This window comes from Epinephelus lanceolatus, chromosome 10 (assembly GCF_041903045.1).
Source record: "Epinephelus lanceolatus isolate andai-2023 chromosome 10, ASM4190304v1, whole genome shotgun sequence".
Classification (NCBI taxonomy): domain Eukaryota; kingdom Metazoa; phylum Chordata; class Actinopteri; order Perciformes; family Serranidae; genus Epinephelus; species Epinephelus lanceolatus.
In genome coordinates, this window is record NC_135743.1 from 7637290 (window position 1) to 7781468 (window position 144179).

At 41.7% G+C, this 144179-nt stretch overlaps 3 protein-coding genes across 4 annotated transcripts; all 3 read right to left on the minus strand.

Moving 5' to 3' along the window:
• Nucleotides 1-13410: 13410 nt before the first annotated feature.
• Nucleotides 13411-19438, minus strand: nr1d2a (nuclear receptor subfamily 1, group D, member 2a). The gene is made up of 8 exons (XM_033640952.2): nucleotides 19148-19438; nucleotides 17030-17266; nucleotides 16835-16923; nucleotides 16581-16725; nucleotides 15739-16466; nucleotides 15460-15645; nucleotides 14934-15144; nucleotides 13411-14658 (listed from the first exon to the last, which is right to left on the minus strand). The coding sequence occupies exons 1-8, from the start codon at nucleotides 19176-19178 to the stop codon at nucleotides 14459-14461; spliced, it is 1827 nt and encodes a 608-aa protein (XP_033496843.1). The 5' UTR covers nucleotides 19179-19438; the 3' UTR covers nucleotides 13411-14458.
• A 9822-nt stretch (nucleotides 19439-29260) lies between these two features.
• On the minus strand, nucleotides 29261-46777 carry LOC117266348 (ubiquitin-conjugating enzyme E2 E1). The gene is made up of 6 exons (XM_033641493.2): nucleotides 46642-46777; nucleotides 43475-43658; nucleotides 42318-42368; nucleotides 36581-36713; nucleotides 30426-30573; nucleotides 29261-29549 (listed from the first exon to the last, which is right to left on the minus strand). Exons 2-6 carry the CDS (start codon nucleotides 43627-43629, stop codon nucleotides 29452-29454), a joined length of 585 nt encoding a protein of 194 aa, XP_033497384.1. The 5' UTR covers nucleotides 43630-43658; nucleotides 46642-46777; the 3' UTR covers nucleotides 29261-29451.
• Nucleotides 46778-51612: 4835 nt separating this feature from the next.
• Nucleotides 51613-87119, minus strand: LOC117266453 (ubiquitin-conjugating enzyme E2 E2). Of its 2 annotated transcripts, none has more exons than XM_033641672.2 (6): nucleotides 86950-87119; nucleotides 85273-85456; nucleotides 84179-84229; nucleotides 63926-64058; nucleotides 55902-56049; nucleotides 51613-52424 (listed from the first exon to the last, which is right to left on the minus strand). In XM_033641672.2, the coding sequence occupies exons 2-6, from the start codon at nucleotides 85446-85448 to the stop codon at nucleotides 52327-52329; spliced, it is 606 nt and encodes a 201-aa protein (XP_033497563.1). In that variant the 5' UTR covers nucleotides 85449-85456; nucleotides 86950-87119; the 3' UTR covers nucleotides 51613-52326. The 2 variants fall into 2 exon arrangements, with proteins under 2 accessions (XP_033497563.1, XP_033497564.1); XM_033641673.2 differs by having other exon boundaries at nucleotides 86903-87041.
• Between the last annotated feature and the right edge of the window lie 57060 nt (nucleotides 87120-144179).

Genomic DNA, 144179 nt, shown 5'->3' on the forward strand with positions numbered 1-144179 from the left:
TTTGTTTTGACACTTGTACTTGTTGCAAGAATTTGTGCAAATAACATATATACCTCACAGCTGGAAAATTATACTACACGATCTATTATCTATCTATCATCACATAAATAACATCTCACCTGTGAGCAGGAGCATCACAAACACAGCCTCCTCCATGCTGACTTTGATTTGCTGTGGATGAACACAAGATCCAACATGATGGCTGAATAACACATTTAAAAGACTCTGCTTTACTTCGCTGAGTCTTTGGGACTGATATCAAACAAAGCCACCAAGATTTTTTTATTTAAAAGGTCCCGTGTGTCAGATTTAAGAGGATATATTGGCAGAAATGGAATATGATATAATAAATTTGTTTCATTTAGATTATAATCACCTGAAAATAAGAATGAGCAGTTTATATCTACATAGGGAGTGGGTCCTCAAGTATGGAGATCGGCATGTTGCACTGCTATGTGTCTACAGAAGTCCAGAACGGACAAACCAAACACTGGCTCAGGAAAGGGACATTTGCGTTTTTGCATCAGCCACCGTAGTTAGCAGCCCCTCCGCAACAAGAGCATTGGATAAACACCGATTTCTTTTACATGAAACTGCTTTATTCAGTATTTTTACTGGTTTAAATCACCGGGTCTGTTTGTTTTGGAGAGGAAGAGACCTCTGTGGTTAATTAAGCTCCCAGTAAAAACCTCCTGAATGCCTGGATCTTAAGTTATCAGAAAAAAAGGCAAGCACACATTTGCAGGTGCTGGGCTAACTGCCTGTTTCCAAAATGCCAAACAGTGTCAGAGAAAAACTTATTTGTAACATGAAACTGATTTACTCAGTGTTTTATCAGTTTAAATCACTAGGTATGTTATTTTGGAGAGGAGGAGACCTCTGTGGAGAATTCAGCTCTCAGTAAAAAGATCCTGAATTAAAAAGAAACAGTGGAGGAATTCAAACTGGGAGAAGTTTCAGCTGGTTGCAATTTGCAGTCCTCACCACTAGATGCCACTAAATCTCCCTAAAGGCTAATTTATGCTCAACATCACATACGGAGATGGACAGAGCCTTCTTTCTGAACTCTGTATTCGTGCACGTTGTCTGAAAGCTTACAGATGAAACAAAGCAGTATCACTGGAGACCGTGGGGGCAGTGTAGCAGAGTTCAAATGAGACATGACCGCAGGAGACGACAAAGAAATTTAAATTATGGCAGAACAGAATGAATCAGTACGGCAACATAAAGGACGCATGGATACATGAGGGCGGTGACATTTACAACATCTGAAATGGACGTATCTATTTTCGTGTGTAAAGGGAATATAAATAAGCTGTAAATCTTACATACTGCTCCTTGAAGTAAAAACAGCAAAACCAGTGTATACAAGGTAAAGTCCTGAATTCTAAAAATATACCTAAGTACAGAAAAAAAAATAAAAAATTCAGCTACAAATCATGCAGAATGGTTCACTTCAGGATAATGTATCTTATACCACTGAATTATAATTATTTATGCATTAATGTGTGTTTTATGTAATACTGCTCTTACTAATAAAAATGCAATGGATGATAGTTACAAAAACAGTAACAATATATGAAGCTACATATTTTCTGAGATCTCCACTTACCAAACTTTAAATGTCCTCAGGTGCCGAATATGAGCAGCTGTCTGTCCTCTGCAGGGTTTGACTGCTACTGTCGTGTTTGAGGCTGTTTTTATACAATAATGCAAATCAGTGCAGTTTGATCTACAAAGAGTCACTTTGAATGACGCTGATTGGATGAGAGAAATGTGACACGCCCTCACTGACAAAAAACTTCCAGCCTTTTCCTTCTTCACCCCCCTACAACAAGAGATATTACGGGAAATATAAACTAGCAACTAGCAACATTTGACGATGAGCACAGTCACTAGCGGATTATACTAGTAGAGATAATTTAGCTTTGTTTGATCTTCATATGTGCGTATGAGACACGATATGAAAGTCTGTCCGTGAGTCTCCAAACCCGTCAACCCTTAATGTATGAACAAAAACAGTTCAGTTAAACTTAATTCCAAATATCATGTGAATCCTAAAGACCAGGACAAAATACTTGGTGTATGAATTCTTAAATAAATACATAACCAGGAGGAGAGTTATCATCATTAGTTGTGGCTCCAGGAAGGTAAATATTTTTCTTCACATACATAACCTGGTAAAAAATCTCATTTTTTGATCTTGAAAATCTTATTTTAGGATTAATTAATCTCGAAATGGACCCAGAAGTTTGTTTGGTGTGATATCATGAGCAATACACTCTGGGCATGAAATAAAGAAGTGAAAAACCTCTAAATGTCAAAAGTCATTTACATCATGAGTGGGCGCTGACGTTGTGTTCAGTTAGATTTGAATGAATCATCTGGAAAAGCTTTGTATGCAAATCATCTGAAGGTTGTAACATCTCCATCTCTTCTCTGATCAGGTTGAAGAAAAATTTACCTGAAGCAATCAAACAAATCAGAAACAATCAAGGTACCACATAACTCCTACTTTATCTTCTCTTCACAGGCTCACAATAAAACAAATAATTGGTTTTAGAATACTTCTTATTGTTTTTCCTGTGTTGCCGACATGCTCACAGAGTACACACCACAGATTCCTATCAATAACAATAATGATAGGAATTAGAATTATTATTGTTATTATCTCTGCTTTATAAGAATAATGATAATAATACCTTCTTATTTTGTTTGTTTTTATCATGTCCTGCTTGTTTTTATGTTTATAATAATTTATTATCTTATATGATATTTTTTGTTTGTCATGTATGATGTCTCTTAAGCACACTGAGTTTATGCTTGTTGTACGAAAAGTGCTATATAGATAAAGTTGACCAGTCGACCAGTAGTAATGTATAGGACAGTGTTGAAAATAGTGACGACAATTACACGCAGGAAATTTAATGGTTTTTACCCCTGTTCTACAAAAGACAATAAAATGAGAATGAATATCCCACTAATATTCCTGTTTACATGCAGCCGTGGCAAGGCAAGGCAAGGCAAGTTTATTTGTAGAGCACAATTCGTACACAAAGTAATTCAAAGTGCTTTATAGAACAAGAAAATGCATTAAAATCACAATACAAAATAAAAACATAAATAATCATTATAAAATGAACTTTAAAAGAGAAGAGTGCAGATAAGATCCTTTCAGTCATATGCAAAGTGAAATAGAGCTGTTTTGAGCCTAGATTTGAACATTGTCAGAGTAGAGGCCTGTCTCACATCTTCAGAAAGACTATTCCAGATTTTAGCTGCATAAAACTGGAATCCTGATTCCCCATGTTTAGTCCTGACTCTGGGCACCAGCAGGAAGCCAGTCCCTGAGGTCCTCAGAGTCCGAGATGGTTCACATGGCACTAACATGTCAGAGATGTACAGTACAGGCCAAAAGTTTGGACACACCTTCTCATTCAATGCGTTTTCTTTATTTTCATGACTATTTACATTGTAGATTCTCACTGAAGGCATCAAAACTATGAATGAACACATGTGGAGTTATGTACTTAACAAAAAAAGGTGAAATAACTGAAAACATGTTTTATATTTTAGTTTCTTCAAAATAGCCACCCTTTGCTCTGATTACTGCTTTGCACACTCTTGGCATTCTCTCCATGAGCTTCAAGAGGTAGTCACCTGAAGTGGTTTTCCAACAGTCTTGAAGGAGTTCCCAGAGGTGTTTAGCACTTGTTGGCCCCTTTGCCTTCACTCTGCGGTCCAGCTCACCCCAAACCATCTGGATTGGGTTCAGGTCCGGTGACTGTGGAGGCCAGGTCATCTGCCGCAGCACTCCATCACTCTCCTTCTTGGTCAAATAGCCCTTACACAGCCTGGAGGTGTGTTTGGGGTCATTGTCCTGTTGAAAAATAAATGATCGTCCAACTAAACGCAAACCGGATGGGATGGCATGTCGCTGCAGGATGCTGTGGTAGCCATGCTGGTTCAGTGTGCCTTCAATTTTGAATAAATCCCCAACAGTGTCACCAGCAAAACACCCCCACACCATCACACCTCCTCCTCCATGCTTCACAGTGGGAACCAGGCATGTGGAATCCATCCGTTCACCTTTTCTGCGTCTCACAAAGACACGGCGGTTGGAACCAAAGATCTCAAATTTGGACTCATCAGACCAAAGCACAGATTTCCACTGGTCTAATGTCCATTCCTTGTGTTTCTTGGCCCAAACAAATCTCTTCTGCTTGTTGCCTCTCCTTAGCAGTGGTTTCCTAGCAGCTATTTGACCATGAAGGCCTGATTGGCGCAGTCTCCTCTTAACAGTTGTTCTAGAGATGGGTCTGCTGCTAGAACTCTGTGTGGCATTCATCTGGTCCCTGATCTGAGCTGCTGTTAACTTGCAATTTCTGAGGCTGGTGACTCGGATGAACTTATCCTCAGAAGCAGAGGTGACTCTTGGTCTTCCTTTCCTGGGTCGGTCCTCATGTGTGCCAGTTTGGTTGTAGCGCTTGATGGTTTTTGCGACTCCACTTGGGGACACATTTAAAGTTTTTGCAATTTTCCGGACTGACTGACCTTCATTTCTTAAAGTAATGATGGCCACTCGTTTTTCTTTAGTTAGCTGATTGGTTCTTGCCATAATATGAATTTTAACAGTTGTCCAATAGGGCTGTCGGCTGTGTATTAACCTGACTTCTGCACAGCACAACTGATGGTCCCAACCCCATTGATAAAGCAAGAAATTCCACTAATTAACCCTGATAAGGCACACCTGTGAAGTGGAAACCATTTCAGGTGACTACCTCTTGAAGCTCATGGGGAGAATGCCAAGAGTGTGCAAAGCAGTAATCAGAGCAAAGGGTGGCTATTTTGAAGAAACTAGAATATAAAACATGTTTTCAGTTATTTCACCTTTTTTTGTTAAGTACATAACTCCACATGTGTTCATTCATAGTTTTGATGCCTTCAGTGAGAATCTACAATGTAAATAGTCATGAAAATAAAGAAAACGCATTGAATGAGAAGGTGTGTCCAAACTTTTGGCCTGTACTGTACTTTGGTGCTAGGCCGTGGAGAGACTTGTACACAAGCAGAGCTGCTTTAAAGTCTATTCTCTGAGCCACAGGAAGCCAGTGTAGAGACCTGAGCACAGGACTAATGTGCTCGTACTTCCTGGTTCTGGTCAGGACCCGAGCAGCAGCATTCTGGATGTACTGCAGCTGTCTTACGGCCCGTTTGGAGAGGCCAGTGAGCAGGCCGTTACAGTAGTCTAACCTACTAGAGACAAATGCATGGATCAGTCTCTCCAAGTCAGGTTTAGACACTATACCTTTGATTTTGGCAATGTTTTTTAGATGGTAAAAAGCTGCTGATGTTGTTGATTTGATGTGGCTGTTAAAGTTCAAGTCTGAGTCCATTATTACCCAGAGATTTCTAACCTGATTTGTAGGTTTTAGAGAGAGAGACTGGAGGTGACTGCTGACACTTTCTCTTTGTTTCTGTGGACCAAATACGATGACTTCAGTCTTGTCTGAATTTAGCTGGAGAAAGTTGTTTTGCATCCACACACTGACCTGTTGGATGCAGTGACAGAGTCAATCCACTGGTCCATATTCACCTGCTGTCAGTGAGACATAGATCTGAGTGTCATCTGCATAATTGTGGTAGGACACATTATTACTTTGTATTAACTGGCCTAAAGGCAGCATGTAGAGATTGAACAAAAGGGGTCCCAGGATTGACCCTTGGGGCACCCCACAGGTCAAGGCCATGTGGTCTGAGACACAGTTACCAATTTCAACAAAGTACTTCCTGTCTTCTAGATAGGACTTCAACCAATTTAGGGCAGTGCCAGAGATGCCCACCCAGTCCTCTAGTCTCTGTGAAAGGATCTCATGATCGACAGTGTCAAAAGCAGCACTCAGATCTAGCAGGACTAAAACTGGGACTTTGCCTGCGTCAGTGTTCAGGCGGATGTCATTTGTCACCTTAATAAGAGCGGTCTCAGTGCTGTGATGGGGTCTAAAACCTGACTGGAAAACATCATTGCTGATTCGTCTGCCCTGACATGTCATTTATCATATCAAAATATGGAAAAGTAAAATCGTTGGAACTACTTGCATCAAAATAAGATTTCTTCAAAGCTTTCTGCAGGTGCTGGACTTGTTGGACCATGCAAATAAAGCCTCACTCTTTCATTCTTTCAGCACCGTCTTTAAAAGATAGATATTGCAAAAAATCAATTTGATATCCAAGTCTTTCATAACATTTAAAATTTGATTTGTTTCTTCTTCTGTGCTGGAATGCGGACTTGACGTATTGTCATATTGATAATAATGGTGGAATATTAGTGTGCATGTAAACATAGACGCCGTTTACACGTTGCCGGCTATTTTCATAAACGGACATTTCACCGTCTCTGTTTTCAAAAAGATCTTCGTTTACACTTACCTGTGTATATATACACAAGAGCATGCCAAACCTGTAGGTGGCAGTGTAACGAGAAGCTCAAGCCTTCCATGAATCCATTGTCACCATAGCAACATAGGTCGCATTTTTTACACAGGCGCAAGTTCCGGCGCATGCTGTGACGTGGGCTGCCTATAACTCCGTTTATCTCCGTTTATCTCAGTTTACATGCAAACGTGCAACCGGAGTTTTCCAAAATCTCCACTCTGGCCAGAGTTTTTAGAAAGACTCGTTTTCAGAGGAGAAATCTCTGTTTGCGTGTAAACGAAGGGCACAAACGAAGGAAGATGTCTCCATTTATCAAAATCACCGTGTACATGTAAACGGCCTCATAGTCACTGTGTTCTGAATCTTGCAGAAAACTCCACGGAAGATCTCACTTCTAACTCCTAAAATACAACATATCCTACATGACATTTATATGGAACAAACAGCTGACAGAGAGATCTGTAAAGTCAGAGTCACTTTGAGCCCCATTTGAGTTTCTACATCAGGCCTCTTCAGACGAGTTGAGAGCTGACTTAATAAAAATACATTGCATGTTGTCGAGTTAAAGTTTACCTGCACGTTTTAAGACTCAGTCACATTTTAATTCCCACCACATTTGGCACAAAACATCAGACTTTATAAGTATTTTCCCCCAGTGCTTTTCTCTGTGATTGCCACATTTCCATCATCATCAGGTCAGAGTGGATGCTGACACTGTGCGGTCTCTCAGATTTGAATGATACATTTAAAAAGATTTGGATACAAAGACGATCTGGTCATATTTAAATGTCTGCGCAGTGACCTAAAGGAAACACAGATCTAACATTCAGGACTTTTTCTTGAAAAAAGATCATGACATATCTTAAGTATCTAGTAGCGAGAACAGTCAGTATTTTACAGTATTTACCTATTTACAGTGTATATGGTGATGATTTGGAGAAAGCCCTTCACCAACACATGGAGCACCGCCACAGGTGTTTTCACTTTGCACCTTGAGTGAGTGCAGGTGAGTCAGAAAGTTGTTTTGCAGGCTGTTCATGGATCATGGCACCTTAAACTCATTAATATTTGTTAACAATTTACATTTGGAGAGATTTGAATACAAAGATGATCTTCTTGTTAAAACACTGACCTTCTGTGGAAAATAAATCATGAAATAGAAATAAAACTGTGCTTAATATCTGAGCACTGAAAGGCGTCCTGTGTTTCCTCAGCTGTTTTATGATCTCGTTGTCCACTGAATGTGATATTTAGTTCTTGGGTTTAACTTTAAAAAACACAGCATGAGGTATTCTGTATTTTGCAGCTGTTTTTTAGGTGATTATAAATTTTAGGGTCTTAAATTTTGGCTGCAAGTCTGAGCACATGTTCTGCATTAAGCTGACTGTAATCAAGCCTTAACTGTCTCACTCTTATACTATAAATAAACAGACATCTAATTATCATGGATTACTGAATGGGTCTATGAGCTACAGGTCCAGAGGCCCAAATTATCAGTCGCCCCGGCCTTCACCTGCACGATGTCACTCAGACACATACTGACCAAGAATAGATGTAAAATGACCACAAAGAAACATAAAACAACCACAAAGAGATTCAAAACAGCTGCAAAGAGACACAAAGAGACTCATAACAATTATGAAAAGGGGCAAAAAAAAAAAAAAAAAGCAGCTACAAAGTCACACACAATGACTACAAAGAGGTGCAAAATTACAACAAAGAGACTAAAATGACAACTAGAAAACAAAAATCAACTAGAAAGAGACAAAAATTACTACTAAGAGATGCAAAATGAATACAAAGCGATAAAAAAAGACTACAAAGAGAATCAAAACAATTATGAAAAAGGGCAAAACAACCACAAAGAGATACAAAATGACTGCGAAGAAACACAAAGCAACTACAGAGCGACTCAAAATGACTACAAATAAACCAAAACAACTACAAAGAGATGCAAAACAGCTGCAAGGAGACACAAAGAGACTCACAGCAATTATGAAAAGGGGCAAAACAACCACAAAGAGATACAAAATGACTAAGAAGAGATAAAAAGCAACTACAAAAAGACACAAAATGACTAAGAAGAGATAAAAAAGCAACTACAAAGAGACTCAAAATGACTACAAAGAGACTCAAAATGGCTACGAGACTCAAAATGACTACAAAGAGACAAAAATGACTACCAAGAGACTCAAAAGACTACCAAGAGACTCAAAATGACTACAAAGAGACAAAAATGTCTAGAAAGAGACTCAAAAGACTACCAAGAGACTCAAAATGACTACCAAGAGACTCAAAATGGCTACAAAGAGACTCAAAATGACTACTAAGAGACTCAAAAGACTACCAAGAGACTCAAAATGACTACAAAGAGACTCAAAATGGCTACAAAGAGACTCAAAATGACTACTAAGAGACTCAAAAGACTACCAAGAGACTCAAAATGGCTACAAAGAGACTCAAAATGGCTACAAAGAGACTCAAAAGACTACCAAGAGACTCAAAATGACTACAAAGAGACTCAAAATGGCTACAAAGAGACTCAAAATGACTACTAAGAGACTCAAAAGACTACCAAGAGACTCAAAATGACTACAAAGAGACAAAAATGACTACCAAGAGACTCAAAAGACTACCAAGAGACTCAAAATGGCTACAAAGAGACTCAAAATGACTACTAAGAGACTCAAAAGACTACCAAGAGACTCAAAATGACTACAAAGAGACAAAAATGACTACCAAGAGACTCAAAATGACTACAAAGAGACAAAAGTGACAACAAAGAGACTCCAAATGACTAGAAAGAGACTCAGAATGACTACTAAGAGACAAAAATGACTACAAAGAGACTCAAAATGGCTACAAAGAGACTCAAAATGACTACCAAGAGATTCAAAATGACTACCAAGAGACAAAAGTGACAACAAAGAGACTCCAAATGACTAGAAAGAGACTCAGAATGACTACTAAGAGACAAAAATGACTATTAAGAAACTCAAAATGACTACTAAGAGACAAAAATGACTACAAAGAGACTCAAAATGACTACAAAGAGACAAAAATGACTATTAAGAAACTCAAAATGACTACAAAGAGACAAAAATGACTACAAAGAGACTCAAAATGACTACAGAGACAAAAATGACTACAAAGGGACTCAAAATGACTACAAAGAGACAAAAATGACTACAGAGACAAAAATGACTACAAAGAGACTCAAAATGACTACAAAGAGACAAAAGTGACTAGAAAGAGACAAAAATGACTACAAAGAAACTCAAAATGACTACAAAGAGACAAAAGTGACTACAAAGAGACAAAAGTGACTAGAAAGAGACAAAAGTGACTAGAAAGAGACAAAATGACTACAGAGACAAAAGTGACTAGAAAGAGACAAAATGACTACAGAGACAAAAGTGACTAGAAAGAGACAAAATGACTACTAAGAAACTCAAAGTGACTAGAAAGAGACAAAATGACTACTAAGAAACTCAAAATGACTAGAAAGAGACTCAGAATGACTACTAAGAGACAAAAATGACTACAAAGAGACTCAAAATGACTACAAAGACACAAAAGTGACTAGAAAGAGACAAAAATGACTATTAAGAAACTCAAAATGACTACTAAGAGACAAAAATGACTACAAAGAGACTCAAAATGACTACAAAGAGACAAAAATGACTATTAAGAAACTCAAAATGACTACAAAGAGACAAAAATGACTATTAAGAAACTCAAAATGACTACAAAGAGACAAAAATGACTACAGAGACAAAAATGACTACAAAGAGACTCAAAATGACTACAAAGAGACAAAAGTGACTAGAAAGAGACAAAAATGACTACAAAGAAACTCAAAATGACTACAAAGAGACAAAAGTGACTAGAAAGAGACAAAATGACTACAGAGACAAAAGTGACTAGAAAGAGACAAAATGACTACTAAGAAACTCAAAGTGACTAGAAAGAGACAAAATGACTACTAAGAAACTCAAAATGACTAGAAAGAGACTCAGAATGACTACTAAGAGACAAAAATGACTACAAAGAGACTCAAAATGACTACAAAGACACAAAAGTGACTAGAAAGAGACAAAAATGACTATTAAGAAACTCAAAATGACTACTAAGAGACAAAAATGACTACAAAGAGACTCAAAATGACTACAAAGAGACAAAAATGACTATTAAGAAACTCAAAATGACTACAAAGAGACAAAAATGACTATTAAGAAACTCAAAATGACTACAAAGAGACAAAAATGACTACAGAGACAAAAATGACTACAAAGAGACTCAAAATGACTACAAAGAGACAAAAGTGACTAGAAAGAGACAAAAATGACTACAAAGAAACTCAAAATGACTACAAAGAGACAAAAGTGACTAGAAAGAGACAAAATGACTACAGAGACAAAAGTGACTAGAAAGAGACAAAATGACTACTAAGAAACTCAAAATGACTAGAAGGAGACAAAATGACTACTAAGAAACTCAAAATGACTAGAAAGAGACTCAGAATGACTACTAAGAGACAAAAATCACTACAAAGAGACTCAAAACAACCACGAAGAGATACAAAATGACTACTGAGAAACACAAAGCAACTACAAAAAAACTCAAAATGACCACAAATAAACCAAAACAACCACAAAGAGATACAAAGAGACTCACAACAATTATGAAAAGGGGCAAAACAACCACAAAGAGATACAAAATGACTAAGAAGAGATAAAAAAAAGTCACCCACAATGACTACAAAGAGATGCAGAATTACAACAAAGAGACTAAAATGACAACTAGGAAACAAAAATCAACTAGAAAGAGACAAAAATTACTACTAAGACATGCAAAATGACTACAAAGTGACAAAAATGACTGAGACATGAAACAATCACAAAGAGACAATAATCACAGAGACAAATGCATGACTACAAGGACACAAAACAATTACAAAAAGGAGCAAAATAACCACAGACAAAAGATAAAACTCTATAAAGACAAAAACAATTGCAAAGAGACACAAAATAACAGAAAGAGGCTAAACAACCATGTAGTCTGCGTGTCTTGTTTCTGTGCTGGAGACATGGATGTCGGAACTATTTTCTGAGAGGGGGACAAGATTTTTGTTGGGAGGGGTGGGGGAAGCACGCACACTTACCAATGATTAAGGATTTGATTTGAGGTTATTTTATAATAACATGCAGTTATAAGAGAACTAGAATGGATGAACACGGTATCTTTATTGTTAAGAAAATGAAACTCTGATAATTAAATCAAGCCATTTAAGGAACATAATAACATTATTTGTAACCTTGAATGAAAAAAAGCGCAGAAAAGTCTGTGCTCCTGACTCAGGGCTTTCATGCATTTCCAAAAGTGGACCTTCTCTCAGCTGACCTACTAATGAAGATTTTAAGCAGGGTCGAGACATCGCTTTCATCCATAAGGTCACTGTGAGCGTTCATAATGGCCAAATGTGTTAGTCTCTCCTGGGCCATGGTGTTGCGCAGCCAGGTTTTCAGCCTGCGCAAGGCTGAGAAAGAGCACTCGGATGCCACAACAGATATGGGCAGGGCCAGACAGAGTTTAATGAACTTCTCCACCTCCGACAGCATGGAGCGGGTTTGGGGCTGCAAGGTTTGCAGGATGGACACAACATGGATGCCAAGGCTACTGTATGTAGTCAGGCAGGCTGCATATCACATCAAAGCATAGATCTATGCATTAATGATATGAAAGAGATAAATGTAAGTCAGACAAATTGAGTTTAAATTCAGATTATTTATTTATTTATTTTTAAAGCATAATGCAGTGGGTAGGGAGGCTGGGGTGCAGGGGGCGGATGGGAGGGGGTGCGGCCGCATCCCCCGCACCCCTAGTTCCGTCTATGGCTGGAGAGGTGGTGGGGCCTTTTACATGTCTGTGCCCAGGGAGCCACTGTCTCGTAATCCGCCCATGTTAACTCTGCTAAACATTTAAATACTATCATCACATATTCTGAGAACTGAACCCAACCTCTTTATTCAAACAGTGTCAGTATGAAGCTTTCACATTAGTCTCTCCTGTAAAAAGAATTTTCTTGGAGCTCAGCTGATTTAAAATAAACAATATGTAAATCATAGAGTCGCTCTGCAGGCTTCTCAGGGTTCATACGACTCTAAACTTCTTCGCATTATGCAACAACTTGCACAAAGAGCTTCCACGTGAGGTGTTTCTCAAAGTCAAGGAGGGATCCTTAAATTGTTCAATTTCAAGGATGCTACATCATCAAGCCCCACCCAAGGGCTGTTCCGGTGTCAAGGATTCTTTAAATTCTACCGAGGACAGAGTCCTTCATTCAGAGAATTTTCAAGGATGCATGTGTGTATCCTCAGCAGGTGTAAAGTACCCACAATTCTTTGCGCCAATTTCAGCAGGACTTTGGTAAATATGTCATTTATTTGGATTAATATCTCCAGGAGTTTTTATCATATGAGCAGAAAGCATTGACAGAAACTTCATCATTTACACTTTCCAATGTGTCCACCGCCAAATAATGAGCTTTTTAAAATAAATTTGATTAAGATAAAACATAAAAAGCTTTATATTGATCATTTACAGCAGTGGGGAGTGGCGTTTCTATTCATTCAAACATTCCTTTTTGGCTGTGCCTTTAAGAAGTTTGGCTTGCTGGTCTCTTATTATTTCAATTTAATTTATTCTCACTTCTTATATTGATTTAACTCATGTATTTTGTATTTTTAATTGGACAGCTGTTAGTCTGAATTATTATATGATATAATTATTTTATTCTCACTGTTTTAATGTCTGATTCATTCTTGCTGGCTGGCTGTTGGATCTTTGAATCACGACGCTGTGAGAAAACTGCTCCATCTAGTGGAGAACAACAGTCACTGCTGGTGTGGATTCATCTGAGCTTTTCATTCAGTTAAAACACCGGTATCAATAAAAAACACAAAGTACACAGAGTATTCTTCACTTGTATTTATTCATACTGTATCATATTTATATACTATGTTCATCAGATATTTATATATATTTATATTTATATATATATATATATATATATATATATATTTATTTACATATGGCAGTGTCGCCAGTTGAAGAAACAGATATTTTAACAAAATGGATGACAAACACATCAAATTCAGTGCTATGCTGAGAGCACACAAAGTCTGATTAAAAAAACAAAACAAAGGTGGGAAAAGGTCAAAAACACTAGTGTGACTACATGTAGCCTATACATGTTGTGTTACATGTGCAAATGTAGTGTTGCTGAACATGGTGTTGTCGACTCCCCCAGAAATCACCAGGCAGTGTACAGGCAGTCGATATAAACACATAAAAAACAACTTAAATAAAAAGAAAACATACAACAGTATTTACACTGAAACTGTGAACTGATGCTTTCTGAGGCGAGGGGAGAAGATCCAAGTAATAATTGTTCGTAATAAGTACAGCCATGCATTAACAGCGGTCGTCACACAGTCTTCCATACATGTTCTGATAGCTTGCCTTTCTCGCCGACATGTATCAGTCAAAATATTGGACCAAACAAACATGCGGTAGGTATGTAAGGTGTATACTGTCTCTCACATTCACCCGCTCATCAGAGAATACACTTTGGAATTAAATGGCTTTTGGATCGACCAATTGTTTTTCTATCTTTTCATCAAGCCAGTTAAGTATTCTTCGTTGTTTAAAAATAGAAAAGTGCCTCCAACTTTGCAAAACTAACCTCTGACACACATGCACTTGTGTGTGTTTGTGTGCAACAAGCTATCTCTTCTATAAATACAGTACGTTTTATATTCTTCTCTCTCCAGACCCCGCGCGGTCTACTTAACAAAAATAGAATAAAAAATAACTTTTAATACATTCTATAAACAAATACGCAACTGAGTTGGTCGAACACGGAGGGTGAGGGTGCAGTAAGAGGCAGGTCCTGGTGGAGGTGGAGGTGGAGGCGTGTGGATAAGGTGGAGGGGCACAGGCGTGCCCCCTCAGGAAGCTTTCAAGGGTGCACTTTGAAGGAGAGCAGTTCCTCTGAGTGCATGTTGTTGAGTGAACGCAGCTCGGGAAGCTTGAGCAGCAGCTTTGTGAAGGTGGTGGCCGACTCCTCGCCGTGGTTCTGCATCACCAGGTTTCGCAGCGCCCGGATCAGTTTGTCCTGCAGCGCCTCGACTGAGTTCAGGTCCTGGATCCCTGAGCGGTCTGAGCCAGGAAAAGAGGAGAGAAAGGGTTAATGATGGAGGACAGGACGAACGAACATTTTGCTTTTAAAAACATCACAGTACTTATTTTAAATGCCATTTGTGCAAATATAAATGAATTTAAATAGAAGAGATCACATATTCGAGGTTCATTTTAGCCTTGTAATGACATCACTTGTAATAATAGAACAAGTTCTGGTATAAAAAGTACAACTGTACGACCTCTTCTTCTCCACCCTGCTCACAAACAACATCTTCACTCTGAGGAGTTCTTACCGGCTGAGACGAGCACCACGGCCGTGAAGAGGCTCATTTCGTCTGAGTCGAGCCGCAGCGCGGCCAGCTTCTCGCTGAACTCGCACATGGAGTTGAGCAGCTCACCAGCACCCAGTGACCGTAGCGTGTCAAGGCTGTAACGCTTGCCGCTCAGGAAGGTCACCGTCCGCTCAACCACATTGAACAGAGAAGCAAATCGGACCATCAGCACCTGAGAGTGGAGAGACGTGAAGATTATCAGTCTATGGTTTGATTTGCAGGTGAACAAAGACATCTTGTGATAAGTTCTTAGATCAAACTGACTGTAAGCGTCGTTTCTTACAACTCAATCTGACTCTGCTTTTATGATGTGAAACTTTCTTTCACAACCATTTCATCTGTTATCTGAGCAAATATTCTTCAGCACACACAGCTGACAGCGTGCTCTGTTTGGGAACGCCTCAGCGGCTCCTATATGCCGCGCTCAGCTTCAAAGCGAGCACAAAATAACACAACGTGTTTATGTTTGGCTTCTTTGCCCTCATACCTCAAAAGTTCCAGCTTTCAGCAGGCCCACTTGGTCGTGCTCGGGGAGGTCGCGGAAGCCCGGGATCCTCTTGGCGAAGTCGACCACCTCCTGCACGGCGGGGGTGAAGCTCATGGAGAACTCCTCCCAGACCTCCTGGCTTGGCTTGTGGGGGTCCACGTAGGGTGATGTGTTCATGGGACAGACCTGGGAAACCATGACGACAGAGGGTCAAACTTCAGTTTCAGTTTTTAAGAGTCATAATATGAATTTTAAGAATGGAAAAGATTAATGACTCACCAAGTGTGTTCTGTTACTCATGCAGCTGGTTGGTCCACTGTAACCACTTGAGGCAGTTTGTGTGTTAAATTCATGCTGTCTTTGGCTGACTTCTGATGGTTCACAGCTGGGGGCGCTGTTGAGCTGCTGCTGCTGCTGCTGCTGCTGCTGCTGGTAGACTCCCCTCTCCTCCCTGTAAGCAGTGTTGGCGACGTGTTGACTGTTACTGTACGAACTGTGCTGGTAACCTCCCACATCCACATTGTTGTTCCAGCAGCTCCAGCTCTCCTGTTGCTCCTCCATGCGGTTGTCACACCCTGTCTCCAGGGCGACCGCGCTCGACGAGGGCGAGGCCTGGCCCTGTCTCGGCGACCTCTTCTGGCTGTAGGCGAAGGCATCTTGGTGCTGCCGGCTCACGGTGACGACGGCCTCGTCCTCGCCGCTGTCTGATCCGCAGGACGAGGCGGAGCTGGAGTTGGTGTCCATGGAAACCACGGACTCTGAGTCCTGGGGGCACTGCGGGGAGGAGGGGTTGGAGCACGACGGGGAATCGGAAGCAGAGGAGGAGGAAGAGGAGGGCGAGGAGCTGGGGTCGCTGGTCATGGCCTCCATGGGCAGTGAGGGGCTCTGCTGGCCGTGCAGCATGCTGTGCAGCTGGCTGTTGTTGCTCATCATGTTGTTCATGGCGTTCTGCATCTCCAGCAGCATCCTCTGCTTTTCCCTCTTTGGGATGCGGCCAAATCTGACAGCTGGGAGTAAAATAACGGCCATTAGATTGTCTCAAGGTTAACGACACTTAAGGAGCACCAAAGAGAAGAAGTGAATGACGGCAGCTGAGTAATTAAACTGAAAGTACTGCTCACCGTCTCTGGACATGCCGACAGCCAGACACTTCTTGAAGCGACACTGCTGGCAGCGGTTCCTGTTGATCCTCATGATGGTGCAGTTCTCCATCTTAAGACACTTCTTGTACTGGATGTTCTGCTGGATGCTTCTCCTGAAGAACCCCTATAAGATCGCCACGAGCAGCATTGGTCACGTCAGTGTGTAAAGTCAGCAAGAGGCCATGAATCAAACGTGCAGAGACGCAACACTTAATTCTGGGAACTTGTCTCACCTTGCAGCCCTCGCAGGCGTGGACGCCATAGTGGAAGCCCGAGGCCACGTCTCCACACACTTTACACAACAGCACCATGCCGTTAATTTCTGCAAAGACAAAGATGAGCTGTGACTAGTGTGTCTGAAACCAGATGTGCGACATGTTTCTCAGTAGCACAGTATTTTGACAATGCGACTTTAACGCTGTACTCACTGGTGATGCTGCTCTTGGCAGATGTAGAGGAGCGCCCGGCCTTCTCCATGCCGTGGCCGCGCTGTTGGCCGTTCTTGGCCGGCGGAGAGATATCCACCACCATGCCCACGGCTCTGCTGGGCAGCGCGGGGCGGGACACCGACTGTGATGTCGACAGGTAGCTGCTGCTGGGGCTGGTGCTCATACAGGACTCTGGGCTGGAGGCGGAGCCAGAGGAAATATAGGCGATGACTCCTCCTGTGGAGAGGGAGAGACGGTGACATCACAGCAGGTTAATTACTTTCCTTTCTTTCATGGCTGTCAATAATTACATAGTATTAGATACACCCTATATCCACGTACCTGGGCGTTGTTGCTTATTATGCACGAATAATTTCAACTGTTTTAAAAAGCGAATAAACTACTGCACAGTGCTACATCTGCTCTCTGTGGACATGTGACATCTTGTTTTCGTGTTAATCTATTTCTGAGACATTAGCAGCCGCCAAAGGAATGTTTTCACCCCTACTACGCATCAAGCCTGCCAAGGGTGCTGTGACCCAGTGATGATAAGAGGACTTTAACTGCAGTGATAATAATAATTATAACAAAATATCCTGTTTGCCAAATGGATTCTTGGCCAGTACAGTGAGTACTCGGGCCTGTGACACGCCTCAACAGCAGAGCAGCCTACATTGTGTGTTTCCTGTCTGGTTTTATCTACTGTGTTAAGAATGACCTGCTTTATCACCTCCAGTGCTGCTTACTGGTTGGATAACACCATTACATAACATACATGGGTCTCTATGCCATGGGAGGGTGCTCCAGACAGGGTCACTGAATCAGTGGAGCAACATAACAGTTGTGGGAAAGCAGAACGCAAAGGGAAAACATCAACTGGTGGGTTATGTAATGATATGTGGTGCCAAAGAATGCCTGCTTGGATTTAAAGAGTTTGGGTTTTAAAATTTGGTGCACAGGTAGTCTGGAGCGAGGAGACGGGATCTCTCAGAGACATGTGAGTCATTATTAGAAATAGGAAAAATGACTTTAAGTTGTGTCATCTAAGTGCCCCTGGGCAAGGCACTGCAACTGCAATTAAAGTGACTCAAAGTAGGCCGGTGCAGTTTGTAAAATACCAAACATGTGCAGTCAGTTTCCATTTAAGAAAAAAAAAAAAAAAGATCACTGGAATATTTGTGTAAAAACTCAAAATAAAACCCCAACTCTGGAGGCCACAGCAGATGATTACCTAACCCTCAACCATGACTGTTCTCCTTCACGGCCCACCCACACGTGGACCTGTCATGAATTTCTGTGAAAGCGACGCGCGAGGGAGCAGGCAGAGAAAAAAATCTAGGTCAGTGGCTGCTGTGTCTCCACCGTCTCACGTGTACCTCGCGGTCCAGCCTCGCGCCGGGAGTGCTGTGTACAGCGTGGATTATGCAACGTTCTGCGTCACGGGCCCAGCTCCGGCCAATCAGAGGAGAGCTCCAACTGACGCGTGCTGCTCGCAGAGGACCGCCCCTCGACCAATCAGAGGAGTGTACCAGGGAAGCGTGTACACACGGGCACATGGCTAGGCTACGCTGTCCATGTGAGAGTTAAACACTGTTGTTGTGTCAAATGGAAATGGACGCGGCGGCGCACTGGCACTCCTAACCCCGATTATTAAACACTATTTCTGGGCAGGATTAACACTCTAATTCATCTTAATGCACATGACAATGAAATATAATAATTTCTAAAAATGTGTCAACACCCTGTGACCCAGAGAGGACGGTATGATGCTGCACCACAGCCAGGAACGAACAGTTTCAGTGACAGGACTCATTCATTTATGAAACACTTGATCTATTTAAAGTATGATGCATTCAGTGAACTTATGTGTTTCATACCTTCATGCCACCAATACCCTCTGAGTTTCCTCTCCATAATAAACACAAAACGCAAAATAAACTCGAATTATACGTGCGTAAAATGATTTTTAAGAATGACTTGGAGCCTCTCGAGGTGCGTCATTTCCTTACATGTTAACATCACTGCAGCAGAGTGTGTGCACAGTGCATGCAGTTACAACATTACATCCTCTGTGTTTCAGTGCAGCAGTTATTAATATATGAAATATTGTGTTCTTACCAGGCTTGGCTGTGCCGATGTCCTCAGGCATCTCTGTTCGAGGATGGAAAATCTCCAACAGATAATTCAACTAAACTCAACTGTCTGTCACGACTTCTGCCACTGTCACGAATTAAAACATAAAAAGGAAAAGGTCGCAGACTAAACTTGCTGTTTGAGTGAGAGCAGTTTAAAGATGGAGCTCATCTCATGAGTGTGCTGCGGGGAAATAATCTGCAGGTCCGACTCTCCCGGAGAGAACAGGTCGAAGTGATGCGTCTGGCTCGGAGGAACTCCCCCCTTGTTGTGTGTGACTGCGGGTTAGTCAAGAGAACGAAATGTTCTCAATAGTGGGCTCGCCCATGTGACCCATTTGTCGGCCCCGCCCCTCCGCCCGGGCGCTCGAGCCACTTTAACCCAGTGACACACTTTCAGGACACCGGAGGGCGGAGCCAAGCGCCTCGTGGATGTAACAGAGGAATGGTAACAGAGCGGTCACGTTGCAGAGCACAACGTGAAGGGTGAAGCCGGAACAGTAAAGTACAGTACAGTCATGCTGCGTGCAGTGTGCCTCGACAGTTCACCAGCGAGTCAGCCTTGTTTTCAGGCAATTATTGACTGTTTGCAGTTACTGACACGCTGCAGCTGGCCCTTATTTTAACAGACTGCAAGGATGGAAGAAGCTCTTAGATGGAAAGTAAATCTGTAACGTATTTAGTAACTTTAAACATCGTGTATGTAGCAGAGTAAAAAGCACATTTCCTTCTGATAAAGTGGGGTTCATGGGTGGAGGGAAGTGTAGCCTCTGCACATTGATCACCTTTGCTTTTACTTAAGTGAAAGTAGCAAGATTCAGTCAAGATTTCATTTAACAAAAAATACAAAAGTATTAACGTCGTAAGTGCTATATCGTTGGCAACTGGACTTGCTTGCGTTTCTTGACGACGTTTCGCCTCTCATGCAAGTTGCATGCGCTTGCACAGGGTTCAGCCTGCAACTTGGTACCAGTCATTTAGAATTCAAGAAGCTTCTTGGATGAGAGGCGAAACGTCGTCAAAAAACGCAAGCAAGTCCAGTTGCCTACGATATAGCACTTAGGATTACCATGACCTGGATGACTGAGAATCTTCACCGACAAATAGTATTAACAGCAACATTTACTGAAAGTATTGTACTTCGGTACTTCCATAAATTATATTATTAAAGGCCTACACTCAGTTCAGTTCTGTGCGCTTTTTTTCACGTTTCCACTGTGAAAAGTTGTGGATGGTACCAATAGAACCGTTCCGTACAGTCCCCATGTTTGGTCCCCCTCTGTTGGGGTACCTAGCACACAGATCTGGTACTAAAAGGTGGAGCTGTGAACACTGCAGTCTGATTGGTCAGTAGAGGACGGTCACTCTTCTCAGGGCTGAGTTGTGGCTGGTTTTGAGGCTCATGTAACCACTGTTCATACTGTGGAGAGTTTTATCAGTAAACTGTAACTGTAAAATAAAGGTTGTGTTGCTGCCTCTCACAGCAGCTGGAGTCAGAGAAAAAATAACTTCATTCACTGGGCCGACTGCCGGTGACTTTTAAGGTGGAACGTTAACTTGTAATGTTACGCAATAGCTTCTTTTACACTGCCAGATTTTCCGTGAATATTAGGCCTTTTTCCCGGCAAGCTGTGAGCGTTTAGACACACAAAGCCGGATTGGCGAGTTGATCTGAGGTGCCCAATTTTCACCTCGTAGGGTAGTCATATTGGCAGAACCCCTTTGGTTTAAAAAGAACAAGGTGCCCTTCCATCATGGGAGGAGCTGTTGAGAACACTGCACGTGTGGCCCACAGGCAGTGGACTAACAGAAACTGAAAATTGGGGAGACAAGGAATTGCGCGCCCTCCTTGCCCTCGCAAACAAAGAGGCCATTAACCGCCAGATGACTGGGACGGTGAAGAACGGGCCAACTTATGAGAGAATCGCCAAAGGACTGACCAGCCGCAGCTTCCCTTGGAGTACGTCACTGTTTACGTCACACGCTGAGCTACACGTTTTGTTACTTGCTCACGCCCCCCATTGCCCCGAAAAAGGCACATTCTGTATTAACAAAAGTAGGTAGGCGGCATTTTGCTGCACTCCCCGATTTTGTTTTTATACTGCCAATGCTGAAAAAGACTGATTGGGCTTTCCTGAAAATTTGCACAATTCCTATTTAAAAAGGGCTAATGTATGAGTTGACGACATGAATCCATCAATACACCTTAAATTTCACTGTGACAACTCTGACCATCACTTAAGTTTTTATATGACATACACTTTTAGTAATGAGTAGATCTTCAAGTGTTTATATAAATTAATTTCGATCGGGACGGCATACAACCCAATCCTCACTCGGAAGGAAAAAAGACGTTGCGGAGCATTGTTCCTGTGGGCTACAGCAACACTAAACCCATGAGCTTGCCTGAGAAGGACTAAATGCACAAACCCACTATTTTAAAGTATCCAATCAAAAGAGACTCTCACTGCAGCCTGTTCTATTGTGTTCTGAAAATGTTGGCACATAACTCCGGGCTGTGGACGATAAACAAGGTGCAGACTGATAAAGGTTGAAATACAGGGAGTGCTGGACGGAGCAGTGAGTGACAAGAACTCCGCCCACATTTAAGAGGTACCATAGGTACCATGTCTGAAGGGTTACCTTTGACTCCAAAGGTACCATACCAAAAGTGTTTGGTGAAAACAGGTTAGGTATACCTTACTGGTATCAGGTTGGACCCTTCCGCCTTCAGAACTGCCTTAATTCTTGGTGGCATAGATTCAACAAGGTGCAGATTTGTCGGCTGCACATCCATGATGAGAATCTCCCGTTCCAGCACATCCCAAAGGTGCTCTATTGGACTGAGATGTGGTGACTGTGGAGGCCATTGGAGTACAGTGAACTCATTGTCATGTTTGAGATGATGTGAGCTTTGTGACATGGTGCGTTATCCTGCTGGAAGTAGCCATCAGAAGATGGGTACACTGTGGTCATAAAGGGATGGACACGCTCAGCAACAATACTCAGGTAGGCTGTGGTGTTTAAACCATGCTCAGTTGGTACTAAGAAAATCTCCCCCACACCATTACACCACCAGCAGCAGCCTGAACCGTTGATACAAGGCAGGATGGATCCATGCTTTCATGTTGTTTACTCCCAGTCCTAACCCTACTACCCTAATTAGCTATTTGTGTTAGCGAGCAGGTGACCAGGTGTACCTAATAAAGTAGCTGGCGAGTGTGTATATCATAGTATTGGAATCACATTACTAATGCTTTAACAGCATGGTTGGAATATGAGGCAATAGGTCCATGGCAGGAGGCGTAAATATAGACAGTGCAGACACTGTGGTTGCACTGGGGCCCAGTGTGTGTGGGGGGGCCCTAAAGAGAGCAGGCCCCCCCACAGTCAGTATGTATACATGCACAGTTAAGTCGGGTTACGATTATAGCTCAACTAGGCCATTTAATAGATCTACCATCCTTGTCCCAGTCTACAAGCACAGGAGGGGAATCGATTTATTGAACGAAGGATGTCCGACTCTGCACGATAGGTGGCGATACGCCCTCTTATACCTTGTTAGCATTTGACCGTTTTTCCGGTTGACCTGTTACATTACAGACCAAACAATCAACAAACAAGTTGGCTACTGTTAGCTAGCGGCAAACTGGTACCATGGTGGACAACTTCACAGCTCTGTACGTTGCGTCTGTCTCAAAATGCACAGCTCTGGATGTAGATTTGCCATGTTTTTACCGGCTTCTTCTGTTACGAATTTAATGCCATTCAACTTCCAGATCAAAGCCCAGGGCAGACACTGGAGCATGTGCAGAGTGCCGAGGCCAGTTTGGGTCAGATTGACTGTAAACATGCAGGGGGAATTTGACTCCCAAACACATTATCTGGGTGCGTTACTCCGACTTTGAGAAATTCGATTTAGTGCGATTTCAGTCGGAGTAACGTGTTAACATGTATTTTTGAAGTCTGGTTTTAGTTGGACTAACACAATAAATTGATTTTCTTTAATGCTATGTAAACGTAGTGAATGTGTTCTGTGTCCTTATGACTAGCCCTTTTTACAGAGATCGTGCTATAGGGCCACTGTGAAGTCCCTTCTTCATGGCTCCTTTGCATTTTTACACAGAGCCAAATGACGGCGGCATTATTCCGCTCCAGTGTGTGATTAGACACTGCATCCTGCAATCAAGAGGCATGACTGACATGACAACAGCGTCAGCCTCTAGTGTGACATTTAACATATGCGTCAGTCGTGCTTTCTAAATAACAATGGCATAACATGTCAATCACAATCTTTTACCATCCCAGTTAGCTCACTGACGTCCAGGTCTGGGAGGAGATCCCCCAGGACACCATTCGCCGACTCATCAGGAGGATACCCAGATGTTGTCGGGAGTGTGTACAGGCATCAGTAAAGATTTTCAACTTCAGTAATTCATTCATCAAGATTTGATGTGTGATTTAAGTGTTCCCTTATTTTTTTTTGAGCAGTGTACAACACCTGGGTGATTTCACTAATTTTAGCCCCTTTAGTGGGGAGATAAAAAAAACCGTCCGTCTCCACCCAAGCAGCACTCAAACATTGTTCCAAGTTGGTCTGCACCAAGTTTGAAAGGGAGACTGCATAGGTAAGATACATAAAAAGAAGTAACCACCGAAACATTTTCACTGGCCTCAGTGCTGCTCTCTACTGTTAAATAACCTCTTTTCCAGCCTGTCTGTGATGTTGAATTAACCTGGAAATCCAGATGCCCCGCCCCTAGCAAATTCAAATTTGCAATCAAATCAGTCTATCTGACAGAGGCGGGCTCTGGACAGGCGTGACATGATGAAGACAGCGCTGCGCCGTAGGAGTCAAAAAGTAAACAGCCAAGATGGCAGCTGCTGAAGGACCGCGTCCATTCAATTTAGCTTTGGAAGAAACGCTAAGCCAACTACACTTATCTTTTTCCTTGAGAGAGGAACAGAAGTCTGCCTGAGAAGCCTTCACTTTCAGGAAGGACGTTTTTGCCGTTATGCAAAAGCATAATATATCAGTTAGCCCCACTGGTCGACAAACCAATGAAGCTTAGTGCAATGAATACATCACCTTGTTTTCTGCTCTGATTGGCCATCATGCTATCCAATTGCGTGCGCCGGCATTTAATATGCCTCACTTAGTGCCTCCCCTAGGGTAGGAAGGGTGTATTGGTGAGGGCCAGACTCAAAATCCTTCTACATTTGATGCTGAATATGACACGCCAGTTAAAAAAACCCAAACAAACAGAAAGGCTTGCTCATCTGCTGCAAAGCCATGTTCATGGCTCCAGTCTATTGGCAATGGGAAATGAGTCTGTCGCCTATTTTTAGTGGGGGTTTCCGTGTTTATAAAACCTGTGTACGTGCACTAATTTTGGTGGAAAATGGGTATTAGATACTCCTCACCACTACTGGAGTACATACTGGTGTGGTGTAGTAATACATTATATCAGCAGAAAAACAAACACAACACCTTACTGTTATCTCTGTCTTTATATTTGCACTCTGTCAACTTTGTGCTGCAACTGTTGCGCAAAAAGTTCCCTTGTCTTATCTTAAAGCATGATGGAGTTTCAAACTGTTATTATCAGCTGCAACAATGTCATGACGGCTGGCATTGTTTTCACTTTGTGAGTCTGTGTGTGTTTGTGTGTGCGTCATCGTGGCAAAATCTGGTCCTGGTGGCACCTTCTGTAGCAGGAACCACCATAGAAGCTGTTGTTTGTATGTCTGTCTGTCTGTGGACACATTTTGTCAACATGGTGTCACAACAGAGCAAGATCCAGTCACAAAATTTCACAGGTATGTAGTTGAGTAGCCTAAATAAAGGCAGAGTTCACAGATGGGTGTGGTCCAAGCAAGGACGCTGAAAGTACAGAGGTAGGAGGTAGACGAGAGACCATCTCCTCCCCAACCTCATGCCCCTGGCTGACATTTCTTTTCCATCGCTGCAATGCGGCCGGAGGAATCCCATTACAAGACGGTCTCTAGTTTTTACTTTCAGGGTTCCCACACATTTTCATGGACTAAATTTCAAAACTTTTCCATGACCTTTCAAGAACCCATAATGAAAAAATGTCCCAGTTCTTGCCAAACTTTTTTGGTGTTTTTTAAACATGACAGATTCACACTCTTATCAAATAAAATGTCAACTAGCAGACATACGTGAAAGGAGAGGCAGAACATAGGAAGAAAATGAGAAAACGTATGTGATGGTAAACACAAGATAATATTCCTATGACCAAAAAATGTCATACCACCCTCCCCCTGGTAAAACTGAGATTTTTTTTGGATTAATTCTTTCAGGTTTTTTGTTTTGTTCTTTTAATTAATATGTTTAACAGGGGCCATGCACAACACAACTGTTTAGCCAGAATCAGCTATGAAGCTAATTTGCATCTGCGGTCCCTTGGCAGGAAAATATGAAAAGACAGTAAGGTGCAATACCAACAATTAAAGCAAAACAGTTTGCAAAATTAAAACAGTTCATCGTGCATAAAATGTCGAACAAAATAAACAACACATACGTCTCAGAAGACAGCTGATTCCATGCAAAGGTTTCGATCAGTGATCACATGATTGGTTTGTCCTGAGCTATGTTTTAATTATCAATTTTAAATTACTGAAACTCAGGCAGTCTCTGATATGGCTGGGAATTGAGAGCCATTTATCTGCTGCTCTGACTGGAAACGCTGATTGTCTGAAAGCAGTTTAGCCAAGCAGTCACCTCTGACTGATGCCTAGTCATTTCACTTTCAAGTCTTAAAACAGCTGGGAACTGACATTATCAGCCGGCATTATTCAAGCAGGAGTATCTGTATCTGCAGGTCAAAGCAAGTTTGCGTGGGATTGACTTAAAATCAGTTTCAGTGCCTGTGTTTCTCGTAACGAAAGAACCTATCACCCGGTGCAGTGGTGCGGATCACTGATGTGTTGCTGAGGGGCTTTGGACAATAACAGAGCTTTAAGGCACAGAGGCGTAAACTGTCTGGGACTGTTGACAAAAACAAAAACATAGAATAACACCAGACCTCTTCTTTGAGATACGTTGCTTTAACTTTGGATTTCTGAGGCTAGGAACAAACTTACACTGCATAAATACTGCACTACTCTACACTGACTTGGCTACATTTTCACACCAGAGAGCTTCCTATATGATGCCTACCTACACTGTGCAGTTTGTCCTCAGCTGGTCTGAGACTTCAGCCAAATGTCAGGCCTCAGTTTGTTTCTCTTAAATTGTATCTGCTTATGTTACATGCGATTGCTTTCCTTACTTTTATCAATACACTGAAACCATGTCCTTAAAAACTCAGAAAAAGGAGCACTGAATCCTGAAACAGTCTGTGTGCTCTGTGACACTGAGGAAAGTATCTCTCTTCTGAAGACTTAAATGCAGTTTATCTTGATTTAGCTGCGCTGAGTTTACATGAAAGTAGCTTATTATAAATGATGTTGCCACCTGCTTCAAAGCTAAAATATTGAGTGAGAAAGAAAGGGCAGTTATTTGGCAACAGATGGAGATAACCACAGCTCTTCTCATGGCCTCAGCTGCCCTGCATGCTGTCGGAAAAGGTGACATCACATTTTAGAGGAAAATGTCACACTGACATTAAATGCCTCCAGGCTTTGTATCTCTGCAGCAAATCCAACATGTTCACTAACACTGAGTGGAAGGGTCACAAAAGGATTATCATGTCGTGTGCTTAAAACTGGAGTAAAGACTGAAGTAATGAGCTGGTGCTGGTTGTTAACTGGTTACCAGTGCAGTTGTGTAGCTGTATTAGTAATCCTGCTCTGCAAGACAGACGGTCTCCCAAGGCGACAGCGTGTATTGACCAGAAATTGGGATCAATGAGGAAACTGTGAAGGCTTGGAGATAATTTAACACCATTAGTTATTGATTTTCACTGCAGCTGTGTTGATGCTCATGATGGTGGGCAAAATTCTGTTGTCTGAATTAATAAACTGCTATTAAAAACCGATATTAAAGCTTTTACATGTGCAAGAAGAACAGTGAAATGACTGTGATTATATTACATTTGCCATATTAAAATATATATATTGATACTGGATAAAAAGTTAGTAATATCTGCCACACTGTCACAACTTTTTGGCATTACCGACGATGCTTTGATGAATGTTCACCTCCTCCATTTGTGTTTTGTGGCGAGACTAAAGAAAAGCAAAGGCTGTGTCTTTTTGTTGTAACTGGCACTATTTGTATTTATTTGGCAGATATTTTGACAGCAAGCCATTAGCTCTGACTTTAAGGTTTATATGATGAAGAGGAAGTTCTTGAACCAGTCAAGCATCAGAGAGATGTGGCAGCTGCAGCCAGAAAACAAACTGAAAAGATTTCATCACTCGTCTTATGTTATTGGTAGTTTCACACTCATATTTAGAATCTATAGGTGCTGTATTAACGTGTAATAAATGGTTTATAACATTATGTAATTGTAAGGAGATAAGGACGTTTCTCTAAAGTTTAAAATTGTTCTTATCTTCTTATGACATGTATGATGTACAGTATTTGTCACACTTATAACTTTAGCTGCGGAGACATATTACATAATATTACAACTGTGTTTTCACCCAGCAGCAACTTCCGTGTCTGAACAGTGAAGCCACTGTGGAAATTCCAATAACTGCAGTTCCTCTAATGGCCACTTGAGGCTGGCTCCAAAAATGAGTCAATCCCCACTGACCCTCATGTTAAAATGACCAACTTTACAGCAGAAATAAACATGTTTACAGCCTGGTGCAAAAACAGTTCTGGTCTCCGTAGATAGTTTCAACATTCATGACAACCGTACAGGTATGAATTTTTAAATAATTCACCCGTTAACATTATTAAGACTTAAAGTTATGCATAGGAACGTTGCCACTTTGAGTGATAAGCTGGTGTCGTCCTTTGACAAGTTGCTACTACAGTGGCAACTTTGGTTAAGTAACATAACCACGGCATAACCACAGATTTACAGAGTCGACGTAGCTGTTGATATTTCAGTATATTTTAACCTCATGAAAGTTAACTGTGACATTTTGATCGCTGAAAAGCCTTGTTTATTGTTTGGTTGTACTAAAAGATCCTCTAAGGAGTCAGATGTTTGGTTTTCCTAGTAAGTACATTTTGTTTTAATGGTTTTTAGCCTATTTTTTCACAAGGGAAAATGTGGCTTAGCATTAGCATTATCACAGTTAACCAAAGCTGTAAATGCGGCATGCTAACCAAGCTAGCAGCTAGCATGATCTCAATCCTCTTGTACCAATACGGTCACTTCTGGCTCTAAAAATCCAAGATGTAGAATGCCAAAATGTCAGACTTGAGGCTTTAAAACGGAATTCCACAAACCAATGGGTGACGTCACTGTGGCTACATCCATAATTTTATACAGTTTAAGTTTGTAAAAGTACCCAGTTAGCCAAAATGACCTGGCCCAGAATCGGCCTGAACTCGGCATGCCAGATGACATTGGCCGGACGAGGCCTGGTTGCCCGACTCAGCATGGATGACGCGCCAGAGTTGGGCCAAATTAGCTGGCCTGATTACGACTGCTGACACTGCCATCACTGGGACGTTATAAGAAGTCACCTGGCCCAACCTCGGTCCACGATCAGCATGCCGGATGAAATCAGCCGGGCCGCGTCCTGTTGCCTGATTTGGCCGAGACTCTGTATGAATGACGCCCCAGATTCCAGCTGCCAACACTGCCATCATCATCATCATACGCTAGTAGTTGTTGACAAGTACATTTATAAACACTTATATCTGCTCACAACTATATTATAGTGTGTTATAAGCCATTTATTAAATATTTTTTATGCTGCTTATGAATGCTAAATGGGGAGGGTTAAAATAAATTGTCACCAAATTATTGAATATATTCTCAAATGTACTCAAAGTTTCCCTCAATCTCATCAACATGACATTAAAACATTAAAATCTTCATAGAACAACTTCTAACATGTGCTCCAAGTGTTCTCGGTCTCACTGTGTGATTATTAGTCATTAGCTCAGCAGCTTTCAATGTGAAATCAACTCTAACAATGTACAGAAAAAAAAGGAGGCAGACAAGACTTCCTTTCCATTGTGTTCCTTTATTACCATATTTGTGGAGATAACTTAATCAGGAAGCAAAAAATATACCAGACAATAAAGTACTAAAAATCTGAGATAGAAATAACCCCCCAACACAAACCACCCAGAGCCCCCCACCCCTCCTCCTCCTCCTCCTCCTCCTTCTTCTCCCACTGTCGTCCTCTGTGGGTTTATGTGGCGTATCGCTTCGTCCACTGTTTGGCTGTTCGGTCATGTTCCGCTCTGTTAGTCGTGTACTGGGTGGCGATGCTTCCCACCAGGGGGTCAGCTGAACGGAAAAACAGGTTTCAAGTTAAATTTTGTCTGCAAATTGAAACGACAAAAATAGACTTTACAGGGACTTGTAAATATGTCTCCTGACACTTAGATGAATTACATTTGTTTGTAATGATTTGCCATTTCTCTTTATTTATAAACAAGAAATAATTTTAGATGCATAGTAAAAATAAGTTAAGATTTAATCGTGATAGGGCAGAATGTTTTTAGAAATGTTAGTACTGATTTCCACCACATAAAGCAGCACTCTGACATCAGAACAAATAAATTGTGTCGCCTGTGGCACAAAGTTAACTTCTGTCTGTGGCCCCAAGTAACGGGTAAAATGCAAAAACTCCCTCTCTGCTTTCACCAGCAAAGTGAGCAAAGAGCATTATAAAATAGAGTAGGATGTCCAGATGACGCCGTGTTTCCTGTCAAGGTGTCAGTTCTGACAGTTTGTACATGTTAGTTTCAGATTCCTGTTGTTTTGTAAAATCAAGAAGGCGGTTTAGGGTAGCATTTAATGAGCTAGAGAGGTTCTGAAAATGCACCTCAGCCTGAACAGCAGGATTTGTTTTTCCTCCTTCCTGTCTCTTGTTCTGGACACAGACTTGATGTGACACAATACAAGAAGTCGAGCGGAAATCTGCGAGATGTGAAGAAAGCCAGCCAGACACAAACTGAAAAAAGCTTTCCTTTGGGACATGGCTGTCACTCTCTCCTGCTGCACACAAACTCAACATAACTGAGTGAAACTTTTATTTCAGCTGCTCAACACATCAAATCTAACTTCATCCCGTTGTTTCTAAACATTTTTTATTTAGCTGGCGGTCCGTGTGATGACGCTCTAACTACCAAGCCGTCATCGCCGCGCTCTGAGGCTTACCTGGGTTACAGTCTGTGAGCAGGGAGCAGATGGACAGCAGCACCTTGGAGATGGTGAGGGCAGGGCTCCAGTTGTCCTTCAGGATGTCCAGACAGATCACCCCCTGACTGTTGATGTTGCAGTGATAGATCCTCGTACGAAATGTTACCTGCAGACACACAAACAGTCCAGTTTATAATCAGGGTGAAAACATTTCCTATCATTATCTATCCACAAATGACACCAGCAAACACACTAAAACAGTCAATTAAAGTCAGGCATGATGTGTAAGATAAAACACTGTTGCAGCACTTAAGCAGTTAAAGGAATACCTTGCTGATTTTCAACCAGCTTTGTATCCTAACACCGTGGGTAGTGTGTGTAAATAAACTGTGGTGAGCTTCCTTCCAGTTTGCAAGAGCCCAAATCACCCTGCTGTTCTCCAGCTCAACACATGTCATCTAGTGGATTTTCATTGGATCTAAGGCTGTTGCTCAAAGCGGGCACCAAACTGTTTCCCATATTATGAAAACAGCGGCTGAATAAACTCAGATGAAACAGTAAAACTAAGCAGCGCTGAAGAAATATGAACAGGGTTCCTGCAGACTTTTTAAAGTCAAATTTAAGACATTTTAAGATCTTTTTAAGACCTCAACAAAGAAAAATGAATACCATTTAACACCAACAAACGGCATTAATACACGGCAGTAAACATCATTGTTCACATCTCATAACTCTCATCGTCCCAAGTTTTTCAGTATATCTTCTAAGTTGCCTCGATGTTGTTACTTGTGACCGCGTTATGAGTAATAAAATCATAAAATCATATAACTAATCATGTAACTATTTACAGTAACAGGTAGATTTGACGAGGTATTCACACATGTCTCCGTTAGTCTAAGTTTCATCTCAAAATTTAAGACTTCTCACAAGTAAAAATAAGACTTTTAGGACATTTTATGGCCTTAAATTTTCAAAATCAAATTTAGTATTTTTTTTTAAGACTTTTTAAGGATCTGCAGGAACCCTGATGAACCAAGATTCTGTGACTGCACTATTTTGGTGTTAAACTGTAACACATGATTGTTTGTTATTGTTTGTGGTCGTCATATTGTTTTCGGACGTGCAATTCTGGTAGTTGCAGGTCGTGATACTTAACTTACAGCCTGATTGATTCACACTGGGAATTTTGTTGTTGTTGTACTTTGAGTGTAAATAAGGAGAGTGCATAACAAGCATCAAATAAGAGCCTGTGTAAAGAACCAACGGAGGATCCCCCAGACTCCCTGACAGAGGTCCAGGCAAAGCCCCCTATGTCCTCAAATGTTTGTTTACTGGCTGGCCCATGGCTTCCTGTCATTTTGCAAAAGTGGTCCCAGTGCAAAGTAAATTAGAACATCCCTGTCGTATGTTTCATAACCTCGAGCAAAAGCAAATCCCACAGCCCTTTTCCTGTGTTTGCTCTGGTCTTGTAGCACCAGTTTCAAAAGTATTTGCATTTTTCCACTGCATGGACCGCCCTGGTTTATGAAAACAACATCTCTCCAGCAGTGAAACACTTGTTGAAGGAGGATATGCATGTTTGCAGGCTTTAAATATTAATTTTACTATGCAATTAGTAGTTCAATCATACAGAAAGTGTTAAAACTGCAGTCACTGCTCACTTAACATTGCAGTACATGAGGCCCTCTGGTGGTTGAAAAGAGGTACTTCTAAATGGTGGGAAACAATCTGCTCTGACTTCTGCTTTCACAAAAATATAACGGAACAAGCAACTTCTCATTAAAAGTAGTGAAAGCACATGATTTATTTACACGACATTACTTTGGAACATGTGAGCCGTGGGAATGTCAGCGCTCATCTGCAGTACGTGTCGCATCAAAAGCTGCAGATGCATTTATTTAAGACATTTCACAGCAGCTTTGATTATCAGACAAGCGCGGCTTGTGCGGGTATTTTTAAATCTTAGGCTCACCTTTGACTTTGTAACTTCACAAGGCTGTTTCCTGCCTATGTTTACACCATATCTGTATTCTGTCAGGGACGTGTAATGTTTGAGAGCTGAGAAACATATATAAAAATTTGCTTTATCTCAAAACAAACAGCAGAAACGCATACGACAATACAAAAAATATTGTGTAATGGTTCCTCGCTTTGTTTTACTGTTAATCTCTCCATAACAGGTTGTTTTTTAAATTTGTTTTCAGGCTAATATGACAGTTTTATAAAATCATTTGTTTCATCCCACTGGAAATGAGCCTTAGTAAAAACAAACAAAACAGCGTTTTTATATCGAGGCTGGCGTTATCATCGCCATCATAATGACCGTATTTGTTACACAATGTGGCTTAATTGGTCCAAATAATCCTGTGGGGACAAACAAATGAACCACTATCCATCTATCCATGGAAAACACAGAACATCGATGTCACAGTATACACACAGAGCAACAATGAGCTTTGAAAATATATAAATAAATAAGAAAGCTCTTCTTAAAAATGATTATAAAATCACGACATCAATTAGCAAATACAAACTAAAGTGGTCAAGAGAGAACAGATGCTACAATGCACTTCTGTGGAATAAAACTTAAGTTTTTCCAAAGATTAGGACACATGACATTGTTAAGATCTGACTCAAGACTGTAAATGTGTGTATAAACTGCAGAGAGAAGATTTTCCAGACAACATTGTTAATGCGACCGTCATGGGCTCTGCTTGTGTGATGCTGTTGTGTTGCTACAGGAGAAGCTGTGCCTCAGTGAAAACACAGTAAGCACTTTGTTTCTGCACCAACACATCAGACAAAAGCACGATCTATAGCTAAGAGATAAGTACAAGTAATGACAGAGACCACATTTCACTACACACAACTCTGTGCATTATTTCAATTGCATTAAGTCTGGTGGTGTTCTACATTCTCCTGTTTCCAGCAAAACACATTAAGAGACCAAAACCAACACTTTATTTATTATGTATTTAATTATTCCTCTGTGCCACAGAGCTCAATGTGTGTCCATAAACATTTGAAAACACACCACTGAGCCACACTGGGTGATATGTTTCTTCATTACCAGGAACACAGACACTGCGGTTTATCTTTTAGGCCAAATCTTTAGTTTAAAATAGTCCCCAACAAATGCTCTACATTTAAATCATGTTTGAGTAACAGTCGCTAAAAACTGCAGTGCACAGCTCCTTTTTTGTTAAAAATTCAAGTATATAGTCATTACACCTTTTAACAAACATGTATGTCTTCATTAGGAACCAGTGGGCCCAACACTAAGTGCCAAAGACCAGGGAGAGAAGTCAAAAAGTTTTAAGGAGACTGAGACAAATAACAGCTGATTTTCATCTTTTCATTGGAGTTGACAAAAACATAGAAAAACACCAGACTTAGTCTTTAAAGGGAAATTTTTCTGAACCCTGTTTTCCCATGTTTGTGTGTCTGAGTAATGGAAACAACTATTTAAATTGCTCCAGTATTGAGGAAATGCTCCAGTGCTGAAACAAGCTGCAGAGTAATCCCTGCGGGTAATTGTGCAATGTCACTTTATGTCCACTGAAAGTGCTTGTTTTTACCACTGACAGGCTCAGACTGTTCTTCTACGTGCTTGATAAGGCAGTAGAAAAGACCCTACAGAGAAATGAAACATTTTTCCTAGTTAGTGTGTGTATCAGTCTCACTCAAGGAGATGTGTGGTTCTGAAATCTTGGCTGATTGAGAAGAATGTGGAAAAGTCCCCAGTTATTCTGCCATGACATTGAAAATCTTTTACACAACACTAAGCCACACTTTCTGTACTCCAACACAACAAACTCTTCCTGGCACTCATTTCTCCAACTAAGGTTTCCATTGTTTCTTCCTGCAACAAGTCACCTTGAGCGAGACTTGGTCGCACACGATAACAAACAGAGCAGTTCAGCTAAATGTTCAGAGAAACGTTTCAATCCTCTGCAGGGTCAGACATGTATGTACATTTCATGTGATTGAGTTGATAAATATAAAGGGTAACATGTACATAGGCCTCTCATGATAACAAATTTTGCTGGGCGATTAATTGCGTCAGAAATTATTGCGATAAGCGATAATATCGCCTAATATTGTGCTTTTAAGACCATTTTTATTATTGTTGTAATTTTGCTGTTTGTAGACCATTTTTTAAACTTATAGAATGATAATAAAGGCAAAATGATGCAAGTACACCCTTTAAAAGAGAAATAAACATTTATTTAACAAGAATACTTAGGAATGCAAAAAAGAAAATTTAAATAAAATATTGAAATAAATAAACACAAAAAAACAGTCTGTCAGTCTCTCACTCTCAGGTGTGCAGTTAAGTTGGTCGTATTTGCTCTTTTTTTGAGATGGTTTTAGAACAAACCCGGCACACCGCTTGTCCAAATTACTGGGCTCCCCTCTGTCATTTGGTTTAAATCCAAAACACTCCCACACAGGGGCCGTGGCATTTGGTTTAGGAACAACTTCCCTGTCTTTCTCTTACGCTCAATTCTCTGTTTTCTTCTCCGCCTCGTCTCCCCCTCACGAGGATCACACTGTGTGTGTGTGTAGCCCATAGCCCCGCCTCCCCCACAGAGACAAAGACACTCGATGACAAGAGCTTTCCCTCCATTCATTACACTAATGAATCAACTCACCTGGCTGCCAGACGATGCACGGCAGTGAATGCTCTTGTCGTCTAGTCTCTTTGGTGGGGAGAGACGAGGAAAACAAACACACATAGATACGGCAATTAATCGCGGCTGGAAAAGTTACCGTCTCCCTTTGAATTTACCGTGCAATTAACCGACTTATCGCATATCGCCACAGGCCTACATGTACATGATTACAAGGGCTACTAAGGCTTTGGTTCACAGTGTTGAGAGTGTCTTGCTGGGCTCCATTTTTGTTTCGTTAATGTCAGAAGCCGAAGCTGAAGACGGTCGGAGACACATTTAAAGAACCTGAAGAGCTTTGGGAAACTTTTCATGACAAACAGCCAACGAGGTATTTCATTTCACTTTGTTTCTCATGCCCGCGCTGACCGCCATTTTGTTTTCTCTTCTGTCATGTTATATTTTGTACACCGTATTGATCCATTCTCTGTTATGTTTATTCTTTAAAACAGTTTTCTCAGCGTGACAAGAAGGAGATGCTTCAGAGAGACAGAAATGCCTGAATAAACGCCCATTTGAGAGAACTGCCCTGTGACTGTGCTGTTGTGAGAGGAGCTACATGTATAATAACAATCTGAGCCTGTCAGTGGCAAATCAAACACTTTCAATGGATGTAGATTGCTGGTGCACATTATACAGCAGCTTGTTTTTGTGGCTGCGGCTGCACAACTCTTTCAATACTGGACCAACTTCAGAAACGTTTGTCTCCATCACTCACTTTGACACAAAATGTGGGAAAACAGGGTCCGGATTGCAAAATACTCAAGTTTCACTTTAAGTAAGGAGCTAAACTTGACGGAAAAATAGGAAGAAAGATCTGTGACAGCAGCAGAAACTCCCTCATGTCAGATCCCAACTATCGTAAGCTACAGCTACAGTACAATGAGTCAGATGATCAGTCAGCTCTGTGCAATTACTTTTGTTAGGTTAAAGGGTTTCTGTGTTACATAGTTTAATTTACTTCTGAAGAGTAATCCCTGGTGTCGACATGTGAAGTGCAGCTGTAAAGATTTGTGTATTTAAGTGATCAGATTTTTTATCATTTTGTCTTGTTACCGTTTCAAAACCAAGTTGAGATGCTGTGGCTAGTATCAGTACACTTTCAGTTTCCATCACAGTCTGAACGAGTGCTGCCAGATGTGTTAGTAGTGTGCCAGATCTTATCGTTCACAGTAATGCTGGCAGAATTTTTGATATGACGAAAATAAAGATTTAAGTCGTGATAATAGCACTACTTCTTGACGTCATATTGTACGCAAAGCAATAACAAGCATGGTTGAAAGTTGCTACCAGCTCTGCAGTGGAGGAGTTAAGTTCCAAAACAGGGGGCGACTTCAGTGGTGCGGAAACATCGGTGTTGTTAGGCCTGGGCGTGAGAGACTACAGCTCTGAGTGATTTTTCCCCCCGCTGCCATTTGCTGCTCAGAGTGACCTCAGTCAGCGGCTCCTGATTTATACAATAGTTTATTTATATACTACATGTCGTACTAACATCAGTACCTTGGGGGGTTTGAAGGGGTAGTCGGGTGTGAAGGCGATGTCCAGGAAGAAGACGCCTCCCTCGTACACGGAGCCCGGTGGTCCCAGGATGGTCGACCTCCACTCATAGATGTTGTCTCCTTTTGGGCCAGCACTGCAAAAACAAAAATTAACATTCATTTACAGCTGCACAATCGCTCTGAGCACTACGTGTAAAACATCCACCCAGGAGAATCCAAAACCTTCACATCACCGCAGATGTAAATATAAATTTAATGCATTTCAGCACTTGTTTGCTTGGATTAATCTGCCACTGTGCGCTGCGATTAATGTTTGAAACACTAAATAATTAATGTGTATTCTTATCTTTGTTGTACAACAGTATTATCAGTCTACCTCACAGTGTCTCATCAGTAATGCGGAGGAAGAAAAACACCACCAGGGAGAAACAAACACACCATTACAAAGTAAATCTCACAGCAAATGCAGCTTAATAAATAAAGTCAGGGGAAAGAACGACAGCCACACACTGATTTATCAATGAAGATTACATGCCTCTGTTGCTTCAGACACATGCGACTGAACCTGCATCAGTGGAGTCATCGACGCAGTGTGAAAGTCACATACTCATTCATGTAGTGTGTGTTTAACCTGATGAATCACTGCACAGCTACAGCTCACTGGCAGCATTCTGAAATATGTGGGCGTTGTATTTTCTTTCATCAGTAAAGGAGTTAAACTGAACTGACTACTAATGCCACTTTTCATTCAGTATCTGCTTAATGTGTGGCATTAAAGGGAAATTCCACCAAATGTGACTAAATTCATTCTGCAGGAGGAGATGCTGTGTGAGAGATTTCCATTTATTCTGAAGCTCGAAGGATCAAGGGAAAAGTATCATGGGAAATCTTGCACTTGCACCGCCTTTGATGGATGAAAGCAAGTACGTGTGCAAATGTAACATGTCACATTTCCTGTGACCTTAATTAATAATCACAATTTGGACAGAAATTGTACTAATACATTCCTGCAAAGTGACTTTCACAGATTAATGTCCATAAAAATTTAATTTTCCTTTTAAATGTGCTGTGATGAAAGTTTCATTTCCCCTGTGCATCATTCAGAAGATGCCTCAGTTCAAAGCAAATCCCCTGTGATGTGTCTATGCATCATGATCTGTAATCTGTATTGATTTTTCCTCAAAGCAGCTCAGCCTTTATCCCTCTTACATGCAGAACATGTGGTCGTGAACCCCCTGGGGTCATGAGTACAAGACATAATAGTATTGATCCAAATCTGTTGGGGTGGGTGTGGGGGGGGTCGGGGCAGATATTGCGCTCCACTGTGCTTTTTTGATCAACGTTAACACGAACGTTTGGCAGAGTTTCAGTGCCAGCTACGACACAGAAAATCGATCCAGAGAGCGCAGTTTGGGCTAATTAACTGGGTGTTAAAAGATATTACGGATGAAAACTTCCACCACATGAAAGACTTCCGAGCAGTTGATCGTAATGATATGAACACATTCCTTCAAACACACACACTCTTGCTTTGCCTCAAAACACCATTTTGCTCTTATCTGAATTCATGATAAGCCATTAAGGGATGTCAGACACTGACAGAGGATCCATTAATTTTGATATCATATAAGTTGATATGCTGGTTGAGCCTCATCAGATACAGTTATGGAAACTGGTGCAAAGAAGTCCTTTCCCATGAATCAAAGCGGTGCAGTGCACAGTTTCAACACAGCTGGGCAGCAGTCATGTCTGCAGTATGAAATGTATTCAAGATGGAGACCTGAAACAGTCAAACAGCTTGAACTTCAAGAGTTTTCCGGAGTGGCAGCAGCAGAGCTCATTACAATACAACTTCAGATAAAAACTCCCTCAAAGAGAGAGCAACTCAGAGGAAGTGTTTTCATTTCATGAGATGGATTAATTTAATACTGAGCTGAAATGATGTTGTTTAATCGTTAAGAAAAAAAATGAATCTGCAAAAGTACCAAATATTTTCAGACTGCAGCTTCTTATATGGGAGAATTTGCTGCCTTTCTCTGTTTTATATTATTGGAAACTGAATAACTTTTGGACTGTTGGTCGGACAAAACAAGAAATGTGATGATGTCACTTTGGGTTCTGGAAAGTTATGATGGTAAGTTCTCACCATTTTCAAACTGAACAGCAGCACAGCAGCAACACCCCTGTCTGTGTGAACACCACCCACGTAGGTGCTGCGTAAGTTCAGCGAGGTAGCCGTCACGCACAGGTAGAGGTGAGCAGGGTGTTATTTGCAGCCGTAACAGATCAACCAAAAATCTACTTCACCACCATATTTAGCAGTACCAACACTGTTGCTGAGGCTCTCAGCTATTATCCCTGTTAACTAATAATTTGTACAATAAAGTTATAACACGTGGCAAAACCAGAAAGAAATGTAGAACTTATGAGTTCATTTTTATGTGCTACCTTCTCCCTCAATAACAAGTAATTGTATTTTCACATTGTGAACATTTAACTTATTACAAAATACCTTGTGTAAAACAAAGTACTCAATTAACTATGGCTTTTAATCCATCATGTGCTGGGACAGGTTGTGTTTTAAGCTGTCACACTTCATTGTTATAATTAGGTAGTCCATTATGAATTTGCCTGAATGTCACAAGCCTGTTGCTGAAACCTGAAAACGCTGTTGTCCTTCAGTGTCAGAAGTGTCAGCTGCAGCCATCCGTCCTCAAGCCAGTATTAAGACATTAATTTAACCAAGGCTGAAGATATGATAGTCACAGACACAAATCACCTCCAGAATATCAAAATCCAGATTCACTGAATATTCTCAGGATTCAAGAAGGACATTTATCTTTTAACGAGGCTTACCAAGCACTGTGATACATTTTACTTTCTAATGTTTCTGGGTGCTTTCACTCCTGCCCTGTTTGGTTCAGTTCAACTAAACTCAAGTTCGTTTGCCCCCTAAGTGTGGTCGTTTGGGCAGGTGTGAACACAGCAATCACACTCAGGTGTGCACCAAAACAACCGGACCTGTTCTGGTTACAAATGAACTCTGGTGCGGTTCGTTTGTGATGAGAACGTGTTCCTACCTGGATCTGAACCAACTGCAGTCACATGACACATTGTTTGGGTTAAACATGAGCATGTTACAGTCCTGGAGGATTATTAATGTGCACCTCCTCCTGTACTGCCTTAATATGCACATTCAGCACATCCAATGCATCAAAACATTGTTTTCTAGTTGGAGCCGCGCCTCGTTTTCAAACTGTATGGTTTGACTAAAATGAACAATGACAGCAATATAGTCCACGATGAGCAGCGCTAAAATCAACCTGCGTAGTTGTCCCTCCATTGAGACATTAGAAAGTGTCACATTTATCTTGCAAGTGTACTCTTCTTCAACGTTTGCTTTACTTTGTGGATTTTTCCCACATGGAAATTCTGACCAATCAAGAGCTGCTTTCTCACACAAGGCATTTGATCTGGTCCACTTGTAAATGCTGCCGTGAGAACACAAACCAACTCTAGGCAATTATACAACTGTGTCAACAAAATTAGTCCCTGATTCAGACCAAAGCAAGACAACTCTGAGCACTCTCCGTTTCCTGTCTCCCAAGAACTGGACACAAATTTTGTGAGTGCAGGTCCAGTTATCATGTGACGTTTAGAAATAATAAAAAGCTAGAAGCTAAGCTAGAAACTAAAAATGTTAAATCAAAACAGGATATAAATAACCACTGTAAAATAAAAATAAGTCTTCTCTTAAATTGCTGCAATTTTCCATTACTTCAAACACACGTTCAAATTTTTGTGCTGTGTGGTAAAGTAAAACATTTGCACATGCCATGTGCCTCCCTGCAGCAAACAGCTTGGTTTTATAGACAGGCTGACTTTCAAATGAAGGCTGGTTGCCTGTAAGGTGGCAGGTAGAGAGAAGAGAGCAGCTATTTTTCCCACCCAGCCTGAGAAGCTGTTGTTTTATACATGAGAAAAAGTCTGAGGAAAAGTGGCAGCAGTAACAACAAAAATTTAAAATAGAAACAGACTTTTTTTAGGACTGTGACTGTGAATACCAAACTGTTTTCTTCCAGTTAGCAACAAATACCCAGACTGTGTTCATGTTTGGGACGGTCTGTGGCCTGAGGTGGCTTGTTTGATCTACTGAGCCATGATGGGAGAGATTCCTCTGTTTTTCTTTTCTCCTTTCACAGGGAGGTCAGAGGTCACGCTCTGCTGCAGAACAGCAGCCTGCAGCAGGGAGGGCTTCAGTGAATCGCCTCGGGACACCGCAGGAGGGAGGACGCCTGCTGCGATGGGAGCTCGAACCCAGACCGTCTGGTTTTGAGGATGAACTTTCAAATCACAACACAGAAGCAAACTCAGTTGCAGACGGGTCAGTCATACCCAAGTCCTCATGCTGAATAACATTATCAACTCAGGGTCACAACCGCTTTTTTCATTTTCAATTAAATTATGTTGTTTTTAAAGAGTCGGAAAAAAGTGGAAAATACCCACCACAATATTTTCACATACCCTGACTGACATTATTTTGATTATTATGAGAGGTTAAAACTTGCAAATGCTTTCTTGAGATATGACGACAATGATAATATGATTATCAGAACAGTTGCTGGTTAATTTTCTGTCAGTCAACTAATTGATTTATTAAATAGGCTATAAATTAATGTTTTCTTTTAAATCTCTACTTCAGGTTTCCTGCGCAATTTCTTATTTAGGTTATTCAACTATATCTGAAAAGGTTTTGTAGCTTTAACTGTGCATTTAATGGTGCTCAATTATTTATCAGTTCTGAACGGACCAAAACAAAATATTGCAGTTTCATTAACACACCTGACAGTACATTAGTCGTAGTGATGCAAACTGAGTTATGTAACCAATTTGTACTTATTATGGTTTCCGGACAGCATAATTAAAATGTGCACAGGCCTCAAAATAGATTTGGTAAAAGCATCTCCACTTATGAAAGAGAATAATGTGTAGTTAGTTCAATAAGCCTCAGAATTTTATAAGTTTGGCTTCTACTGCCCATTTATTTCTGAATGAACTGAAAGAAAACACTCAAATTTATGATTACAAGTGATGCATAGCCTGGTATAATGGCTCAGTATCCACCTTGATTCTGCCCTCACTGACCAGATCAGCATTGGATCCACATTCACTGCTTTTTCTTTATCAACGTCAACATTAAATTGTCAAGACCAACAAATAATTTTGTGTTAACACACGGTTGAAATATAATGTGCAGTTACAACCTCATGCTGCCTTAAGCCCAGTACAGACCAAAGATTCGCAAACAGACAAAACTGTTTTAGAACGTTGCAGAGAAAAGTTGCAGCAGTGTGACCGGGCCGTCTGAACTCGACTCGAGTCGGCTGATGGTGTCACCTACATTTCAGCTGGTCAGTACACCTGCAGCTGGTTTTAGAACGAAAAGCACGTCACACGTTTCAACAGCCAATCGGCTTGTAGTGAAGTCCACTAGTCAAGTCAAAATGACCGCAGACTGTGTGTTCGCTTGCTGCTAGCTGTATGAGCTTCTGCCCCCTCTGAGCTGGGCTTTACACACTAAAAAGTGATCCCAATTGGTAAGAATAGAAGAGTGGGATTCAGATGAGTGTCTGAGTTAAGGTATCACTAAGATTGTATTGGGAGACGAGCACCGCGATTGGTGTATTCCTAATGAGTACATCACTTCAGAGAAATAAAAAGCAAAGGATGAAACCCACCTGCAGTTTGGCGGAGGGTCCAGTGTAATATCAGCCAGCTCTTTCTGAATCCTGCACACAAAAGGAATCAAAGATCAGTCACTGGCAACACAGACTTTATTTACGACTTTATTTACAGAGAAATACAGAGAACTGATAAAGAGCTGCGTCACATGCTGCAACGACAATCACCCGAAGCTCAACATCAGCAAACCAATGAGCTTTTGATGGACCACCAGAAAAACAGGAGGCCCTCTGTGCTGGTTGTTATCCGGGAAGAGGAGGTGAAGAGGGTTGACCTTTGACACTTCATCGTTTGATCCTACTAAACATTTGTGTGAAATTCTCTCACAATCAGCGCATGACTTCAATGGCCAAAAACGTGTTCTGTTAGGTCACTGTGACCTTGACCTACGACCACCAAAATCTAATCAGTTCATTCTTAAATTCAAGTGGACGTTTGTGCCAAATTTAAGAGGAATTCCATCAAAGCGTTTTTGAGATATTGCTTTCACAGGAATGAGATGGACCCCCCTGAAGACATACTGCCTGCAGCCACAGCTGTCGTCAGCGCAGAGGAGCAAAAATATAATCATTACAAAGACGCCATAAGATGTCCTTCAACCATGAAAGAATTAATCGTCGGGCATCATCATGAAATGCGATTTACATTTTTGAATTCCTTAATCAAACCTTAATTAGTCTATTAATCTGTTTGTGGGTGAAGTAATTTATGCTATTGGTTTCCTGTGTAAGCGGAGAGGCAACAGTGATTGTGATAGTAAGCTATAATAAAACCATTAGAGTGAGGTTTTTTATCCAGAGGAGAAAAAGGAAGCTTTGAGCGGCTCACTCGTATTTTGTCACAGCAAACCTTGTGACTGTACAATACAGCCTGTTGACGCTACTGTCAGAGGAGGAATTAGCACATGTTCCTCTTCTGTGGTGGATTTTTATTCTCCTTATGTCTAGCATAATGACGCAACATGGAAGTTCTAGAAAACTTGTGTCACGGTGTGCCTTTCTTCCCAAGTAAAACCCCAAATTACAACTAGAGAGAAATCTGACTGCTGTAAAATTTTCAGAGAAACAAGTGACTGATCGTGAGATAAATCTTGTGAGATAAGTCTTGAGAATATAACTCCTCGTCACTACACAATCTGGGGTTTTATTTTTACCTTTTGGCGCTGGTGGATAGCAGCTTGGAGGTCTTGCTCATGCTGGCTTTGCTCTCCCGTTTCTTTTTGCAAAGCGTGTCCCTCTGTCTGGTTTGGCTGGAGGAAGGCGGCGATGAAGAAGAGCTGGTGCTGGCACGGGAATCCTCATCCGACATACCGGTTAGGATTGGAGAAGAGCCGGAACCTGTTGGGAGAGAAAAAGACAAAACAAAATAACAAGTGACGCCACAGCTGCAAGAAGGTGGAGCAGTTTCACAATGATTTCTAAATTCTAACCAGGGCAGATGTTAATTTGCTCTCCGCGTGGCCACAATAGCTGATAGGTTTCATAATTCACAAGCCACTTTCACTATTTATAAACATTCATTTGCATGTTTTCATAAGCAACTGCTGGTTATATGGCACAGCAGCTGGCGAGTGGAAATACTGACATCTTTGTTCTCTGGTATTCAAACTGCCATATTCTTATGATTAACAGTCTCAGAAATAAATGTGTTTATTGAAGATGATTAATTAGGAAGTGGAGAAAAACACTGTCAACATTAAGTGTATTTAAAGGTCTAGTGTGTGGGATTTAGGGGGCTATATTGGAAAAATGGAGGATAATGTAATAAACATGTTTTCTTTGGTGTATAATTACCTGAAAATAAGTATTACTGTGTTATTGTTACATTAGAATGAGAGGTTTATATCTACATGAGGGGCAATTCCTCATCTATGGAGATCTCCGTGTTCCTATGGTAGCCCAAAACAGACAAACGAAACACTGGCTTGGGCGTAGGGCCATTTGTGTTTTGCAATTTCAAATTAGCCACTGTGGTTAGAAGTCCATCTGCAACACGTGTCGGAAAAATACAGATTTCTTTACCATGAAACTGCTTTATTCTGTGTTTTTTTTTTTTACCAGTTTTAATCACTGGGTCTGTTTGTCAAGGACAGGAGGAGACCTCTGCGGATAATTCAGCTCCCTGTAAAAGCTTCCTGAAAGTCTGCATCTTAAGTTATCAGAGAAAATATGCGAGCACACATTAGCAGGTGCTCGGCAAACCGCCCATGTCCAACCAAACAGCTTTGGAGAAACACTGATCTGTAATGTCAAACTTCTTTATCTAATGTCTTAACCGGTTTAAATAAATGGCTCCATTTATTTTTGAGAGGAGGAGACATCTGCGGATAATTCGGCACCCGGTAAAAACGTCCTGAATGTCACACATAGTAGACACTGGGCAAGCAGGCCATCTCTGATGTGCCAAACAGGAGTAACACTGTTTTACAACGTGGCGCTGCTTTATTCAGTGTTTTAACCCGTTTTAATCACCTGGTCTGTTTGTTTAGGAGAGAAAGAGACCTCTGTGATTAATCCAGCTCCTAAACATCAGCGTCAGAAATAAGGTGAGCACATGTTAGGTCATCACCTGAAAAAGATGAGCGCACATTTGCAGGTGCTGTGCGAGTGAGCTGTCTGCGACGTGCCAAACAGCATAGAAGAAACACTCATTTGTAACACGGCTTTAATCAGTTTTTTACCTGTTTTAATCACCTGGTCCGTTTGTTTCAGAGAGGAAGAGACCTCTGCCAACAATTCAGCACCCGGTAAAAACCTCCTGAATGTCTGGATCAGAAATTTAAAAAATTTTATACATTAAGTTATTGGAGAAAAAAGGTGAAAAAGGCTATCTCTGATGTGCCAAAAGGTGTGTGAGAAACTGCTTTATTCATTGTTTTCTCTTGTTTTAATCAACTGGACTGTTTGTTTAAAAGACAAAAAGACCTCTGCAGTTAATTCAGCTCCTGGTAAAAACCTACTGAACATCAGGGTCAGAAATAAGGTCAGCACACATTTGCAGGTGCTGTGCATGCAGGCTGACGTGCCAGACAGCACAGAAGAAACACTGCTTTGTAACATGGAGCGGCTTTATTCAGTTTTTTACCTGTTTTAATCACCTGGTTCGTTTGTTTCAGACAGGAGGAGACCTCTGCGAAAAATTCAGCTCATGGTTATAATATTTTGCGCAATGCACAGTGAAGGAATTCTAACTGGGAGAAGTTTCAGCTGGTTGTAATCAACAATCCTCACCACTATCTACCACAGTGGACCTTTGAAAGTCACTATTCATACACATTTATTTGCATGTTTTTCCTAAGCAACTTCTGGTTACCTGCCACAGCAGGTGGTAGAAGAGAAACACTGACAAACTTCCTTGTGCTCTGGCATTTAAACTACTACATCCATGTGATAAACAGGCTCAGACATTGGTGTGTTTCAAGAAAGATGAATACTGGGAACTGGAGAAAAACAGTGTCAATATTTGATGTGTGTTTAAAGTGATTATTTAAATATTACCAGGAAACTGTGCTCATAATTATCTGTTAAACAGTGCGTGTTAGTGTGTGCGGGTAGAGGGAGGGGGCGGTGAACAAAGCTGTTAGCTGCGCTTTAATTTTCCCCATGTTTAACGTTAGCTAACGTTTTCCGTGACGGTGAGCGAAGTGTTAGCCGACGACGAGCTAGCTAAGTGCACAGTTCACACCCGCACGCATTCAAGTTAACCACTTCACACCCGTGAACTCAACCTAACACTGCTAATTATATATTAATTAAAATCTAATTAATGTAAATGTACAGTTACTTTCTCATGGTGGCCGCCCCCCCCCCCGTACACACAGCTACCTGCACACAGTCGCCCCCCTCCCCCCTCAACTCCAACTGGCAACCAACACTCAGGCCCTACGACTTCTAGTATCAGACTACTTCTTGGAGCGGCGTGTGGGAAAGCTGCTTGCTAAGCATCCTTTACAAGTGAACCGGGTAACGGCGATATAAAACCACACATCGGTTGTCTTGGTTATTAAACATAACGTTACAGCTATGGGTATCAAACCAGAGCGTACAAACGTGTGTTTCACAGCTAAATGTGACCACGAACCGTTAAACGCTTCAGACAGCAGCCAGGAACAACTCCGTTCCAGCACATAGCCGGAGCCCCTTTTCCGTGCAACCAACTAACCACGACCGTGTTGTTTGTTTCTTTTCGGCGTGTGTACCGACAAACTGACCTTCGACTTCACCTGGAAACACACGGAGGCGATGGACACACACGTATACGTTGCCCACTCGGCAAAACATCCGCCTTAAATCACGTATTTAGCTCGCTAATAAAACTTACCCAGTCTATTGTGTCTGGACCTCCGCCACAGTCTAGGCTGGCTGGTGCCTGTCGCCCTCTGCGGAACGGAAGTAGCCTACCGCGGCTGCAGTGGGCTGTACGGCTCGGTCCTACGCTGGGAACAAGACAGCCTACATCATGTGAGCTTCACGCAGGTTAACTCACCCAGCTTTATTTAATATGATTAATTTTATATGTGGAATCCAACATCATGATCTGGCACGTGCTTGCAACAGGAGGTCAAAGTTGTGAACTTTGAGTTACATTAATATTTATTAAATTCTAAATATGAACCACAACACAGTAAATGAATGAATATATTGTACATATAGTGACTCTAAATTTGACGCATAGCCATACAACTCTCCCTTTTTTATGACGTGTTAGTTAAATTCTGGTCCTGCAGTGCCAGTCATGCTTTCATACTTCTGCAAGTGTGATGTGTTGTTTACTAATTCAGGGGGGTTCATTTAATAGAAGTTCAGCAGTGACTGCACTGCTGCATCACTGGCCACAGAAACTGCAAAACACACTTACACTGACCACGTCTGCATCTGAGAATTAGTCATGTCTAACAAGGTGTTATTACAGGGTCAGTGAGTTGACAATATTCAGTGCATGCAGCAGCCCGAGAACAGTTTCACAGTTTATAGAGAATGATATGGACTGTTTGTATTTCTGTGTTACATGTCCAGTGTGAAGGAATCAGGGGGATATATGGGCAGAGATAGAATTTAATGTTTTCTTCAGTGTATAATTGTGTGCAGCAGTAATGTGTGTGTCACAAAGTCAAATGCACATTTATAATATTAAGTATTATAACCACACAAAATTTGTTTCAGTTATTACCTGACACTCTTAGGCCCCCATAGTCAATATGTGGAGCGTTTGATACTCAGCGTTTGATACTACTTTTGGGGGTTCCCCACCTACCTGCCTTGCCTCTCCCCTTTTGCCGTTGTACTCCACAGGAGAGGTAGGAGACATTAACTTTGTAGTAAGTATGAGTTAATTTTATACTAACATAATCCAGTGTCACTTAATTTGTGTCGGGGCTCGAGTTTGTATGGTTGTGTTTGACGTAGGATTTTGTTTTTGCCGCTTAATGTCAGGAATAAAAGGAGGTCGCCTCCAAAGATATCTACAGTCTGGGCCTCTTCTTCAACACAACGCAGACAACACTAGAGTCCACAGGTGACATAATCAGCCTTCGAAAGCTGCGAGACCAATGCCGTGACCAAGGCTGTCCCATTTCGAAGGCACCTAGAAATGTGGCCTTCTTTCTCAGAATTTGGAGGACGCAACGGATTAATCCTTCGTGGCTCAACCTATCCCAGGATGCACTGCTCACCGGTGACAGTTGGGTTTTTGCATGCAATATGGCGTCCCTATTAACACCATCAGCTGCAGAGGATTACACCTTTAAATCTAAGTATTGGGTTTAGGGATATAGGGAGTGGGTCCTCGTCTACGTCATGGTGCACTGCCGTGTTTCTACTGTAGCTCAGAACAGACACACCAAACACTGGCTCTAAATAGGGCCATATGCGTTTTCATGTTGGCCACCGTAGTCAGACGCTCATCTCTAACGAGCAGCGTCTGGAAGACACTGATTTGTAACGGGAAACTGCTTTATTCAGTGTTTTTGCCATAGACTGTAAAAATAATGGACGTGGCTACCATGATGTCACCCATTGGTTTGTGGACTCCCGTTTGGAAGCCTCAAGTTCAGGATTAAGCCGTCGCCACTGTGGTTATTTTGAGAAGGACATGACAATATTTGGGCAGGAGAGTCTGGCACTGTGAGGAGCGAGGGGTGGATGTGACTGAGAAGCCGAGGACTCTATTGGCAGACAGCCTGTCACTTAAAGCAGACCACCCTTAATTATGCAGGCTTTTAAGCCGTAACAAACAAAATTCACCCCCCATACAGTTGTCATGAATCTTTAAATTAGCTTTAGAGACCAAAACTGTTTCTGTACCAGGCTGTAAATATGTTTATTTCTGCTGTAAAGCTGGACATTTAAACATGGAGGTCTGTGGGGATTGACTGGCTTTTGGAGCCAGCCTCAAGTGGCCATTCAAGGAACTGCAGTTTGTGGCACTTGTGTGTTGATGTCATATTTCAGCCCTGGAGGTTGCCGCTTGGTTTTTACTGCATTCAATCACCTGGTCCATTTATTTTGGAGAAGAAGAGACCTCTGCAAAAAATCAGCTCCTTCTTAAAACTTCTCAAATGTCTAGATCTGAAGTTATCAGGGGAAAAAAAGATGAGCACACATTAGCATGTGGTGGGCGAGCCGCCTGTCTCTGATAGGCCAAACAGCGTCAGAGAGACACAGTTTTGTAATGTGAAACTGCTTTGTCCTGTGTTTTGGAGTGGAAAAGACCTCTGCTGATAATTAAGCTCCTGGTAAAAACCACCTGAACGTGCGGGTCAGAAAAAAGGTGAGCACACATTAACAGGTGTTGTGGAAGCAGGCAACTTACAAACACTGAATTGTAACATGAAACTAAAAACCTCCTGAACAATGAACACTGAAGGAGTTCTATAACCAGTAGAAGTTTAAGCTTGTTGCAGTCTGCAATCCTCACGGCTAGCCACTAAATCCCCCTAAATCTTACACACTTAACCTTTAAAGGTCGTTGATTCTTTGCAATTTATGCATCCATCATGTGCAACCAACATTTCACAACCCAAAGCTGCAAGAGCTGCTGTCAACTACTATATAAATCACTAACTTTGATATTCAATTAATCAGTTTGAGTACATTTTTAACAAAACAAAAAAATAGTCTGAATACAGCTTCTTGAATATGAATACTTTCTGGTGTCTTTACTCCCCTGTGACTTTAAACAGAATATCTATTGGTTGCGGACAAAACATTTGTCCACTGATCAACATTTTTCACCATTTTCTGACAGCTAATCTTTTAAAATCGAGGAAATAATCGACATATTAACTGACAGTGAAGATCATCCTTAGCTGCAGCCCTAAACTGGACTGCATCTGGTATTATTCATTACTAACAAAGGACATATTCAGAGATGCATGAGGTTGAAACGTTGCCTCACTGCTGTTAAATGAGCCGTGAGGAACATTATGTCCTGTTACCTGCTGGTGGATGTGTGAGTTTAAAAGGTTAGTAAAATAATCTCAACTTGTGAACGTCGCTGTGTCAATATTTTGACAGCAATCTTTAACCCTTTTAAATCCTAAATTGCACACAAATCAGACAAATTTTTATAACCGCAACACATGAACTATAATCCTTTGGCAAATATATATGTGGTGTTGTTATTTCAGCACCCTTTAATCCAGGCATGCAGACTTGAGCCAGTTTGGCAAACAGGCTGCTGGTTACTGCCCTGCAGACTGGCCGTGTTATTATTTATGCATAACTGGCCAATCAGAACATTCATTAATAGCTAAAGTAGTTTTTCTTTTTGTCATGCTATTTAGACCAGTGAATACCAAATCTGTAATAACAGAGCTAACTTGGCGTGTTGCTTAAAAGCTTTTGTCGTAGGATTAATTAATAATGCCAGAATGCCATTCTGCCAAAACATGTTGTGTGCAGTGATCTGAATGTGAACAAGTTGTACAACAAACGTTTTTTTTATTTTATTTTTTAAAAAGCAGGTCCATTTCATCTGTTTTGATTACTTTTTATTTTACCAACGATAAGATACATTCACTCAAGTGCTCAATTTGAGGTACTTGTACTGGAGTATTTCCATTTTATGCCATGTTTTACATTTCAAAGGGAAATATTAAACTTTCATTGACTTTATTAACTTTATTCTTCGAGAGGCAGGGTTCACCCTGGACAGGTCACCAGACTATCACAGGGCTGACACATAGAGACAGACAACCATTCACACTCACATTCACACCTACGGACAATTTAGAGTCACCAAGCATGTCTTTGGACTGTGGGAGCAAGTGGGAGTACCCGGAGGAAACCCACGCTGACACAGGGAGAACATGCAAACTCCAAACAGAAGGGCTCCCCCAACCCTCTTGCTGTGAGGCGACATGCCACCTTTTCTTTTTCACATTGTTTATTGCTATTTTTTATTGGCCCAGCACCTGCCGTAAGTGGTTAAATAATTTTTGGATGTGTGGGACTACTGTGTTTATGATATTATATCAAATGTTTATAGCAATTAAGACCTCAAAACTTCAAATTTAAGTCTGTTTAACGACTTTTAAGACGTAATATTCATTAAATTGAATTTAGGACTTTTGAAAGACCTGCAGTCACACTGATTTAATCATAGACCAAAGAGTTGGACAAAAAATAGCAATGAAAGCAGTCACCAAAATTAATACAATCAATTGTGAGATGAACACTGTGCTGAACTTTGAATCAATCCATCCAATAGAAATAATTCATATTTTGGAACTAAATAGTGGCCCAACAGATCAACATTGCCATCCCCAAGGAGCTGAAACAAAAAAACACAAAAAACAATTTAGTTAATGTCTAAAACACTACATCAAATAGCTATAAAATTAGTTACAAGACAGCTCTCTGTTCATTCCTGCTCCCTGTAAACATGCCCTCAGAGCTGTGATCAAGCTCAGTTTACAAAAGACACTGCAGATCTGGATTATTGCCAAACACAGTCACTTCTTCCTCGACCTCAAAGGAAGAATTTCCATTCATGAGTTCCTGCGATATCCTGCAGACCGAGGGACTAACACATGAACATCACACCTCCCTGATAGATGTAATAAAAGCCGAAAGGTGCAGCGGGAGCCACAATGAGCCACACCTAACAAAGTCCGATATCTGATAAGAACTTTATTGTGTTTAAGCTGATGTTTCAGACCGTAAAATGTTACAGTCAGGTGTGTGGGACATAAAAGCCGTCCCGAGCTGCGGCTGAGTGAATGAAAGATCAGTGAAGAGGTGTAAATATTTGAGGCAGCCGTAAAACACAAATCCCAGACAGAGCCGAGCGTTTTCTCACAAGCCAACCACAGTGTGTTTTATTGGGTGCTTCAGTAATACAAGTGCACAACAAACCACTCTGCAATTGCAGAGGTGGCGGGTAGCCAGTAAATATACAAGTCCTGCCTCTTTCACAGGCAGACCTATACTTTTGTGGTCTGCCTCAAAAGCCTTTGAAAAAATACATACAGTACAAACAAAATCAGAGGAAGTTAAAAAGCATGAAGGATCCATTGACGTAAACCTTCCTGTTCCATGCAGATAACATATTGATGACAAATACAAAAAAAAAACAAGGAAAACAAAGTCAAAGCATATTCTGCATGTTTGTTCCAGGTGCCACTAAGAAAATGAGAATACATACTGTATAGCTGGAGGATGATGCGTATGATATTTATAATATTCTGTGTTTTTTTTTCTCCAATACAATACTTCCAACATTCAGATATTGGAAAATAAAAATCCCAATCTACTCTTTGTATAAAAAAGAAGCTTTCAAGTCAACAAGGAACAAAGGACATTTTTTTGTCTTGTTTGATTTTTTTTTTTTTAACACAGAAAAGGTAGATAAAATGTTGGGATGGAGGAAGAAGAGGAGGGTGATAGGAGGGCAGGTATACCGTTGCACTTAGTGAGTGTGCTTTGACAGACTAAGGGTGAGAGAAAGAGAGGTAGAGAGGTACAGTGAGGGGTGAGGGAGGTAAAGGAGGGAGCGGCTGGGAGTCTATGTGGCGTATCTCTTCGTCCATTGCTTGGCTATTCTGTCATGCTCTATTCTGTTGGTCAGGTACTGTGTGGCGATGCTTCCCACCAGAGGGTCGGCTGAAACATACAGAGGCAGAGAGAGAATATGTAAATCAATAAGTGTGAGCGATGAGCTGAGTCACAAACTATCTATCGACTGTAGACAGAGGAAAGTTTCCCAAATGTTTTTATCCTTTCAGACCCAGATTATGTAAACGTTTGTGCAAGACTGAATTTCTATTGGATCTATCAGAACAGGCCAAGACGCAGGGTTTTAGTTACATATACAAATGTAATTATTTTGTCAGCATAATTTGTAAATGACAAACACTCCTCATCACCCTCAAATTATCCTTGTGCATATCAGATCCTTGGAAAATAAAATTAGAGGCAATCTGCAATTTTTTTGTGACCCCCTAACTGTTGTCCTTGGAGAGTTTCTTTAGATGTACAGTGTAGTTTAATATTATGAGATTGTTCTTGTGTATTCCTGTTTCTGTGTAACAGCAACCTTTGTGTTGATACGAATTATTTACAGTGACTATCAGACCCTTGTCTAGTGTGTCATTAGCCCCGTTTACACTGCCCATTTAAGGCAGGAATATCACGTCGTTATTCCATCTCGTCGTTCTGTATAAAGGTACAATCGTGGACTGGGGGGACAGAGTTGTCTGGCCTTAAGCCGGCAACAGAGTTTGTAACAGTGCTGAATGTTTGCACGAAAACAATCCACTAAAAATGGAATTGTTTCTTATTTTCGTTTTGGAAAAAATTCCGCGTTTAGACGACAACGTTTTGATAACAATCGTCGTGCATACGGAGCCGCAAAAATTACCAAAATCGCTGCAGTATACATGCCAGGCCAGTAGTTGGCGGTGTGACGCTTATGCTTCCTTCTATAGAGTGGTGATATATAAACAAACAAAATGGCAACCGCATGAACGTTTGTCTGGACGGACGACGAGGTGGAGTTGCTACAGTAAATCTACACTATGATGGGTAAGCGTTGATAAATTCAACAGGGTCAGCAGCACAAACAGAGCTCAGGAGTCCGCCGTTGTTGTTGTGATGGTCGACTTTCTCGCGCATGCCTAGTGAATGGAAGCGTAATGCCCGTGTGCGAAAAGTTCACCGCTTTCAGTTGAAATCATTGTCGTATAAACAGGACCTCAGTGTCTGTGTCAAAGGGACAGCCAGCAGGAAGGGACCATGGACGGGACAGGTGTGACATTTTGATGACGTGTCATGCGTGCTTCCCAATCCCCAGGAGATTTAAAAAGCAGTTAGCAGCTAACTCAAAGATGAAAAGTTGCCGAAAATGTCTGAAAATTGGGAAAACAATGAGGTCTGGGAGCTCATACCCTCCGAGCAGACGATAACATCAGCTGCCATAAAACAGAGACGATAAATGATTGTAATTACCATGTTATGCCGTTGTTATGGTTTAAAAAGTGCTGCCGACATGCATGTTAAATGTCACACTAGAGGCCAACGCTGGTGTGGTAAACGTCACATCTCTTTTGCGATACGATGCAGCTTTGTTTCCTTCTGTGTAAAAATGCGAAGGAGGTGCAGAGAAGGGACTTCGTACTGGTCCTTTCATGCTATCTCTGTGTTAAAAGGGCTAAAGTGAGGAGAGTTCAGAGAAGGAGGAAGCCACACCTTAACTATAGCCTCTTTCACACATGCACTGTAACCGTCAAATTATCTTGACATCTTCCAAGAGGAGCTGTATGTGAGAACGCAAATGTCTGAATAAGTGGATTCGGACACTGAACGGACTTTAGCCTGCCAGCTCCCTAGTACAAAGTTCGTAAAATGTCCGACTGAGCCAATGTGCAAAGGCTCTCTGTCTGGAGAATTCACAGCGAGCGACTGGGCATGTTAATGATGCTTCTGTCAAGCAGTTCACACAAAAGTGGAAGCAAACAAACATCTGAGGGTGAAGAAGAAGGGTCATTCCCACAACGACGCAGACGAAAATGTCTAACTGGAGAGACAGCTTGAATTGGGACCTTCTACCAGTAAGAGCCGAAGCCAAAATTGTCAGACCAGAGACTCTGTTTTCTGACCAAATTATGAACTGGTTGAACAAAACACTGCAATTTCTGCGGCATACTTTTTTGCATCATGTCCTGACTCCTTTACCCGCTCTACCCAGGCGCCAACTCTTTGCTTTGAACCAAACAGAGTATTTCCAGTTGGCATGAACACATCTAACACAGACAATCTCCTGTGGTGTGCTACATGTGGGAAAGTTGTTTTTTTTTTTTTTTAGGAGGAAACAGCTTTACAGAGGAACTTAACCTGATCCAGAATTTCTCCCTGTTTGATCTGCTGTAGTTTCAATAGCGGCTCAATGCCACTGAGAAGTAGATTTATCATCCTGGGAGCCCCCACACTCAGTTTGCATTTGGTCGTTTGGGCACTGGGACTATTTGTGTATAAAACCACCTCCATTTTAGACTGACTGCAGTGTTTTTGTTCTCCATGCAGACTTGGAATTATCACCTTTTACAATTTGTTTTCTTCTGAAGCTAAGTAAAGATTATTTTCTTCCACTGAACCTAAGAAAAGTTTTCTCTGACAAAACGATTTCTTCAATCATTTTAAAAGAGTAAATGTGCTACTAGAATATAAAAACAACTTTTGTCAAAACTGAAGTGATTTATTACATTTTCCTCCCTACAGTAACTGTGATTGATATAAAAGCAATTCGATTTCATTCCAGATCATTAAACCATCTACCAGATTCGTGCTGGTTCCAAACTATAAAGAGTTTTGCCTGAGGGGCCGATGCAGCATTAATTTCATTATGGTGTGGTGACCTTCAAGTAGACTTGATTACACTGTATCAAATTCAGCTGTATCAATAACCAGTTAATCATATTAAAGGCAAAGACAGCCCCTTTAGGAGCAGCAAAGCCTGTAGAGAGAGTTGTGTGAACTTGGTAACATGACTATAAAACCATCATCTTGCAGGGTAATTCGCTGAACTTCTATTGTGCTCACATATGTCACAGTGGTCTAAAAAATGTCTGCATGTCAGAAGGCACAAAATGGCCATGTTACAGCTTTAACAGGTGGACCACTGACCCAATTTTTGCCTTTTATACTCCTTTTTCAGTCTGCACTCATGCACAACATTTTGTTCTCAAGCCAAAAAAGTTAACCACAAATAATAAGTATGTTATTTTATATTATAATATTAGTTTTTCATTCATTCTTCATTGTGGCTCTCCTCTTACGCAGCTCTCTGGCTCCTCTCTGCCGTGAAAATGTGGTTTTATTATTTACAACTGGAGGCTGGACTGTGCCAAAGACCTGTCAGTGTCAGACGGCCTTGGGAAACAATGAGGGTTTGAATTCGTCATGGCCAGCTTAATACATCGTTAATAACCTGGAAACATTATTTCTGACAGTGTGTCAACTTGAAATTTGGCCTCAAGTAAAAATAAACATTACACAGAGCAAGAACTCTCAGTTACATTACACAAAAGTCTCATAATAAAAAGCATTATAAGAATGTCAAACGCAGTGAGATGTTGATCTTACCTGGGTTACAGTCTGTGAGCAGGGAGCAGATGGACAGCAGCACCTTGGAGATGGTGAGGGCAGGGCTCCAGTTGTCCTTCAGGATATCCAGACAGATCACCCCCTGACTGTTGATGTTGCAGTGATAGATCCTCGTACGAAATGTTACCTGCAGACACAACAATGCTGCAGTTTAGAAATGCAAGAACTTACTGTGACAATATTCCAAATTTAATGCAGGACATGTAAACAGCATATTCCATATGGATATTCCAAAGTAAGCCTTTTTCTGAACGTAGCATTTTCTGATTAAGACATGACGGATATGCCGGTATTCGGGTTTTAGGAGCATTCTTTGGACATGCATTCAGTGCATTCAGAATATGTATCTCAATTTGGGTTTTTACTGCAACTAGGACACACAGCCTCTCGCCTGTTTACGGTCAGCTCTTGCATCATCATAGAGATGTTGTACACAAACAAATAAGCCAAATATTGTCACGGCAACCTTTTCAATAATTAGGGTGAAGGAATGAAAGAGGGAGGATGTGTTAGTACAGTCGAACAAGTCCGTCACTGGTGGATCTTTGAAATAAATCCCGGCTACAGTCGCTCCATTTTCCCATATTTTGACGTGATAAACGACACGTTGAGGCAAGTTAATCAGAGTACACACAGCTGGATGTAAATGGAAATTTTTCTATTTTATTTTATTATAACCTTTATTTAACCAGGAAGTCCCACTGAGATTGAAAATCTCTTTTACCTGGCTGAGGTAGCAGCCAATCAGAACGCGTTTAAAATGAAACAAATACAACATATAATACAAAACAACTATTCAAACATAGTGGCCTCATTTTTTATGATGTCCTTAAATTCATCAATGGATATAATTGCTACTAATTTTAGATCTTGTTGGAGATTGTTGTTGGAGATCTGTTAAAACCCAGGGTTCATTGAAAAGCAACCACCTGGAGGAGCGCAGCTGCTAACTACCAGAGCTGACACAGAAGGGAGCAGAGGTAGGCAGGACGTTTGTCCAATATTGCTTTATAGATAAAAATATATCAGTGCTGTTGTCTGAGAGTGGTCAGTGACATCCAGCCCACCAAATCATAAAGAATATAGTGATGAATAAAAGATGCATGGTACACTGAATCAAAATGGAGGATGTTGCATGCATATACAGTATGTCACCGTAATCATTTACAGACAGAAAAATAGCTTCCACAAGCTTTTCTTAGCTCTGAAAGTAAAACAAGACTTACTCAATCTTCACTTTAAGCTTCCCAACTACAGTAGCAATGTGTGCATTAAATGAAAGCTTGTCATCTATCCATATACCCAAGGACTTGTATGGGGACACTCTATCAATGAGTGAATATTTCCTTTTTGGAAATAAGGGCAAGAAACGACACATTTTGTGCATGTGAACGTAGTCAGTGGTGCTGAATGCTGATAAACACTTCATAATAAATAATTATGAAACAAGTGAAATGAAATGATGCTGCCATTTTAATTAATTTGCTAATGTGCTTTCTCAGAGCCACTTATAAAAACTGAATAATGAAATATGATTGAATTACTTTTAGTAGTATATGTAGATAAAGTAAAAATATTGATGGCATAATTTGTGACTCCAGGAAATGAGTTTTAAACCCTTAAAGACAGTGAACCTGCTGTGTACTCTGTGAGTTGAGAAGCTTGTTATAACTGGGAGTAATGAAAGGTGAGCTATGGAGGACAGTTAAAGGCTGCTGTGGGCCTTTCACCTCCTTTTTCTCTTTTATTCACATTAACGCTAATGTATCAGCATCCGTGCCGGTGTAATGGGCCTGCTCGATTGCTCCACTGAGGGCCATTTAGCACCATTTGTCACTGTTGCAGGATGTGCATGCTTGTTGCCACAAATATACAGTACATATAAAGTGACTGTATTCTATGGCAGTCAGTGAAACATACATTATCTGGAGGTTGTTTTTTTATGATCTGAAAACAGCATTTACTCTTTCTAATGTCGAGTAACACCTCCAGTTCTCCTCTTCTGTTACTGTATCAGACTGACCAACAGAGGGCAGCATGGTGTAAAATCAGATCAACACAACAGTTTTGTTGTCACTCTGAATATTGGATCCCAGCACCCTCGTGTAAATTAATTCCTTTACTTGTGGCAGCCTCCCAGACCTCACAGCTTCAAACAATGACCCATAACATGTCGCCCTGATTAACGCTGAAACCGATATCACCTCGTACACCCACAACAACCCACCTACCACTGTTACTGTGGTCTGTCCCGGCTCACATTTGAGCTTGACATCTGTTTGGTTCTGACACTCGACACCGCTGTTTGCCCTCGCTGCTCCAATCACCAACATCTGGCCCTCCTGACCCTGACCCTCCAGAGGAAACCTCTAATGAGCCTTGGCATTCCCAAAAATCACACAGGGGCAGGACGTTATAAATAACCAACCCCTCCACCTCCACCTCCACCTCCTCTGCAGACACAGAGCTCCTCTTTTGGCCACCGTTCAGGAACAGAAATGCATCCACCTGGTGAACCTGTCAGCTCTTGTTTCTCTTTTAGAGTCTTGAGATTTTAAAAAAGCGAGTCGGATTCTGGGTCCAAAACTCCCAGGCCTGAGGTCTGAGAGTGCTTTCAGCAACTGAGCTCCACTGGAGCGTTTCTATAGCGAGGGAGTGTATGGCAGCTACAGGCTGAAGGGTTTGGTGTGTATGTGTGTGTGTGTGCAGGGGGGGTTTGGCTGCAGATCACAGTGTGTCGGAGGGGTAGGAGGTATTGGAAAGGGGCGGAAACACTCAAGTCCCTCTGGCAACAGAGAGCTTGGCCGGAGCCTGTGGATTTGTTTGAGTCTGCTGTCAAACACGGAGCTGGTGGTTACACAGCACAAAGAGCGAGAAAGAGTGAGAGAAGAGTGTGAGCAAGCAGAGGGAGGGGTGTCCATAACAGAGAGCGGGGAGAGAAAATGAAGGCCAAGTGAAAGGGTAATGGGGTGCACTGCAAACTGAAGGGACACTGGCCCTGATAGTCTGCGTGATCAGACGACGTCACAAAAACACGAAGACGCTGAGCACTGAACAGGTCAGGATCTGGCACCACCCAGATTCTGAGCTCAAATCACGCCGATTCTCCATAAAGCAGAAGTGCTATCTGAGCTGTAAAGAGTGCCAAAAAGCTGCAGTGTTGATGACATAACACCAGTGTGATTCAATGTGCTCTACTATCTTGCTTCCCCACATTAAGCCGTCGTCAACATGCGTAAAAGTCACACTGCATCAGTCCGTCTATCCATTCATTTTCTACACCTGCTTATCCCGTACAGCGGATGATCCCAGTCCCCAGGTGGGGACTATTACTGAGCCATGAAACATTTACTACTGAGGCGGCGATGAAACAATATGATCTGGCAACAAAAAGCTGAATAATAATTACATAACTTCATTGGCTATTACAGGCTATTTTGTGAGGATTACTTTGAGCTTGGCACAATCTGTCTACGCTGCATTTTGCCCCATCATTCCCTGTCAACCCCAACAAAGATATACTGACTTTGAACTGAAGTAGGTCATCACCACCCTTCAAGATCCAGCAGTAGGACACTACCTGAGTGTAGCTGCGTTATTTATCTGCAGCTTTTATTTAAAAAACACAAAGAAATAAAGCTTTGTTTTTATGCTTGTTTGCTCTCTCAGCCATTTTCTAACTCGCATCACAGTTTGTGTTGAGAAGATAATTAGAGAGATGCAGGGCTAGGAATACTTTTCTGTGTACACACACTGGTGCAAAATTACATGCACCAATTTCTTCTATCTGCACCAAGAAATGTTTTAACTGCACCATGTGGTCTTTGAACAGAAATTCCCGCACACTGCTTCTGCTCGGCTTCACAATTTATTAGTAACACTCCTCCACAAGGATGAAGTGATAACGCACCTGCATCTGAGACAGCTGGATGAGACAAATACCTTTCTTCAAACTAACTGCAACATCTGGTGTATCTGTCCTTTCTCGGCATCTCCACCATGGCTGAACTGCCAACTTTTCAATTTAGTTAATACATTTAATTCAGATTTCACTTGTCATGTTGGGTCATTGTGAAGACAGCCCCTTTTACACTGCCAGATTTTCCACGAATGTTGGGCCGTTTTGCCGGGAAGCTGCAAGCGTTTAGACACACAGAGCCGGATTGGCGAGTTGATCCGAGGTGCTCAATTTTCCACCTCGTAGGGTAGACATATTGGTGGAACCATTTTAGTTTAAACAGACCGAGGCGGCCTTCCGCCACGGGAGGGGCTGTTGAAGACTTGTGGGAGGAGCTGCTGATGACGCCGCACGTGCGAGCCACTGGCGGTGGATTAACAGGAAACAGCTGATAGCAGGAATTAGCGAGCAGCTAGTAGCAAGAGGGAAACACAAACCTGACAGACACTGTAAAGATGAGCAACTGAGGAGACAAGGAATTGCGCGCCCTCCTTGTCTTCGCAAACGAAGAGGCCATCATCGAAGGACTGACCAGTGGCTTCCCTCCCACGGAACTGTTTACGTCACACGCTGAGCTACACGTTTTGTTACTTGCTCACGCCCCCCCATTGCCCCGAAAAAGGCACATTCTGTATAAACAAAAGTAGGCAGGCGTCATTTTGCTGCACTCCCCGAATATGTTTTTATACTGCCAATGCTGAAAAAGACTGATTGGGCTTTTCTGCAAATTTGCACAATTCCTATATAAAAAGGGCTGATGACTCCATTGATAATTTCAGGAAACCTACTCAGGACAGTACAGTTAAATTATGAGAAAATTATAAATGTTGTAATGTAAACTGAGCTAACGTTCCCAGAAGTCTATTGCTGCCATCTGTTGTCTGTCTCAGTTTCATTTAAAACATGAAATGTGAGAAACACTTCCTGAAAGTCGAGTCTTACTTTGCCTTTTTTGGCTACTCCAGGCACCCTTTCCACAACAGCACAAATAAACGTGCATCAAAATCCAAGCAGCGGCTGGCTTGACAAGGTTTTTTACAAATGATGGTTCACTTGAACGCAGTGTTTTATGGCTCTGTCTCGTCTATCTGTGCACTGTCGGTGTCCCCTTTTCCCGCCAAAACGTTATCAGTAATGAATTTGTTTTTCACCACATGAGAAAATTAACGTGTGGTGTGTGTGTGAAAAGTGTTGAGTGCGTGAGCCTTACAGTCAATACACGAAATTTGGCAACCCTGAGCAAATGCATGAACCGGTGCATTTAGAGCTGAGAATTGACTTGCACTATCGCATATGCACATGGTACATTGAGACCCAGAGATGCCTGGAACAAAACTTAATCATGTTCATGGTTTGTGGACGAGTGTGTAAATCTTTTTTTTTTTTTTACAATTATCTAAGCTAAACCTAATAGCTCTTATCACAAATCAGTGATCTTAAATCTGCTGTCATGTAGGAGCCTGCACATGAAAGCGATTGTTGATCTGTAACTCTTTGTTCCACATCTCAGGATGGTCAGTTTGTTTGAGTTCTTGTCTGATGACCTGTGAGCTCCTCCCTGAGGGGGGTAGCCAGTCACTGAAGGTGGACTTAAGCAGCTTTCTAGTGAAGTCAAGACACAGTTGAGTGCGTCTCTCTGCTAAAGTACACAATCTGAGAGTGCAGAGAGCCTCTGGGTACCCTCAGTATTTCTGGCCAAGTATGATTTTACAAGCAACAAAGGTTGCCAGTCTGTCACAGGGCTGCTCAACAAACCGTGACAAACCATGCCTCGTATAATGTGAGATAATGAGTCCTTTCTGATAACACTAACGTTCATGGGAAAGCAAACAGTCTGTGCATATCAGGGGAATATGTGCCATTTTGTACTTTCAGCATCACCTCCTCAAAACAATTATTAATATTTTTTTAATATAAAAGAACCAAAATCAAAGTTAAAGCATTGGAATATTTAATCAGGTGGCCAGAGACGCGACTCCAAGTAAATACTAATGTTTCTCTGTGTCTGCATGGCTGCATGTATCTTATATGTACTTTATACCTTTAAGTTATCGTCTGAAACAGCCTAGTAGCAAGTAATATCTACATTTCTCCAGTGATACCATACCTGTATTTAATCCGTTTCATACCCAGATCTAGAAAAAAATTGCTATTTGTTTAGTTTTACTTGCAGCCAGTCACCGAAAGCACTCTTAGATTTAATGTGACATGTGATTGACCCACTATTGCAGCAGCTACAGCCCACACAGTCTGTGGTGTGGTGAAGTCGGGTTGCTATTGACGGAGTTGGCAGGTCAGCACGCGGAGATGGATTCCAAAGGAAACTGCTGATTACCTCGGGTATGATAAATGGTTACTACGCTACTCATCTTTTGTGTGTTAAAACTTAGCTTGGATTTTTTTTAAATGGAAATTGTATAAGGCAGGTTCAAAGAGGCAGGTTTGTGTGCTAGGTTTCACAATTTGTCATTAATATGATGGGTATCAAATGAGGATGGGCATTTTAATTAACTTCTATATTCAAGTATTCGCATTAAATTATAACAGAGTACTCAAATACTTAAGGAGTGTAAATTGACCCAACAACAGAAAACAAGTGCAATCTGAAATGAATTCATTGAACAACCAGGCTACAATTAGCCTATTAAACCATGAATTCAAAGTTAAAACTTTTTGTTGCTGCCCTTTTACAGGTCAGACGTAGCACTGAAGGATTGTCTTCAGAGCTGCTCTCCTCCTGTTCAGTTTAATGTCTGTCTGGTTAGCATGAGCGAACCCAGTGGCAGCGGCAAACATCTGACACGGAGCTGTTTAACAAAGTCACACCAACAGCTGCACAGCTCGACTTTAGCCCCTTTTACACTGCCAGATTTTCAGTGAATGTTGGGCCGTTTTGCCGGCAAGCTGCGAGCGTTTAGATGCACAGAGCCGGATTGGCGAGTTGATCTGAGGTGCCCGATTTTCCGCCTTGTAGGGTAGACATATTGGCGGAACATTTTTGGTTTAAAAAGAGCAAGGCGGCCTTCCGCAATGGGAGGGGCTGTTGATGACTTGTGGGAGGAGCTGTTGATGACGCCGCACGTGCGACCCACTGTTGGTAGACTAACAGGAAACAGCTGAAAGCAGGAATGAGCAGCTAGTAGCAAGAGGGAAACACAAACCTGACACTGTAAAGATGAGCAACTGGGGAGACAAGGGAGTGCACGCCCTCCTTGTCCTTGCAAACGAACCGGGAACGGTGAAGGACGGGCTGACTTATGAGAGAATCGCCCAAGGACTGATCAGCTGCGGCTTCCCTTGGAGTACGTCACTGTTTACGTCACACGCTGAGCTACACGTTTTGTTACTTGCTCACGCCCCCCATTGCCCCGAAAAAAAAAAAAGGCGCATTATGTATAAACAAAAGTAGGTAGGTGGCATTTTGCTGCACTCCCCGATTTTGTTTTTATAATGCCAATGCTGAAAGAAGACTGATTAGACTTTCCTGCAAATTTGCACAATGCCTATTTAAAAAGGGCTTTCATGTGAAGGAGGGCCAACTCTCACAGACCATCCCAACCCGAAGCTCACACCTCCACAGCAGTAGTTTCATGATAAACAGAGAGAGAGGAGGAGTGTCTGAGTGAATCAATACACTGCATACAGCTCTACAGTGAAAGTCATGTTCACATGAGGGAGGTTGGGCGGCGATTACTCTGTACGTTGAATAAATTCTGACGTCCAAATCCAGTGCTCACACCCATCCCTACTTTCAAATGAAGTAGGAAAAAAAAAGATATCAAATGAACCACTCTATTGGTATCGTTACCACTTTAAAGGCACTGGTATTTTTTGGCGCAAAAAATATAAAATATTAGTGTCTGTCTGCAATAGAGGAAAATGTGTAGTCATACAGTGTGTTTATCACAATCTCTTGACTTTCCCAGATCTTTACATGACCCACATATATTCTCCACATCTCCCCAGATCCTGTGCAGGAAGTTGACACTTGGTCAGCTACTCAAACACCCAAACACTTTAACAGTTATGTCTGCAGGCTGCTGACCTTGGGGGGTTTGAATGGGTAGTCTGGCGTGAAGGCGATGTCCAGGAAGAAGACGCCTCCCTCATACACGGAGCCCGGGGGGCCCAGGATGGTCGACCTCCACTCGTAGATGTTGTCTCCTTTGGGGCCAGCGCTAGAAAATTGAAACAAAAGACGTGTTAATATGTTAATCAGCGCGGTGCACTGGACTCGACAGCCTGGTGTTCAAACTGCCAGCGGACTGACAGAGATTTGGGGGAAAGAGCAGCTCAGACGGTAAATGCTGGTTTCTGACAAGTTAATGATGGAGATTTGAGGAGTGCCGAGGCCGTGGAGGTTTGAGAGTTTTCAGTTCAAGGCTATTTTAGTAGGATTTAGATTATCTCTGAAAATTCTGATTAGAAGACAAGATTACCTGCTGCTGGGAGTGAAGCTACTGAAGCAAACACACCAGTGAACCAGTTGAAACATCTTACAGTGTTCAGTTAAAGTAAAGAGTGTAAGAAACAATAAGAAAGAGATGTTTACAGGATAAACACTGCAAAATGATTTCATATTTGAGCCGGTTTTCATTCATGAGATGAGTATTTATGCTGAAGTGGAGGCTGAAGGTCACATCTGTTGTATAGGCTCAGTAATTAATGCCATTTCCATATTAAGGGCTCCCTCCCCCACTGTTGTTTGTGGTAAGACCCTGAGCTGGCACAGAGCCAGGAAGAGACCGGGACAATGTCCAGATCACAAAGCCCGGGACAATGAACAATCCCTCCAATTTCATGTAATTACCAGGGATGGTGTTTAACGCAAACCCTTAGCTTGCTGGCAGATGTGCTTACAAATGTGTGTACGCCCGACCCACACAGGGTTTGCTTTCACTCAAGGCTGTAATATTACTGTTCCATTTTATTCAGACATAAACCAATAATCTCAGACAGAGATTTCCTGTTTAATAACCTCAAACAACAGCAAACAGTTAAAAGCAGCATCTGGCTCCAAGCGTGCTCTTGAAAAACAGATCACTCCCCATAAATAGAAATAAGACATTAGACATTTCCTTCCTCCTTCAGTATCAACACATGCAAATTTCCACTAATCTACTTTGCCACTCTTTCACACTGCCCCTCTCTTAAGCCTTCTTTAATTAGCTAATTATGATTACTTCGTCTCTGGGGAATTACTTCAAAATACACTGTCGATAAGGACGTCGCCAATCTGGACTTGTGTTGTTTCAGGCACAAAGGCAATCTTTTATTGTAAGAGTGAAAATAAAATAACAAAAGCAAAGAATGTAAAAGGACCATGCTGGGCATTGTCAGTGCACAAGACTGGGACACACACTGGATATTTGTCTTTGTAAACCTAATACTTAAATTCCTATTGCAGTAATTGATAACTTCCAAACACATGGAGGGTGCTCGCTGTGCAAAGCTGTAAAATATGGTGTTAAAATGTGTCCACATTAAGCATGTCAGGGAGTACTAACAATATTAGTTTCCTTTGTTTTGGCAGACACAAATGATGCTACCTCCATTTGATCATATGACCAGGTTTTGTTTCTCCTCCAAACAAACTGTGTTGCATTTCTGTTGGACAGAGAGCACTATCTGAACCAACTACAGGAAATGACCTAAAAATACAAGGATTTATAAGCACACAGAGACAGATGTTGACATCTGATAGCCAGCAGTAACTTGTGCTTGGAAAGCCTGTCATAACAACATAAAGTGCGGGCGAACCGCAGTGCGATCTGGTGGTCATATACAGCTGCTGCTACATTCTTCTGTTGTGTTATTTAACAGGAGTTCAATTAGAGCAGAGGGATTCAATATTTCCATCATGCCTCAGCTGGAATCGGATGGGTTTTGACACAAGATGTCAGGTTGCCAAAATAAAAGTCTGTTCAATAAATGACCTACTTGAAGGGCTGTCCTTGACTGAAGAAATTCTATTTCAAATAGCCACAGGAGTTCTTTGACTAACGGATTAATCTGCCCAATTGTATTATTATTAGTGTTTACTGTCCTTCTGCAGATGAATGCAAATGACTCTCTTTAGATCTGCTGCCCTTCAAAGAGCCATAGATGGGACTGCTTTTCATGGAATTACTAACACCCACATCTAAATAAAAAGAACATTTAACTCTAACACAGCTCTGAACAGTTGCAGTCTGATTGTCTGCTCAGAGAAGGCAGCCTTAAGGTGAATTTATAAACCCTTGTGACCCCGTGGTTGTGCAAACTATGGACAACCGAGAGGGGATGGCAGAGGAGATACCTGCACACTAATGTGACGGGGCTGGACAGCCACAAAAAAGGTTCACAGGCTGAGATCAATTCATTTAGAACATCTGTGCACAAAAAGAAGGTGCTCAAAGTACAAAAAATAACAAAAAGTGACTAGAAACAGCAGCAAACATTTCAGTCCTTGACTATCTTCAGAGCTAACGACAGTCAAGGACTGATGATGGTCAAATTTTTTTGCATTGATCTCAGCCTGTGAACCTTTTTTGTGGCTGTCCAGCCCCGTCACATTAGTGTGCAGGTATCTCCTCTGCCGTCCTTTCTTAGTTGTCCATTGTACCGACGCACCCAAGATAAACTTTTTTGTTGCCCTAAGTAGGCTAAGACTTGCATAAACCATTAAGACATCCAAATACAGCCCATTTTTTAATGACAGCTCAGACTGTACGCATAGGACACCTGCCAATTGTGCATGCTCCAATCACAAAATACAATCCCTTGTTCCACAAATTCACTGCAAACCCAGAAGAGTCTTCGTATACACTTTCCATCGAAATTAGCGCCTTTATGCAGGTTTTTAAATGCAGGAAAAAATAGGGGATACACTGCTTCCCCATTTCCAGTAAACCAGGTAAAAACAGGTTAGTAAACAGTAGAAAGCAGCATGGAGGCCAGTAAAATTGTTATGGTGGTTGCGTCTTTTTTATATATCTGTTGCGTATTAAGTCTCTCTCTCTCTCTCTCTCTCTCTTGGCGCTGACTAAATTTGGGCCATGCTTGAGTGCTGCTTGGACAGAGATAGATGGTATTTTGTAGCGGGCCGTCAATACATTGTGCGGGCAAAGGGGCTAAAATTAGTGCGCCCATCTGCGTGCTGTATTTCCATTACTGCCGATCAGAGATGATAAATACCCCTGACTACTGCAGGGTCATTTGTCTTGGGAGTGAATGCCGATTGTAACCTTTTCCATTAAATACAAAAGTCAGATGTTAGTGGGTGTTAGTGGGCTTTTTTGTCCAGTGGCAAAGGGGCTTTAGTTTCACATTCACCTGATGTTTGCAATAGGAGGACGGTAAGTTCACCTCCAGCCCTCCCATTTACTGCTGGGGCCCGACACAAACCCTCAGTTGTACTGGAACTGTGTGCAAGGTAAATGCAGGTGACTGCAGATGTTCAATGTAGAAAGTATGTCAGAGACTTTAAGGCTGGGTAAGCATGCTTCAATCCGAGAAGCACGTCCACTGCAGGCACTGATCGACCAGGTGTGTGGACATGAGAAAGTAGACAGGGGTTAAACTTCTCTCTAAAGCCTCTCAAAATTACTTCAGGCACTTTTTGAATCCAAGCGAGTGAAAAACTATGAATGCATTCAAAGAAGTATTATCTAAAAGTTTGCACCTTCATCCCCATATCTGAGTGAGTATTGTGTCTCTAACTCTCTCTAGTCTTTGATGGCCGACTTTTCACCCCGTCTTCGAGTGTGGCTGAGCAGCTATAAACATTTCAGATGTGGTTGGACGACATCTTGTACGGACTAGTTCATTTCAAGATAGTCTTGTTTGGCTTGTAATTAGGCAGTGTGATCCTGACTGATAGAAATATCAACTGAACTTGTTGCAATCCCTCTCCCACTCTCCAAATATTACTTTCTACATTTCCTGCTGTTGACAGAACCACACAGACAGCTTATTTTTCTTGCTCTAGGCAATCTCCCCTCTGCGCTTACACTTCTGTGCTACACACACCTCAAGGTAACACTTCCATTACCGCTACTATTCAAAAGCTTCCCTGACATGGCAGTGAAAGAAACGGCCGACTATTCCATTTCCAAACATCTCCAATAGAAGTAGATGCTCACTTCCTTTGGAGGCTGATGAGTTTGTAGCAGTGATAATAACTTAGACATGATGGAAAGATAGAGATGAGCAGGCATGGCAGAGGTCCTCGCTCAGCAGTGAGATTGCTGTAGGGGATCTGACAACCACACAAGGGCTGTGGATAAAGGCTAAGTCAATAGCTGAATGTGCATGCCACCGCTGGCTGTTGCTTGGAGACCTCCTCCCCCCACCGGCTTGGGCGACCCTGCGGTGCTTTGTTGCAGCTGGTTTAGGGCCAGCTCATTCAGGATCTGACAGTCTCTCACTTGGCCATTAGTTTGGGAGAGGTGAGCGCCGTGGACATCGCAAGAAGCTCGAGTTGAGTCAGTCTGCAGATTCGTAGCATCAGTGAGTGTTTACATGAGATTCTTTTCCAGGCTTTAATTAATGCACGCCTAATGACAGGAGTTAAATAGCTGATGATTCCTTGACCCTGGTTAATAGCGATGCAGAATAGTACGCTCTGCAACTGACATATTCAATTCACAGTAATTCTTGGGTAATCAATGTATTATATGAATGTTAATTCTGCAAGAGCAACTTCAAACCAACATTCCTTCAGGGTTCTGTCTTGTCATGCACGGCTGCAAAGTCCTCATTGGTGCTTTAAAAAATCAGCATCACTGAATCAATGTGAAGTCAATGAAGCCGTTAAGAAGAACAAACACACACTAATCTTACACAAAGCCCTGAAACTGAGAGTGACAGTCAGATAAATATTCTGTGTCACTCCTGTCTTTCTTTCCCTCTCAACAGGAAAACAATCTTCTCTTCAAGCAGACAAATCTGCTCAGCACAAATACATGACGTTAACCGGTGTAACTGTGCTGCTTATGGGCTTTGTTGGAGGCTGCGATGATAATAACCTCTGTGTAAGTAACACTACATCTGCAGTGCACTGTCAGCCAAATGCCTTGATTCACTGAATATTTGGGTCATTTGTTTCAAGGGTCTGGGATACATTAGGGTGCGGGTGTCCGTGAGAGTCTTGCCACTGCCCTGTCCGCCGAGATTATACTCATGTAGGAACCCACTTTGACAGCTGGGCTGCTTCCTGCGCAACAGAGCACCAAAATAGTGTTTAACCACAGATTCACACTGCTGTCTTTCTTTGAGGTTTTGTCTCACAGTTCATCTTGTTGTGATTATTCCTGTTTTTAAACAGAACCTATTATGCTTCTCCTTTTTCTCTGTCATATATATAATATTACAATAATGGATGTTTATATTAAGCGTGGCCAGAGTTTCAAATAATGAGGTAAACATATGTATAAGTAATCCCTGTGAGCAAAAACCTCAGGCTTCAGACTGCTCTGAATACTCTGTTTCCAACATTTTTTCCCTACTTTGGCTACAAGATGATACCAGATCGTGACCAATTATTTTGTATGATCATCTGCTCCGGGCACGCTACGGTTAAGTGTACATTATGTGGCCTCCAATGCTACTTGAAGCTATGGGCTAACGTCAGGGATTTCTGATCATATTCCTGCTGAACATGTCCAGTTGTGTTTAGAAGCGTCTATTTGTGAATTTACGTATTTTAATTTACGTCATTCCTTGACTGCAAGTACACAGCTACATATAGCTACATGCTAACATCAGGGAAACATGAGATCTTAGTTGCTGCTATTGTTAATGTCTCCCTAATTGTGTATCATATTCCTGCTGGAACATATCTGATTGTCTAAAGAAGCGTTTATTGGTGAATTTTTACAAGAGAAAGTGCCGCTACACACGGTCATTCCTCGGCTGCAAGAACACGGCTACATGTAGCTACATGCTAACATCAGGGAAACATGTAATCTTGGTTGCTGATGTTGTTAATGTCTCCCCAATTTCGTATCATATTCCTGCTGGAACATATCTGATTGTCTAAAGAAGTGTTTATTGGTGAATTTTCAGAGAAAAAGTGCCACTGCTCTATAACAGTCAGTGGGAAAAATGATTCAATCATGTGACTCCTCTAGACTTTCCAATTGTTATTGGACCAAATGGATCAAATTCTGATGCATCATTCTGTGTGATGCTTAAAAAATGTATCTACTTATTTCCAGATGTCTCTTTCACCATACAAGTCTATGGGGAGAAAGTCTTCTTGGGCCACATGGCACCACATGACGAACATAATTCCACTGTTTGGCCACTACGAAAATTAACCAGAGTACTTCCTGAGTGCCTGCAGAGACCTTGTGCCGTTTTTCAGGAGGGGAGGCTTTAAGAGACAGGCACCAAAACGGAGCCATGTTCTAGTAGAAACCCAAAATAAAAGTATGAACCTGAAAGTGAGCATAATATCAGTATCCTTTAATATAAGCACAGTTCCCCACTTATGTAGCACCAATACCAGCTATTACAATCAGCATGATTCAGTCATAAAGTAGTGTTTGTGGAGCCTGTGAGGGAGCGACTCTGACCTTGCTCATTGCTTCACCTCCTTAAAGACTCATCAGTGCACACAAGGCTGAGAAAAGCTGGACCCTTTGAAACTCAGTCTGCACTCACACAGTTTTCAGAGGAGGATTAAGAAAACAGTTTCCTCTTCTTTATATATAAAGGAACTCTTTACCACAGACCTACTTTGTCTTTTTTACCTTTCATTCTCAGTTCCTGAAATCTATCCAGGCCCTGCCCCATAATCACAGACAGCAGTAATAATTTCCATATATATTGAATGACCTTTCCTCCCTGTGATACAGTGCAGTATGTGAGACCAGGGTGTCCATTTAATCATCCACATTGCCTTATTTCATAGACAGGGCAATCTGCAGATTGGTTCCAGTGCAAAAGATAACCTTTATCTTGCAGCATGAGAGCCGGGCTAATCTCCGCAAAATCGCTAACCTATCTTGTCACCCAGAGCCAATTCCCACAGACGTCAGGGCTCGGGTTAAGTTGATGAAAGAGATGGTCATGAGATAGGCCTGTGCCACTCACAGGTGAATTCATAAGGTAAATTCATCTCCTTGGATCATATTCATTTCTTTATGAGAAAACTGGTAAAGTATATCTTTGATATCCAAACTGATTTCATTTTGGGAATTGCAGTCCAGAGCAGACTGCAATGACAGACCAGAATAAAGTTAAGACAAGACTGAAGGCCAACACTATGAGAGACTGCGAGAGTCAAAACCACAGCTGTAGGGAAACAGCAGGAACAAACAGTCTTGTGTACCTTAAATAAGAGTGTGTAGTAGAGTTAAACAGAAACTTTCATTTAGACAAACAATATACAGTCCCTGGTCCGCTGTCAAAGACACAGCACAGAAGACTTCAAAGTCTAGTCTCATTAGAGCCACACAGTATGCACTGAGAACAGTTAATTCAAAGTAGGCTTCATCGTCCACAAGAAAATGCAGAGGAAGTTCATTTTTTACTCATTGTCCAGTTATATTAAACTAACCATGTAACTCACAGGCATGTGAGGAGTTCTGGTGGTGTTGGGTAATCTGTGAAATTTCTGGCCTTATAAGGCCACCACAAAGTAAAACCTCTTTCTCAGAAAATCGTCAAGAAACATTCACACCCTTTCAAAGAAATGTTTCTGCCACCTTTTGCAGCTGATGCTGATTTCACAAACAAGAAAATGTTTGGAGATATTTGTCAAAGGAACTAAATTCAACCCAATGACTGCTGTAACAGATGCACCAAGTTCAACGCAGTGTATTTAGTCATACTTTGGTGAAAATATGATTATTTGGAAAATACTGAGCAAATGGAAGGATGAAGTGCTGCAGGAGTGGTGAAGACGCACATGTAGGAATCCATTGTAGCCACAGCTGCTCTGTGAAACTACACTCATTTTACAGCCACCTTTCAAGTCTAAAGAAAGTGTTTGATACTCCAGTATTAGGTTACATGTAAAAGACCAGGCAGATGGAATATCACTTTAAAATAACAACATAAAAGGTCAGAAAACAAATCAAGTAAAAACAGATTACTGGTGAGAACACAAACGCGCATAAAACCAGTGTGTTCCCAGAGCAGCCTGTCACACAGCGAGCTGTTTACGGGAGCAGGTAAGTAGCTGCATGTGAGCCAAGAACTGCACCAAGGGGCTGATAAATAAAACAGGAAAGTAAACCAATAATTGAATGTGAATCAGTATGTTTTGGAGCTTGTGAATACCGCCATGCACAAATAAAGCCATTATCTGCATTATTCGCTATTCCAGCTCGTTCCCCCACGGGCTCTTTTTTTCCTAATGGCACCGTCATTCAGTTAAAATCTTCTTTTCTATCAGTGTGGCTGCTGCGGTTATCAGAAGAGGAACTTTAATGAAGCAATCTTCTTCCACCCCCCCGACCATGAAAGAGCCCCAAGACCAATTACTGTGCAGCTCAACGGCCGGGGTGACACCTCCTTTCTCTGTTCTCTTGTCTTTATTGTCTCAAATGACATGGTTTGTTTTTTAATCAAGCCTTTTATTGTTCATGTGTACAATGAATACTGCAATTACTGACCGGACGGTCTATCCAGCAACAGGGGAAATGGTTGAGTAGGTGGTTGCGTGCTTTCCAAGTCGAAGGGAATAGCACAATTTTATTCTCACAGGAGGGCAACCTCGCATGCTGGGCTGAATCAATCTAAACAGCAGTCAGTATTGAATTGAGAAAGTATACTTCTAAAGAGAGGTTTGAAGAACTGGCCTTTCACTCAGGAAGTTTGTCCTCACTGGAGTTTAAAGTCACGTTAACAAAGCTGTAAATAAAGCAGGGGATCTGTTTATTTTCCCCAGACTTCCTTTTTAATTCAGCGGGAGGCTTCTGAGGTACAACAGAGATTTTTTGTTGCGGTAAGCGTTTTTCTTCTCCGCATCTGAGCTGCTACATGCAGCCAGCGTCTGATGCAGTGCAAATGTTTGCCTCTGGCTAAAAATGAATAATGCAGAGCATATATCATTACCATAACACACAGGCTGTGCATAAAGGAAACAGCACAACATCATGAGTCATAAAAATATCACTTAACCAACAAAGCATTGCTGCTGTGTACCCAGGGTGAAGGATGACACAACTGCTAATAGTACAAAAAAAGCTTTGGTTCCATAAATGAGGACCTCATGAACCTCAAACCAAGGTTGCGCAATTTGGCAGAAAATAAAACCATATAAAGAGCACCATGTCTTTGATATTAATTACAACTGATGTGGACAGTAACTTTCTCTAAATTATTTCTGTGAGAACATTCAAGTATTAAGTGTGTGTCTTGTTGAGGAGTAATTATAAACATTTGCTTTGCTTGAATAAAACAAGTTAGAATTTGTGCTGACATGCAAATTGGTGTGCAGTCCAGGGATTCACAAGAACACTGCTTCAGGAAAGGAAACTGCCTAAAAAACAGATTTGCCTCCGAGACAAAACTGCAGCCTCTTGCAATTTATAAACTAAATTAGTCAAGAGCACGATGTTAATATTTTTAATTTCACAGTCCTGCACCAAAGTCTATTCAGCCATAATTAGAGACAGTCTCTTCAGCCTCCCTCCACAAAAGCACTCTGGGCAGCCATTTGGCCCTGTGGCCGCGGGAATGGACTTATTACCAAAAGGTCAGTGATCAGAACAAGCTGAGCTGCCAGATCTGCTGCAGAGCCTGATCCTCCGATGGTCTATTCCCTTGGCAACATATTAGCTCTCAGGTTTGCAGGTAGAGAAATGTAACATGATTTTTTAGCTGCAGGTCAAACAAATCAGCACAGAGAAAAGGGCATTCCTTTGAGATGTTATTAGCTGGGTATTATTCACTTCAACATTTGCAACAAGATGTTAAGAGTGTTAACATTTCGTCCCCCGGACTGCAAATATGTCATTAAGACACTTTAAACTGTCTTGGCAGGAGCTGTGATTTGTGACTTAAGGGGGAAAGTTTTGGAGATCACAGTCGCAGGAGTAATGTGATCTCATGCAAACTGTTTACTTGTGAGTTACTGTATTTCTGCGCTTGCCAAAAGATTCTTCTGCTTGCTTTCATGTTAGATTACCATTCAGTCACAAACTGCTTCTGTGAAACAGGCAGTGTAATGGCAACACTCCTCCACAAAATGTCCACACGCCGTGCTTCACGCTCGGCTTCCCCACAAGCCCATTAATAACATTCTGGACAAATGTTTGCCAGAAAACTACCTCACAAATGAGGACATTGAGAATTCAATGACACACATGAATCAAGGCAGGCCGTGGTCGCTGTCAAACAAGTGCCGCAGTGGAAAACATTAAGGATAAATTAAACTCAGACCGGTGACAGAGGGGGAGCGCATGTTGCCGCCATTCCATAGGAGAAAATTTATTTCTTTTCCACTCAAAACTTTGTGTGAGGAGAAAAACGACAAGGGCAGATTTGGTTTGCTCGAGAAGGAAATTACTTACAGCAGATGTTTCAAAGGTGCACGAGGAGAATGGTGGCCATAACAAATCAGCTCGAGCCCAGGCTGGCACCATCCATCTGTATGCAACATCCTGCTGCTGTTGTACCAGCCGGGTGACATTTTTATTATATTTAGGTAAGACTGTTTTTACCAGATAGCATATTTCTCCGTTACGTTGAGGATACTTTTTTATCGAAGACACAAAACATTTACTGTAAATGTTGACAGATAAACAGTTTGATATACTAAGATTTAACGTCTTTGCCATTGCTCCCAACTGAGGGCCGTTACTTCCCCCCTCTCTATTTTCAACCTATCCATCTTTCACTCCTTCAGTGTTCAGTTTTATGGAAGAAACTGAATCTTAGGAGCAACCTACTTGACTGCGACAAGTTTAATCACTACTGAAAACTTGCTACTTTGAGATCGATGGTTTTCCAAGTAGAGCTACAATAAATAATCGGCAACAATTGTGATTATGAATGTGCTGTTAGAGTAATTTTTTAAGCAAAAATGACAACCATTCTCTCGCTCCAGATTCTCCATTGTGATGGTTTTGCTGCTTTTCTCGGTTTTATATAATTGCATACTAAATATCTGAGTTTTTGGCTGTTGGTCGAACAAAACAAGACATCTGAAAATGTCACTCAGGCCTGAGAATGGCCGTTTTTCATTGCTTCCTGACATTTTATAGACTAAACATATTCGATCAGAATAACTGACACATTAATCTAGAATGCATAGCATTAGGCTACACCCACACTAAAACGTTAAAACTCATAATTATTGCTACATTTACACCTAGCGTCCACACTACTCCAGCGTTTTGGAGGCCATAAAACAAAGACCTTTGAAAATCTTGCTGAGCTAATTTCAGTCTGAAAACTCTGCAGCTGCACTTCAGTCTGGATGTGTGGAAAGTGAAACTTTTGAAAACTGTGAAGGAGACGCCCACGTTCACTTCCTGATTAGTTGAGTGATTATCAGTCACAGCTTGTCAAGCTACAGCATTATAGCTAGGTCTATATACCCTCTGTGATTTTATCCTTCTGGTGTGGATACTCCTGTCCCATTGCCAATGACGAATAATGCTCCCAGAACAAATGTCGTCATATTTGGTTTGCAGTGACCAATCCGCCTTATATTCATATGTCACTTTCATTAAGAGTTTCACCTCATCATCAGTCCAAGCAAAGAAATCTAGGGTCTTAGTATTTGCCATCTCCGTAGTATTTTCTGTAACCAAGCAACCAACCAAAGAGTAGACAATCTGTTTCCTCTTTACATCAGCTCGCACATATCACATGTACATAAATGTACATGTGATATGTCTTTTCAGAGGTGTTAGTACAGACGGAGATCATTTTTGAAATGTGCTAAAATGCGCATGTACAGAGTTTAGCTTGGTTTAGTTTATTTGATTTAAGATTAATCATTTACAAGAAATGAAAACATGGTTGCACCAGACTTAGCAAAACACTAATTTCCATCTGTAGTCCTACACACAACAGGTAGACACAATGAGATCATAGAGATAATTTCATTTTAAAATGGTGTGTTAAAATAAAAACTAATTTGTGTGGAGTGGCCTTAGTTGCAGCCCTAATTTAGGATAATCATTTTAAAGCACTAAATTAAATGGCATTTAAATTTCAATTGTAAGTACTCAGTGGTGGTTTATTTCAGTAATTAGCTGCTTTTAACATTTCTTAGCTTCCATATATGTGTCATACGACTCAAAAGAAAAGATGTGACTGTGTAACCTCTATAAAAGGTGGTTTCCATTTAGTATTTGCTCTCTCAGTTTGTATTTAACAACCATTTCATCAACTCTGAAGGTCAGTTTAACCAAACCTCCTCATTAGTCTCTGACCCCACCTTGTGACTACGCACATGTTTGATATGCCGTAACACAAATATCTCTAAAAGGACCCCTTTTAATTTATTCTGCTTGGTGAACAAAGTGATTCTGAGGTGGTGCCTTCATGAAGGTTCTTCGCTTTTGCAGTCGATGGACAAGACCTTCACTGAAAGGTCAGGAACATGCCAGCGTCAGACACAGATGGGTGCCTATAATTCATCAATATTTATAAACCCAGTGATTATGGAACAAGGCATCGATTAGAACTGATTCATTCAAGGTCAAATGTGGCTGTCATCTAAAAGCATTCGCTTGTTTTATGTGCTGCAAAATTGACATCACGCTGCAAAAGACCCTACCCACAATAATTCACGCACAATAGAGTGATCAGTTCGAACACCCAGGAGGTATTCCTGCAGCTCATCCCCCGCCTTGCCTCCGGTCTGCATCCCTCCACCCCCTCATGAATATTGATAACCCTCCCTGCTGTGCTTAATGGTAACGCTGTGAAAAATGATGCTGGGTGTGTCGCTGGCACATAATCCCCCTGGGGCATGGCACAGAACTAATATGCAGCTATCACAGACATGAAGATGATCCCATCAGCGAGAAGAGAATTAGAGGTCAGAACCCACAATAAAGACAGCCTCATTTCTTGGTGCGACTTGATGATGATGGAGATACATATTCATGTCAAGGCTTTAAGCCTGCGAGCGTGCGATGCAGTGACCAGCTGTGTGTGTGTTCCCTGCAGCTTGCATGATGTCATCAGGGAGTGACATCTCTGTTTTGGGCACCGTGGGGGCATTACATCACACCAGGAGAATTCAAGGACCGAAGACGGCTATTTGTTCCAAAGACCGGCCATATTACAGCTGCACTGAAGGAGGAATGACATTTGAGATCGGCTGATGTTCCAATTAGGAGGCAAACAATACGTTAAAAATACGAAATCAGAATTGACAGCTTGCTAAACCCCTCCACTGATCAGTGATTGACCAATTATAGCTTAGGAACCATAAATAGGCCTGTCAGGCTTTGGTTCTCACCACATGCTGAAACACTGGCAAGGGGATGTAGTAAAAGCGATACTCCGGATTTCAAAAGTTTGGAGGGCGGTGTTTATTCTTTAGTCTTTCAAAACCAACAACAGCAACATGAGCATGTCTGCTGAAAGGGTTTCTGGGACATTTTTTATGGCATCCTCTTCCACTCTTAAACTTCCGGACTCAGTCTATCACTCTGCCTTGAGGTTTATTACCAGTGTTGTCTATGGTACACATCATTGTATTTTATATGACAGGGTTGGGTGGTCTTCTCACTGGTACCTTTTTATCTATAAAATCCTTACTGGAAAATTATTATTAAATTTCTAAATTGCTTTGTCAGTCAGATGGGCTTTATCAGACACGCTCTCCTGACTGGCTCTTTCTTCATGTTCCACTAGTTACGTCTGAACTTAGAAAAACTGCTTTTATTTTAGCGCATCTCCTTGAACCAAATAGAGCACCTGCTTAAAATCAATTCAGATCAAAAGCAGGTATTTCGGGGGGTTTTAAATTGAAAAACGTAAAAATTTAATCGCCCGATTTATCGGTTGTCGGATTTTTTATTCCATAATATCGGAATCGGCATCGGCCCCAGAAAATCCGTATCGGTCGGGCCCTACTTAAAATGCCAGATATCTTACATTTTTCCCTATTGTAGTTATTATACAAGAACTTAACAGCTCTATATTGCAAGACAAGAACAATGTTGATGCAACAACACAAAACCCTGGCACCAAAAACACACCAGGTAGCGGTGAGCTGCCATGCAATGTAGGAAAGTTGTGGTGGGCATTCTGAGCTGCAGTGGTTTATTTCTGCTGCAAGTGCAGCCAAATTAACAGTTGGGAATAGTTTAACTTGTGGCAGCGAATAAATGGTCACAGAATACCCACAGCCAATCAGTGAACAAAGTCCTGTGACGTGTTGACCTGTGTTACAAATCATTTCTTCCCACCCGAAACACATGCCTCCCAGCTGCAAAATGAGAGTGAAATGAAATGAATGAAAATGTGTTAACAGCAGGTATTTACAACTGAAAATAATAATACCCTTAATCTTTGTTAGTTAACAATATCTCGCCTACTGGCAAGCTTACTTGTTAGCATGCCCAACCTACTTTGCAAGCTAACTCATTACAATTCTAGCCTATTGGCAAATTTACTTGTTAGCATAGCAAACCTCGTTAGCAATGTTGCCCAATGATTTAGCAGTAGCATATAAGAATTTTGTTCAGTGTAACTGAGGATTTTGTTAAATTATACTAACTTCGACTTGGAAAACTTAGCTTAGAAGTGGCATAAAGGAACTAGGGATGGACAGCACAAGCAAAAACACTATTTGAAAATCGTGGTAACTATTCAACAATTTTTTTGAATAATCAGGAACGCCATGTGGGATGTTGATCCTGGAGCATGTCCTACTTGGCCGCTGTTTACTGTGTTAACAGTTAAATGCATCAGCTAGAAACATTAAAGAGTCAGCGGGAGACAGCACCAATTCATGGAACAAATGTTGGCTTAATCAGCGAGCTAGCTACAGCTGGCGATATACGCCAGTCACCAGTCACGCTAATTGCAAAATTGGCGATTGCCAGCCAGAAATGAAAAGCTGCTTTTGTCTATTTTTGCCTGTATCAAAGCACCATTACTTAAAAAAACACTAAGAATTTTGAGTGTAAAATCTGCCAGCATCATCAGATTAAACTGCTTTGTGCCGTGCAATGAGGTCATGTTTAACAGGCGTAGCAACAGTAACTGAGAGGCCAGTTGGCTTAAATAAACATCAGATTCTGTGTATTTATTTATACACTGGTAAAGTGTTCTCAGTTTGTAATGTTCAAACACCACAGGAGCTATTCTGTAATTAAGTTTTGTAAATTACTTTCTTGCTGTATCAACTCTCCCTCAACCTTATCTTCTTCCACTTCAGTTAGCGGTTTCTTATATTTCCCAGAATGACTTGTGACAACCTGACAGAGGGGGGTGGGGGGGTGGGGGGTGAACTTGTTACTCAAAATGCACCGTGGGTTGCAACTGCGTTGCATTTAATCTATTTGAGCTGCCTGGGGATGAGAAATTGGTATCTCTGCCTCTTCTGCAATGGATTATTCAGCTGTGATTGCTAAACGTCAGCGAACAATAGCAGCTTTAAAATACTGAATCTTTGAACGTGGATGAGTTGACACCAAAACCCTGACATGCACTATTATGTTTTAGGCTGCTGAACATTGTTCTGCCATCACTCCACTGTAGCAGTAATGAAAGTATCTGTTCGGCCATCTGTGAGAAGACGATAAACACATCAAACAGCACAGTGGTCCAGAACTGCGAGGTACAACACCAGTAGCTGTTATTTTAACAATGTCAAAAGGGTCTTTGTTTGGATTTCTGCTTGAAATGTTGGTGTCAGTGCATCAACACTACAAGGAGAGAATAGTTACGAGTCACAACAGCCGCAGCACCGCAATAAAAAAGCAGCTAAAACAATTCCTGTGATACGGTGGCAATGCAAATGCACAAGATGGAGGTGATAAGTATGGAAATATGAACTGAGAAGCAGAAAGAAGTATTTTTATGACAGGAGCATATCGGATGTGGGAGAGATGGAATGTGATTCGGGCGGGTGTGTGAGATAAAGCAGAATGATTCTTTCCGTTTAAGAGTCACCACATTGTTCCTGTGGTCTTTGGAACATTCTCCCTTTATCACTGCGATTCCTGGACTTGTGTGATGTCTTTATGAAACCGGATAGAACATTTTTATTCAGACAGGCTTTTGGTTAGCTTATCCGAATAGCTAATAACCTTCTTATTTGTTTCTGTCCTGATTTATTTGCTGTTGCAGGGTTTTTATCTCGTCAGCTCTGTGCTGTGTACTGTTGCTGTCTGTCTTTTTTATTGCTTTTATTGTGTAATTTGTTTTTAATGTTAAGCTCTTTGTGATTTGGTATCTGTGACAGGTGCTATACAAATAAAAACGCATTGCTTGCTTAGTTACTTGGACAGACTGCAGCTCACTACAGCTCAAACTCAACTATTTCCATGATCCTTTAAGTCACTTAATCGACATTTATTGGTATAGCTCCTCAAATTGTGAGAATTCTGATTGTAAATTTAATATTTTTTGGTTTTATGGCTCATTTATGCTCAACTGTAGATACGTATATAGGCACAGAGAGAGCCTTTTGTCTGTACTCAGCATTTTTACACACTTTCTGAAGGCTTATGGATATGGACAACGTGGAGCAGTACCACAGGAGATTTAGGGGGCAGTGTAGCATAGTTCAAGCTAGATTCGACACAACGAAGACATTTTAAAAATGGTGGAATGGAACAAATTGGTAATAAAGTGAAAACAATTCTCCGCCCACGTGCTGTGATGTATTAAATGGCCTAACAAACCACCACTGTCTACAACGCTGCCTCTGTTAACAGGTAGATTATTACGACCTCGTCAACCATCAGGTTTGTTACTGTCAGAAACTTTTGACTCTGCCATCTAGTGGTATCTGTGCTAACGCAAAGGGTCCATGGAAGTATGTGAGGAGTGACCAGGCCCCCAGTAAAGCAGCTCAACCTTGCAGCCAATTTTCCCCAGTGGCCACTGGCGGTACTGCATCGAATAAAATTCCTCGCAGCCCAAAGAGCATTTTCCACATAGACCACCATTGTAAAAGAAACACCTCAAACTGCAAACAAGGTCAATTATGAGTCTTTCTATTAGAATTTTTGTTCCATGGAGGTTTTAAATTTGTAAAACTTTCTTCAAGCCGAGGAAAGGGATTCAAAAACCAGTGATGTCACCGCAAAGTAAAGTCTATCAGATGAATAGGAACTTTCAGGCGTGGTAAGCAGGAGAAACACTACTGCGCATTTTCAGTGGGCTGCACGGAAGTAAACCCAGAGGGAAGAAACTTTTTTAGCATATGCGCCAGGTGAGCAAAGCCACTGGAATAAATGAAAGCTATCATTTCAACTGGTATTAACGGGTCTTTATTTGTATGTTATGGGAGTATAAATGAGTCCTTAGACTGTTAATGGGACAAAAAAAGCATTTTGAGGAGATCACTTTGGGCTTTAGGAAATTGTGACAATTTTTTTTACCATTTTCTGACATTTTACAGACCAAACAGTTAATTGACTAATCCAGAAAATGATCTAGACAATTAAATTAAATGTTGGTTGTAGCTCTAATGTTGGGTATTCAGTGTCACAGAAGATACACTAGGAAAAGAAAACAGTGAAAGGTGAACAAATGAAGCTATCAGGTGAATTTTCTGGGTATTTACAGTTTTGGTTCAGAACTGTCTACTCAAAAAAAAAAAAAAGACCTCTTGCTTGCTTTTAAATGATAACAACATGAATTTTTATGACAGTGTAAATTCAGTAACACCAATGAGCCTGTCAGGTTTATCTTTAAGCACATCTAATTCAAATTTTATTCCCAGTAATACTGTTTTTAAGAATTTTGTGCAACTTGCGGGGAAAGGGAAACACTACTCCTCACAGAAGCTGCTTCATTTGTATCAATAGGTGTAAAAGCACAAGCTGCCTGTACAATGTACTTGAAGTGTATGACAGTGAGAATAATTGCCATGTCAAATCCTCTTGGGCTTCAGCGTGTTTCCTGTTCGTTTGATGCATGACAACTGCCAAGGTGACAAGCGAGCTGTCACAATGCTGAGAGTGAGATAAAGCTCGGAGACGAATTTAAATGCTTGCGTTTTCCAAGTAGTGACATAGCATTAAAACTATGACAGTTTTCAGTCACACTGTATGGAAATTGATTTTTTTAAATAACTAAAGCATTAATGTTACAGGCTCTTCTTAGTCACGGAAAACAAGGACATATCAGTAAGTGTGTAATTTATCAACACAGACGGGTTATTGTAACAGCGGTTTGTGATATTAAACGCAGCTGAGGGTGAACACAGTAACCTTAGATGGATGCTAGAAGAAAAGGCGTGGGCGTTTTATTAGACTTATCAAATGCGCGCCTCCTGCCACAGATGTTTCACTAAATTAGATCCTCAACACTTCAGAGGCGTTAAATGGTAAATTCTTTCTACAAGAGAAGACGCAAAGCAGAGCTCTCCATTTTGGTGAGAGAAACGCACACACAGCCCTGAAGGCAATGCTGAAGAGATTGAACATGATCCAAAGGAGACTGCAGATTTTAACTAACACGATGAGGACAGCAAATTCCGTCTGACCAGGACAAAGTGGAGAAGGAGTCTGAGGGGCTCCTCAGATGAAATAAAGATGAGATGACATGCATCAACCGGCCCCCCTGTGCAGCGTTTGTTGAATGTGCAGAAGTGAATGTCTTTAACACAACTCTCCGTCTGCCTCCTGAAGCGGGCCAACAGTCTGTGACTTCATTTGTTGCAGGGAAAGAAATGAATAACCTTTCAGGCCAACCTGGCCGGGAGCGAGGAGCGTGTGGCATACAAATGACGACACTAGCTCCACCGCGCGCACTCATTCATGCGAGAATGTAAATGGTGCTGTGATCGTTTGCATGAGAAATTTTATGTTGGATGCATCTGACCCCCCGTCTCCTCCCTTTCCCCCTTGTCACTGTTAACAGAGGGCTAATCTATTTGGGTGCATCACAGAAAACACATTATTAGATTTTGGTATCGTTTTTGGAGTGTACGGAAAGGGAACACACACACAGAAAAGGATTATCTTGAAGAAGCTTAATTGTTTCCCAGGCAACTAGTTCCCCACTAAGACGATGACTGTGAAATTTCCGCTAGCGATTATTTTACTTTCAAATGACTTACTCGTGTCCTCCAGCTAAATCCTTCATGTGAGCCAACCTAGTTTTTTTGGGAGGGGGAGTTGGGTGGGAGGAGGAGGGGGGGGGGTTGAAATAGATTAGAGTCCTCGAGGAAAACAACATCTCTTTTAGCCTCCAGTACAATAACAAAACTGGGCTGTGAGCTGGAATGAAAAGGTTAGCTCAATGTTTATCGTTAATGATGGTGGGGTTCTGATGAGACCCAGCAGGGGTGATTAATTCATGCAATAAACAAGGCCGTCTAGGGTGAAGTAATTCCAAATCGCCAGATGAGTCATACAAAGCCATTTTCCTTAATCATTTTAAGCAGGTGTCCATGAACAAATACGGCCAATCCAAAATGTTAAGAAAACATCAGCATCTCCCACAAGTGTCCTCAATCTTAGGAGGACCGCTTCCATTTTCTGTCTTAATTTGCAGTGGAGTGCTAATTCAGGGAGTTATTATTGTGCTGTAATGAACAGCACCATAATCAATGACAGCGTCACTTTGTGTTATTTAAGTTAATAAAAAACAGGCTCCTGCGCTACATCCCAAAGGCATTCCTTTTGTCATGTCCACAGAGACCGATGCACATGTGGTGTGCCACTCGCTCGCGACCATATCTCTTCCTCAAAGGGCTGAGAGCCGCGGCAGTGGCACACAATAACCATTGTCTGTGGTAAATCCCCAGCACAGCGCGAGGGGGGGAACCACACGAGAATCGAAACAGGCTTTAAAGTCACACTGCTGCTCATTTTCCACCATTTCAGTGCAACCATAATACTGTGATCTAAAAGGCTGTGCTTTCAACAGAGGTTGCAGCGTGCATTATGCAGCAACAACAACAACAGGGCCAGAATAGGCTACAGTCTCTCTAATTCACCTGAGATTACCATCTCAAACAAATCACAAACAACAGCATTATGGGAACGGAGACAAAAGCGAGTGCAGCGCAGCGTGGCCTTTCCTTTTTAAGAGACAAGAAGCCTTGAAAGAAGCACGTTTCTGCCGTCTACCTCCATTACAGCTTGAGCATCTGTACGTACAGGCTTATGAGTCATTACAGAAATGCTTTGAAGAGATAACATCTCCTTACCTGCAGTTTGGAGGTGGATCTAGTGTTATTTCTGCAAGCTCTTTCTGAATCCTGGAAGAGAAGGATTTTATTGTTAAAATCTGATTTGGGAGGGAAAATCTCCAGAGGATAATAAAAGCTGAAGGAACGGACAAGTCTACAGAGCATAAGGTCAGTGTTTCAAGTCTGTGATGAGGTATATGTTGCTTTAAAGTTCACCTTCAAACTACAGCCGTTTGGCACACAGCATCCAACACTGACAAAGCTGCTGAGAACATCTCATCATCAAGCATGTTGTAAATGACTTAACTTGCTGTCCATGTTAAAGGTATGAATTAAGTAAAGCCAGTTTGTCATTACAGCTTTAACATAAGTGATTTACGTTTCATCTCTCTCATTGTAGTCGCTAGTCTGTGGTGCATAAACAACATTAGAAGGAATACTGTGCATGAGGATGAACATGACTGCTTTGTGAATTTGAGATAACCGTGCAAAATGATGATTCAGACTGTGAAGGGCAACCGAGTGCAAACGCTGCCGCTAAGCTTGCGTTAATATAAACACAGCACTTCAGACAACAGCGAAGCCTCTCCATGTTACAGCCCCTTGTTAAGGCCCTCGTAGAGACTTGCTTTAAAGTGAGGCGCAGTCGCACAAAAGGGAGATGCTCACAACATCGGCCTCTTGTTAAAAAAAGACTCGGCGACCTCAGTCAACCCTTTGCTCAACCGGTTGCATAATAATTCTGTCATCGCCTGTCTTTTTTTGGGAATAAGTGCGAAGACTGGTGGAGGTAAGTGTTAGTGGTGGTGTGGGTGAGACAAGAGTGCTGCGGAGCATGAGGCGAATCTATTCAAACAAACAGGCTGGAATGGGAATATCTTTCGAATGACAGCAGTGACACTCGAGTGCAGAGCTGTGTGAGTTACATCCTGTCTGTGGGTTTAGTGTCACACTGAATAGCGTGGATGTTTGAAATGACAATGCCTGTGGGACTGTAGTCTTTTTATATAACTTCACACCCTCAGGGCACAAGGGGAGAGGCCTTTAGTTTAACAAACAACCCCTGTGTAAATGCCGCTCTCCAGAGCCTCTTTCTTTTTTCTCCTTCTTACCTCTTGGCACTAGTTGAAAGTTTAGCAGCGGTTTTACTCGAGATCTTGGTCTCCTTCTTTTTGGGCTGTGCTTGCTCTCGCTCCTGCTCAGGCGGTACCGTTTCCCTTTGTTCAATATCTGAGCTTCCCCCGCTGGTGCTGGGGCTGTCGTCCGGTCTCTGCACTTCACTGGACATCGTGGGCCCTGAGAAAGCAAAATGTCACACCACAACCTGTGAGCACGGCGAGGCAAGTTTCCACTTCGGATCATATAATGGCAGATTGGTTGCCTGCGCTATCTCAGCAAAATGGGTAGATTTGAGAGGAAGCCACAGTAAGATGGGTTTAATTTAATCAACGTCCAGCTGGAGGTGGATGAGAGTTAAAGCAGAGCAGGGGTGTGCAGAGCTGATGAAAAGACATTTGTCAAAGTCTACAGTGCTGTGAATTACACATGTATGGCTCCCTTGTTAAAAGGAATATAATAAGCCTTTCACCTAATGATCTATTAGGGATTATATATTACAGCCTAATAGTTTGGAGGACTTTATGTGAGTAGCTTTACTGGCCTAGATTCATAAAGAGACCTTGTTGCTGCCCTGTGTCGTGTTTTTGCCTTTTTCTTTGAGCAAATACTAAATAATATTGTGGTTTAGGGTCAATTGTATGACCTAGTAATGAGTAATATAGCTCTTTATAGCTTTACAGGCTAATTTAGTCAGAAATAACACACATATATCATCAGTGACAGATCGGAAAAGACTTGAAAATGAAGAGACCATCCGTGAAGACGAGCACTGCCCTGGTTAATTCATGCCCCCTTTACAGACGACAAAGACACGGTTAAATATATTTAATAATGTTAGTTAAAATGTAAAATAAAAGCAGACAGATTTAAGATAGGTGGTGTGGGAGAAGTTAATCAAAACGATGAAGTGAAGTGGCGGGCAGCTCGCCTTTCCCGGGGGGCGTTTCACGGTAATGATAGGGACATCAATGGCTAAAATGTACCCGGTTCAATAGCCGTTAGAGATGACAGGGTCGATGCGGAGACATTGTAGCCATGCCCCCCCCCTAAAATAACACCGGAGACAAGTTAAGATGTTCGTGTGCCGTCAGACATCACTTAACTGTTTGGTCAAACCGGCTAGGTCAACATTTGTGGGGGTGAACACACAATAGGGGTCGACCGGGGGGAGTGAATCCGAACCGTCCTACAAAAGCGACCGTAAACATTAATGGGAGCTAGCTAACGTTACCAGACCGGGGGGAGGAGGAGGCGGAAAGTAGGGTGCGTTACATTACCGCTGAGGGGTATTTTAAAAAAGGAAAAGCAGAACAGGCCTCCATGTTTTAAAGTCAATGAAAATACGCATAGAACAAGGCGTTTCTGCCGGACTCGTCCGAAGCAGCCGACGGCGGGGCTGATGGAGGACGGTCAGCGGCAGGGCCGGCGGGGCAGCGGGGGGGAGATATGCGGAGCCTCGCCGTTTTCTGGAGTGTCCACATTGTGCCGTGAAGAGCAGTGACCCTGCCTCGGCACAAAGGGAGGCTCGTCCCACACATCCACCCCCCACCCCCCTCTTTTCCTCCTCCTCCTCCTCCTTCTTCTTAACTGGAAAACGACACTTTTCACGGGACATTTACTTACTTTTGGCGTATCTACGAGGGGCGGCTAAATGCGCGTGTCGATATTACCTGGCGGCTTGCCGTCGATGCTGCAATTTCGCGTCGTAATCCCAAGGTACCGAAAAAAGTATATCCTCACACGGCCGTCTGCTCGCTCCCGTGTCCTAGCTATTTAACTGGAGGTAGCAGCAGCAGAAAAGCGATTACAGAAAACTGAGGCAGCCCCGGACCGCCTCCACGCGCGCTCCCGGCCTGCGCGCACTGCTCGTGCACGTGCGCTGCATTGGAAAGAGAAGTAGGCTGCGCGAGACCATGGTGAACAGAGTAATGAATTAATCAAAGTATTAACAATAAAAGACAACAGTGTTGGTCCTGTTACACATAAACTGTCAATAAAATGTCTTTATCACGCTCTCCTGTGTTCATGCAGGGGCGTAGCCAGAAATGATGGGCCCCATGTACAGGAAATGATTCCACCCCCTCTTCATCACCCCAACATATCTTCTCTGCTACCTTGTTGATGCACACAGCACAGGGATAAGATGGGCCCCATTTAAGTATCCACCCATATGGACACAAATAATGGACACTGCACGATTTACAATCCCCGACCCTGGAACAGACAAACTTTCGAGGAGGAAAGCCTTGTCCAGCCCAATTGCCAGAAGTAAATCTTGGCATTGGATGTTTCTACAAACCACGGACACATAACATCTGTGCATTTCATAGGTATCATATTAGCCTTCTATGGGGTCGTACACATGCTGTGTCTTTAACCATATGGAAAACACGAGGTCGGGTGCTAGGTGCTACTTTTGTGCCCTTTATGAATCAGCTTTCAAGAGCGTGGCAGCAGGTTGCATCTGAAGTTGCTAAGCAACCTTATCAAGCACCGTATCACAGCTTATTTACCTAAAATCCTGAGTGCAGAGCTGATCTTCTTCCAGTAGCTGTTTATAAGTGTGTAGGCCTATCGTCTGTGGGACAGATATGAAGCTCTGGCAGCCCTGCGCTAACATGATCAACTATCCCATATTTCACACAGACTGATATTTATAGAAGAAGGAAAAGGTGTCTGTTGACTGTGATTGGTTGGTCCTCGTCACATGACATGCAGCACGCGCTGCTGCGTTCCAAAAGTTGAACTCAGTTTATCTCAGAGTGCCCTGAAAATTACGGTGTCGCTCTGGCATTTGAGCGCACCTGCGTCTATATTGAAAACAATGAGTTTGAGGGCCCCAAAAATGCGGGTGCAATGCAAGTGTATGACCCACTTTTGTAATAGTTTTTAATGAGAATGAAGCTTTTTGCTTGCAGTTTTACATTGCGACGTGCATTGCGAGTTCAACTCAAACTTCAACTCAGTGCGGAATAGTGCCCCATGTCATTTCTTCTTTCGTCATCTTTTTTTCCGTTGTCTAATAGGTTGAGTTGAGAGGCGGGCCTTCTGTGGTGGTCACGACAACAAGTTTACATTTGGTAAACAGTGGAGGAGAAACTGGTGGAAGCAGTTGCTGGATACCCAGAGCTATACGGCCGGACGATGGACAGCAGGTTGTCAAACTGCCCCTGAGTCATCCTGAAATATGCCTGGAAACGGCCATCATGGAGGAGAAGCTCCTGGACCAACTGGTGGTGCTCCCCATGATCCACCCTCTTTTTTAGGGTCTCATGTACCCACACATCTGTGCCCAGCAACCTATTTTCTGACAGCTTCTCACCCTCAACCAGAGCTACAACAAGTACCCTCTGCCCGTCCAAGGCCTTAATTAGTCCATGAAGATAAAACATTTAAACCACCTTTTTGTTTTACAGAACACTTTTAACCCATCATCATTAACTTTGTGTAAACATGTTTTAATTAGCCCCAATCAACTGGTACTTAAAATGTGAGACAGCCAATCAGGATGAGGTATTACCATGACAGGGTGCACCCAGGGGCCAGGTTCAAATATCCCCTGTTACACACTCACAGAGTTTGATGCATGCTAAGTCTGTGAGGTCCCAGGCAGGGTGTCCCACTGCTCAAGGGAATAACTCACAATGCAAACTGTTGTGACATTAGAGCCTCAATGCCAGTGTAATTCTGCATTGTCAAGAAGGAGTTGGCAAGACCAAAATTTCCTGGTACGTATAAACACGTCACCAACCTTATGATAGCATGATGGTGACTTCAGAATATATATATTTTGTTGTGAATTTGGAGCAAGCAAAGGAAATATCAGCCTCACACTGTCCAAAGAAACACCTCTGTTCAGGTATGATTACACAGAGTGCAGAGCTCTCACACTCTCCTGTACCCAGGCACTGCTGCCTCCACATCATATGGGATGGATAATAGGAGACAGGAAAGATTCCCATCTTTATTACTTGTGAACCTTCACTGGATAACTCAAGATGGCTGTAAAATTGCAGTCGGGCGTGTGAGGGTTAGCTGTACAGTATACGCACAATTACATTAGTAAAGATGATACACATGAAATCACTTAAAGACTGTGGGGTTCCTTTTCTCACGGCTAACAGGGGAAACACTGAAATAGGGCCATGCATGTGCAGAGAGCCTCAAATGTGCTTTCAGGGTGAGCATGAAGTGGAAATCAGGGGCTTTGAGGATGCATGCAAACAAACACTAACACATTTGCCCTTCTTGGTGCCAATTCAAGTGAAGACGTATCCGCTGGAGTTGAAAATGTCCGAGCGGCTCTGCTTTGTGATTTTACAGAAGGAACAAAAGCACAAAGAGCTCTGGAGGAAGACAACAGCAGTTTAAGGCTAACAAAATTATCTAGACTCCACACACCACTTACCGGCTTTCAATCACATGACTCGGTGAAAAAGACCATGATGCAGCAAGATATAAAAAGCAAGAGTATGTTTGAGCACACGTACTGCTGTCAGAGGTCAAGACAGAACTTCTAGGGTTAAAACCGGAGTTTGGGTTTTGGGTCGGCGTCGGACCTGTCACACACAGAGTGGTTACAGACAGGAAAGAAGTGAGTAATGCTGCAATCCATTGTACTTGGATCTCGGAAAAACACAACCTCAGACATGGGAAAGTGTAACAGAATGGTCATTCAAGTCAGAATTCCAAGGCGGAAACTCGGGCAAGATCCATCTGGCCCAGAGTTTGGCAACAAAGCCACAACTTTCGTTACAGCAACATAGAATTACCTTTTCATCAATTTTACTTCATGTAGTGTTTGTTGTGAAACTTGCTGTGCAACCACGATGTAGCTGCCATTCCTGTTTGTGAACATGTGTTTCTCCATCTCTGCAAACAGCAAGACGAATGCACACAACGTCTACAACTTGGCTGTGGTTCAAAATTTTTCGCTCAGGGCCTGTTTCCACAATTTTGAGCTGTTGAACATATTTTTTTTCATGAGGAAGGACAAGCAAGACAGCTGACAGAGTTTCATGCAGTTTCTCATCGCTGTGGTAATGGATGTAGGTCCTCTGTGGGGTGGCTGTCCATGTTTTCCTGAGCAGATGCACCGGGATGCATTCAGATCAGAAGTCAGGAATACCAGCTTAGAATTATTGACTTTGAGATGCAATGGATTGCAGCCTAAGTGAGCCTTGACTTGTGATGTTTTACTGCTTCACTGCTTTACGCCCCAAAGCTATGGAACACATGACCTATAGATATCAGGGAAGCCAACTCATTTTCACCCTGATTTTGCGTCACAGAGACTAAAGTAATCTTTTGAGTGTTCATACCTGGCGATGTTTCTTTCTGTCAGAAGGGAGTCTCCCCAGGTTACGACCTGTGTGTGCACACCACAAGATTTCTCCACCGAGCCCTCACCGACAGAGCCCCAGATAACACGGTGACGTCACCAAACTACGTTTTTTAACTTGGGTGAGTGAGTTTATATAACTTATTAGATGGATATTAGTCTCTATATACAGACTCTACATTCAGTGAATGTAGAGTCTGTAGGCAAACCCCGGAGATCTTGCCTCCGGAAGAAGAGCGGAAGAGCCCTGGTTTCCGGTTGTAGGCTGTTTGTAGTCCGCGTGATATTGACCAATCACGTTTGATCCGGCTGCAGTTGTTGCCAGGTTAAACCGTCCGTGCAGTGAACTAACGAGGCGGAACATAATTGGCGTCACTGCAAACTCTGAATCCATCGCAATGGTTCAGCATATTTACTTATATATAAACGGAAGTCGGAAACGGAAATTCACCTCCTCCGCTCAAATCAAACCGGAATGCCAAAAAATCGGGGATCTGGCCCCAGAGGCTGTATCGTCGTCTGCTGGAAGTCAGATGCCAAATACAGCCGATGGGTTCCGAGAATGGACGGATATATATAGAGAAAGGTGACATTTAGAGAGCAAGCCCAAATAAGCAACTCCACTTTAGAAACAAGCTCAAAGTTGCGGCTAATAAGCAGACCTGGCAACCTTGTGACTTGTCCTCCTCACATTTCCTCCGTCCTCCTGCGTGCCGACATGGAACGTATCCCGCCTCTCATTGGCTGATGCTCTTTGTCAGTTGTGTCAAACTTCTCCAGTTTTCTAGGATGCCAGATATCCAGTCCCAGTCACAGACGAGGGGGCAACTTGCTCGTAGGCTTGTTCACACATGAGGACTCATCGTGGCAGACTATATGCCGACTCACCTCCGACCCAAGGTGGCTCTCAAGATCCTCTGTGACGTCAAAATTGGGGTGAAAATCGTGTAATGTGAACTAGGCTTTAGCCTTTAACTAGCTCTGACGTCCTGATGCAGGTCTGAAACTCTTTCTTTTTCCACTCCAGGCTGCTGCAACTCTTTAACATCTTTCTTGATTTTATGATAGTTTATTATAATTACTGCTGTTTTTCTGTCATGGTTGGTATGAAAATTTGCTCTGTGTTCAATCTGTGTGAGGCCTGCGCAACACAACACAGTGAACATGGTAAAAATGACTGTTCAGCTCAGTCACATGCAGGGCTATACACCTCCTCAAACTTGTAAACGGCACTGCTAGTAATTCCTCAAAAATAGGAAGTGAAACTCCATATTTACTAAGGTGATTTTTTTTTATTTCTCTGAGGTGGAGTGGGGAGCAAAATTTCCCTACAGTACCAGTGAAATGCTGAAATAACCAGCCTCATCACTGTGAGAAGTACAAAAAAAATCAACTAAAAAAAGCAATGTGAAGGTGCAGTAATTTCCAATTTGAGAACTTTGTACAAATGTTAATGATACACTAATGAAGTCTGGCAGCGGCTGACATTTATCTGCCTTGTTTTTTACAGAGTGGTTTGGGATATTTTCACTGCACTCCAATAATCCACATTATCCACAAATACCTGCAGCACTGAAATAAAAAATAACTTTGTCTGTTTTGATGGAACAAATGCGAACATGGCCCAAGGCTCTGCACCAGGCAGAACAATATTATCGACCAACTACAGGCTGGTGAGCTAGAACGTGCACAAACCAAGAAACAGCTCTAACTGTTGCAGAAAAGTCAACGCATGAATTAAATACTTTGTTCAACGATTCTCTTAGTTCAAACAACGCCGTGCTGCCGCAGCACTTTCATGGAATATTTAAAGTAAATGTACTCTCACTTGCTGTGGAGCTGTGCAAACTCTCAGCCAAGCACCCACACAACACTGAAACACTTATTCTATCTCTGACACCACTTCTCATCCACACTTTGTCACACAGTCACAAGGCAGGCTGTGTTTCATTTCACGCTGGTTTCAGGTCAAATGTCTGCCAAGGAAAAACAAAAAAGAAACAGAGAGTGGATCGTGTTTGCAGCCATTACTCCTGCCATTAGCTGACTTTTAATAGCCTCGAACCAACCGTATAGTGATGTGTATATAATTACATTCTTCAGAAAACTGTGTCTGTCATCTAATCTCAGCTCAAACACACCTCCACACATCAATTTACTGGTGAATTACCACACATATCTCTTATTATTGAACTAAATTACAGCTTTGGGGCACTAAAGTACCTTCATAGTGTAACTCCTGTGGCTGTGAGAGCCTGATATTCTCCTGTTTAATATCTGTGTTTATTTTACGCACAAAAAAAGGGAACCTCAGCCAGTTTTTATTCAATCTGAATAATAAATTAAATAATAAATAAACTTGCTTTTTCCAGTTTGTCTAATGCAACACAGGAGCTGCTGTATTTTTGATGAAGACTGCAGTTTTGTAAATTTCTACCAAACATTTCAAACATGAGTAATATGAAATACAGTTGATGAATATTTAAAAATATAGATGGCAGTTCATGCATATGGCTCTGTTGTCTCACTCTATGGTAACATGTTAAAGTGCAGATTTACATGCATGCTCACATTAGAGGTTGAGTGAAGACTGTGGTTTTGGCCTGAAAAAAATACTTGAAGCACAATATTTAAAGGAAACCACAATCACTGGTTTATTTAAAGGGACAGGGTATATTAATAAACCAATGTGTTAATGAGTAACTGAAAACTGAAATAGACTTCAGTATTGAAAGTGTGAAATGATAACAACACACACTTCAGTTTCAGCTCTGTGCATCTGCTGTCTTTACTTATTTATCTAATGCAGCATACTGAAGTTGTACTCTAATGGTGTTTACTTGTTGTCTCGTATTTATCTTTGATGCTCAGTTCTGCTGCTGAAATGACCCAAATTCCCCACAGGGATCGTTACAGTTTCATCTGATCTAATCCAGTACATTTGTTTCAACTTTTTTTATATTCCTGCTGGCCTGGTTTACCCTACATGTAATTGTTATTGTTTCACATGTGAGAAGTCCTCATCGGAGCGTCTACAAGCCGTGCCTTTACCGGCGTTTGATGCCCTCATTATGTTTAACACAAAACAGCAAAAACAAGATAACTGCAACCACATGACAGCCACTTGCAATTACACTGTCCAAATAGGGGCCAGCTCTGTGATGAGGCAGGGGGATTTAAAAGCATTTAAACTGTCCAGAAATTATGTAGTTTATATTTTGTGCCCTTTTTGACACCTTTTATGACAAAACTTTAAGTGAAAGTAAAATATAAACAATCTAAAACAATAATCTAAGTAAGACAATCACTTATGAAATACCATTTCTATGCATTTTTGTGAATATTTGATGCATGATGACAGTTGAAATACTTGCAAGTATTTCCATTTCATGTCACTTTAAACTTCTACTTCACTACATTCATATTGTAGATATCAGGCATATTGTACTCCTTACTCCACTATATTTATATCACAGCTTTAATTACTTTACAGATCTCCACTTCAGCAAATTACAACTGTAAAATGCTACTTAAACATTCATGCACCAGTAATGATAATCCAATAGAATTATATGCAACGATACAGCCTGGCATGGCTTCAAAGAAATAAGTGACAAGGACAGAAAGTCTTAACAACACTTTACATGGTGTTGGGCAACAAAAACAATGCTAACACAAAATCTATTAGGAATGGTTGCAGTTTTGTTTTGAGAAAAATACTTGGCTAAGTTTAGTTAAAGATCATAGGTTTGGTTAAAATATGTACAGGGCATGAGTGGCGTGAACCAGGGCCTAAGATATAGACAGTGTAGGCAGTGCGATTGCACTGGGGCCCCAGGGCTGGAGGGCCCATAGAGAGAGCAGGCCCTTGAAAATGATTCAAATTTGCCACCGTGGAAATATACCTGTGTTCAAAGATAAATTATTAAAAAAAGAATATTGTCAATTTTAAAATGGTGCCATTTGCTATATATATGTCCTCACAAAGACAAACCCATCATGGTTTTCCTTTTTCTTCTTATTTTTTTAAATAGTCAGTAGCTATTCATTAATTACAAAATTATATTATTGTTCTATAAAAGCTGTAATATATATAAATAAACTATAAAATAAACTATTCAATTAAATTATTAATGTCCTCCTTTGTTTGATATTTTTGTCAGATATGCATTGATGATTACTGGGTAAAATGTGCACTGGGGCCTGACGTAACTTCCTTACACCACTGGTGTGAACAAACATACTTTGCATAGTTATGTATACTCTGCAGGGTAAAGTATTATGCATAGCTACGTAAAGTCCATAAAGGCACTTAACTACATTGACTTTTGGTTTTTACACAGCACACAAACATTAGTCTACTGGTTAAAAGTCTAAAAGTCAGAATCAAACAACTACGGCATAACGCCACCCCAGTGTGCCAGCATTCCAGAAGCAAAAGAGGTCAGACAGGTGCAACATGTAACACAACAGCATCTAGTGTGACATAGAGGCAGCGCTTAATAAACAATACCAATTGCTCAACATGGCGATAACAATAATTTACCATCCCGATTATATGACGGCTGATCTCATCCTCTGGTTAAAGAGTAAGGAGCTGCCAGACCTAATTGCCCTCTACTTTGTGGACATTTTTAGCTACCGTTTGTGTTCTTTGAGTTAGCTGCTAACTGCTGCTAGCTGCTTTTAAAATCATCCAGCAGTGTGTTGCACAGATAACACATCCTCAATAGGCTCCCCTCCACCCAGTTCTGCTGGCTTTATCTTTTGCACAGACGTTGATTTGGTGCTGTTATTACCTTTGCCCTCAGCTTAAAGGCGAGACAGCTCTTTCCTCTGATTCCATGATCATACCTTTTATAAAGGACAGTGCGGTAGAACAATGGCGCAACATTCCCGGCCTGAACAGGCAGTGTAAAACGGGCTACTGTTCCACCGATCCTACGTTAACTTTCCTGCCTTATACACTTAATTCATGTGACCATCATGACAAAACATGCATCCTGCATGAAGCTATTTTAGAACCACGATCTTTTCCTAAACATATCCAAGTATTTTTTCGTTCTTTAAACCTAATTAAAAAAACAAACTTTTTGCAGTCGGCCTTGCACTGGCATTGTTTCTGTGCTGCCAGCTCGTAATTTTAGCACATTTCGTGCCAGCCACCATGTCATGAATTATAAAGAGGTTGTGTCCATTTCACATATTTTTTTGAGACTGTGTTAAACTACACTCACAAAAGCCATTATACGGAACTATAGCTACTTTACTTTTTATACTTTCAATAGATTTTGCTACTAGCACTCTGACTGAAGTGACATTTTCAGTGCAGTACTTGTATCTGTAATGTATAGTATTTAAGAATCTGGATACTTCCTCTGCCACTGGTTAATGAGATATATTCTGTATTCTGCACTGGTTACTGCCCCCCCCCCCCCCCCCCCCCGTTAGTACTCAGAGTGTCCTTGAGTAAAACACCAAAGCATTTTCCTGCACAGTCGCTGTAACTCTCCCTAAAAGCCCACACTGTAAATGTAAAACATGAGTGGCTGAGAGCTAAAGCCTTTATTGTCTGGATTAATAACCCCATAGTCAGAGGTAATGGCTTACTGGAAGCACTGTTCTTTTCTTCTGCCTTCTCAAGACTCAATCCTCTGAGATCTGTAGGAGCGCCTGAGGGGAAGCTGAGTCGTAAACTATGAGGAATAAATTGTTCGATAACTGGCTCCAAACCAGCGCTCGATGTTAAACTTACTCCTCCTGTGTGACATGTCAGTTAATTACAGCACTGCATGTTTTGGGTGGAATTTCCTAAAACACAGAAAAATTAATAAATAACGATCATCCAATATGCTTCACAGTCTCCCTGTAGGATGATTGTCTGAGGATCAATAAAACACATAAAGGCTCCGTGTGTGACTGAAGCATGTTATTCTTGTTTTGTTTACATAGAGATTTTTCGCCCGAGGATGTTTATGTTCACTGTGAAATTTATAGTCTGGGAATCTGACAGTGTGGCAGTGACGGGTTGTTACAGGAGCTGAGGCTGTAAAAGGTGTCTTTGTGCTTGTGATGTCTAAATGAGGTATGATTTATGACTTTTACAAAATGTTCTGTGTTCCATGTTTGGTCAGATTCAACTTAATTATCATCATTTTAAATAAAAGTCCAGACTGTGCTGAGATTGGTGCGTTAGTCGTCACATTTAAAGGAGGTGTGCAACATTCAGAGCGCGTCTATGATTCCAGTCTGTTTTCATTCCCAGGTCGTCAAATATTGATGCTTTTCCACTCCTCAGCGTGTGATATCGACAACACACGCACCCTTTAGCATTTTTATAAGACACACTGAGCTTTCAGCTAACTGCAATGTAAACCCAACCGTGACAATATTTGATGCTGAGAGCAACAGACGTATTACAAAGAGCAGGAAATTCCGCAAAGAGATGAAGGGAGGGAGGTGGAGGGGTCACACAAAACCGTACTTTTACCCACAAGACCACAGTTTATATCCTGTGTGAAACCATCAGTAACTGTTGCTTTAATGTAATGTTATGTAATTTACATAACAGATGTCAGATGCCCTTATTTTTTTAAGATTTCTTTTGCATTCATTTGATAGGACAGCTCTAGCATTGAGGGGGGAGTAAGAGAAGGGGAATGACATGCAGCAAAGGGCTGTGGGTTGGAATCAAACCCACGGCTGCTGCTCTACCAGAGGAGCTAGTGGGTGCCCCAGATGTACTTATTTTTATCCAAAACATTATCTTTTTCTGACCAGTTATGTTTCCTTAATCTAACCATGATCCTTTCACAACATAAACCACGTGTCACAATGTGTGTCAGCTGTGTGTCACATGATACCCTAAAGGGTGCCCCGTGTGTCTTTATCAGACACAGAGGGGTGTGACAAAGTGTTGCTCTATTTGACGACCTGGGAATGAGAGGGGGTTAATGATTCAGAGTCTGAGTCAGGATTGCTTACACACGGCTCTCAACATGGAGGTGGCTGAGCCAGCAGCTAGCAACTACCAGTGCTAACAATGCAAACAGGGCTAACAGAGCTAAAGGTGATAACCAGGGTGGAACCAGATGTTGAGCGCTACGCTTCCATGACAGTGCTGTCCTGCCAGTGTGATTTGGGATGGCCTTATCAGTGGTAACCGCCATATGAGGGCAATGTAAAGCGATGATGATTAGCTAACCAGTGGGATATACACATAGATTAACATGCGCGCAGGACTGGACCAGCTAGCACAACGTTTACATACAGTCTCTTTCAAAATAAACGCACTACGTTGGTACAACACTGCAAAGTGATTTTTTTTTTTTCTTTCAACAATAAAAGCATGTGGTTGGGTTTAGGAAAAAAGAACAGGGTTTGTCTTTACAATCTCAAGGCGCTTGCACAAGATCAGCGTTAAAAATCTCTTGATGCCTGCTATGGCATTGTTTTCCTATGGAAGCTGGCATTAACACTGATGTCAGAGTACTTTTTGACTTCGGCGTCACATTGTGGGCTTCACCGGTGTTTTGACGCGACGCTGACAGTTCAATTTTGTTGAACTTCGACCCCGTTTGACGCTGACCTTTCCGTGTAGAGCCAGTAGCCATGTTTCCATCAGCCTGTTTAGATGCGCATCTAGAAGTATCACATCGGAAAATTAAGATGGAAATGCCAAAATTTGAATTAAAATCCCCTGATTTGCACAAACTAAAATACGCTCACTTTAGCCAGGTTTTGGTTGATTTGAAAAAATGTTGATTCGCAAAACAAGGGATGGAAACAGTTATGTTCAAATTAAGTCTGACGTAGCGCACCTCTCTCCATGGTGATATCCACCATGGATGGGAAGGCGGTAATGCAAACTGGTTGCCAACCGCCAGAAAACGTAGAAGAAGAATGTGAGACTTATTTTGTTTCCGGTTCTGCGGAAAACTCACGCAAGTTCGTAGTTTTCACCAAACTCCTTACATTTAATGGAAACACACAGGATTCGTATTTCTTTTAATGCGCATTTCCCAATGATTCTAATCACTTTTGGATGGAAACATAGCTAATGATTCTGCCGCCAGCAGCGCTTTCCGCCGGCCACCAGTGCGTGCGTATAATCAGCATTGGGTCAAATCGGCAATCATGTGAAAGCGCCTTCACGTCAAGCGAACACCACTCTCTTTGGTGAAAGTCGTGGGTGTTGGACCCATTCACCTCTCCCACCCGCCACACTCCTAATTTTGCCATCTTAACTTTCGCCCTTATCCCACCACGTTTCCCCATGATGCTGCCAGGCGCCGCGTACCATGCTGGCATTAAAGGATGCCTTTTTTCGTTGGTTTCTGACACCCCAAGTCACTCCCCAAGCACCGGATTTCGGCAACTTTGGAGTGAGACCGTGCTCAACAAACAGAAGAGTGGCATGACTTCATTCTCTGCTCGGGACACCATTACTCCACTGTATCTTTACATAGCAAATGTTTTTTTTTTTAGCTCCTTTCACTTCTTTTCACACAATAAATGACACTATCACAACAAGCACATCAGTGACGTCAAACAGCACAAATTAGCCAGAAAACAGATTCCAGAAATATTTTTTTAACTTAAAGTTAGTCAAGTTAAATTTGTTTTTAATTCTGTGTGTGTCTTTTTACCGATAAGTACTTATGTAATTATCTGTGTTTTTGTCTACTAATGCTTCCTGTTACTTTCCTCTGCTGCTGTGAAGTTGCCAGTCTCACCACTGCAGGATGATTAAAGGATGATCTTATCTTATTTTAGGAGTTTTCCATTACTGAGTCTCTTTTACAGTTTTGAAGAAGTTTGGAGTGGATGCTCACTAAGTCGATATCTTGCTGCTCGTCACAACAGATCTCTTGATCCAGCACAAGAAGTACATTTGTTCACAGGAGTGGTGACTGCGGGAGGTGGAGGATGATCATGAGAACAGCATCATCATCATATCTTAAATGCTTTTATAAAATTTGGAGAATTAAAATTTTGCTTTTTGTTTTGCTTCACTGTGGCTTTTTCACCATCTCTTGATCATGAGCTTGATTCATTTTGCTTGACCCATAAACATGGCTGACGTTGGGGCCCCAGGGCGAACATCTGCTGTGGGGCCCCCTGTTTGTGATCATTTGTTTAAACACAAATTAATGTAGCAATCTACAGCATGCACATTCTGACACAGGTAGACGGGACAAGTAGTAATGCAGGATTTCACTTTGATCCTCATCATTTCGGTTGATATTATGATTCATTGCATATTCCCAAACAAATTGTTAATTCATCAAAACCAGCTGACACACAATGAATATGGGGCCTTTGGGGTGTGGAGCCTGGGGGCACTCTCTCACTTTACATGTCTGATAATCCACCCTGCCCTTAGAGCTTTATTGTATCTTTCATTTCCACTTTGAACTAATTGGACATTATGAGGACATTTGTCAGAGGCTGAGGAATGCCAGAAAATGTGATCTAATAATCCCATAAATGTCTCTGGAGATAAATTTAAACTCATTCATAAATTATTTTACTCACTGTTACAAAACATCACATTTAAGACATACAAATTATGTATTTAGATGTTCTGAGCCTTTAATGGTGCTGTATTACACTTACTGTTAGTTTTATGACTGCAGCATTGCATTACTTGGAATCTCTTAAATGACTACTGCTTCATAATAAGCACATTTCCCTGTAATTCAGAATAACATATTTGGTATTCTGGGAAACTTTGGGCTCTAGACTAGAATTAACAATTATCCTCTGGCTTTGAGCAATCCTTGTCTGCACAACATGAGTTTGTAATATTGGAGCCACCAAATGGTGTGTTTGACTGAAGAGGTTTAAACTGCAACACTGAGAGAACGCTGAGTTATGAAGTGCAATGTTCTTGCTATTAATTAAACAAGACTGAGAGTCTGCGTCCATGTGAGCAGCTCTGTGAGGCTCTACTTATGGTTTATTTCCACTGCATTGTAAAGCTCGACTTGACTCACTTTTGGTACCAGGTCCTTTCCTTTTGATTTCCACTGTGGACAGGACCCACTGATTGTAGACGAGATTCTTAGCTTGCTGAATCCTTTCATCGGCAACCCAACAAAGGAACTTCAGCACCTTATCACTTGTACCATGTAGTGTACAAGATAGTAGAGGGGTAGTTTTGAGGGCTGTATTTTTTATCATTAAAAAAATAAATAAACACAATGAAATTAAGAGTGCTACACCCAAATTCCACCAAATGCGTGTTGGTTGCGTCTGCGCTCCGGAACGGCAGCGGAGCCGGTATGTGTCAATTCTTGTCAATGTATGTGCTTCCATCGGCTGCGGCTGTGCTGCGTTCCGGCTCCGTCACGCCCGTGATCCACTGGCATCACCGAGAATCATTGCCGAGAAACGTCGCCTACCCTGAAAATGACGCTTTGGAGGCAGAGCCCGGAAATATGCAGAAATACAGATGGACGCGGCTACTGTAGGAAAGCTCTCGCCACTGCTACGATTACTTTATCTTCCATTGCTATGTTGTTCCAGAGAGGGAAAGTAAACGAAACACCACGACAGCCCAACACCGAGCTTGCTCCCCATTGGATAGTGTCCTCGCGTCTGACAGGTTAATTTGCATAAAGTTGAGTCACGGTCAACTTTTGGACATACCGGAGCTGCTCAAATGGCCGCGCCGCCCACCCAAAATGCTTTGCGGGGACGTCAGCTATGGTTTGACGCGATCCATAGGAAATGAATAGGCATAAGCGTCACGGCGGACACAAAAAACGCCAGTGGATCGCGGGCCCTCATGACTCCCGCTGTCCGGTGGAGCTGCACCGCTGTGCACAACAAACGCAGCTGGTGGGTGTTGACGGATGGCGGAGCATGCAGCGGATAACCAGCGCAGCCGTTCCGCAATGGACACGCATCCAGTGGAATTCCGGCGCTACTCCAGTAAGACGCTGACAGTTAAAAACCACATCCTCCATACATTCAACCATCCAATTCCAAACGCTAGCTGCTTGGACAGCCTTAAATGCACCTGCACTGTGGGCCCAGTGATGCGGGAGGTCTGGCTAATTTCATACCTGGGAAGTCAAATGAAAATGAGCAGAGCCCCGCCTCCAACACTGTATCCACTTCTCTTTATACACCCATGGTTTGTGCAGGATGTGACAATTCTCAATGACCAGTCAGTGCTTTACCTTTTCAGGTATTCAATCATAACCCAGTGTTGGACAGAGTGTAATTCTGATCTGATGGTGACCCTCAGTGAAAAGTTATTGCAGTTCATCCTCTGGAGATTATAGATGTCTGTACCAAATGTCACAGATATCCATCCAGTAGTTGTTGAAGTATTTCAATAAGAAGCCAAAATATCACCCTCTTGGTGGCACTAGAGGAAAGGTCTGGGGATCACCAAAGTTACTAGGATACATCTTCTGGGGACCATGAATGTCTGTGCATAATTTTGTGCCAATCCATCAAATAGATGTTGAGTTATTTTATTGAATAAGTGAAAACGTTGATCTTTTGGCAGAGCTAGAGAAATGTCAGAGGATCACAAAAGCTATTAGGATTCATCCTCTGAGGACCGTGAATGTTTGTAAAATTTCACCGCCGTCAATCCAACAGTTGTCATGAAATTTCATTCAGGATCAAAGTAGTGGACCGATCGTCCAACAGTCCTGAAATGAAATCATATGTCAAACAATCTGATCAGATCAAAAGTAAACGTGATTAAACAGTTTCCAAATTGCCACCCTTGAAGGTGGCACAAAAACATCTGCCATCATAGCCTCTTCCTGGCTGCATCACGCTGGCTCCCTGTTGTCTCCGCAGGAACCCCGTGTCTCATGTGTGCCTTTGTTGATGCGTCATTGCACAAACAGGGATAAGCAGGCGCACGCTTTCAGACAGTCTCTCCACGGTGTTGCACTCTGTTGTACAATCATTGCGTAAGGGGATCAGTGTGCTTCAGACAAAGTGCTTGTTGGATCATCAAACAGTGTCTAGAAATCCTCCCTCCCCCTTCACCTTTCACACAGTCTTTATTCGATTTGATTAATCAGCCACTTCACGCAATGATTGGCCAGGTGAGTGAAAGTAGTCTGGATCTGAACGTCTTGTGTATATGGGTACAACGAGTACAACATGGAAACAGGCTGTCCAAAAGTGTGTTCCATTACACCCAAACAATTATCATGTCACTCCATGTACTGCCATGAGCAGATTATGAGACAATGGGCCCCACCACCTCTGCTAGATAGAGCAAGATGCACAGACTCTGTGGTGTTTGTGTCAATTTTGGTTGTTTTGTGTCTATTTAAGGTCATTTTGAGATAATTTTTTGTCTTTTCTTGGTTATTTTGGGTTTCCTTGTGGTTGTTCTATGTCTTTTTGATCTACTTTTTTGTCTCTTTCAGGTAATCTTGTGTTGTATTGCGGTACTTTGCGCCTTTTTGGTTGTTTTATGTCTTTTTGTAGTTCTTTGAGGTTATTTTGTGTCCTTTTTTGCTTGATTTGCGTCTCCTTGTGGTTTTTCCGTTTATTTTTGGGGTTGTTCTTTGTCTCTGTTAAGTAATTTAGTGTCTTTCTGATTGTTTTATGTCTATTTGTAGTCGTTTTGTGTCTATTTTAGGTAATTTTTTGTGTTTTTTTTTGGTTGTTATGCGTCTTCTTGTGATTGTTTTGCGCCTTTTTGAGGTAAGTGTGTGTCTTGCTGAGGTAATTAATTATATAATAATTATATGTCTTTTTTATGTCTTTCTGTAATCTATTTGTCTCTTTGAAGTAATTTAGTGTCTCTTTTGTTTTTTGTGTGTCATTTTTTGTCTCTTTGAGGTTTTTTTGTCTTTTATTAGTTGTTTTGTCTGCTTGTGGTTATTTTGTGCTTTTTTTGGTTGTTTTGTGTCTCTGTGTTTGTTTTGCGTATTTTTGTAGTCTTTTTTTGTCTCTTTCTGGTAATCTTGTGTCTTATTGCCGTACAGTGTGTCTTTTTGTAGTCCTTTTTTCCCTCTTTGAGATTATTTTGTGTCTTTTTTGCTTGATTTGTGTCTCCATGTGGTTTTTCTGTGTATTTTTGGAGTTGTTTTTTTCCGTCGCAGTTAGATGATTATGTGTCCTTGTGGTTGTTTTGTGCCTTTTTGTAGTGGTTTGTGTCTTGCTGAGGTAATTTTATGTCGTTTTTGGTTGTTTTGTCTGCTTGAAGTAATTTTGTGTCTTTCTTTGGTTGCTTTGTGTCTCCTTGTAGTTGTTTTGTGTCTTTTTTATGTCTTAGCGGGGTACTTTTACTTTTGCAACTGTTTTTGGTCATTTTGTGTCTCTTTGTGGTCATCATGAGTCTCTTTCTGATCGGTACATGTGAATTTGAGTGACATTTTGCAGGTGAAGGCTAGGGGGGCCCCTGACACTTTAGGCCCCTAGGCTTGTGCCTGATTGTCCATCAATCCATCCATGCTTACTATGACAGGACTCTTTGAAAACACTTTCAACTTTAAACGTGGTTAGATGACAAACTGTGCAAACTTGTCAGATGTACAGCTTAGCAGAGCATCCAGGACCATATAAAAGCAGTGATTTTGAATTATGTTTTGGCATTCGAGTGCTATCTAATTTATAATCACATATTTGTACAACCACAACTCTGTTCTCACAACTGTTCCCACTGAGATATTTATCTTCTCTGCGTTATTACCCAACCTATCCATACTTACGTATCAGGAAAGACATCTTCTGCAAAATGTTATCTCTGTGTGGCACCGCTGCTCATTGTCTGTGTGGACGTTGTATTGATTGTTCTTTGTATCTCTGGAGCTGTTTCAATGATAAAAGAATTTCCTACAGTGAGATCAAGATAAATCAATTGATAAACTATAGAAAGAAAAGCAGGTTCTGCCACTTCTGCTGCCTTTGAAGCTCACCCAAGTTGGCAGGTATGGTGCCCAGTGTCAGTTCAGATCTGGCTGAGTGTGTAACACGCCACCCTCATTCTAATGAAGGTCCTTTGGATTACCCTCCACAGTCATTAGATCAGCATAATAAAGGGACTCTGGATGGTGTAAGAGGAGGAGGAGGTGGGGCTAGGGTCGGGTACTCGGTGTGATAGACAGCGACCTATAAGGCCTACACGTGAATGGGGGACGCTTCAGTGAATTCACTTCCTCAGTTTGTCCCTGGCAGGCCCCAAGGTCACGTCTGCTCGCTGCTGAGGAGGCTTTTGTGATGGAAATCCTGTGGATAAAGTTTAACCCCTAGAACAATCCAAAACCTGGTCCTCCATGTTCGCCGGGCCCCCTCCCCGGTCACCCCTGCTCCAATCCAGAAGCAATCGGCTGTGAGTCCCGTGGCAGATCATTGTTATGGGACCTGCCCGCAGATTGGATGGATAAGTGTTAAGTATGCTTGAGTGGGGTGACATTGTGTTCTTTAGATTTGACACAGATGTTGCCGGGAGAGAGACGGGGGGTGGAAGGGAGAAACAGAGAGAATGAAATCCATCTGTAATAATGTGCATGAATGATTGATTCATGTGCAATTGACTTTTGTGCCGATATTAAGCCAACAATAAGAGGAAACAAGCATGTAATTTGAGATAAGATGAAATCTTCTTGGTGCAGAGATGACTCACTTTAGAGTGCAACTTGGGAGCTTGGAAACAGGCTAAAATCAGCCTCATTCTGTCCCACTGTGGCACATAGAAGGAAAGTTTTAAAAATCTTGGGACCACCCAGCCTTTGATTCCCCCAGGAGGGAAAAGTTAAATATCACCACTCACCAATCTCCTCTGAGCGCAGCTTGTTTAATGCCTGCAGGGAAAGTAAAACCATTGTAGACACTATATATACTTCTCAAAGCATACTCACTATTCATATGAAAGTGAATCTGTTCCACGTCAGCTGGCTGACTGCGATGTTTTTCATGCCAAGAGCACGATTCATCTGTTCTGCTGATTCACCATGATCTCATCCTCTGTTCTGCACAGCGGCGTGCAATCAGATTTTCAGGCTGTGATCTGTAAAACTGACTGTTTACTGTTTAATGGCACAGTCAAAAACCGAAGATGTGCTTTAGATGTAGGCTGTAAAAAAACAAGACTAAAGACCTATTCACATGGGACCAGTATTACCAGAGGACCGCATGTGATTTAGAAATTAACCCCCCATGTCTGCGTTTTGTGTGGCGCATTCACACGGGATAAGCAAAGTCTCAGATTTACTGACATTCTCCTCCAGATATGTGCACAGTCATTAGTAGCTCCACTCTCCACAACACAGAAACACCACGCAGCACCACTAGCTGAGATGTACAGTGTTAGCCTCTTAGAAGTGACTCTGCCACACGTCGTCACATGTCATCCATCTCCAAATCTTTTGAGATTTTGCTCCTCTGATGGATTCGAGCTCGCTCTTTGTGTGAATGGGTCCCCATGCTGTGCAGCGAGATGAGCCTCCTGCACCCAAAATGCTGTCAAAAGTTTCATTTATAATTGCCAACACAGCCTCCATAATTCATGACAGGGAGAGAGGCAGAAAAGAGGCACAGAGGAAACAGAAAACTTAAATATGACCCTGAATCACAGAGAGTCTTCACACAGGACTGATATAATCACACGACCCATGTGTTTGGCGACATATGGGAGGTAATTTGTGGTGGAATTTTTACTTACAAATTACGAACATGGCAGATTTGCACAGAATTATGATCAAAGACGACCTCTGCAACTTCTACAAGTCACTAGAGCTCCCCTGGTAACACTAGTGCTGTGCGATTAGGACATAGGAGACCACAGAGACAATATTAAAGGGGAACTCCATTGATTTTACACATTGAAGTCTGTGAACAGGTCTTGGTGAGTATTTCTGCACATGTGAAAAAAATCTTGAGTGAAGTCCGTAAACTGCTTCAAATGATGTCACTTGATGCTCCTGGCTTCACACAACCAAAACTCCACTAAGCTGCCAACTAACTGTTGGCAGTTCAGCTGCATCATGGGTAATGTAGGCACCAGATTTTGACAAAGAAGAAGAATGTGTGGAATATAAACGATGTGTTCGACTGCATCAATTTTTACACTTTTTAAAAACTGTCCATTGTGACTCTGACAGTAGTGTCTCACTCTGTGCAATTATTCAACTGTGCAATAGTCTTCAGTACACTAATTTATTCTCACAACACCTCTTGTGTATATTTCTAAATGTTACACACTAGTTCATACAGTATAATGTAGCACAGTGCACATATTTTTACACACTTAGAGACTCAGCACAGTCAACATATTTTTATTCTGAATATCTTAAGTACTTGGGTTAAACATTGCTGCATAACACACAATTTTATGCATTTATTTATTTATATTTACATTTTATTTATTTTATTTTATTTTATTTCCATACTTATATTTCATACTCTTATTCTTACTTATTATAATTATCTATTCTTTAAAATGGAGTGACTGTAACACATCATAATTTCCCCCTTGGGGGATCAATAAAGTATTTCTGATTCAATTATAGGAGTGAAATGCTCTTTTGACCTGGTGATTTTAAGCACATAATATCTTCCATTCTCACCATTTTGATTTAGCATGTTAGCATGCTATCATTTTATAATTAGCAGTATATATAATTAGCATAGGAATGTCTTTTTTGCAGCTACTTTTTTTGCAAAGTAGTGGACAAATTAATATTCTGACCTTTGGTGGCACTAGATGAAAAATGCTCCATGAAAAGTGATCACAGTTCAACCTGAGGGAAACATAGATGTCTGCACCAACCACCATCTAGGACTCCCTGAAATCTCAGTATGTCACCTGGGGCCAGTGCCTTAGTGCCTTACGCCCTGCGTCACACAGTGTTGTGTGCTTGATGCATGTTCTCTTCGGCTCACATTGGGTCAACTTGTCACTATTTGGATAAGCTAGCACAACCATAACCTAAAAAATTGTTTGTTAAACCTAAATGAGGCCTAACTGTAACTCCAAACTCAGATGATTTTTCATTTTTTGTGAGCACTGATTTACGAAGATACAGTTTGATTTTTGCTCCTTGTGCTGCTGGGATGGCTGCAACCACGACTAATGTTAGACTTCCCTGCACCTCACTACGGATACGTTCTCAGACTGACCATCATGATGTTATACTGGAAAATATGTACGGCTAAATAATGCTAAAATATATTGACATTTAGATGGATAGAATCATGTCCAATAACAAAAATCTGCTCAGATAGAGGGTCTGTATTCTGATAGCAGACATCCAAACAGGTAAGGCAGACTATCAGTTTCCATGTTCAGAGCTGTGAGACCAAATATAGAAACTATAGGAACACATGAATAATATAGTGTGTATGCATACATGCATCTCATATTGTATGGATATGTATTATTCAGTCTAGCTTGAATTTCTGAAGCTTTAGAAACAGAACTGGTCAACACTTTGCCTCTCAGTCAAACTTTTGATTTTCTTAGAACCAAAATAATTCAGGATTTTCTTTTTCTGCATTATTACAAAGGTGCACACAGGTTGTCATATAAAGCAGTGGTTCTCAAATGGTGTGATGCCAGTCTGGGTGTGCCGTGGGATTTTGTGGTAACCACACATTATTATTGCAAAATTCAAGTGGGCCTTTACTGAATCTTATGGATGAGTTCTGTATGTTGTGTGCACCCATTTCCTAATAAAGAGGCAGACTCTAGCTGAAACATTTAATTTAATCTAAAAAACCTTCACAGGGAACTTGTTTGTCAACTTTTGCATGTGGGAACTTTAAGTGCGTGACACATCAAAAGCCCTGATTGGCAGCCAGTGTGAGGGTTGATAACATCTAAAAAGACAAAGCTCAGAGTGGTACAATAGATCGCTTTATTGTACAGAGCAAATTACAACAAAGCACCAGCGAAGACGACCTCCCACTGAAAGAGAAGAGAAAAAAGTCAGTAGTTGGTGTCACGAAAGCTACCTGTCTTATTTTCTTATTTCTGACTGTATTATGTCAACACATGTTATAGAAGCTATCGTGCACAGATATAAAAACAGGTGTGCCTTGAGATTTTGTTTTGCCCTTTGGTGAGCCATGGGCACAAAAAGTTTGAAAACCCATGATACAGAGCACAGGCTTAAACATGCACTGCTTCGTCCTGCAACACCACACCCATCTGAGTGAAATACCAGATTTTTAGGGTGTTCCCACCAAAATCTCATGATAACCAAACCACAACTATGAACCTCACGATGGCACAACAGGGAATCTTAGTTGATCACAAAAAGAGGATTCATCCTGTGAGGATCATGAGAGCTCAAAATTTTATTGCCATTTAGTCCATTTTTATTTTTTGGACTAAAAATGGTGGGCGATCCCTGGAGCCACGCTGCCGGCATGATTAAAAATGAAAGATAATAAGAATAAAACATTTGTCACTTGCATGACGGTGCAGTTGTGGCTCAGAGTTAAAATAAGGCATGACAATTACTTCACAGTCTTAATTCAGTTTTCTGCTCTGCCATGGATAATGACAGGTTCTGCTGCAAAATCTAAATAGTAAAAATAAAAATGAATTGCTCAGACTCAGTAACAAGCATCCGCTGCAGTTTCATGAGCATGCACGTGTGTGAATCTGCTTTACTGCCCTGTAAATGACAAATATGCCTTAACAATTACTCTCTCTTAAACACCCCGATGTGTGTGTGTGTGTGTGTGTGTGTGTGTGTGTGTGTGTGTGCGTCACTTCCTGCTTTTGAACACAAGGTGGGGCTGTGAGACCTGTGCTAATCACCAGCCCTTCCTGTCTCATGTTCCTCATCCCTCTGCGTACTTTTCCTCCACCATGGTGATGCTGTCATCTTAATGTCACGGCAGTGGAGTGCAGAAGGCGTGACCGGGGTGAGCGATGGTGTGTGTGCGTGTGTGTGTGTGTGTGTGTGTGTGTGTGTGTGTGTGTGTGCCTGGGGGTCTTGTTTCCCCTCTCCCACTAAGGGATGGCAGCACTCGAGTCTGGGAAACATTGATTTGGACGGGCCTGCCGCTCTGTGACGAGACAAACCACAGAACGCCAAGGTCACTCAAACCCATCATCTCTCTATTCAAAGTAGGACGGGCTCCGCAGCGAAGCATGGGGAGGACGGACTGTTTAAAAGCTTCCCTCGTAGTCCCTTAAGCATGGAAAAATGAACTCCCGGCCCAGAATCGTTTGATGCTCAATGATCCTTCAAGGCTTCAAATTGTTTTACCAGGTGTAATCACCCTCCTGAAATGTCACAGAAAGGCATTTGGTCATAAGGGACTTTTATAGCTTTTCTTTGATGGTTTTTAGTCCCTACAATCAGCTGTAAGTTGGTATAAAAGTGGATTTTGGCTGAGAGAGAAGAGAGGTTACATTTTCAGGTAATGGCCGATGCAAAAAACATTGAGTCCACTGCCTCGTCCACTCCCCAATTCTGACATTTCTGGGCCCAGAAATGTTGATTAGTTCTTTTAGAATAAAGTAAAATTCAAATTAGGACCTCTGGAGAAATGAAGCTTTTCCACAACAGACCTGATCCAAGGGTGCAGCAGAGCTCTTTATAGCTGTCTTGTTCTATTTCAGGGTCAATCATGTGAAACTCACTTTTCAAGTGGAGCTGGATGCGTTCCAACTCGCTCTGAGTCAGAGCTGAAGACTTTGCTGCAGTACAAAGATGAGAGAATACTTCCTTTATTGGAATTAAGGGGTTTCAGTTGCCATTATTGCCACTGAGACGTGTGTTTTTTTACTTCTCGTCCTCTCCCTGCAGCTCTGTTAGCACAATAAATGATGCCTTTTCTGTGTTTCTTCACCGTTATGCGCCCAGGGAGCAGGTTTATGGAGCATGCACGATATTTTTTCAGCAGCAAACCTGATGTGATCAAAACACAGCCACAACTGGGAGTTCCCCAGCGCTGGTGGCCAGTCAGTACTGGAGCAGCTGGGCGTTGGATTCAAACCAGTGACCCTGTCCTTCATGTTCCAGTCCAGCAAAAACATCTGCTGTGTCTCGTCATTGTAATTTAGCCTCATACTCAACCGTCAAAATGGATTTGACTTCCAACAAGTAGAAGTTTAAGAGCTGAGTGAAAGTTCATCCAGAAAAATACTTTTCATAAGCATGCTCTTAACATAGTTATGCATATTTCCAGCGCTGTCATCTGAGGATCGACTCTTGGTGTTCCCACTACTCCCAGCCATCTGATTTACCCATTATACTGTCGCTGTCAGACTCTAAAACTGCTCTTTACTGCTTTCAGCTGTCATTTCACTGCTTCCTTGACACACTCCACTTCTCTGCGGCCTGTTTTCCACAGAGCCGGTCCCAAAATGTGACTCAGCTCAAAGCGCTGACCAGTCAGCTCCTCAGGAGTCCTGCTCCAGGTCACATCAATGCACTTCTCTCCAGAGAGGTGTAACGTCTTTCTCCACCAAAGAAAACCGTCTTCACCAGTGAACTGCAGTCAAACTGTCAAACTAGGCAACGCTGATCAAATATAAATCAAGATTCTGTCACTGCGTTGCTATTTTCTGACCTCAGATGTTTTCAGAAACATTTTATAGTGACTATTAAACTATAAAATGAGAAAGTTTGCTCTGGCCGGTCGACCTGGCCTCACTCCGAAGTTGTTGAAAACAATGACTTCTGCCGCCTGACATCCTTTTACGTCATTACCTTTTACGCAGCCACATGTGTTTGTCACTGAAGGTAAAAAACATCAATTTTCAGTGATGTACTGCAGTGTGTTTATTTTGAAAGAGACTGTGTGCAAACTGTACATCTCCTGTGAAAACAGAAGTGTATTTTGAAAACAGACAATGTAACAGGCTGAGGTTAACAGTGACTCACTACAAAAACCAATGCTCTGTCGTGTTTTTAGAGATCAGAGCACATCACTGGAATAGAAAAAGTAAAAGAAAAGGATATAGTACAGTGATGTGATTAGTGATTAGTCATCAGTAAAGAATAACTCATTGAGTAACTTTCCCAACACTGATGGCTCAGCCCAGTCGCCAGAAAAAAATCTGGCATTGTACATTTCTACATTTGTTACATTTGTACGTTTCATACGCATCATATCAACATTTCTAAAGTGACGTAGTTCTGTTTATGATACATATATGTGAGCTGACTTTGTCATGAGGAGGTGGAGTGGATGGTGGATGGTGTGACACCGCGGCAAAACACCTGCTAGGCTGCTGACCACTGCAGACTGTTCAAGACCAACAAACTACAAAACCAGTTGCTTTTTAGACACCAGTGGGGGTTGTGCCACCAAAACCTGATATTTTAAGCCAATACAGGATCTTTTCCCAACCATAACCACATAAACCCAACCACACATTAAAAAACTGTGCTGTTTAAACATAAAGAAATAAAAAGATTCAGTGTATATGCTACAAAATAACACAACAACTGTGTTGCAGTGCGACCTTAGTGACAGCATCCTGTAAGACTGAGGCTGAAGCTGCATGTCCCAGGAATAAACTCCCCTCACTAGTTGAAGATCCATGTAGTGGAAATGGAAGCATCACTGTTCTTGTGTTGTAGAGCTAGTTAGTGCTGCTATTATAAGGGCTGTTTCATAAGCTATGTTTCCATCCAAAAGTGATTCGAATCATTGGGAAATGCGCATTGAAAGAAATACGAATCCTGTGTGTTTCCATTAAATGTACGGACTTTGGTGAAAACTATGAACTCGCGTGAGTTTTCCGCAGAACCGGAAACAAAACAAGTCTCGCATTCTTCTTCTTCTACGTTTTCTGGCAGTTGGCAACCAGCTTGTAAATGCATTACCGCCTTCCCGAGCCGGAGTGTGGATATCACCATGGAGAGAAGTGCGCTACATCAGACTTAATTCAAACATAATTGTTTCCATCCCCCGTTTTGCGAATCAACATTTTTTTGAATCAACCAAAACCTGGCTAAAGCGAGCGTATTTTAGTTTGTGCGTATCAGTGGATTTTAATTCGAATTTTGGCGTTTCCATCATAATTTTCCGATGCGATACTTCTAGATGCGCATCTAAACAGGCTGATGGAAACATGGCTATAGTCGCGAGCAAGCGACGCGAGCAACGCACTTCCTTTCATAGTCAACACATTGAACACAAGTGACGCGGGCAACACTTGAAATGCAATCCATCACTTGCGCAGTAGGGGGTAGCAGAGCCACCAGTACATTCCGGCTAGCTAGTACTGCTATTTTTTTAGGGTGCAGGGTACTAGAACTGTCATATAAATGGGGGTGTGCCCGTATGAGTTCGTCAAGTTTTTCCTCCTCACCCGCCACATTTCATACCTGCTTCTTCTCTGAATAACAAAAAGTGGTTAATTTCAAGTACGTTGCTTGCATTATCACCCCCGCTGGCAAGGCATGGTATTACACTCGTCCCTGCATTGCGTATCAAAAAAATGGACAACACATTTTGAGACGCAAGCACGCATCATGGTCTGCGTGCCTTTGCGTCGACTATGAAACGGCCCTAATCTGATAAAGACAAATGTAAAATCAGACTGGTATTATGTTCTGACATATCCCTGTTAGGCTGCATGTGCGTTTTTGTATTTTCAAACAACATGTTTTCACTGTTAATGTATCAAAAGAGAGAAAAATGGACGAGGAGTGGAGCTGCTGGAGTGTAAACTTCCCCAAATCCTGTCGGCCAGGACACAGCAGATAAACACAATGTAATTCATGCTTTACACTCACTGGGAAAAGAACACACACTATTTTGGTAAAGTTAGTGAGAGGAAAACAATTACATCCTCAATACAGTGAAGCAGTTACAATCATGAATCTGGTGTACATATGTATGTGTATGACGATGCATATCCATACAGTATATAGCCTACTTGTTTGCTGGCTCATTAAATTAATCAAAACCTGAAACTTGTTCTGCTCTTCAGCAGTTTCCACCGTCTCCATTAAAGTGAGATGATCACATATTGTTAAACGTTTTCTAATAAATGTTTCAGTAGTGTTTTGTTTGCTGCAGCCTTTTATTAAATCAAATAATTAGTAATTTCTTGCGCTGCACTATAACTGTTATTCTTCAGTTTTACACCTGTCTCATTCTGTTTCATGCTTGTTTTTATTTTCTGTCCTCTAATGACTGTTTGAATTGTATTTAAATGCTTTTATAGTGTTTTCTTTTACACTTTGTTTGCAAAGCACTTTAAATTGCCCTGTTACTAAAATGTGCTACATAAATAAACTTGCCTTGTCTTGATGGTCCAGTGTGTAAGATTTAAGGGGATGTAATGACAGAAATAAAATATGAAATAATAAGTGTGTCTCATCTCCTGCAAATAAGAATAGTTGTGTTTTTGTTAGCATAGAATGAGCTGTTTATATTTACACAGAGAGTGGGTCCTGAACTAGATCGCCAGGTTGCACCGCCATGTTTCTACAGTAGCCCAGAACAGACAAACCAAACATAGGGACGTTCCCCATCAGCCACTGTAGTCAGCAGCTCCTCCACGTTGAGCTGAACAGCGTCAGACTAACGCAGATTTGTAACGTTAAACTGCTTTATTAAGTGCTTTAACTGGTTTTAATCACCTGGTGTGTTTGTTTTGGAGAGGAAGAGACCGCCAATAATTTGACTGCTGATGAAGACCTAATTAACAGTAAACACTGAGGGAATCCTAGCAAAGAGTTCAAGCTTGGCACATGGAAGACGTGTCAGCTGGTTGCAATCTGCAGTCCTCACCGCTGTCCCAGACACTGCTCCTTTCACCCGATCAGAAGCCAGTTATGTTCCAAACACACACAGAAAGTTTTAATGGTGAATTTATACTCATAAATCATAAATTTAAAAAAGAAAATTTGCTAGGATACGTAATTATGTGTTTTTTTAATTGTCTATTATAATGGGCGAAAAATCTTAACACAGAAACTACCTGAAACAAAAATGAATAAATGTTCTTAACAGCCCTTTTCTCCACAAAAAAACTTGAATACTTACAGTTTTTCTCAATTGTTTACACACATTTTCTGAAAGCATGCCTCATACTCTCAGAACTCTACACACAAATCAAAAAACACACACACAATGGGCAAAACCCCTCAATTCTCCTGCAAAATCCCAACCAACACAAAGTTGCACATACAGTAGTCTACATACAAAACAACAGAAGAATTTACTGTATACAGTTACAGTAAAAAAACAAAACAAAACTATGCTGCCACATGGTCAACCAAAGTGGCAGGGATCTCATCAGAGATTACGGTCCTTGGCCTTCCTCGTCCTCCCCGTCCTCCTCCTCTTACTCTCACTCCTCTGGCTCTGGCTCTGGCTCTGTTTCCAATGTTGGCATCCATTGCTCCAAAACAGAAAAGCTCACCTGTTGCCCTTTTATGCTAAAGCTCTGATTGCTAATTGTAAAACTGTGTGACAGGTGTTTGCCCATGTGATCAGTCAGTGTGCATAGTAGGGCAATTAACTTTAGAATTTTGAATGACAGTGTGTTCTTTGTGAAAACAAGAGCTTTTCTTCATGAAAATTGTGCCAAATGCAGAGAATTGTGTGTAGTGTTTTGAAAAAAATGTGTTTTAGAACTGCAATTTGAGTGTAAAGCAGGAATTGTGCTTGTAATTTAGCAGAATTGATTCAGGGGGTTGGTGCATGAGTTACATGTTGTGGTCATTGTGTCTCAAGTACCAGTATTTGTGTGTAAACAATTGAGAAAAACTGTAACTCATATTAATGAATAAAGTGATGCTTTAAAACACATTGAATTGTACTTCTCATCACGAATCAGAATCTCCTTAATTTCTGGAGTATCTCCAGAGAATGGTGTGTTGAAAACCTCCTCAGTTAAATATTCTGTGAACACAGTAAACAGGATGCATTAGTTTTATGACCAAAGGGGACAGAGCTTTTTCAACCAGGGCCCCGAGGCTCTGGAACGACCTGCCTGAGGATACAAGGCTGTCTGAGTCACTGGCTTTGTTTAAGTCTCTCCTAAAAACATACTTCTACCAGAAAGCATATCCTGACTTTATCTGAGCCGTCTGTCTATTTTAGTGCTATTCCCCATTTATTATCTTGATTTTAGTTTTGGCCTTCTTTATTTTATCTTTCACTAGATTACATCTATGACATGTTATTTGTTTTATTCTCCTTGTGTTTTAAATGTGTTTAGTTTTATTGCACAACACTTTGTAACTGTGTTTTGAAAGGTGCTATATAAATAAAGTTTATCTTACTGTATAATGACGTAAACTCTGTGTGTGTGTCTGTTCCACGTTTTTCTCCTCACTGACTTGGTCAATCCATGTGAAATTTGGCACAGTGGTAGAGGGTCATGGGAGGATGCCATTGAAGCAACATTACATCAATTGGCCAAAGGGGGGCGCTATAGCAACCGATTGAAATTGCAAACTTTGAATGGGCATATCTCATGCCCCGTATGTCGTAGAGACATGAAACTTTGCACAGAGATGCCTCTCCTCATGAGGAACACATTTGCCTCAAGAACCCATAACTTCCGGTTATATAGATTTTCCGCCATTTTGAATTTTTTGAAAAACACTTCAAATGGATCTCTTCCTAGGAAGTTTGAGCGATCTGCATGAAACTGGGTGAACATAATCTAGGGACCAATATCTAAAGTTCCCTCTTGGCAAAAGTTGGAAAACTTACTAAAACTGAGCTTCTATAAGGCAATGAATATTGCGGAGGGCGTGGCTCATCACATAAAGGTGTATAACATCTCAAGGGTTTCACCCATCACCACGCAACTTTGTAGGCATATGACCACACATAATCTGAGGGGACCCCTCCATTATTGACCCCATCAAACAAAATGGGGGCGCTAGAGAGCTAATTTCTTATCTAGGCCTAACCGCCATATGGATTTGTACTAAACTTGGTAGATATGTAGAACAGGACGCCTCAAGGTGACTGGAGAAATTTAACTCTAATTGGCAACTGGGTGGCGCTATAACAACAGAAAAATGCTTAAAAATGGCTAAAATGCGACCGATCGCTGTGGCTCCCCCTGTGGACCAGTGTTGTTGTTTTTCTAATTTTTGGTATGACTAAGTCATGGTATGGTATGCTGTACTCAATGGGTATGGACTAGTTATTATTATTATCATAAGCTGATTGGAAAACACTGTCTTTGCATAGCATACTTAGTACAGTTGATTGTTGAGGTGTGTATAGGTGAGCATAGCCCCATCAGTCAACCTCTATTTTATAACTAGTCAGGAACATCCATAAGACACTTATAATTCATAATGTTACATCGATAAAGTTATACGACTGTTGACTGTTGTGCATCAGTAAGCATTATGTGTGTTTATGAGTGTAGTCGTAGAGCATTATGAATGCGTTATAATTCACTATGAATGGCCTTATTACACATTATAGATGTGGTCTTCATAGAAAGTGTTACTGCTAATGGTTTCTGGCCATTTTAATGGTGACACTCAGATCTACTGTCCATTCCAATGGACGAATGTTTTTGAAAAGTAGCTATAAATATAAAAGCTACAAATTTTTTGACATGCATGAGTGATATAACATCTCATGTTTACTTTAAACACAGTTTAAACACAAATATTACACTATAACATTATGATTAACAGACTGAAACGTGCTTAACACTTCCTTCTTGACTCATTATCAGCCATGCTCTTAAAAAAGGGGGCGCGGCTCTGCTGCAGTCGCCTTCAGATGATGTGGAATACTGTGATTGGCTTATAGACATCCCATCAAATAAGTCTGTGACAGTAAACATAGATCAAGACATCTGAGAAGAGGTATGTCCACTGGAATGGACGATGGAAGCTGCATCAAGGAAGGTTGATTTGTATCAGAGACAAGCTAACATCACTTCATTGGCAGAATTTCTGTACTTATTAAAACTAAACTCTAATAGCTGGTTTAGGTGAAGACTGTTAGTGCTACAGTGTTATTTCTGACACAGCGTGGGGCTCTGCCTTGCCCAGCGTGCTCATTTTCCATCATAAAACCCACCCTTGAAATGTATTTCCAACGGTGACTCTTCAATCGAGTCATTTCAGCCCGGCCTAAACTTAAGGCCTAAAGAGTGCTGCGAGTGTGTCAAGTGTTGAATTGTATAACTCTTTATTTCTGGGAAACCAATTTTTAGTTTTGTTCTTTTTTCCTCAGGAGATGCACGGCGTGCACAGCTTGGCTGCAGCGAGGCAACAATCAATCAGCGGCTATTCAAACACAATCAGCCATGTTGTGCCACGGAGCCGCACAAAACTCCTCTCCAATTACCAACACAATCACATCTGATTGCTCATCATGTGTGTGTTGGTCAGTTTCCAGAAGGTTCCTGCTCGAGAGTCTGATTTCTACTTCTTGAACTCAGAGAGAGATCTCATGGATTTAGTAAGGCACATATGAAATGTGCCGTTTCGTACTTGTGTATTTTCTTTTCGCATGAGCTTAGATTCATTTCATTTAACATATGTTTCTCTTTATCCTTCATTTATTTATTATTTTTCCGTCTTTAAAGTTTGGCAGCACAGGTGCTTTAACAGGCCAATAATAAAAGCTGTGACCGTAATTGAGAGTGAGAGAGAGACGGAGCGCTGCTGCTATTTCTAGTTATTTATTCACACTCTACACAAACACACAAGGCCGATGTTAATATCCAGACGCTGACTCCAGACGTGCTCTCCCGCACTCCGTGTTCCCCACGGTAAAATATTAATAAACTGTTTTGTTTGCAGTTCCTTTTTTTAAAGCAAACACACTGTGGCCTTATCGTTTGCATCATCCTCTCAGTCTTAACAACACAGCCTAAATAAGCAGGAGAAAGTATTTAGGAAATGCTCGCAGTGTGGGTTGTTTTTCTGCTCGGCAGGACGAGATTAATGGTCTGTTTGCATTCCCCGCATGCTGTTCATCGTTGTTCTGTCCCAAGCAACACACTGCTGTATACATACAAGACATATAATGGAAGATAAATGTGGCAGGAGAGGGGATACTCTTCCTGGGGGAGTGCTGTGCAGATAGGAAACAGTGTAAGAGGAATGAACTGTTAGGAGATGAGTTATGCTCGAGTTACAGTTTGTTTTCTCTCAGTGAGTCTGGCCTCCAAACTCTGGATAGTACTGGAGACTCACTAAAAACACTGGATGTTGTGGTATGTAGGTGACAGAGGTGAACCAAGGCTGAATAAAGATTCTGTGTGCAACATTCAAACCACTATTTCCTATGTAACAGTATAGTGGAGAAACAGCGTCTTGAGCAAAGAATGAAGTCATGCGTCCTCCGTGTGTGTTTTAATCTGAGCTTCTCTGTGGTTTGCACTCATACTGTGGTTACTGCTGATTTTGGGACTGCGTGGCACCCACACTCCGGTTCAATCAATGTTGCCATCATTTAGCGCTGTCTCTTGAATTAGCATCATTAGCTTCAGCTCAGACGCCTCCTTTACAGCAGGAGTTCTCCCTAAAACAATATAAATTGCATATACTGCTCGAATCTTGAGGCTATTCAAGTTTTCAAAAGGCATCTAGGAGAGCATTACACCCTAAACAATTGAAAGCATATCAGTGCAAACAGACTCTGCGAGGACTTTGGCGTGCGCATGAACTCACATATGCACTATAAATTCCTTCACAATAATCTGAAAATGCTTTGTTCAGCAGTAATGAAGCAGAAATAGCTGTTTGGATTTCAGTGACCCACAAATGGATACAAGACACTTAGATCATGCTGCAGAGGAATTTTCAGAAAGTTTCAGTGTAGATATTTAACCACAACTGTACAGGTTATATGGTTATAAATAAAATAAATAAATAAATAAATAAATGTTTAGATTTAATGTGACAGTTTATTTCTGTCCCAACATAACCCTGAGTTGATCAGCAGATTAGCAACAGGTGACAGTTGCAGGTCAATTTACATCCCTGCAACCCAAACAACTTTTGCAAGTGTCCATTTTTTGCTAGCATATAGCTAATACTAAAGCTTAAAAGGGTAGTGCACCCAAAAATGAAAATTTAGTCATTATCTACTCACCCATTATGCCCATATGTGTCCAACAAACACATAATTGAAAGCACAAAATATCTCCATACTGCTCGTCCGTAGTGATCCAAGTGTCCTGAAGCCCCAACATAAAAAGTTGTTTGGAAAAACGTCATTTGAACTCTGTTTTTAGCCTCACTGTAGCCTGTAGCTGCGGTGCGCGAGACCAGCGAAAGCATGTGAACACACATAAAGGCGGTGCCCATGTCTCACGGTTTCGCACAAGCGCACACACGTGAGCGCGGTGCCCAGAGAGGCAGTTAGAGCTACAGGCTACAAGCCTCCATTAGGTGGAGTTGTGTTGCTACCCCCTCTCCCCTTGGATCTCTGCAAGGGATGTGAGGACTCTAAAACTTCACCTGAGCCTCCCTCGGCATATGGGTGAGTAGATAATGGCTGAATTTTCATTTTTGGGTGCACTATCCCTTTAAATCTTATACTGAAAGTATTAAGTTTTATGCCCACTCTCTTAATACAAGTGTTAATGTTGGTTAACACTCAGAGACGAAGCAGAGAAGCATCATGCAGTGTGAAACATAGTGAAACATATTTTCTATAAAGAAATGTAATACATACTGAGGTTGCTATAGCAGATTTTCAAGATTTGAGAAGCTGTGACGGCCACTGAACCATATTTTTTAGGAATTTTCAGAAAGTTTCAGAAAGTGTTCTGAGACGTTTTTGGAGAAGTTTTTGAAAAGTTGAAAAACTTTTTTTTTTTTGCTGATTTCAATGCCCATCAATGCCCATTGCAGTCCCCGCCCATGTCACGTGACCCGCCAGGGGTGAGTGCAGATTTCAAAATGATTGCCAGAATGTGTGAAATCATTTTTTAGAAATATTTAAATGTAGACATTTAACCATAGTTTATATAGTTATAAATAAATTAAGTAAATTTAATGTGACGATTTATTTCTGTCCCAACGTGACCCCTGAGGTGATCAGCAGATTAGCGACAGGTGACAGTTGCAGGTCAATTTACATCCCTGCAACTCAAACAACTTTTGCAAGTGTCCATTTTTTGCTAGCATATAGCTAATACTAAAGTTTGAAGCTTATACTTTAAGTATTAGGCTTTATGCCCACAAGATGAAACATTGGTTAATACTTAGAGACGAAGCAGAGAAGCATCATGCAGTGTGAAACACAGTGTTTATGGTTGTTCAGCTGGGTTAGCGAAGCGCTATATGATTAGGACATTAGTGCATGAGTACTGAACGTTTGTGCCTCAGCTAACTCTGGTGATGATGAGGATTGTGGGCTGAAAACTCTGAGAACCTTTGCTATAAAGAAATGTAATACAGTTTGAGGCTGCTATAGCAGCTTCTTCAGATTTGAGAAGCTGTGACGGCCACTGAAACATATTTTTATGATAAAATCAGTGTGGTAAAACTTTTGGGATGCTCTACCAAAGTGGAGATGTGTGTTCCGCTCCTGCTCGGCGCCAACAGCGGCCTGTCCTGGCCCTGGTCGGTAAGCAGAAGCTGTTTCAGCATCTTTGAATATGATGTTATATTTGCAGCTCCACAAGATGTCTGGCAGCAGAAAATGTGGAATATGTTTGTTTATTCATCTCTGAAAGCTGGTGGGTTCTGACATTAATCCCTTGAGGACAGATTGACGTCAGCCTTTGAAGTCCAACAGCATGATCATAATCCCCTTTTGAACTCAAACATAATTGGTATCAGTCGTTGAAAGGAGGCGATGAATGAGAAAATGACTGAAAAACAGGTCTTGGTGTAGCTTCACATGGTAATTATTCGGCTTATCTGTGTAATGAAACAGCGGACGGCTGAATAAATGTGTTTGAAAAAGTGAAAGGTTTCATTCCTGCAATCTGAAATGTATCAGCATTTCAAAGGGAAATAATTATTTCATCATCAAAACATGATTTAATTGGAGGCAAAGGTCTGAAGGAGATGATAAGTTGTAATTTATAATCTGCTTTATATTCAAGCAGAAGAAAAGTCATAACTTGTTTTGAATGGTGGGTGTAAAAGTTTGGAATAAAGCGTTGTGACACAATCAGGTGCAGTGAAAGCAGACTTATCAAGTTATAGGAATATTGTCTGCATGTGGTGTTTTGCCTTCACTGTCAAGAGAGTGTGTTTCTGTCAGGACTGCGGATTCAGATATGTTTCATCATCATCATCATCATCGTCATCATCATCACCATCGACAGCAGCAGCAGCATGACTCCAGTCAGTCACAGATATTCCAGTGTTGGAGCTGCACAGTAAAACAAACTCTTCAGCTGTAACACAAAAGATTACTCTTTCCATATCCCATCTGGACTCTGCTTTCGTCTTTCTTCCATCATATTGATCGATTCTGATCACAGTCAGAGTATGTGTTTAATTCCTTAACTGTCTTAATTGATGCCTGTATTCTGCTTCTTAACTGAAGTTGTACTTTCTGTCCTCTGTTATCAATTTGCTTCCTGGAAGCCCAGCAGGCTTTGCTTAGCTTTTGCTGAGTTGTCATTAACAAACCCATTGGATGTTATTTGTGGGAGGAAATCCATGCAAACATAATTCATGACAGAGGAGAAGCTGTTTGCTCTATTTCAGCCACATCTATTTTTAATGATGTTGACTTTTCTGGCGGAGAAAAAGAAATCAGGACACAGTGAAGGCGGCGTGCAGTGCTGTGTTCGCCCTGCAGGTGACAGCAGTAGCATATTTAAAATGCAAACATGTACATGCACACACACAAACACATATGGCACGAACACACAGAGGAACACAAAGAGCAAGAATCAAATCCCTGTTTCACAACTTGTAAATTAGATCCTCCAGTTTTAGTTCATGTAAATAAATAAAACTTTGATCAGTTCTTTTTCAGATTAATTATTTCCCAGAAACCAACACTGCAGCTCCATCAATGTATTACTGAACGAGCCTACTGGGTACAGGCCCAGGGGCCCAACATGTCAGGGGACCCCTGGCTTTCATCTGCAAAATATCAAATGAACACGTAGCCACCAGGAATTAACACAAAGAGACACAAAAAGACCACAAATAGGTGCAAAGGAACTGCAAAGCAACACAAAACAACCAAAAAAGATAGAAAGTTACCTCAAAAATAAACAGAATTACCTTCATAAGACACAAAATACCCTCAAAGAGACACAAACATCTACAAAGAGACTGAAAAGGCCTACATAGAGCCATGACTACAATGAGACACAAAACTAAAAAGAGACAAAATTATAAAAACAGGCAAAACAGCCCCAAAGAGACACAAAATGACGTCAAAAGGACAAAAACAAAAAAAAGAATCTTCACGAGACACAAAATTCACTTGCGTGTGTGAAGTGGGTGTGAATGTCAGATTGTTGGATTAGTTAAGTTACAGAGATGGTCGGACCATCGACTGTATAAAAATAATGGGTGTGGCCACAGTGACATCACTAGTTTCTGGACTAATTTTGAAGCTGTGAATTCAGCATTTTGGTCCCCATTCTGGATTTTTGGAGCCAGAGGTGAGCCCCAAACCATGGCAAAAAGAGACACAAAACAAATAAAAAGAGATACATAATAACTATAAAGACAGGCCAAACAATCATAAAGATACGCACGACAACTGCAAAGAGACAAAATCACTATAAGACACAAAATGACAACATGAAACGACCAAAAGAGACAAAATTATGAAAAAAAGACAAAAAAAAAATTAGAAGACGACCCAAACCACTACAATTTACACAAAAACAAAATACAAATTGGCAAAACAACCACTTAGAGACACAAAGTGACATAGAGCCACATTACAACCACAAAGAGACACTAAACAACTAAAAAAAGACACATAACCCAAAAAAAATTATCTACAGCGACTACAAAGATATGCAAAATAGCCATAAAAATTGGCAAAACGACCACAAAGAGACACAAAAAGACCAAAAGAGACACAAACTTATGTCAAAGACAAAAAAATTTATCTTTATGAGACACAAAATTATCCCAGAAAACTAAACCACTACAAAAAGACACAAAACAACCACAAAGAGACACAAAATGGTGACAAAGACAGAAAAAATGTATCTTAGAGACACAAAATTATCTCAGGGACCCAAACCACTAAAATTCACAAAACAACCACAAAGAGACACAAAATAACTACAGAGAAACCCAAAGTGACTACATAGAGACACATTACAACTACACAGAGACACTAGACAAGTAAAAAGAGACACATAGCTCCAAAACAGGCAAACCAACCACAAAGAGACAAAAAAACACTCCAAAGACACACAAAATAGCCATAAAATGGGCAAAGCAACCACTACAATTCACAAAACAACCACAAAGAGACACAAAACCACTACAGACACACAAGATAACTACAAAGACACACAAGACAGCCATACAAATGGGCAAAACAGCCACAAAAAGACACAATCTTATGACAAAAAATATATATGAGACACAAAATTAGTACATAAAGCCACGTTTCAACTACAAAGAGACACAAAACGACTAAAAAGAGACACAAAATGGCGACAAAGACAGACAAAATGTATCTTAGAGACACAAAATTATCTCAGGGATCCAAACCACTAAAATTCACAAAACAACCACAAAGAGACAAAACAACCACAGAGAAACCCAAAGTGACTACATAGAGCCACATTACAACTACAAAGACACTAAACAAGTAAAAAGAGACACATAACTCCAAATACAGGCAAACCAACCACAAAGAGACAAGACAACTACAAAGACACACAAAATAGCCATAAAATGGGAAAAAAACAACCACAAAGAGACACAAACTTATGTCAAAAAGACAAAAAAATATATCTTTATGAGACACAAAATGATCTCAGAGACCCAAACCATTACAGTTCACAAAGTAACCACAAAGAGACATAAACAACCACAAAAAGAGGCAAAACACAAAACCACCAAAAGAGACACAAAATTATGTCAGAAAGACAAAAACAAACCCCTTTATAGGACACAAAATAATCTCAGTTGCCCAAAGCACTACAAAGACACACAAAATGACCAAAATAGACAGAAAAGCACCTCAAAAACACAAAATTACCTTTATAAGATGCAAAATTCCCTCAGAGAGACACAAACTATACAAAACTACAAAAAGAAGCCTAACCACTACAAAGAGATGCAAAGCCATCACAAAGTCTGTCTGACTAGGAGAGGTGGTGGGGCCCTTTGCATATCAGTGCCCAGGGGCCCACTGTCTAATGATCCGCCCGTGGCCACTCATGTGTCTCTGTGCCCTTTTGCTCAGTTTTGTCAGAACCAGCGTCGCCACATGAAAACAAACTATCAGCAGATCTGTACGTGTGTGGAAATAATAGAGCAGGAAAAAAATCCATTTCAATCAAAGATGGGGACATTTCTTTCACAGTTGTGCACAATTCCAATAATGTCTTTGGAGATTTGAAGTGCTGAGGGGAGCAGCTCAAAACCTGACTGCTGCTGTTCTCACCAAACTCCAGCTGTGTTTTTCCCACTTTGGCCACTAAAGGAAAGCAGTGGAATTGCTGACTTCCCCCTCGGGTTTAAAGCGGTGACAAATAAAATGAGGTTTTCTCTGTGTTCTCTGTGCGCGCTCGGCCCTTATTTTCTGACAGGTTCATTGGCTCAAAAACAAAAGATAAAAAGAAAATCACATCTTAGCTTTGCATCGACTTAACTAGGATGCCATGGTAACTGCTCCGAGGCAGTTTTCCGACATTTGGAACAGGAGTTATCAGCGAGCGCAGGATTCAAGGGCGGATAATCTGATATAATTGGTAGAAACCTTCAGCGCAGAACAAGGTTTCCTTCATGACTTTGCTCTGGGTAGCTGTGAGGTTATATTAACCTTAATTCACCCAGCCAGGGCTTTTGCTGAGCATGCATGTTGTTTTTCCAGTGACAGCCTGCTTCGCATTCATGCAATTGCACACATTCTCAGCTGGAAGCGGCCCAGCTCCACCTCTGGAGCAGCTGGCTGTTATTTGCCTCTCCACACCAACAGCAGCGGCCGCATGAGGTAACTCAGCAGACAAAAGGATTACTTTAAAGCAGTTCAATTTTCTGCTAAGAGCCGTTGAAGATCCTTTGAAAAGCCAAAGGCCACATATATCACCCGTTCGACTTCGCTTTTTATTGGGCTGTCTTGGAAGTAGAAACCATCTCATAAAGTCATTTTATACGACTTGAAAGTACTGAGGACAAAGGAAGGAGGTCTACGATTTGGCGAAAACCTCAGCTGCCCTGTAAAGAGAGCCTCCCACAGAGAGAATTAAGTGCCCTCGGCTGTGTAGAAATGCTAATCATCACCTAAGCACACGCCCATGTATTAGGTTTAACCTCATGTAAAATCCTGAGCGGATACACTCCCTGCTGCTGAGGATCAGAGTGTAGGTTTGTCTTCTGCCAGTTGACACAGAAAACGTGGTGTAATAACCTTTAGTAAGGACATCCTCCATCCCCCTGCCTGGAGGCGGAGTCGTTTCCTGGGCAGCGAGGGGGGCGGACGGGGGGTCTTCTGTGTTTTGGGAGACAGTGATGAGGTGGTGGTAGTGAAATTAAGAGGGAGAGACGTGAGTGAAATTGTATTACGTGAGGAGAGGAGCAGCTGGCAGTGAAACCTGTTTGCTCTGTTCCTGAGGCAGAAAGATGAGGAGGCAAATATTCAATATTCTGGCAAAGGAGCTCTCGGTGAGTTTGTTCTGAGAGGAGCGGTAATAGTCAGATCACAGAGATTTCCTACAGCAAAGATTCTCATTTCTCTCTGTGTGTTCCACTTTCAGATAGCTGCAGAAAGGCCACACAGAGTACCCTGCGGTGCACACGGCGCCTTATCGCCACTCGTGCTACAATAATGTGACTGTTGTCGGTTACGCCGCTCGGCATTTATTTGCAATGCTTTGTAATCCCCAGAGGAAGATAAGTAGTAGAGGCGTTTAGGTGGAGCATTTTGTGACAGAGCGTGCAGCGATGCTGAGATCTTCCTGCCCACGCTAGAGCCGAGGCAGCTCGCAGACGCAGCACTGATGGCGAACACACACACTCATATAAACCTTTAGACACTCAGGGGCATACGCATGCTTGCATATTCAGAAACACTCTTACATTATTTACACATCACTGCTGTCAGAAGGGAAACCTTGTATCTCCAAAATGTTTTAAGGCCCTGAAACAACAAGTCAAGGATTGGCCGTCTTTCAGTGAGTGTCTGTCGGCCTAGTTTTTGCGTGTGTCCTGCACCATAACAACTAGTTGGCCCTTGTTTTTGTTTTGGCTGATTCAGCATGTTTAATCTGCATCAGAGACGAGACACTGAATGAAATCACTCTGATTGGTGCTCAGTGCACGAGAACAGAAACGCGAAATTAATGTAACTACATTAATTATTTCTACATATAAACTTTTTTACCAAGACGAAACACATTCGGATGTGACACATTTGTAATCGCAAACATTTTGATTAGTAACTCCATCTACGTCCCAACCCTCACCTATGGTCATGAGCTCATGATTGCATATCTCATCTGGCCTGGGAACGCCTTGCGGTCCCCCAGGAGGAGGATTGCTGGGGAGAGGGACATCTGGGGTGCTTTGCTTGGCCTGCTGCCCCCGTGACTCAGCCCTAGATGAGCGGATAAGCGAATGAAAATGGATGGATGTATTGATTGATATTTTTCTTAGTAACTGTAACAGATTACACAGCTCCATTACATGGTACTAGTTACTCTCAAACATTGACCACATGGTATGAGGACTTAGTGAAGGTTTAATCTCTGATCAATGTAATTAAATTCTGATATAAAGTTTACAATGAAAATAGTCTGAGTGGGCGGAAGCAGTTTTCAACCGTTTTCAACACGTCCTTTACTAACTTTTGCGGTGTTTGATCTTGCGGGGATGTAGCCATTTTTCTGCCATGGTTCGCGTCCTGTAGGCGATATTTTTGTGGGCGTGTTACACCAAAACCTGTTTCCCCCCGGCAATATTTTTGCAAGCGCACCGTTGCTGTGGCACCGCCCAGAACGATTGTGATTGGTTAAAAGAAATACAAGCAGCTGGGACGTTTTTTTCTCCAATCTTAAAGTGAGAGTCGGCCCAGCCAGACCTTTCTTTTCTTGAGAAAGGTGAAATGAATGAAAACAATAATGACCAGCGACCAGCCATGTATCATGCTGACCTGAAAGGACAGCTTTTTTTTCATCAGTGTCTGATACTTGAAGTCACGAACCAAGTGCCGATTTTCAACGTCTTCGAAGTGAGACCAGGTTAGGTGGATGGGTCCAACAAACCCGTGACTTTCACCTGGGAGGTTTATGTTCGCTTCCCGTATGAACGTAGAGTCAAACCATGATGTTTTTTCTAAACCTAACCATGTGCTTTTTTGACATGCCGGTGTTGGTAGCAGCATCACGGAACATCAACAGCAGATGCAGAAGGATACCTAGCGTGTAATATGTAGACGTGAAAGGTAGTGACAAAGCGGCAACATGACTTGACAGGACTTGGGAAGAGAACGTTGAATCAACATAATTTCACTTAAATAAAAACTTAAATCGAACGGCTCAACCTGAGGTATCTTTATCAAGCATAACAATATGATCACATTGGACATTAAAACAAAATCTAAATCGTAGTTGAATTTAATCTATGTAAAAAGTCATTTCAAAAAGACTTCTATCCTCTGTTGTCTTTTAGTCGTGGAGATTTTTCACAAGCCTAAAAATTGTTTCAGTGTGATTCTGAAAATCTCCAAAATAAGGTTCATGAGGTTTCCTCCCGACAACATAATGTTTACACACACATGCCAGCACAGCTTTTCAAAGCCCCCTCTCTCCCCCTCTCTCTCACTCCTCTTTGCATTTGTTGCCATTCAATTTACTGGATTGCATTTGTTTTGGGGTGTTTGTTCATCTGAGGGGATAAAGTGCACGATAATGGACAACTGCGCTCCTTTTTTTTCATCCCTCCAGCTTAAATTGCAGTGAAAAGCAAGAGTAGAATTGTAAAACACATTTATCTGTCTCAGACAACCGTCTCCACTCTGAATAATTAATGCTCCGGGGTTTATGTGTCTTGCTGGTTTGTCCTTGGGGCGTGTTGACTCGGGGCATTGAGAGTCCAGGTTGCTGGCGTGGTGGCGCTGGTGATGCATGCTGACGTACATCAGACCTCCAGAGCAGCTTTACATTCAGAGGATGTCGACCGTGTGGACCAACACAAATAAATAATCGCATTAAAAGCTGCAGCAGTGACTGTAAGCAACTAGTGAAGTGATGCAGAAAGGGAAGTAATGAGTGTGTGAATGTGACAGTACATGATAATTACATCACGGCGGTAACGTACAGTAACTGTGCACATTAAAGAGGCGAGAGTTTGGAGCACGCTTTCCTGGTTTAACTTTCACAGGAAATAATGTTGAATGAAATGAAACCAAAACAGCAGGAAAGGACTCTTTATACTGTGGAAGAAAAGACAGTTTGCACTCGCATTTCTTTTAAATATAGCCCATAATATGACAGAATGGATTTTTTTTTTTTCATTTACACTAATATTGTATGAAGTGCGTCCTGTTGTGCTAATAATGGCCTGATGTGACAGTCCCTGGAACAAAAATGAGCTCCAGGCACATCAATTTGTCATTTGAGTCCATGTTCTGTGTCACTGTGAACAATGACTTTGTATCTAGGACGCCTCATGAAGCCACGACAGTAAGAGTAGCATGTGAGGATGTTTTAGCCACACTGACCTAGTTTGACAGAAGCTGTGACACCGTGGTTGTTGGCGGTTTCTGGCCCCTCTTCCCTTACAGAAGGACAACATCATGCACACTGGGGTAGTCTGGGAACACCTGTTGGGACATTAGAGACCACCTGGAAATACATAGATGTTGATCTTGGCACTAGAATCACCACTAATGTATCCTTCAAAATCTAATGTTTTCTATGTTTCATACAATTTGGTTTCAGTTTCTGAAATCTGGGCTCATAAAACATGACAACAACGCAGGTCAACTGGACAAGAAATATGAATGGTCAGACGCCACATTCATACAAGTATTTCTAAACCAATGGAAACTCTCCAAGATGTCGCATAATAAAACTCAAGGGTCACAGTGTTCAACAAGTTATCGAAACCAGTGGTTTCCAACTGGTCCGGCCACATGGTCTGGATTTCTCCATAGTCATTAGTTCAAGATCCACACAGTTTAATATATTCAGCGTCGTCAAGCTAGTTTGCTGTCTCTGTGAAGTAGCTGTCCATCAGTCACTCACTCTACAGCAGGAAATGGCACTTCAAATTAAAAGCTCTGTGCAGGAAATTCACGGTACTTCAAAATAAAGTATGCTTTTTTTTTACAAACTTGACATGTTTGTGAGTAACCTGCAGTTTCATTCTGAAGGGACCTATGACCCACTTTTGGATCATGACTCGCCAGTTGGGAACCACTGATCTGAACTACTTATTTGGAGGTGAAACTGATAATGGAGATTACAGGGTTGTACACATGCTGCATTTTTGCGCCCTCAGATTCATTGTTCTCATTGCAGACAGCAGCTCAAATGCCAGAGTGACGCCATTGTGGCGTGCACGTGTTCCTAAGGGTGTAACGGCTGCGCCCTGAGACAAACTGAGTTAAACTTTTGGAATGCGGCAGTGTGCATGTCATGTAACGAGGACCAACCAATCACAGTCGACAGATATCTTTTCCTTCATCCATGATTATTAGTGCGTGATAGATAGTAGCTGATCATGTTAGTGCCGAGCTGCCAGAGCTTTACACCTGTCCCATGCATGATAGGCCTACACACTTATAAACAGCGCCTGGAAGAAGATCAGCTCTGCACTCAGGATTTCAGGTAAATAGGCTATGATATGGTGCTTTTTGAGGTTGCTTAGCAACCTCATATGTAACCTGCTGCTGCCCTTTTGAAAGCTGGCCCCGAAAAGGCACAGCACCCTGCGCCTGACCTCGCCTTTTCCAGGCGGTTAAAGACGCGGTATGTGTAACTGCTGAACTGTGATGCTGCTTGTGTAAGTTTTTTTTTAGTTGTTTTTGTTTTCTCACTCAAAGATCTCTTTAGATTAGGGGGAAAGAAAGAGCCCCAATCCTTTTTTGGCATGTCCAGATTGTGTCCAGATTGATTTTCCAAAGTCTGGAAAGCACATGAACAAAACACATGAAATACAATTTTTACAAATCCAATCCAATCCATATTTGTAGATGTGCAAAATATGACTGGATTTTTTCAGACTGCATCCAAGTCTGGAAGCTCTGGCTGCTCAAATTGGATTTCAAAGTGTCATCTGCATCACTCACAATGCAACAAGCAATGGTGACGTCAATTCCAGAGTGACAGAAGGGCTAAGCAGAATTCATGCTTCTTCTAGCAAAGCACTATGTAGGACAACAAGAGAACGGTCAACGGGGTTATTGGTCAATGACCCTGACGAAGACCTGTGAGTCACAATATGTTGGTCTTTTTAATCAACATTGCCATGGAAAATAAAGGCATTCGTTTTTGCACAAACCCTACAGTGTGCCTTGGATTGTTTTTGAAGGAGACCTTTTATATTTTTTGATTGATTGTATACTTCACTCTGCAATGAGCCTTTCACAATGTGAAATATTCCAAAAATGTGTTTAACTCATTTCCTAAAGTTGTTTCCTGTTAGGTAGCCAGCAGGTTGTTTTGCTTTGTAAACAGAGGCAGAGGTCGTAGAGTTCAGTAGATCAAAGCTGAACCTAAAAGTTGGTCCTATGTGGCAACAGTTACTGTTTTCTTCCAAACAGGTTTGGAGAAATGGCCCAAATTACAACACAATTTAATACAGTGCTTTGTTTAGGGAACATTTTACATTCGTTTGAGTCGGGCAGTCAGACTTATAAATCCATGCTGTATTTTAGTCTCACAAGCAGTAATAACAGTGATGTTCTTGTGAACTTACACAAGCTCACTGGAGACTCAGACTGCTCTGAGTGTGCAGCGACAGAGAGACACTGTATATGTGTAACTCGTCTAATTCCTGTCAGATTCAAAGACGTGTGTTTTTGGGGGTGTCAAGTGTGTGTCTTCCCCCCTAAGGTCAAGTGTCTGCGGGAACATGAGGAACACCACGTCTGAGTGCCTTACACAACACGGCCGGCTGAGATAATCCTTCAGACGAGGAAACGCCGCCCTTCTGCTTCACATTTCTCACATTTTCCTCAGTACAGCGAGAGGAACACAATGAACGTTAATCCTCTGCTCATTCACCGGCAGCTACAGCTCTCCATTTCCCTTCTTCACATTTTGCCATTTTGATATGGTGAGAAAAAAATTAGCCAGCATTGATTACTGGTAAGTGTGGATGTAGAGGATTTTAGTCAAATTAAAACAGGCTGTTGCACATCACAGATTCTCCACCAGCACGTTTCAATCCTCGAGAGAGTTTAGTTTGTTTCCAGTGTTCTCAGCTGTGAGGTCAGCTAATCGTCTTCAGACAAAGACTGGAGTTCATCTGGATTGTGCTAAAGAAAAGAGCAGCTTAAGCAGTGGGATGATTACAGAGAGAAAAGCAGACTTGTTTTATTCTTGGTAATAATACACAGTTTGAGTTTAAGTTAATATATCCAGCTAACATTTGCTGTTCTTTAAAACTAAATGACAATATATGGGGGTTTTTTTGCGCTTCAAAATGACATACGTTTCTGAAACTGGCCTTGGAAGTGTGCTCAAATGCACATATGATTTATGGTTACCTCAGCCTGACAAGGACCTCTAGTGCAGTGGTTCCCAACTGGTGGGTTGTGGTCCATAAGTGGGTCGCAGCTCCCTTATGAGTGGACTTTTGATGTATGGCCTTAAGTGATCCTTACATCCGCCACTTGTAAAAATGTGTAGCTTTTATATCAAACTAAAAAACTTGCCTCAACATTTCATCAGCTTCGGGAAAATGTGGGTCATATGTCTACGTTGCAGCACCTTTCTCTAAATTTTGTTGACCAGCAGTGGCTAGTCTTGAGTCTCCCAAGCTTGGCTATCTGTGGATTCCAAATCCAAAAAAAGAAAAGTCTTGGAGGAAATTAGAGAACTGAATGGCGTGTGGACAGATTTGTACACTACTACCCCTAAGGCCTCATTTACACTGCAAGTAATGCGTTTGCAAAGCAGTCACAAAGCGGTCCACAAGCATAGTGGCAGCAAACGTGTATTCACACCAAAACTGAACAGACACGTCGCGCAGCAGCCGCTGCTGTCCCGTCAAAATACAAACCACACCTGAACAGTTGGTGGCAGTAGAGCACCGTGTTTGCAAATCTCCAATAAACCCCAAAGAAGAAGAAGTGAGTTTGGACCCAAAGCCCAGGGTGGACAGGTTAGTGCGCCAGTGATTATTCCATCGCTTGGAGAATTAATATTTAGCACTACAAATGGGTAAGTAGTCTTTGTCTGCTGTGTATTACTACTAAACATGAGTTTGCGTGTGTTGTGACCTCTCTCGGCCACCGTAGATGTCGATTTTTGGTTGAATACAGTGACCATTCGCTCACGACTCGCGCAAAAAAATCGGCATCTCTTCTATTTTCGAGCTTGCTTGTGAAAGCAGTGCGACTCGAGGAGCGCGTAAAACGGATGTGGTGTGAATGCTCTAACCTGAAGCCGAAATTAAAACGCGAGTAACCAGTGACCGTTCGTGAGCGCTACGTGAACCAAAGAATCATACATAGCCCACTGCAGAATAGCAACCTTGTGGTGAAACATATTAATGAGTGCTCATTTAGACCTATTAGTAATGCTGATAGGCTGTGTTGCCTTTATTATAAGGCAAAAATATAGTTTGTGGCTCAACACCGATGTTTTGTTTTGTTGTTTTGGCCAGAAATCTCTCTTTTGATAGTAAAGGCTGACCCCTGGTGTAGGTCTACATGTTACTGCAGGCCAGCCTCTTTGTATCATCAACATGTACCTGTATGTTTCTATTTATTGTGTGACCGGTGAAATAAGAGTCTGCTGACAGTTGCTTTGGTGGCATATGTGTGTGATGCCGATTGATTGATCAGACAGTATGGTGCAATATCGCCTGATGTCATATGACCACACCAGGAGAATTGCAGTGACATATGCAGGCTTGTCGCTGTGCCTGCGTCTGACCACAGCTCATAATTTAACTCAAGTGTTATCTGTGGAAATATGTTGCAGTATGCTAATTAACTGTTAATGTAATTAACGGTTCAGAACACCTGTAAAGCAGAGAGATATATGCATAGTTAAACGGTCCCAGTACTGTTGTACTTTATTTAACACTCGTGGAATGTCTCTTGTCCAATCAAATCACTTGGTCGTAACTAACTGTTATGTAATCAATATTTATGAACGTGAGCGACTCTCTCTCAAAGCCAGAAACCAGAGAAGTAAGTCTCAAACTTGTGATGTCATCAAGTATACAGTCTGGAGCTGCTCCACAGACAGTGAAAAGGAGCCTGATTTTATGCAGCCACAGATAAAACATCTTTCCCCATTCATTGTCTATGAAGCAGCTCCAGACTTTATACTTGATGACATCACAAATGTTGGGTTTTAGCACTCTGTTTTTTGGAATTGGAAGACAGCTGTTCATGTTTACTAATATTTTTGGACTGCTTTAGCCCATAGGAGTAACATACAGTTCCACTTTAACGAGGCGCTTCTTGACATGACAGCCCTCTGACGTAGATTTATTCATTTTAAATTGAATTTATTTCAATCAGTCATCACGAGCTGTTTGAACCTCAGGCTCTGGGGAATTTTGCAGACTGTGTTGCAGACATTCCTGCTTTGACCACATTAAACATGTGTGTTTAATTACAATAGTTTATGTACACTTTAAGCACTGTTTTGTGTCGTGGCAGAGCCAAGTTGCGCCAGAAATAGATGTGGCTCTGAGATGTCTATTCTCCCACCGTCTCATTTGATTGAACCTCCTGCCTGTGCTCCATCCAGTCTGTGCTGAACACCAAAATACCAAACAAATATGCAAAGCACAGGGTTTACAAAACACCAAACTGCTGGAGCGCTGCCTGTGCTGGTGGCCAACCAAACATTAACCCTAGTTTAATTGCCATAATCACAATCTTTACCTAATCTTAACCAAGCCATGTGCAGATATTGTATTTTATGCTTTGCCTTCTTTCCAGCTTGTGAGAACATTAATATCTAAAATAAGCATGAAATTACAATAACATGAGCAGAGGTCTGTGTCGGTTTGTTTATGCGGAGATCTCTATAATCCCCTCTCGTCTGTAACTGCAGAGATCTATGTAGTTGTATGTACAGTAAATATGCTCCTATAAGAAGAGTGCTCACAAATAATGGTTTTCTTTATGAAGACAGTCTGCATGCATTTTCCTCTTCGTAACGACATCCTTACAATGTTTCCTCGCCTTTTCATTTTATGTAAATGTTTTAACTGCAGTCTGTCACATGCCATCATTGTGAGGTTTCTTTCAGACGGGAAACTTTCATATGCATCACAGAGGCTTATAAATATTTATATCTGCAATTGCCTTTTCATTCATTTTCTCCAGCGCTCTGTTCGTTGTCGCCACAGTGACCCAGTTTCCCCTCAGGGAGTCAATTAAGTGAATCTTACTATAGTGTATTTTACCTTAACATTGTTTGTACAGGTCTGTGCAAATGTGTCCTTACAAGAACACCACATGAACTTGTCTGTAGAAGGTAATAATAGCAGACATCTCCTGCTCGCAAGAATATTGACACAGAGTTTCTCCCTTTAAGCCTCCCTGGAAGATTTGGTGTGCGCAGGAGGGAGAATAATTTGATGTGGCAGCGAAACAAGAAGCGTTTGAACAATGTAAGAAATGACAAAAAAAAAATCCTTTTTTTCTGAACAAACCCCCCAGAGTTATTCTGGTCCTTTTAATAATCTGAGGTAGCTCCTGCTGACGGCCGGGAGCATTGATTATCATTCCCAGAAGTCGTCTGTGAAGTAATCTGCGTTCAGGAGCTTACTGATGATGATTGACCTGCAGGTGCCCGAGGTTTTTATGCTCTTTTAAGTGAAGCAGGAAGGTAAGGCAGCAGGGAGGTGACAGATCTGATTTCCAGGTGCTGCTGAACGACTGCCTGTCTGTCTCTCAACACACTCAGATATCATCGGGGATCTATGGCAGAAACGTTGCAGAAACATGTTTTGTCTTTTTCCACATTTTTCTGTTTCCACTGCACCTGTCTCATCCACCTGCACATCAGCTGGTGGATTTCCAAGAAAGAAACTTTATGTCCCCATATTTGGTTCCATGTGTCAATTCAGAAAACAAAACTGATGATAGTGATGGAAAGAGATGAGAAAATTGCGGGTGCACTCTTAACTGTTTATTGAGGATGCTGTCTCTGCTTCCTCTGCGTAGATTTTTTGTCTTTATGATCATTGAATCCATTCATCCATTTTCAGCTGTTCATCTGAAGCCAGGTCGTGGGGGCAGCTGGCTGAGCAAAGTATTCCACACGCCCCTCTTCCCAGGAACTCCCAGGCCAGACGAGATATGTAATCCCTCCAGTGTGTTCTGGGTCTGCCCCAGGGCCTCCTACCATTTGGATGTGCCTGGAACACCTTTAACGAAAGGCACCCAGGAGGCATCCTGATCAGATTCCCAAACCACCTCAACTGACCCCTTTCGACGCGAAGGAGCAGCGGCTCTACTCCGAGCTCCCTCTGGATGTCCGAGCTCCTTACCCTATCTCTAAGGCTGAGGCCAGACACCCAACGGAGGAAACTCATTTCGGCCGCTTGTACCTGCAACATCATTCTTTCGGTCACTACTCAGAGCTCGCGACCATAGGTGAGGGTTGGGACGTAGATGGACCAATAAATCAAGACTTTTGTCTTCTGGATCAGCTCCCTCTCCACCATGATGGTACGGCACAGTGCCTGCATCACTGTGGATGCCATGCTAAACCGCCAATCCATCTTACGCTCAATTCTACCCTCACTCACGAGAAAGATCTTTTGGTTAAGATGACACGGCACATTTGGGGAAAGTGTACCCCGCCTGGTATAGGGACACTGGGCACCCCCTCTGGAGCCAGACCTGGGTGTCTCATGGCCTGGCCTTGGGCCACGGGGCCCAGTCGGCCTTAGCCCAAATGAATAACATGGAGCCACCACCCTGTGGGCCCACCACCTGCAGGGACTGGCACTGAGGCCGGGTGCATTGTGTGGCTCCTGGTGTGCTGACCCCTGGTGTCACAGATTGGCTCTGGGGACGTGGAACTCTCTGATCATTGAATATTGGTACAAAATTGTGAGAAAAAAGAAAGAGAAGACCCTGGTCTGTGACTGTCAGCAGTTAATCTTTATAGACAGATATGTATGCAGACATTGTTATTGGAAGCTTTTTGGTTTCTGTCTGTAGTCCAAGTACTATTGACAAATCACGTTTGAGCAGCAGGTAATACATTGGCCAAAATGCAATTTCTGAACCAAGTGGCCATCATCTGATGACAATTTAACTTGAAATTTGCTATTTAAAAAAATAATCTACATTCATAAGCAGACATCTGTTGACTGGTGCATGGAAGAGGAAGTCTTGGCGTGAATATCTGCCTGCTACACTGGCTCTACCCAAATTTTGGTTGCTGCCCTGTGAGGCTTATCATAGTGAGACCAACAGCCGATGGGTGGCAAGATTAGTCAGCAACTGACACCAACACCTGATACTGATGCTGATACTTCAGTCAGTTGACACCTGCTCTGCTATTTCACCAACGTGACATCACTTAACACTTATCTCATGCTGAATTCACACTGCATGATTAGCTGGACAGATGTTGGGTGTCAAACCACAAGTAGCATGATAATTTTTAACCCGTGTAGTTTGTCATAGTGGAAAACAACAAATGTTGCCTCTGAGAGCTAAAGTCCCAGCATGTTCTCATTCCTGGGTCGTCAAATACCAACGCTTTGTCACGCCACTTGGTGTCTAGTAACAACACACAAGGCGCCCTTCTGCATCTGTATGAAAGCTTTCAAACAACTCCAAGGTAAACCCATTTACAATAATATTTAGATGCTTGGACCAACTGACGTAGTATAAAGAGCGAGAAAGTCAAAAACAAACAACCCTAGCCCACTGTTAGTGTCCCATGTGAAACCAAAAGTCACCGTCATTTAACTCAAACCAGGATCTTTTATCCAAAACTGAAATGTAGGGCTGCAAGCTGACGTATGTGACGAAGAGTTGGGAGTGAGGACATGCTGCAACCATCATGTTCTCATTCCCACTCTTGAATTTGACGACTTTCATGATGTTTCATTGAACACTGATGATAGTCAAAGACTGAAACATTTTGTTACCATCTCACACCCTTTTCCCCTTTAAGGGCGGTGGCTTGTGAGGGTGTGTACTTCATGGTGTGTGTGTGTGTGGCCAAGAGTGATGATAGCAGTAGAATTAAGTGTCTAGATGAGCTCAGGGCTGCTGTTAAACCTCATGAGAAGGCTGTGTGTCTTGTTTTGTGGTGAAGATTTCAATAAAGCCACTGTTGGTGAACGGCACCCAAACACCTCGCTATCCTTCCCTCTGCAGAGTGGTTCAGAACACTAGAAGCTTGTTACCAGCTAATAACGAGTCAAGCTAAAAGTGTGTTCCCAACTATGGTTCGGCACCAGTAAGCTGAAACAGAGAGGTAACAATTTGCTGCTGTTTTTACTCACTCTTTATCATTTTTTTTGCACTGAGCACCTTTTTTGGTGCACAGATGTCTTTAATAAAAATACTTTCACAGATTTTTGCATTGATCTCAGCTCAACTTTCTTGTTTGTCTTTTGTACCGACACACCCAAGATGAACTTTTTGTTGCCCCAAGTAGGCCCAGATTCACAGCATGACACTGACCCACGGGAACCTTGAACACTAGACCTTGCACCGTAAACTAGAGATGTACCGATACCACTTTTTCCTTCCCAATACCAATTCCAATCCCTGAACCTTAGGTAGCTGCCGATACCAAGTACCGAGCCGATACCAGTGCGTAAAATATATATAATATTAAGAAATAAATACATAATAGTAGAATGAATGCCATAAAACGTCTTGTTTGCCTATAGCGTGCGTATGCATAATGATGTGAGGCATTACATTGTATTGGATTGGTCATAGGCTGTACTCGCTGATACCCGATACCGCATTTTAAGCAGTATCGGAGGCATTTCCGATATTGATACAACTCTACCGTAAACACGGTGAAGCGAAAGAGGAAGTCTGTGAGGTCTCCTGGTATCTCCTCCATGCTCTTGAGACTGTGCTGGGAGACACAGCAAACCTTGCGATTGCGATTTAGCCAATCACAATGGAGGGGGCGTGGCCGAGACGTGTAGGTGTCCCCAGGAAATGTGTACCTACAGAAACAGCAAGCTCCGCGTCCATAGCGACCGCTCCACCCAAAACACCGTCTCATCAATGTGAAAAATTTTTTTTTTTCCAGCGGATGTCTTAGTTACAACATGATTGAGCTAACTGGAGTAGTTTGATGTCGTATCCGACAACGGGAGGCTTTTAACAGATGACGTCCTGATGTTAGCTTTGCTAACTGTCCCTGTCAGCTGCAGCCACTGATGCTTTCTAGACATCGTGATTTCCCATAACTGAATAAATACCACACATAGCAACACAAAACTGCTTTGCTAGCTCAATCATGTTGTAACTAAGATATCCGCTGGAAAAAATATTTTTTTCACGGACCGTTTATTGAGTTACCACCTTATTTTTATACAGTCTATGGTTATAGACACCGCTAACAGCTAATGTTAACAGCTAACGGTTAGCCCAGCTAATCTACGATAACCATGTTAATTAAAAAACACACAGAAATAGTAACGTTTGTTCAATCATTGTGTTTATAGATTTAACAAACATCAGATTAGTCTACATGGTGATATAGTGACGTGAAAAATGTGATATATAGCTAAACTCTGCTGGTTCTCTACCCGAAGTATTTGTAAACAACACGGCGATTCCCTGGGGGCACCGCCGGAAGTGAAGGGCGTGAGCGATCGCCGAGGCCCCTGCACTTCCGTTAGTCGAAAAACTCCGGGCTGTGCCTCCAGAGGTAAAGGAAGGAGGAAAAAAAAGTGTTTTTTTTTTTGTTTTTTTTTACCGATGGATTTCCAGATTGGCTGAAACTGATCCACAATCACTTGTGTTTCCTAAATGGACAGATTGACAGATCCCTGACGTTTCACTGACTTGGTGTCATCAGACAATTTTTGTCTCATTTCAGGTGGCAGGAGTGAAAATTAGTCATCCTCAATATTTGCTGTAAGATGATTTCAGAATGATGAAGACTACTGGAGAACAATTAGACACAAAATAAGATGTAGCTCTACAGGACGATTGTTTTTCTTGGCAACTGTCATGTTTTTCCAACTCATGTACAGATTTTTAGGCATTCTATTATCTCAAATAGCTTAAATAAAAGTTCATATAACTGCTGTAAATGACCAGACCCCCACAGGTTTGGGCCAAGCCGTGAATGTTTATAACGTCTGGCTCCACCCCTGCTGCTTGTTAATTGATTGTACATGATGCTGGTGCTGGTGTTTTCTCTAAATATAGGGCCTGTTTGCTGTGTCTGACTGTGCTCGGGTCTCCTCTGGGCCTCTCTTTTTGGAAGCGAGCCGAGTTCGACTAGGCTTTGGACTCTGTTTCACATGCACAGACGGGGAAAGAAGACGACACAGCCCACCTGTTTCCAGGTTTACTTTAATTCGTAAAACCCTGATTGCATACGGAAACATTTGTTGTCAGGTGGAACAGTGAAGTCATCTTTGGCATCTTACTCATCCCTGATGTACAGCACATCGTGAAGGACAAGCTGTGACTGGTCGGGGTCCAGCGTGTAGTCAGCCGTCTTTCTCAGCTCAGAAAAGACAATAATATTATGTAGTCGGATCCTAGTGCAAGTTCCTGAGTAGAAAATGTCACAAATGTGCTCTTATGTCATCTGCAAGCTCCACAACACTAAGATCTGCCTTCACCTGTCATATTTGTTGTAACTAAAATAAACATTCCTCCATTTTTATATTCAACATCCTGCAGACAGACCAAAATCAAATAATGCATTTCCCTCTATTTATGAAGCTGAGACCAAATTATATAGTTTTCAAAACCAGTTTTAATATTATTTTATCCCGTGCCATAACACCATATTGTGAAAATTTGGTGTTTGTTTGTACTGATGATAAACTCAGCTACCTCCTGCGTGTTGTTGTTTATTAAAGCTTACTAGCATCTTTTCCTTATTCCTGAGAATATTACACGAGGTTTTCACTCTGTTTGCTCACTCATACAATCTGTATTATTAAAACGCTGCTCCGTTCCTTAGCCCGACTTTCACCTCCACTAAACAACAGCAGGCCAATCCATCCGCAGTCCTCTCCCTCGTTCGACCGCTCGGCAGCAGAGTGTTTACTGAGGCAATAGCATTTAAGTGCTTTACTCAAGGACAGCTGCATCGTCCTCTTGAGGGAAACACATTAATGCAACAATGATCTGACTGCCAAAATAACCAGCCCGCTGCCTGCTACGTACCTCGGCTAATGCACTGTGTCTCTTCCTACTGCACGCTGATTAAAACCTTAATGGTGTTTTTGTTGCAGGTCCAAACTTTTATCTGGCGGTGCCTTTCTTCTCAGCTGTTTTATTGATGTAAGTTATATTTCTGGGACATCATATACCCTATAAATATCCCTTTTGATGAAAATAAGTACTTGACGTTCATCATTACTACAACTGTTTTTTGGACTTTATGGCGCCGTTTGAGTGAGCAGGTTTCATTTTCTTTTCCAGCTGATGAAGATTTAGAAACAGACACGCTGGCAGGCGGCTGATTTTTTTTTTGTTTTCTTTAAGTGACAGAGAATCTTTGGAACAATGGATCAGTGGAAAAACAAATCTCAGCTCGAGAAATATAAACTACTAGATAGTGAAACAAAAGAATTGTTGAGCAACAGAAAACTTTTTTCTTCTACAGAAGACAAAATAATCTACGTGTGTGAAGTAGGTTATGAACTTTTTCAAACAAAATTGGGGCATGTATGTGGGTTTTTTAAGTGCAGAAAAATAAAAGTCTACAGACTCTTTTCCCATTGCACACTGCTCTACAACAGATGAATATGCCTTTCTGTTTTGTTTTGTTTTTTTCTGGTGTGTCATGTTCTGCATCATGTAAGTGCCAGAAAACCAGTTAGTACACAGTAGAAAGCAGCATGAAGGCTGGTGGTTTATTCCGTTTATATATGTTACTTCCCAATACCCCCCCTTCGGCCCTACTCCTACATTTGCGCATTCCCGTGAGGGGTAGTGGTGTCCCAATTCCTTTTTGCGTGTAGGGGTAGGGGGCATAACGAGGGGTAGTGAGTATGAAACTAGCCCTTCAGACCGAGGGATTTCAGATGCTGACTTACCAGCGAGGGGTAGACGTCGCCATGGCTACCACCGAGCAAGAGACGGGGAAAAAAGTTCATACATAGCTAACGTTACCGTCGTCAGGTTGCTTGTTAGCTAGCTAGCTAGCTCGCACCATCTGGCATCTGTCATCTGTTCTGTTCTGCAAAATTGTTGGATTTCTCACATTACGATAACACGCCAGCTAGTATAACTATGCTGCCTCGTAATGTTAGCTGGTTAGCTAGCTAGCTAGCAGAAGTCTCCTGTAGTCTGTCGTTCATCGAACGAAGCATGATGAATACAGCAAACGCGATAGGTAGGATGAACTCAACCGGAGACTCCATTGTAGATGCCGGTTGGAAATGTAGATGGCTCGCAGCTTCCTGTTTAAAATAGTTACGTATGCATGAACGTAACCGACACGGTGACGTAGTGAGTGGTGTCCCAATTCCTAGGGAACTGATTCAATTCGAGGGCCAAGGGGTAGCGGGCAATGGCTAGGGGTAGGGCCAAGGGCTAAGGGGTAGTGGACAAGGGGGGGTTTTGGGATTGGGCCTTATTCGGTCTGCCTTTAAAACTTGGTGCAGACTGTAACAACTGGTGAACCAGATGAGAGTGGTCTCAAACGCACAACTCTGGAGACAGTTTGGGTAAAATAACAGTCTTAACTGGTCAAAAGGTAGGTTGAGTACACAGAAGGTCTATCAATGGAGGTAAATAAATCCAATAGGGATGAGGCAGAGTCAGTCAACAAGCTAAATCCAAAAACCAAGAAAGGAACACTGGGAAACAAAAGGCTGGAACGTAGACACACAAGGTGCTAAGACGAACTGGCACTGAGAGAAAACAAGACACACTATGGTGAGGGTAAGGATAACGAGACACAGGTGAAGTCATCAAAAGGGAGGGAAAATACACAGAGGCAGAAAACATTACCTAACAAACTTGAGCTGTGACACAGACTAATTTTGAACGATGTTTTAGTGCTGCTTGGACATAGTCGGACGGTATTTTTTGATGGTGCATCATTGCATTGTGTCAGAAAAGGGCCAAAAAATAAGCCAGGGCTTAAATTTTCATCCCTGCCAATCGGAGCTGGAGCCGATACTACTGCAGAGCAATTTGCCCTGGGAGGGAATACTAATTGTGAACTTTCCAATTAAATACAAAAGCCAGACGTGAGCCAGTGTTAGTGGTTCTTCTTTTGTCCAGTAGGAAAGGGGTGTACGTATATATGTAGGGCTAACTTTTATTTTTTTACATTAAAAAGTTGAGAAATGTATGTTTATTTATTATGATAAAGTGGATTAAACTTTATTACAAACATCAGTAAGAAAACATATGGAATTTGGAATAGAGCCACTTGATCTGTTTAACTTCTTGTCAGGATGTCATGAATCAGTTCAGGAAGGATCCAAATGCAGAGCAGCAGGCGGGTTTAAGGTTGAACAAAAAATGAGCTTTAAGAAAGCTGATAAAAAAAGGTAACTAAAAGTCCAAATGAAAAAAGAAATCATACCATCATACAAACTAATCACAAGAACGAGGCACAGCTGGAGTAGGAGGACACAGGCAAAAGGAGGGAAATGGGGACTGGCTAACAACAAGGGTGTGGAGGGGAACACTAGGGTGGAGCAAACAAGACTAATACAGAACAGGTGTGAAGACTCTGGGAACAGGGAAGGACTAATGAGACAAGTGTGACAGAAAACAGGCGGGAAAACACACAAAGACAGGAAGTAAAACCAGACACGACACATGAGGAGAGAATCTACAAAATAAAACAGGAAGCAGCTTAAACATGAAACAAGGAACACAAACAGAAAACTCCAGAACAAAGTCCATAGTATAACAGAATATGAACAAAAACCCAGGGTCATGACTCAGGACCAGAAGTGATGGCCTCGTAATATTTCTGTAAATTTGGGGCTTTTCTAATGACATCAGAGGGTATTTACATTTTTTATTGTACTAATTTCACACATATTACACATGTTGCATTATTTAAAGGAGCAGTGTGTGAGACTGAAGGGGATTTTTGTGGCATATAGCAGTCTGTGTTTCTCCAATGCTGCTTGGCTTGTCACAGATGGGACGCTAGCCCAGCACCTGCTAATTTCTGCCCACCTATTT

Bases quoted from the DNA above. Each gene is read 5' to 3' on its own strand.
- LOC117266453 (XM_033641672.2), bottom strand. From the start codon at position 85,448: ATGTCCAGTGAAGTGCAGAGACCGGACGACAGCCCCAGCACCAGCGGG. The intron at 84,230-85,272 runs GTAAGAAGGAGA...CTTCTCTTCCAG, and splicing joins CTTTCAACTAGTGCCAAGAG to GATTCAGAAAGAGCTTGCAG. The intron at 56,050-63,925 runs GTCAGCAGCCTG...TTGTGTCTGCAG, and splicing joins ACCCATTCAAACCCCCCAAG to GTAACATTTCGTACGAGGAT.
- LOC117266348 (XM_033641493.2), bottom strand. From the start codon at position 43,629: ATGTCGGATGAGGATTCCCGTGCCAGCACCAGCTCTTCTTCATCGCCG. The intron at 36,714-42,317 runs GTGGGTTTCATC...TTGTTTTTGCAG, and splicing joins GACCCTCCGCCAAACTGCAG to TGCTGGCCCAAAAGGAGACA. The intron at 29,550-30,425 runs GTAAGCCTCAGA...TTTTCCGTTCAG, and splicing joins GCTCACAGACTGTAACCCAG to CTGACCCCCTGGTGGGAAGC.
- nr1d2a (XM_033640952.2), bottom strand. From the start codon at position 19,178: ATGCCTGAGGACATCGGCACAGCCAAGCCTG. The intron at 15,646-15,738 runs GTGAGTCATTAA...ATGGTTTCCCAG, and splicing joins TGAGTAACAGAACACACTTG to GTCTGTCCCATGAACACATC. The intron at 15,145-15,459 runs GTATGAGGGCAA...CTCCACTCTCAG, and splicing joins TGAAAGCTGGAACTTTTGAG to GTGCTGATGGTCCGATTTGC.